General features: G+C 37.8%; 4 protein-coding genes and 2 pseudogenes across 5 annotated transcripts; 3 read left to right on the forward strand and 3 right to left on the reverse strand.

Moving 5' to 3' along the window:
* Positions 1-4,189: 4,189 nt before the first annotated feature.
* Positions 4,190-20,934, reverse strand: GOLT1B (golgi transport 1B). Of its 2 annotated transcripts, XM_012502450.2 has the most exons (6): positions 20,751-20,912; positions 15,336-15,427; positions 13,759-13,937; positions 9,951-10,032; positions 7,082-7,114; positions 4,190-6,685 (listed from the first exon to the last, which is right to left on the reverse strand). In XM_012502450.2, exons 1-5 carry the CDS (start codon positions 20,773-20,775, stop codon positions 7,106-7,108), a joined length of 387 nt encoding a protein of 128 aa, XP_012357904.1. In that variant the 5' UTR covers positions 20,776-20,912; the 3' UTR covers positions 4,190-6,685; positions 7,082-7,105. The 2 variants fall into 2 exon arrangements, with proteins under 2 accessions (XP_012357904.1, XP_012357903.1); XM_012502449.2 differs by lacking the exon at positions 7,082-7,114 and having other exon boundaries at positions 20,751-20,934.
* Positions 20,935-21,176: 242 nt separating this feature from the next.
* Positions 21,177-59,495, forward strand: RECQL (RecQ like helicase). The gene is made up of 15 exons (XM_030804502.1): positions 21,177-21,499; positions 23,047-23,107; positions 30,888-31,085; positions 32,225-32,404; positions 35,995-36,101; positions 45,185-45,383; positions 50,769-50,935; positions 51,734-51,815; positions 52,895-53,043; positions 53,134-53,251; positions 53,761-53,899; positions 55,101-55,192; positions 57,089-57,308; positions 57,629-57,758; positions 58,370-59,495. The coding sequence occupies exons 2-15, from the start codon at positions 23,092-23,094 to the stop codon at positions 58,520-58,522; spliced, it is 1,950 nt and encodes a 649-aa protein (XP_030660362.1). The 5' UTR covers positions 21,177-21,499; positions 23,047-23,091; the 3' UTR covers positions 58,523-59,495.
* PYROXD1 (pyridine nucleotide-disulphide oxidoreductase domain 1) lies at positions 57,479-91,337 on the reverse strand. Its single transcript, XM_012502466.2, has 12 exons — positions 91,117-91,337; positions 88,494-88,574; positions 83,108-83,227; positions 78,872-79,000; positions 76,429-76,502; positions 73,145-73,305; positions 72,327-72,427; positions 67,289-67,418; positions 66,324-66,436; positions 65,588-65,710; positions 60,776-60,913; positions 57,479-59,879 (listed from the first exon to the last, which is right to left on the reverse strand). The coding sequence occupies exons 1-12, from the start codon at positions 91,198-91,200 to the stop codon at positions 59,631-59,633; spliced, it is 1,503 nt and encodes a 500-aa protein (XP_012357920.2). The 5' UTR covers positions 91,201-91,337; the 3' UTR covers positions 57,479-59,630.
* Positions 79,407-81,293, forward strand: LOC100586618 (annotated as a pseudogene).
* Positions 91,338-97,423: 6,086 nt separating the features above from the next.
* Positions 97,424-104,526, reverse strand: IAPP (islet amyloid polypeptide). Its single transcript, XM_003265584.4, has 3 exons — positions 104,406-104,526; positions 103,979-104,073; positions 97,424-99,169 (listed from the first exon to the last, which is right to left on the reverse strand). The coding sequence occupies exons 2-3, from the start codon at positions 104,056-104,058 to the stop codon at positions 98,980-98,982; spliced, it is 270 nt and encodes an 89-aa protein (XP_003265632.1). The 5' UTR covers positions 104,059-104,073; positions 104,406-104,526; the 3' UTR covers positions 97,424-98,979.
* A 4,705-nt stretch (positions 104,527-109,231) lies between these two features.
* Positions 109,232-114,790, forward strand: LOC101177373 (annotated as a pseudogene).
* The last annotated feature ends 16,592 nt before the right edge of the window (positions 114,791-131,382 follow it).

The following is a 131,382-nucleotide window of genomic DNA, read 5'->3' on the forward strand; positions in this document are numbered from 1 at the left end:
ACCTGAAAAATAAGTCAAACTCCTTTCCGTACCCAAAACAAAGGTTTTGGGAAGAGGAGCAGGAAAATGAATCACTAATAAAATGTGTTTTGAACTTACAATTTTAAGAATAAATAAATGTGCTTTGCTGATAATAGGTTAGCTAACGAATTCACAAGCAAATGTCTTACGTCAAAGCTGCCATTTTCAGTTTAATGTGCACAAAAGAAGGGAACGGTTTTGACATATTATCAATATTGCAGTCTTATCAACATGCTGGAATGTGTTACTTCTAAAAGGATTTCCAAAGGGCACTGAACCCCAATAGAACGTTTTTGTTAAATCACAAAGCTTTTAAGGTTTTTACAGGTCCAAAACAAGACGTGGGTTAAGTTACAATATTTGGTATAAAACAAAACAAAACAAAACAAACAATGACAAAAAACCAAAATAGGTAAAGCCCTTGAATTTTATTCTCCTGACAGTATGACCAGGCAGTAGATGTTGAACAAATGGTCTTTTAAGCCTTTTTTAAAGGCACATTCAATGAAGACTGTTCTGAATTCATCGCTGTTACCTGGATTCTTGTAGTCGACTGTAGAGTGCCCAGAACCTATTTAACCAATGATCACCTGTCACTGTTTAAATGACATTCTTTCAAGGTCAGTGATTATTGTGTTCACAAGGAAAACAGCTGCTATCTTGGATAAGGTTACCTGGACAATATGGCTATTACGGTACAAAATGCCTAAATTACTTTTTGATGACAGCATAGAGAGAATTTGGGTTGGATAGCATGAATAAAGATATGGGTTCAATCTTCTCTGGGGCTTCTATTCAGCCCCTTAGGCTAGTTGTCTCATCATCAGATGAAAGAAGTCATTTCCCCAAAGGGTTACCAGTTTTAGGAGGGGCTTTAGGGGCATTAAGAAGGCCTGCTATCTAAAATACAACTTCCCATTAATTGGCCAATGTCTGAACCCGGGTTTCCTTTTACTTAACACTTTGATTCCCGATGAGCTCACACCCTGAAGCAGATAATATTGCAATTCTTTGTTTACAAACTGTTTCACATCCTTTCTCCAGAGCTACAGATCGGGAGAAGAAGGAGAAAATATGAAGATATCGGTTTTCTGAGGAGAGTTAAGATAAGTACTGTTTAGGGAGTTGGGGGCAGATAAAAGTGAAGCAGGGAAGACTCAAGTTCACCAGTTTCATACTATCTTCTGGATTAAGATGTTTTACCATTCATCTCCAAAATGACAGAATAGTGCATATGAATTAATATACACCCACCATTACTACAGGATAATTCATAAGACATGGCTGCTAATGGTGTATGCTATGTAGGAGCAGCACAAAGACAGAGGACAAATGTAGCAAAAAGGTCTTGGATTAAGATGCAAACAACAAAACACTAATACTGATAGCTTTTTGGAAATGTTGAGCCATATAAACATTGGTAGCTCAGAAATGTGAAGAATGATCCCATTATAAATGTGAATTAGGTTGAATACCAGCTGTTGCCAGGTGTGATCAATAGGAAGATGGGATAGTCAGTTGTCCTACTTCTAATCTATATCACTGGGCCAGAAATACTCTCAGGACAATAATACATGTTATTTTCATAACACTTTAAATTTGAGAAAGCCCTTTGACACCCACTGTTACATTCAATTTTCATACCAAATTCATGCAGTAGATCCTGAATTTCACTTAGGCGCATACTCATAGTTTGACTTGACATGACACTACATAGTAGTTAGTGTTTTAGCACCAAGACTGGTCCTTATACCGCCACAGAACTCATAGTCACCTCACAGGATCACATCACTTCAGAAGAGTCTTCTTCAGGGATTCAATTACCCATTATTATCAGTATTATTTCATATGTGTAAAAGACCATTGTGCAAGTGATCCCTCTTGTCATAGGGTATTATTTCTGGCTTTTGTCACTTAAGGAATAAATTTCATTTTCTCTTTGGGATAATTCTACTTCATAATACCAGCTCCAATGACAAACAAAACCCAAGAAACTCTTCATTTCATATTGGAAAGAAAGGAAAACTGAGTATCAGTGATTCACACCAGCCTCAAAACTTCAGGAGTAGCTTCTGGTTTCCCCAGCAGCCTCCCTTTTTTGTGAAGAAGGGCAGCCAATCTGGAGGCATGGTCTTTCTTTTATCTATGATCCCTCTCTCCATTGACAAGCTACTGGGTACAGTAACGTCCTAAGGAATGTGAAGTAGAAAGGTAGACTTCTGCGGGGGCCAGATCATTAGATTTAACTTTACGGCTGATAGAGGCTGATTTCAATATCTTAGAAGTGATCAGGCCGGGCGCGGTGGCTCAAGCCTGTAATCCCAGCACTTTGGGAAGCCAAGGTGGGCGGATCACGAGGTCAGGAGTTCGGGACCAGCCTGGCTTACATGGCAAAAACCCATCTCTACTGAAAATACAAAAATTAGCTAGGTGTGGTGGCAGGCGCCTGTAATCCCAGCTACTCAGGAGGCTGAGGCAGGAGAATCCCTTGAACCCAGGAGGTGGAGGCTGCAATGAGCCAAGATCATGTCACTGCACTCCATCCTGGGTGACAAGAGCAAGACTCCGTCTCAAAAAACAAAAACGAACAAACAACAAAAACAGAAGTGATCAGTGGGGCCAGCACCAGAAGAGCTGGAAGAATGAACTTTCACTCATTAAACCATTTACTGGGCACCTACTAAATGCCAGGAACTGGAGATACAAACGTAAGAGGAGATTTCGAACCTCAAGAATCTTTTCCAAAACCAAATCAATACAAAGCAAGTGGAAAGTTATATGAGAGGACAGGGAAGGAGCAGCTGTTTGGGCCTAGCTGGTCAGTAAAGATATGATAGCAGTGACATTTTAATCAGGCCTTGAGAATTGAGTAAAGCTAAGGTCATGGAAACGCATGTTAGTCAATGAAGAATTTTGGGCATGCTTCTAGTGTCCAATCTCCTACAGGGATACAGGTAACAGAAGAACTGAGGTTGGGGCCTTTTGGCTCAGGTCAAGATTAGAGAAATATGCTGGATATTTAATAACAGATTCAAGATTTCCCATTCACCCAACAACGGTCTGGATTTGCAGCTAAATTAGTGAATTCAACAAATACTTACTGGGTATTTTAAGTGGTAGACTTGGCCAGTGGTTTTTTTTGGCCTTAATAAAATTTACAGTCAAAAGACTGCAGGTGTTGTGGTCTTATTTACGTGACGAAGACTTAAGATCCTTTCCATTCTGAGAAAAAATATTTAAGCATTTCTCCAATTCCTAAATTCCCTGACCACTTTTTAAATTTTGCAATTAATGGCAGCAATCATAGCAGCTTTCAGAAAACTGTCCCAACTGCCCGTGGCAATACAAATTCTGTGGCAGGCTTCTGGACAACACAAATAGCAGTGACAGTTCTAAATCCCTAGGCCTACATTAAAAACAATTCTCTTACCCCCGCCACAAAGAAACCAAAAACATACGCTACATTAAGTTGAATACATACACAGACTTGCAAAAGAAATTACATCTCAAAACAAACCTCCCAGAGTTAAAGCTGATACTATTTTTTTCCTCCAGACACCTTTGGAAAATGCGAATCAATCACACAGCTTTTCTCCCAGTCAAGAGTTACTAAAACTATTCAACACAGTTGAAGGTTGAATAGTTTTAGTAACTCTTGACTGGGAGAAAAATAAGACGTTGGGGTGTTTAGACCATAAATTCTTCTACCACCATTTGTTTGCAGTACAAGTCAGGACAAGTTATTTGGAAATATGTCTAAGAATTTACAAGCAATGTTAACATCATAAGCACTTAATGAGCAGATGGCACATCTTGTTCTCCTCGGTCTCCCACATTCAACACAGGACTTTTAGCATTCAAGGGGTACTCAGAAAATGTCTATTGAATAACATAATATACAAACTTAAGAGTCTGATATAAAAAAAATAGCATATTGCCCAAAGTAAGCGACTTTATTTTACAGTTTTCAAAATTAAGAATGTTTTTGCTTACTTGAAGTCTATTTGTATTCATTAGTACATTTCAACAATTTGGACATGAAAGATGTGAAGATCATTTGATAAATAAGAAAACATTGCATATAAGGCTAATTTTTAAAAAATGAGGTTATTTTGCAATGCTAAATTAGCTTTTAGAACTTCATAACACAGATATACTTGACCACCAATTAATAGAAAAGTACCCTTTTATTGAGAGGTAAGACAAGTATATTTACAATATTCAATTGTTAGATAATATAATCTGACAGTGAGACTTTTTAAAGCAGCAGTATTTCAGGAATTACAATTTATAAGGGGAAAAGAAAAACATTCCAAATATGTTTCTGTTACAGAAAATACACTTGAACAATGACAGAAACACTTAAGGCTATGTAGTATTAGACCTTTTCCTCCATCTCTATGAAGTACATTTTTGTTACAGACAGAAGGCTGATTTTGGAAAGAAAGAAACAATAGGATGTATAGTGCTTTCTATCAGAAGACTAGTATGTTTAAAAATAGTCTCATCAAGGGTTCTGAATAAGAAATATCAGTGTTGCCAGGCAGTCCCAAACTCACATTTGATATTAACTGCAGACTCATTTAAAACTGAAAACTGCTCCAGCCTCTCAATCTTACTAAGGACTGGGAGATTATCAAACCCTTTCAAGTCTAATAATGCTTTTGAATTAAGATTGTTGAAAAAAGGAATCTCTGTTACAGTGCAAAGAACATTTTGATAGAAATTCATGTCTACAAAGGAGTTAAATACAGATGTCCCTTACATTAGCAGATACTGTTCTTGCTCTAAAAAGGTAGAATTATCAAGACATTGTAAATAATATGGGTCAAAAATTTGTGTAACAGAGTTCTACAGGGCACCTTATATAAAGTCAATCCTCAAAGTATGTATTTGACACTCTCCAAGTGAGGATATTACTTTTTTGAAGAACATTAGACACAACAGTAGGCTCTTATTATTCCATTAACTATTGAGGTAGGAGTCTCCATTTGTCAATATCATCCCATTTTCACAGATATATCATAAGTCAAATGCAAGTACCAAAAATGTCAGTAATCCTTAAGACTAAACCATTACACTATACACCAAGTCTTTCCTTATTTAGATGAGCAAGATTGGGAGTTCTCTGTATATCAGGAGATTTAACTAAAAATAAAATAAGCTGTAATCTATTTTTGTAGACATGTTTGTAAATAAATACCACACATTTCAATTACACCTTTACGCATTAAAAAGCTTTGCAACTGTTAAAAAAAGAAAACAGTGCAATCAGTGGTAAAACAAATAGTTCCTTGGCTGTTGAAATGTTTCCCTACATCTACCACTAAAGCTGTCACATCTTGTAAAACTAAAGAAAACAGCTATTTCCTACTGTCTAATAATCAGCAATGGTGGAAATAAAACACATTTTTTTTAGTGTCATGTTCTTAAGAAACTATAGCCAGTTTATTACAGTGAATAACTTTAGCATGTGAACTCAGGTATTTTCTAATTAACTCAAGATGAGTGATCATATGAAGGGTATGTCATGCTTAATGACTATTATATGCTAGGAAAAAGCTGAAAATAAGGGAAAACTCAGATTAAATGAATAGCCCTTTAAAAATAGCCATAAGTTTAACCTTTTAACATGTTACATGTCTTAAAGTAAACATTATCAAGTTATTTTAATTTATGAAAAACAAATAATAAGCCACTGCTAAAATTTAAAAAAAAGAAAAGAAAAAAGAAAAATTACATCATGACATGGAAAAAATCCATTTGGTTTGCTTCATTTAGTATCTTCAATAAGATTATTCAGTGAGACAAGCTATGAAACAAACTACTTCATTCATGGTCAAGAATGCTTTTTTGTTAAATACTTACATGTAATGAATGATATAGACAGATACTTTGGAGGGCAGACTCCCAAGAAGTATGAGACTTTCCGGAGTATGTTGCTGACCAAACTTAGTCAGCTATGATTTAGGAACTAAAAGTTAGTAAAGAATGACCTTTGCATATTCCAACAAAGAATATCTAGTTCAGATTTTCACCTGGCTTTGAAATATTAAGATTCAGAAGAACCACAAAAGTTGTATTTTAACCATGTTTACAAAAAAAAAGTAATCCATACATCAAAAATGGGGTTTCCTTGGTTTTAATACATTAAAATGACATAATCCAATCGAATTCATGCATCACTTCCAGAGATACAGTGCAACTGGAAATATTTTTGCCATTGCAATGGTCATTTCTAAAAAGCAAATGCCTATGGATGCTCCTGAGCCTTCGAAATAAAACGAAAAGAATAAAACAGGCACCACAGTTCTCTAAGGATGGCTGAGTTTCGCACATTGTGGAAAAACAAGATAAACAGCCTTCAAGAGTTTCTTAAGCATCGTTAACATGGATTTCATCTCTCTCAGTTTGCTTGCTGACTTCTTCTTAGTTCACTTGAGTAGAAGCCTGTTTTCATTGCTTCTTTGCTAATTTGCTGCTGGTACTTTGTAGGCTATACGTTTTGAACTCCTGTAAAGAACATTACAAGCTATTTCATGTAATTTAATTTTGTGCTGAATATTCTTCAAATGACTTTATAAATAACACAATATTTTAAATGAGTCTTCAAATTCACTTGTTGTTATACCATATTGTTGCTTTCTCCAACTTTATCTACAAACTGTAAGGAGAAGAAAAACAGATAATTAAAGAAAGCCCAGAACATTATAAAACATTATATCAATATTTAAAATGTTGATTTTAAAAACCCAGCCTTACAAGAAGAGTTGTGGAAATTTAAGGTATGACTGACAATGACTAATCCAGTATTACTCACCATCATCTTCTGATACATAAATGTGTATAAAATTTTTTTTCTAAAAGTTGTTTTTTGCATGACATGTTATACATATGAATTTAAGGGTGCAACATGAAAAATGCAACACAATGAATAAAGAAATTGTGTAAGATGAAGATAACACTGCTAGCTTAACAAAAAATAAAAAATAAAAACATAAAAAAACTGAAATGTCAGCCATTCATGCATTAATGAACCCAATAAGATATTTCAACTGACCATTACTGTGGATCTCTTCTGGGCCTATGTAGTCTTTGGACAAACAGATTTAACTCCATTAAGTTCAATAGTTAACAACAGTTATTGACTAAAAATACTTTAAACGTGTATTCTGGACTTTGGATTGAAAGTGGTAATGACATTAAAGATAGATTTAATGATGTAAGCATAAATTTATAATTATTGAATATAAATTTTAACACACATTACTGTAAGTGGTTATTTACTTTGGTCATTCCACCCCAAACATAAAGTAGTTGGGCTTTTTTTTTTTTTTTTTAACATTCCAGATGGTGATGTAAAGACTGATATTGTATATAATTGGCAGAGACATTAAAAGTTACATAACCCAGGTGGTCATACTATCAAATTCTAGCAATCATCTCATTTATTTTATTTCACGATTCACAGTTTTACATAAGCACTTATCATGATGAATAACGATAAGAAACATATTCTATTGTATTGGGTGTCCATTTATGCAAATTCTTGAGAATCCTTAAATTAAGGGCACGAATAATGATTACGACTCTGTAACTAGAAGTTTCAGTACATTCAAAAGCCATTCTAGGTATAAATAACACTGACTACTGTATGAATTTGCAGATTAATGCAAATGAAATCAGAGTATACCCCTATAAGCCTACATTCCAACATTTTGTTATATTATCACAAACAGGTGGCTGGCAACTGAAACTAAAAGTTGCTCTCAAAGAATTCATGGATTTATTAGAATTTTAAGGTAAATTTAAGTGGAGAGAAAGCACAATATTCTCTCTCCAAAGGTAACTTGAAATATTTAGATTGTCTTGGCTGTAAGGTTCTGACCCTAAAATTACCCTGGGGATGGAAATGGGATTAGGCTTATAGTGGTACTTATTCTTCCACAGGTAAGCCATTCTTTAGCTCTTTCAGCATTCAATAAAATGCTATGAACTTTCTCTCTAGAAATATCTATAAAAATCTGTGAACAACTTTAGGAAGTTGATTAACTTCCCTGAACCTAACTGGAATTTGTGGTCTTTTAAGTTTTCCTATAAAGCTAGTTTATCCTAGTTATTTAGGACAGAGTTGGATCTATGAAACCGATCCAAAGAAGGATATGAATACTTCTGATATGGGTCTGACCTAGAGCCAAAAGGATTGTAGCCAACTCAGCTGAATTCTAGATCACCTAGATTCTTCTAGAAATTAAGGATTTTGTTTAGTTTTGAAACTGAGGAGGTAGGCTAAGAGACAGTCATCTAGTGTTGTCTTGAAATTGAGCCAGTTCCCTGAGGCCATCCTTCATTCACTTGCTTAGCAGAAAATATTTTGAGTTTCCATTATATGCCAGACATTATGCTGGTCACTGGGGATAGAACAATGACTAAAATACAACCTGTCTCTGCCTTCAAGGACTGTAGTTTTACATGGAAGTGCCTCCCTTTCTCCTTTCCTTTCTCTTTTTTCTTTTTTGTTCGAGACAAGGTTTTGCTCTATTGCCCAGGCTATAGTGCAGTGGTGTGATCATCACTTAACACAGCCTTGATCTCCTGGTTCAAGCAATCCTTCCACCTTGGCCTCCCAAAGTGCCGGAATTACAGGAGTGAACCACCATGCATGGCCTGAAGCCTTTTTTTTTGACAATTAAATGAGAGGTAAGGCTGGGTGTGGTGGCTCACACCTGTAATCCCAGCACTTTGGGAGGCTGAGGTGGGGGGATTGCTTGAGCCCAAGAGTTTGAGACTCTAAGAAAAAACAAAACCGAAGAAAAAAACAGAGGTAAATGCTATGATAGAGTTGTGCACAGGAATGTTATAGAAGCACACCCTGAGTCAGCCACAGGGAGTCAGGAAAGCTTTTTCCTAAGGTGGCAAAAAATAAGCTGAATTCTGAACGGCCTTCTAAGGCTCCACCAAAAGATGTTACAACCTTCAAGGTAGCAGTTTAGTACGAAACATTTGTTGAATGAATATTGAAAAAAAGGAAGAAACTCTATTTGTTAACTTTGAAAACGTTCTCTTTAACCTTTCTCTGATTTGATTCCCTTTATTTTATCAAGGTGGAAACCAAGGCACACACTGGAAAACAAACTTGACAAGCTTGTTCAAACTGTCAACAGAGCTGGGAACAGACTCTTACCATCTGAATCCCAGTATAATAGTGCTTTATTCAACTCTTTTTTTTTTTTTTTGAGGCAGGGTCTTACTCTGTCACCCACCCAGGCTAAAGTGCAGTGGCACAATCATGGCTCACTGCAGCCTTGACCTCCTCAGCCCAAGCCAATCCTCCTGCCTCAGTCTCTCAAGTAGCTGGCACTACAGGCACATACCATCACACCCAGCTAATTTTTGTATCTTTGGGGGTAGAGATGGGGTTTCACCATGTTGCCCAGGCTGGTCTCGAACTCCTAGGCTCAAGCAATTCATCCACCTCAGCCTCCCAAAGTGCAGGGTGTGAGCCACCACACTCAGCCTTATTTAACTGCCTTAATCTAGTCTACTTGGTGATACAGTCTGAGAAACAAAATATTTGTAGGAAATAATGGTTTCCTTTTTACATTATTGCTTCTAATATTAGAGATTATATAAAAGTTAAAAAATGCTCTGAACTCTGAAAGAGAAAGGTAGCATGGCATATCAAATCTGAGTAACATTAAAAAATAAAGAATATGGATCCAGAAATGGATACAGTAAAACAAAATTTCACGTTTTATAGGTTTAGCAATCATTATTTTTTGGTCTTCATGGTACTCATGATCTATGTGAGGTAACTACATCATAATACAAAACTCATCAATTAACCATGTATCAATTACTCAAATTTCTAGAAGTAAAAAGCATCAAAATACATATTTTATTGGCTTAAAATATACATGATTACTTACTGATCTAATTCCAGGTAAATTTAGGAGGGATCCAAGGACTGGCACTCTTCTAATAAAGCCAATGACAACAGGAAAGAAGCCCCTGGGAGAGGGAAAAAAAAGGTTCTTAATATTTACACATTTTCTATTTTCAAAACAATTGCTAACCAAGGAAAAAGAAAGTATCCTGTTAAAATTCTGAATAATTGAGGGACTTCAAACTTAGAAATAACTACAAACTTTATTAAAAATTTTGTGATTGTTGGTAAAAATGTGAGAAGTACATGAGGCCTAGCTATAACTCAGATTATGAGTTAGCTCAACTGCTGAAGATTTCTCCAACTATAGGTTGTGTGGGGTGAAACTGATCAAAAGAAAGGGGCTGTTGAGACCATATGTGTAGAACCATGAAAATAATAATAGCTATCATTTACTAAATAAGTACTAAGGGTCAAAACATTTAGTTAACACCAAGAGGCTACCTGCCAGATACTGATCCTCACAGTATGTCCCATTCTTTCTTGGTAGAAATACAAGTCTACAGAAGTTACACAGCTTCTAACCAGTTTAAAATTAACAGTAGATCAGTTAAGCTACCTCAATATAGGAAGAGAATGAAATAGTTTATTTTAAAAATGCAAAGAAAGTAAACTTTTCCTGGGTCTTAAAATATGTACTGTGATATTGCGAAATACATATTTGGTCTTTGACCTCATTTTCTGGCTTACAACTCTGAAAATACTTAACAGTCTCTACAAGGTGATGTCTTTTTGTAAACTAATGAGTTATCATGAATGGTTGGCAGCCCCTAGGTAGCTTCAGGATGGGGGCTGGTCACCAGAAAGACCAAGGCAAGATTAGAGGGCTGGAAATTGGAGACCTACCTCCTAACCTCCATGAAGGGGAGAGGGGCTGAAGGTGAAGCTGATCACCAATGGCCAATAATATAATCAATCATGCCTAGTAATGAAGCCTCCATAAAAACCCAAAAGGGCAGTGTTCAGGGAGCTTCCGGATAGCTGAACACAAGGAGGTTCTCGGAGGATGGTGGGTTGGGGAGAGTGTGGGGCGGGGGGGGCGGGGAACTGTGACCCTTCCCCCTTTCCTTGCCCTATGCATCTCTTTATTTGTATCCTTTGTAATATCCTTTATAATAAACTAGTAAACATCAGTGTTTCCTTGAGTTCTGTGAGCCTCTCTAGTAAATCAGTCTGATCCAAACAGGAGATTGTGGGAGCCTCAATTTAGAGCTGATCAGTCAGAAGCATGGGTAAAACAACCTGGGGCTTATGGCTGGCATCACTGGGAGTGGAGGACAGCTGTAGGACTGAGCCCTTAACCTGTGTGATCTGGAGCTATCGCCATGTAGACAGTGTCAGAACTATATTGGGAGGACACCGAGCCGTTGTCTGTTGTAGACAACTAATTGTTTGATTGCGATATGGGGAAAACCCCCCACACATTTGGTCACAGCAGTCTTCTGTGTTGATTGTGATTAACACGAGTACAGAAAAAAAGCTGTTTTCTTCACAGAGTTAGATAGGGATGAAAATACGACAATGAATAGAATTCAGAAATTAAGCAGTAAGATTCTGTTATGAATCTGCAGAAGTCAAAATAAAGAATTAAACAGAAAGTAGAATTTTTTAAATTAGACAGGTATTTATGTTGATGGTATATATGCGTGTTTCAAAGAAAATCACAATTATTTTGTAGTAGTAATGAATTCAAAAGATCATTTATTCTGTTTTAAGTATTGTTTTAAAACATAAAAATGTGTGATTTCAAATGCCATTATTTAGGATCATGAATATTAGAAAAACAACGCCAAAGACCCTTGGCACTAAATCTCCAGCTCAGAATATCTCAGAACACAACAAAACCCAGCAACAAAAACTAGTATTTTTACCACAAAGCACTCTAAACCACGAAACCTATGTATTACTCCAAGCTTGTCAATGATACTAAGACTTCCCATTTTTTATTCACCTCAAAGATCAGCTTTGGCTTTTAACCTTCATTACTAAAACACCCACATAACTGGGAAAGCCAATGATTTTCTTAGTTCTTAAGGTGCTGAAGTTTGCTGCTGCAAGATACATCTGCCAAAACAAACTCTTCTTTACTCTTTTCTCTCTTAGCCACTATGAGCTGTACTCCTAGTTCTTCTCCCACCTCTTTTCCTAGTCTCTTCTTGTGTTTTCTTCTTTTTCTCCACCTACCCTAAAATGTCAAAAGTACTCCAAGATTCCAGGCTTATCACTCTATATTCTGTACTGTATTAACAGCCTCTTGACTGGCTCCCCTGACTTCAGTTTTTCTCTTTAATACCTACTTTATCCTGATATCAGAACAACATTTCTAAAACATCTACCCTGTTGTACCACCTCTGGCTTAAAAATCTCTGTGCCCCACTCCCCCGACCTTCTCCAAACACTGCTCCCCCAGCCCAAATGTGACTACAGGATAAGGTATACTTTTCTTAACAAGTCATCAAAGAACGTTTGTAACCTGGCTCCAGGCTTCATTTTCAGTTTCATTACCAACCATTTCCTTCAGCTGATCCCATGCTCCTGTTCTCTAGGAGTATTCATTCTTTTCAGAACAAGCTGTATATTTTCATCTGTCTGTTCCTTCTGTTCAGTTAACCGTCGTTCCCTTTCTCATTTATAGGATAAATTCTTACCCACTTTTCAAAGCCCAGTTTATCAGTTAACATTTCTTACCTCTCCTTGAATTTACTAATTTTTTTAATCATGCTCCTACAATATTCTGCACATATATTTATAATGGCATTATGACTATATCCTGTTGGTATTTTTAGAGTCTACTTTACATAATAGAAATGAGAGATGTTCTAAAGCAGATTTGGTACTTAATTTATTTTTATGTCTCCTGTGGGTAATACAGTGCCTGGCAGATAGAAGACAAAGGATATGCATTTCTGGAATAAATAATTAAGCTCAACCCTACTTAAAGGTATTTTCTTTTCCGCTTTTTTTTTTTTTTTTGAGACAGAGTCTCACTCTATTGCCTAGGCTGGAGTGCAATGGCATGATCAGCTCACTGCAACTTCCACCTCCCAGGTTCAAGCAATTCTCCTGCCTCAGCCTCCTGAGTAGCTAGGATTACAGGTGCCCGCCAGCATAGCCGGCTAATTTTTGAATTTTTAGTAGAGATGGGGTTTCGTCATGTTGGCCAGGCTGGTCTTGAACTCCTGACCTCAGGAGATCTGCCCACCTCGGCCTCCCAAAGTGCTGGGATTACAGGCATGAGCCACCGCACCTGGCCAAAGGTATTTTCATATAGATATATACACATACTATTGTTTACCTGCTAACTGGCATTTACAAAATATTACCTGATCAAAATCTCCCATAGTGGTGTATTTGGTAAACAATCTTCTAATATGTATATGTGCTAAATAAATTTGCATCAAGTAGTAGTAGCTACAAAGTATAAGATTCTACACACTAAAATACTGGATCGATCAATCGATCTATCTATCGATCGACCGACCTACCTATCTATCTACCTACCTACCTACCACTATTTAGTTGATAAAAATATCAAACATAAAGATGGTGCCTTAAAATGCCAATAAAATAAACTTTATTGTGCTGACAATATAAGATAATTTATACCATTAGGCAATCATTTACATGTGATAAACATTTTTATAGTTGCTTCATCTAAACCTATAAGATTCAACCTAAATAAAATTCCATTTAAGGAAATGATCATCATCTTACTCCAACTGATGCAAATATCTGAGTTTTTGTACTATCTGACACACTGATTTACTGAAAGAGACAATAATATGCCTTACCTGAACAAGAGAAAAAATCCATAAATTTCGAAGATCATGCCTATCAAAGGCCAACCAATAAGGACTACAAATACACCACCCAGAAAAAATCCCGTAGCTTTCATTTTATGTTTTTGAAAGAAGAATCTGAATGTTCTTTCTAAACCAATTACAAAAGCCAAGCCGGCTACAAATAAAACCTAAAAGAGAAAGAAAATACAACACGGAAAAGGTAGTTAAACACACTGCATAAATTTTAAAAGTAAAGTCAAAGCTCAATACAAAAAAAGAAGCACATTTGTTTGGCTTTTAACGTGGGCAACTGGCCAGACAGTACTGTAATGTACAACCAAGAAGCAGAACCAAGGAGTGGGTTATGCATGTTAAAGTTGTAGTTTTGTTCCACTTGTCTCATTCCTCTTCTATCTTGATTAAATGGAGAAAAAGAGAAACAAAGAAAGATTAGACGTTACCAAGGGGCATCTGTGTCTGCAGTAGTTTTCCTAGTTTTAGCTGGATGAGGAAGGCTTAGTCAAGCAGATGAGTTGGCAAGGCATAAAGAGGAAAGCTGCCCATAAATATGTCACCCAAGGGTATTCCTCTTGGTTCTGAAATATTCATCATAGGCTACAGGAGTTTCTATGGATGGGAGAAATATTGACATGGCTAAGTTGATAGCAGAAGAAACAACGTGAAGCCAAGAAGATTCTAGTTTTATAAACTCTAGAATATCTGGTGGCAGCAGAAATAAAAATACAACCATGTGTTTTCAAATATTTTGAATGTATTCTGTGGACAAGAAATGGTGATGTATTAAGAGCTTGCTTTCCCCAGGTTTTCTTTCCAAATACTTGCCCTCCCCATTAACATTCTTTAGTGAAAAATATTTCACACAAATACATATTAAGCCTAATGGTTAAGCTTCATATTCTAGGCTACCAATGCTATTATCATTTATTAAGACATCAATTTTGAACAATTTTGCTATCCTTTATCTTTTCCTATTTCCAATTAAAAGCCTAAATATATATATATATGTGTATATATGTATATACACACACACATACAGTGTCATCACTACCTTAGAAGGGTTATTTATTTCTGGATCATAACCTCCACACATGAATAGCATAGTACACATTCCAAATAAACAACATAGATCCCTTTCTAACCAAGTCAACCATTAACATAGATATATTTTTTTAAAAGGCTAAAAAGAATCTATCTTATGCAGCTGAATCAAATGTGAAGTCTTAGACGTTTAAAGTAAAAATACTTTAGTGAACTTATCAAGACATGAAACTATCAAGTCATCTATTGTGAACTCCTATTTAGAGGCAGCCTTCATTTAATCTATTGTAAATCTCATGACAAACACTTCACAGAGTAGTTATGGAATTAGAAAACCTCATTAAGTGTTTACCTTTTATTTAAACATAAAGCTGACAGATTTCATTCCTGATGGAAATAGAGAATGTAACAGGAATTACTTATGAGTAATAGTTAATTATTTTCCCCAAACTTAATAGCAGGTAATAATTCATTTGTAGTTAAAACTTCCTTATAAATTTAGTTAAAATATATATTTAAAAACTCACATTTCCAATAGCCAGTAGTGCTTTGTCAAAAAAGAGAATCATTCCAAAGAACAGGAAAAACACTCCAAATCCTGTTAATCCCATTCCAATTTCTGCAATATAAGTTATATGGTTAAGGGCAGAGAAAAATTAAAGTCACATTAACATCCCTGTAAACTAAGAAAATTCTCCAGTTTTCCTGTCATAGGTATAAGAAAACAGGTACTCAGCACTGCAGGTTAACTTCATAATGACATTTATTTAGCTCTGTAACAAATTAATTATCAGCAAATTATTTCAAAATTTAAAACATGAATGAAAATTTCTAAGCCTTATATGGGAGATAGCATTTCTCAGACATAGCTATAATAAAAAAGATAAATCGGGATTCTAAACCTTTGGTTTTAATATGTAATTTGTTTTTTTCCTTCTGAAAAGCTCTCTTGCATCAGACATAAATGAATAGGTTTCCTTTAATTACTTATCTCCTTTCACATTCTGTAATTATTATTTATATGCACAATATCTGTAGTTCTTTCTCCCTCTTCTTAAAATTGATTCCTTCTTTATTCCATTAGAAATGTTATGGTAGGTCAGCACAATCAATATCCTTTATCCAGTTATACACTGCTTGTCACAATGGCAACAAGAAATATTTTGAAAATCACAGTACCGGTCTTCTCAAAATCAAATTTGCAGAAGGTCAGGCATCACTTTTAATTTCTTGATTACTTATTATAGACTTACCTACAAATTTACCTGAACTATAAATCTACTTACATATTTGGTCTAGAGACCTAAAATCACCTCTCCAAAGTTTCAAAGAATACTGTTTTACTTAATATTAATATTCTAGGTTTTTAGTGTTTCATTAAAAAACAAAGAATTGTTGATCAACTGCCAGATGCAAGGAACTGTTCCAGGTACTGAATATACAGTGGTAGACGAGGTGCAAGCTTTAATGTCTATGTTTATCTTGCATATAAAATTAATACTTTCATTGACTGCGCATTCTCTAGGTCTTATTTTTTTTTTAGTATGAAAAGTCTTAACTTCTAAGGTGACAGATGTACTCTTCTATTAATGTTATAAAGCACAATTCACTAAGTTACCTCCTTGATCATTTTAGTTTTGATTTTAGAAAATAGCCACTAATCCATAGTTTAGCTAGAAGCACAATCTGCATACAGATGAGTCAGAGTAGAAGCCACTGTATTTTTAGAAGCACAATTTAAAATACCCTATCACTGATTTCTGATCTATTGCTTAATTTTTTTTGCCTCAGCTCCAGAAAGCTAAAATCTAGGTCACAGCTACTTAAAAAAATCTTAAGCCATATAAAATGTTCTGATAACTTGAAAACTTTTATTAACTTTAGCTTTTTCTACATTCCCCACCTGCTCAATTTCCTGATAACTAGTGTCTTCCATTGCAGACACCTTTTGTTCCCAAAGTTAGTCTAAAATAATTCAGGTACCTGGTCTATAAATACACCAGTTAAGCGAATTCAACACACATTTCTGTGAAAATTTGAGGCTGATACTTTCATGATCAAAGGCCTTAAGAGAATTTACCAAATTAACTGTTTGGATAGTGGACATAATTTCATAGAGGAAAATACGGACAAAAGAGCAAGTAAAATTCTATTAAATAACTATTTAGTAGTTAGGATTAAACATCGGCAGCTTTGTTAGTTGAATATGACTAATTTCTATCTTTTCACAAATAACCTTGATGATTATGTAAAAATTTTGAGATGTTTTTAGAAAGGAAGGTATATGGAAAGACACCTACTATGTACTGAGAATTTACCACGAATTAGGCCTTATGAAGTGCTTCACATACCTTATATATAACTTAATACTTCCAATACTACTGGAATGCAGGTATAATTACATCTTTTTAAAGATGGAGGAAACTGAAGTTTAGAGAGTTGACTTAAGTTGCCCAAAGCCACACTTCTAGTTTGAACCAAGGTCTTTTGAATCCAAAGCTCATGTGCTTAACCATTAATGCCACACCTCTTCCCACAGAATTTTTATTTTTTAGGTTAAAGGTGTTTGGTTACATGAAACTCAAGCACACTGGAGTATACTGAACTTCTGGGGGACGCATCTTTTAGGGGATTCAAGTTTAATATTAGCTTGTTACCTAACATAGCCAAGTAGAACTATTAAAAACTACCTGCAGTCAAAAAGGCCAATCTCTGAGTATGGTTTACCATGTCATGAAGTGTTTATACAAAAATTGTATAATTTCTTTAACAAAATTGTGAGGTAAAAAGTAGCACTGGTCCTATGGTTCATATGTGCAACTGCGGACCTAGAGGTATTCAGTAACTTGTTCTTGATCACAGAAGCAGCAAAAATGTGTGTGTGGGTGCAGGTGGTGCGGGTGCAGGTGGTGCGGGTGCAGGTGGTGTGGGTGCAGGTGGTGCAGGTGGTGCGGGTGCAGGTGGTGTGGGTGCAGGTGGTGTGGGTGCAGGTGGTGTGGAGGCAGGTACAACAGTCTGTGGAGTCAGCATTCAACTAGTCCTCTCACTCCACAGACAATGGTCCTACAATTACAACATGGGAACCAAAATATTCCACGACTTTATCCAGTACAGTCCAGCGGGAGACATTGCCCAAAGCATCTTTGCCACAACTGGTACTGGCAATGACATTGCCAAGTAGCTCCTGATCCACACTGGTCAAAAGTCTCAAATTGGCCTCACTGTGCCTTTTTCTCATCTCCAGGATCCCCCTTTTCCCTATCCTTATGCATTCATAAGCCCTCTGGCTATCGAAAGCCTTGCATAGAGCTGCCTTCTTCCCATCAGAATCATATCCGGTAAAATAAACTTATCTTCCTTTACTCCTCCCACATGTTTAAAAAACTGTCCACAAGTTTAAAAAAATATAAAAACAATTTAATAAAACGAATCTGTCTAACACAAGGAGCATACTGTGGAAATTTCATAAGGAAAGACATGCATAATCTAATGGCAAACACCGTTAGCATTTTGATATCTTATTCACAATTTTTTAAAAGCAGCATTGTCTTTCTTACTATACCCTTTGAAAAACAAAAGTCAAGAAAGAATTCAATTGAACATTAACTGTACTGGAGAATGCAATTATCACACTAGACTTTTAGACAATGTGATGCAATGAAGATTTAGAGGCAGCATGCCCCTCCTCCGTCCCTCTGAATAAGTCTTGTCTTTTTTTGGGGCGGTGAGGAAAGTCCTAGAATCCCTTAAAATAATCACGAATTTCCATTTATTCTACTCTGAGCAGTGCTTGGCCACTCTCTAAAAACCAAAATCCCAGAATAATCCTGACAAATCACTTGAATGATGGCCAATCTCTGCAGTTAAACACACTCACACACAAACACAATTTGAAATCCAAAATGCATTTGGTTCACTAATCGTTTTGTTTCAATCCACTGTTTCACCTAAAACATGTGACAAGTGAACAGCAAAGAGTAAAAGTTCATCGCCCTCACAAAATTTAATGAAGTGAGGAGAATGCTTCTCAGGGAGAATGCCCATTGTCCAACCCCACTCTCGTTTTTGGAAGGATGTAAAGCAGGCACTCATCACTATATTAAGTCTTCAAAAATATAATTTTTTTTTTTTTTTTTGAGACGGAGTCTCGCTCTGTCGCCCAGGCTGGAGTGCAGTGGCGCAATCTCGGCTCACTGCAAGCTCCGCCTCCCGGGTTCACGCCATTCTCCTGCCTCAGCCTCTCCAAGTAGCTACGACTACAGGCGCCCGCCACCACGCCCGGATAATTTTTTTGTATTTTTAGTAGAGACGGGGTTTCACCGTGGTCTCGATCTCCTGACCTCGTGATCCGCCCGCCTCGGCCTCCCAAAGTGCTGGGATTACAAGCGTGAGCCACCGCGCCCGGCCCTTCAAAAATATAATTTCTATGCACTGATTATTCTCAGATCTCAAATAAAGTTTATATCAAGTCTTCTTAGGTGATAGTGGGGTACAGTGCAAAAGGTTTCTGAGCCAGCACACCTGGGATCAAGTTTTGTTTCTGTCACTTTTTTTTATGACCATGCACTCAATTTCTTTTGTGCCTCATTTAACTTATGAAAGGGGCATGCTTCTGTTTGCCTTACAGGGCTCTTATAAGAATTATGCACAATGATTCACATGAAAGCACATGGTAAACTGAAAGAAAATACCTTTAAATAGTTGCCAGTAATTATTATTACACTAGATTCCTACCCCCTCAAGACTACACTTTTATTTTCTTTGATCAGAACAGGCCAGGCCAATGGACCAAAGTGGGCGGCAACCTTGGGGCAGATGGCCCCAAGAAACAGCCCCAGTCCAGCCTCAGGAGGGAAGACAGCCTGATTTGGGGGTGGCAGTGTGTGTAGGAGGCCTTAGAAGCTCTGTGAAGTTGGTCTGCCATGACTTGAATCTCCACAAGAAGACTCCACTTTAAAATAGGGGATTTTAAATAAACTTCTATTTTTCACTTCAATTCACTGTTTAAGTCTTTATTGAAAATCTGAGTTAACTGGAATGAAATGAAAGGCGTGGCAGATAAAGCAAAGTGAGACAAAAAGAGACTCTTATGACCATCAAAAGATGAGGCACAGAGCTTGGGCAGACATAAATACAAAAATTATTAATATTAACAAAAAGCAGTAGGAAAGTAGAAATATTATAATGAAAGAAAAGGAAACCGATATCAATGCTAGCTTTAGAGATGAAATAGGCCTGGAGAACTCTCTGGCAGGCGGAGAGTGATGCTAAAATAATAAAACAAGCCACAAAGCACAATATACAATACTAACGAAACATATCCTTTAATGGAACACAAAGTGGCTTTTCTCTACTGCTTGAAACTTTAGCAGGTAGAAAAGTGAGAATGTTTCAAGAGATTTCTAAAAGGTTGCTTACAGCACTGGCAAGCGAATATTCAAAATGCCACATGTATGCGTAAGGACATTTTCAAAAAGAGCCTACTGTAGGTGACATTTAAAATACCGCCTCCCAAATAACCAGCCAGCCAGGGACTTGTAGAGGACCCGAAGTGTGTCATGCGCATAAACGATCCCGAGAGTGGGCCGCGGGCACCACGCAAACTTTCTGTTGTGGCAAGCCCCCAGAACAAAGCGCCTGTCTCACTGGGAATGAGATCAGCGCGACCCTGGAATGAGACAGACTCTTGGCTAAAGCTCCCCTCCCCAGATAGGGCGTCCCACCCTGCCCCACAGACTCTTCTCCCAGGTCAGGTCCGCCACTGCAAGTCTAGCCCCGGCATCTCGAAAGTAGTCCCTTAGGGTCCCAGCAGCCCTAGCTCTGTCTCGCAGGCCGCCGCCCCCAACCCGGAGCTTCATTCATTGACCCCGGCGGAGGGGCGAGACCCAGCCGGGCGAGGGGTGTGCGCGGCTCGAGGCGGGGGCCCCGGAGCAGGTGCTTACTCTGCGTGTCCGTTAAGGAGATCATGGCTGCAGTGGTGGGGACAGCGGCGACAGCACCTCGGAAAGCCCAGGATGGGAAGCTGAGTCGGGAGAAATGAAGCCGGGAAACAGCCCAGGCTAGAGCCGCCACGTCTTCCGGAAACACGCAGCCACCCTCACTGCCGCTTTAAGACCGCTTTCTATTGGCGAAACGTGCTTCCAATCTCAACCAATAACTCTTAATGTTGTTCGGTGACGCTCATGGTGACCACACCCCTTGACCAATTAGAGAAGGGAGCTATTTGTGATTGGCTGAACGGACCGACCCGGAAGGGTGGATGCTCTCAGCTGGCTGGCGGGAATATTTTACTCCCGAGTAGCGGAAAGATCTGCCCGAGGCCTGGGTGCTTTGCTGTCGGAGATCCGAGAGTCGGAGGTCGGAGAGTCAAACACCGGAGAGTTAGACTGGGCTCCTCGGTGGGGTGAGGCTCTGGGATAACTACTGTTACAGCTTTGAAGGGTCAAGGGTGTGCGCTTTTTGTTTGATCCTTCCCTTTCCTGCTGGAGGGCGAGGCCGGTCTGTAGCGGATCACTTCCTTCCGCCCACACATTGGCGGAGGAGAAACCGGAAAGTTAATCACTGCCCTGCTGTGAGAACTCGGGCCTTTAGGGGCACGTTCGCCTGCTGACCGGTCTTCTAATCTCGCCATTCTTTTCCATGCGGGAGGATTGGCCACCAAAGCCTGTTTATTAGCAGCTGCCATTTGTTGGTAAATACTACTGGGGATGCTTCTTCCATCCCCTGCTTCACAGTAGCGGAAGGAAGGGCGTTATTAATATTAAATTACTGTTGCCTGTAAATGCAGGTAGCGGGGAGAGAGAGGATTTAGCCTATGGTACCTCAGGGGCGTTTCCTCCAACATTGATGACTGGCTGTCACCCTGTAACGTTTTTCCTGTGGATGCCTAGCTTATACTGCTGAGTGACAGACCTGCTGTAGTTCAATTTCTGGATACATTTTATGTTGAGATATCTTTTGCTGTTAAGTCACATCATTTTGGGAAGGAGTAGTCTTTTAACCGCATAATCAAAGGAGTCTTTTAAAATCTGGGGGAAAAGACTGTGTCTTTTCATAAGGGTAGAAACAGCCCCTGCTACCTTAGCAAACCTGAGCCCTCACTATATCAAGGCATTTTGCTGGGCTGTGCGGATACAAAGGTGAAGAGATTGAACCCCAGCCCTGCTAAAGGTCCTTACGGTCTATGGAAGGAATGTTACATTTTCGTTACCTGAAGAGATGTTTGTATAGATAAAGAATTAGAAATCCTTGGTTTACTTTCCTATTTAGCCTTCTTTTAATGGTGTGGTTATTCCACATTCTTTAGCAAGGCAAAAAAGAGTCAGCCTATCTTTCCGGCCTAGTGGTGGCTTCAGAATTCTGTGTAGAAAGGGCGTAAGGTCAGCAGTCTAAGGATAGGTGTTGCAGAAGTGACTTTTGGAGAGCATCTTAGTTTTAGAAAATGTCCACATTAGAGAGATAGAAGAGGTGTTTTTAGGATTATGGGGAATTTAAAGTTTCTACTCTCCAGCCCCATTTTCCACTTGTCCATATGCATGCTTAGGTTTTAGTCATTCATAGATACTTAGAAATCATTAATACAAACCATTTTCCCCTCCCCCCACCTCTAACCTAGAAAATCTAGCTTTTTCTGTAGAATACCAATTTCTCTTTTAAGATGGGCTTATATTGTAATTCTTTAAAGCAAGTGCTCAATAAAATGTTAGATGATTAATTTTATTATTTATGTTGCTGTATTTTGCTTAATCTGGTACATTTGAATCTATCCAACTTATTTATAAGATTGCTATCCTCCCAGTTTTACAGGTAGGGAAAGAGGCTTAGAGGAACAGCATATGCAACTTTGCCTAACATAGTAATTTAGTCACATAGCAATTGGTGCTAGAACTGTTGAATATTTGCTGTTTGTTGTTACATCATTTTGTATCTTGTGGATGTTTGCTAAGTGTTGTTGCTACTGTATTTGTCATGTATACGTTTATGTGACTTTGGACACTTCTCTGAAATCTAGAGAGTTAGTCGTTCTGAGTGTTGTGGGTTATTAAGCTGAAATACAGAGTTTTCCATAAAAAATTATTGTCAAAAGAACCATGTGATTCTTATTTGAAAGGTCGCTGCAATACACAATTTACTTTCTAACATTTTCCGTGCTTCGGAATGACTGATTACTGTTGAGTGAACATCATTAATAGTACTGTTTTTACAAACTTGTTGTCACCGTTGTGCTTTTATTTTTAGAAAGAATTTTGGATTATTTTAGAAACAAATTTGGAAAGAAAAAGAATGGCATCCGTTTCAGGTTAGTAGCAATGATTACATTTTCTTGTTCCTTCTGTTCTATTTCTATTTGTATGATATTTGAAAAAGTTCGTTTTAAAAATTCTGATTACAGAAATGATTTTTTTTCAGCTTTTTATTGAGGTAAAATATACATTACAAACTTTGCTATGCTAACTATTATTAAGTGAATAATTCATTGGCATTAAATGCATTTAGACTGTTGTGCAGTCGTCACCACTATCCATCTCCAGAGCTTTTTCATCTATCCAAACTAAAATTCTACACTCATTAATCCATAACTTTCCATTACCTCTCTTCTCCTAATCCCTGATAGCCACTATTCTACTTTCTGTTTCTTGACTATTTTAGGTACCTCATATAAACGGAATCATACAACATTTGTCCTTTTGTGTCTAATTTTTACCTTATTTGTGTCCAAATAAAGGCAATAGCGGAATCATGCTTTTGCCTATTTCTCTTACTGCGGAGTATACACTGACCCCTTCCCCAAAAGAGCAGGTACAAATTATCTTTATTCGTCTTTGGGTGATGTTCATTTCTCTTCTTGCTGAATCATGTCCTCCTTGGTAATACTTTAATGTATCGGAGAGGGACCAAATAAAAGGAAAAACCCAAACTTGGTTTATATACAAATTTTAAAAAGCAAGAAAGGCTTATAGCTGTTACAGTTCTTGTTTTTCAGTTGGTCATGTGATCATAGCTTGTACTTTATAAGTGCCTTCTTCAACTACCCATTCTGTATTCCTTGGTTCTCAGTTGGTAATGGGTCTTTGCTTGGTGGGGACTACTTGCCTTAGTAGTTTCCTATGTTTGGTTATTATAGTTTTCAATGAACTTTAATTGCAAGATAAGGGAATACTGAGAGGTGCACTAGAGGATCTTCTGCTTTCCAGACGTACTTCTTATCCCTTAGTGTAGTAGCTATCTGATTTCCCCTTAATAGTCAGGATCACTTACCCCAGCAAGTATAGTAATCTCCTTCTTTGCCTGTTCATTTGTTGGCATGAGGAACCCAAAGTGGCCAAGTGGCAGTCAACTTCCAGTTTAATGGAACTATTGCTTTTTCCCCTGGTACAAGCATTTCTTTCTTGGTAACCAAGACCTCTAGGCCAGCAAGAGTCCGATGTTTCAAGGATGGGAAGCAAAAATTTCACTAGTGGATCACTAAGGGTAACAGAGGAGCCACTCCCATTTCCACCCCTGATTCCCATGAATCGTGGCAATGGGAGGAACAGCACTATTCACTGATGTATAGCATGCCGTACCCTGGAGGCTACTAGTCCAGCCCTTAAAGTGCTGATACCCAGCTGGCAGCATAATTGAGTCTGCAAAATGCCACTCCATTATTTTCTCAGGCCAGCTGCTTCAGGGTGTTGGGGAACATAGTTAGACCAGTTAATATCTTGAACATGAGCCTTCTGTTGTGCTTTGTTTGCTATAAATGAGTTATTTGGTCAGAAGTAATTTGGTGGGGAATATGATGACAATCAGTAGGAATTCCGTGAATTCATGGATGGTGGACATGAGAGAGCACTGCAGGCAGGGATGGTAAATTCATATCCAGAGTAAGCATCTGTATCAGTGAGAACAAAGTGCTGCCTCTTTCATTATAGACGGTTCCAATGCGGTCACTTTGCCATCAAGCATCTGTCTGTCCCCACAGAGAATGGTGCCTCCATTGGAACTCAAGGTTGGTATGAGCTGTTTGCAGGTTGAGCACTTAGCTCTGGATGTAGCCAGATGGGTCTTCATGAGTGGCAGTCCATGTTGCAGAAGGCACTTTGTTCTTGACTTCGTTGTGCAAGGACAGGTGTGGTCAATGTCCAGGTCATTTTGTCTACCTGATTAATTATGATTATACTTCGTGGAGGTTGTTTTTAGTGAGCATTAACATGGGACACAAATACCTTGACACTCTGATGATTCAGAGGTCTATACATATATCTCTTCCTCAGACCTCATTGCCACCAGTTTTCCTATTTGCTACCTTCCAAGTTGCTAACCATCCTGCTAATCATTAACCATTGCCTATAATAGTGTGGATGTATTCCTCTGGCAAAATGAATACGTGGACTGCTTACTGCTGACTGGGAGAATTTTCCATCTCCAGTGTTTTTCAGGACCACTCTGGAGAGATGCTAGAGTGCTTTAGTTGTTCACTTTCAGGTAGTGACAATATATCATGCAGAATCTTTTGTAAATTAGGCCTGCATTTTTTTTCTTCCTTAGTAACAGAGAATCCCGCCTTGAGGTCAAGCTACAGGTTGAGGAGGAGGAGGGAAAGGGGAGCATGGTGCATGAGCATTCGGACTTCTTGTTCGTGCCTTCACTTAGAACCTGCTCACTTTGGCACATACCACTTCCATTGTGATGATGGAGGCCTGCCTTATGAATTGATGGGTCGGATGACACCTGGTTGATGATAGGCAGCACAGGTCACATAGTAACTTAGTCTCTTGTAAGACCCAGAGCAACCCAGAAGTTGTTTCCAAAAGGGTAATAGTTCTCTGTAGATAATGGCAAAGAGCTTTGCTCCAAAATCCTAATCATCTTTGTTGTGACTCATCAATAGGCCAAAGGTGTCATATAATATCCCCATTCATCACAAACGTACAGGACCATCAAATCTTTTGGGTCATATGGCTGAATGGTAACAGAAGATTGTATCGTGGCGTTACCTCTTGTTCGAGGTCCTACTCAAAACAGGCAAGTTTTGGGGTTACTTGGTAAATTAGGTGTATGTTGCCTCCCATATCCAAGTAGTCCATTAGGCTCTGTTAGTAATAGGAGGGGCCAGATGTAGAAACTTATCCTTCACTTTAGAAGAGATATCTCATCATGCCCTTTGACTCTCACCAAGGTGTCAGGCCTCTGAATTTTTATGGGATTTATCTTCTATCTTCTGGCAAGTGTCTCTCTTAGCAGTTTGTCTGTAGTAGCTGCTACTGCTGCTTCTTGCTCAGCAGGTCAGACAAGCATGATATCATCAATGCAGAGAGCTAGTGTAATGTCTGGTGGAATGAAAAGGCAATCAGGATCCCTGCAGACTAGATTAGGGCTAGAGAGTAGATATAGCTCTGAGATGGGAGAGCAAAGATACATTGCTGGCTCAGCAAACTGCTTTTACTGTGCTGTACTGTTCCCCTGTGCTATAGTAACAGGTACATGGGTATGTAGAATAAAACATTAAACAGATCAATAGCTGAAGCCAGATGCCAGGGCATGAGTTCTGTCTTATTAACGAAATTACAGCTGGAACAATGGCTGCTGTTGGAGCCACAGCCTTGTTAATTTTGGCGTAATCCCTTCTCAATCTCCAGAATCCATTGTCTTCTGCATACACCATATAGGTGAGTTGAATGCGACATGGAAGTCGTCATTACCCTCACATCTTTCAAGCCCTTGATGTAGGCAGTAATCTCTGCAATCCATCTAGGAATGCAGTAATATTTTTGGTTTGCTGTATTGGTTGGTAAAGGCAGTTTTGCTGGCTTCCATTTGACCTTTCCTATAATAATAATCCTTAGTTACGGGCCAGGAGACCATTGTGTGGATTCTGCCACTTGCTGAATATATCTGTTCTCGGTATACATTCTGAAACTGAGGAAATAAGCACATAGCAGATTAGAAGTCCTTCTGTATATCACTAGCAGCCACTGGACTTGAACCTGCTGCTGCCCCGTGCCAATGAGATCACCAGCCCTGCCCTTACACTGACTTTCTTAAATACAGAAAATATGTCTACTGCTTCATTTCTACCTTTTAAATCTCTGGAAACCAAAGCTGCATTAATTACCTCACTTAAGTCGAGTTTATACTCTGACTGGTGGATCACCATGGCATTTTGGTTTTCTAAGAATTAGCATCAGTTCAGAGCTAATGTCCAGTAGTTTCTGAGAAGTGATTTCTCTTTTTCTTTTTCTTTTTTTTTTTTGAGACGGAGTCTCGCTCTGTCGCCCAGGCTGGAGTGCAGTGGCGTGATCTCGGCTCACTCCAATCTCCACCTCCCAGGTTCACGCCATTCTCCTGCCTCAGCCTCCCGAGTAGCTGGGACTATAGGCGCCCACCACCAGGCCCGGCTAATTTTTTGTATTTTTAGTAGAGACGGGGTTTCACCATGTTAGCCAGGATGGTCTCGATCTCCTGACCTCGTGATCCACCTGCCTTGGCCTCCCAAAGTGCTGGGATTACAGGTGTGAGCCACCGCGCCCAGTTACCCTAATAAACTTCTCCAGTGAAGAATAGTAGGAATATTCATTACATACATTTTTAGCTGTGTGGTTGAGTCCTTCCCCAACAGGCTCCAACCTCTGCCTTATTCAAGGGCCTCTGGTTCTATAAGGTGGTTCAGTTGTGGAAATTCGTCGAAGGATGGTCTCTCTATTGTGTTCCTGGTTCTTTTTACCAGAATCAGAGCTTTTTATTCTGCATATACAAATCAAGTAATCTATTTCCATTTCAGGGACTTCACAGTCAACTAGCCAATTCAAGATCTTGTCGGTCAGACTATTCTGATTGCTGCCTCAGCTCTGTTGCCCTTCATGGCAACCACATCTACTTTATTTTTGGTCATAAATTCAATTGCCACTGGTTAGCCCCCATACCTTGGAATCCATCATTGTCGTTGAATCAGGTAGTCTACTTGGAAGACGATATTTCCCACTGTCATTCCTAGCTTACAGAGAACAGCCAGGGGAGCCCCAGCATCCCTGAAGAGCTCCGCTGATGCTGGCGCTCCGCTCATGACTGTATTTTTCACAGTCTTGGTGAAAGGAGTGTCCTCTGGATTCTCTTGGGGGACAGCAAGGGAGTGGATTATCAATCTGTTTGATCTTCCACTCTGGCACTGCTATCTCTCTAAGCCTCTGAATACCTTCCTTTAGAGCATACCCAGGAAATTCCAGAGCTCCAGCCTCACTGGACTCTACACCTGTTTTATTCCATCCCAATTTTCTGACATTCATCTTTGAGGCCAGGTTTCAGGCAATGAGCCAAGCAAATTACTAGAGCCACTCCTGGCCACTATCTAGGACATTAAATCCAGAATTTCTTAGTGAGCCCATATCAATAAACTTAGCTGAATTCAACACTGTATTCCATAAACCCTGTTTCAGTACCTTTATGATCTATTCCCATATACATTCTCTAGGTTTCTGATGTAGTTTGGATATGTGTCTCCTCCTAATCTCATGTTGAAATGTGACCTCCAGTGTTGGAGGTGGGCCTAGTGGGAGGTGTTTGGGTCATGGAGCAGGATCCCTCATGAATGGCTTGGTGCCCTCCCTATGGTAATGACTGAGTTCTTGCTCTGTTAGTTCACACAAGAGCTGATTGTTTCAAGGAGCCTGGCACTGCCTCCTCTCTCTCTTACTCCATCTCCCACTGTGTGACACACCTGCCCCCTTTGCCTTCTGTCATGATTGGAAGCTTCCTGAGGTCCTCACAAGAAGCAGATGCCAGCACTATGCTCCTTGTATAGCCTACAGAACCATAAGCAAAATAAACTTCTTTTCTTTTATAAATTACCCAGCCTTGGATACGCCTTTATATCAATGCAAAATGGATGAACACGGTTTCTACTGATATATTTTGGCACATGCAGCTCTTTTGGTGCATATCATGTCTTTTGACAGGTTACATCTTTGTGTTTTATCCTCTAGGACTTCCTGGATCTTAAAGCACTGAAAGATGGTAGAGGCTGATTCTTAGGAGGTTTAGCAGTCCCATACAAGGCAACAAGGACCACTGTGGGGACTTCAGTTAGGAGGACATTGTTTCAGAAAGGGGAGGCAGTGTAGAAGAGACTTGGCATAATTTAGTGGTTTAAGGTAACCTGCTTCATTGGAATCTGCCCTTATGTTCCCCTCCAAATTTCAGAGTCTCCTTCCCAGTCAGTGTGCTGACTTTATCATAAGAGTCCCTGCAAAGTTGGGAATTCAGTTTGTATTGAAATTCAGCCATCTGCAGGATTTAGACTTACAGCTATTTTTCCAAAATATTGGCCCTGTACCTATAGAGGATAAGGTTTTTTTAAGGACAATCATAGAAACTTTGAGGTCCCTTAATGCAGATCCTACATTTTTCCCCTGAGTTCTTTGCACACTTAGAAGCAACCAGTTAACCCCATTATTCTCACCAAAACATTTGTAACAGCAAACACTTTGTCACCCACAGCCTTGCCTTCTCCAGTTATTTTTCTACTGGTGTCTGTGGATGATGATTTAAATAACTTTTTTCACTGCATGATGACATAGAATAGTTATGTTCCCTGTATCAGTGGAAACAGGGTTATTAATGCCTTGAAATCTAATCAGATCAGAAAGCCAATTCTATGTGGCCCAGAAACAATTCAGAGAACCTATTAGGTTTCTGTTCTTCCGGATCAAAATTCTGTATTGGTTAGGGTTCAATCAGGTAAGCTGAACCATTATGAGTGCTGTAAGTTTTATTATGGGGATTAAAACTTATGTGATCATGGGAGCTGGTTAAGCAGCTATCCCTGAGTCAGCTTCTGGTCCTGAAGTCAGCAGTACCAGCAATGAGAAAGGAAGATGGGTGTGAAGTATGGGAGGGTATGGATGAGCTGGAAACTGCAAAGATAAGTTGAAATTCATGAGGACAAAGTTAGGATGCTGGTGCCCTGCTGAAAAGCTGGTGCACTTGTCACAGAAGGTTGGTCAGCAACATGACCAAGAAGCCAAAGAATCTATGGGCCAAGTTGTTCCACCAAGAAGATTTAGCAGGAGCTGGGGGAACTGGCTCCTGCCCCACATCAACAAAGTGAGGCAGCAGTTTCCTAGTATCATGAGTGAGCTCCAGAAGCACCTGGCCGTAGGCCAACCATCCCAATGTAAAACTGGCTGCTGCTTTATTTCTGCCTTGTAAATCTCATGCAGAGTTCACTTGTGGCCAAACCCTACAAAGTCATGTAGGGAAGGGTTGATACAAGGGATGATGGCAGTTGGTACAATGAAAAGGTACCCCAACATCCTATTTTAAATCACAACCATAAATTATATCTCATGAAGAGGCACATTAAACCTATATACTTATTAATGCAGGCAGGTATATGAGAACGCACCAAGAACATCTTGAAGATTTTTCTAGCTTCCATCGATGTGGTATCAAAAAGCATCTCACTTTTTGACTTTAATACTTAGATTGATTAGAAGCATACACTGGGGTTTCTTTATAGATTAGTTACAAAGGAGATAAAATGCCAATTCCAATAGTACACTTGATTTCTCTTACTTGTTACATCCTCTTATTTATAATTACCAACTCCTTATACCATCAAGTGAGCCCAAATAGGAATGCCTTCATAAAGTACTAGCAAAGTAATCAGGGAATTAGCTTCATTTTGCTTCAAAGTCTGACTACTTTACTTAAATGATTTAGGAGATTGTTAGACCACTTCTCTACAACATAATAAAAATCATTATCATGTATTAAATATTTGTCTACCAGGTACTACGTTTAATAGATTATCTCACTAGCTCTTCATAAAAATACTATGAAAGTTAGATATTGTCCCCATTTTCCTTCCTGTAAAATGGGGATGTGGGTAAGTGTCTTGCCTGAGATCACTCAGCAGGTAAAAGGAGGACCTGAGATTTAACTCAGGTCTATATGACTCAAAAACATGCTGTTAGCCATTCTGCTATACTGCTTCAAGTTCGTCTGTAATTGTTGTGGCAGGGAACACCCAAAAATCAATCTGGAAACCTAAAGTTGTAATGTACTCTGTCTAATCATTGTATCCCCGCTGCCTCCCATAGCACTAACTGAGGAACTGGATTCTATAACCAGTGAGCTACATGCAGTCGAAATTCAAATTCAAGAACTTACAGAAAGGCAACAAGAGCTTATTCAGAAAAAAAAAGTCCTAACAAAGAAAATAAAACAGTGTTTAGAGGATTCTGATGCCGGGGCAAGCAACGAATATGATTCTTCACCTGCTGCTTGGAATAAAGAAGGTTAACTTTTTTTTTTTTTTTTTTGCTAGTTTTATTTCTTCTCATTTTTAAAAAAAACTAGAATGAATTCTTGATGGGTCAATGCTTTCCAGTAGGCTTAGAGGTGAAACTGGCCATTTCTCCAGTGGAATGGGAAACTTGCAGGTGGATCATTCTTTCCTTATGTTCTGTAGTCTTTAAATTAAACTTTTATTATTCAGACATTTTTTCCAATTATTGTTCTAGCAGCATTAATCATGTTTAGAAAATGAGATACTTACTTTACCTATATTAACAGACAAGAAAAAAAATTCAAACTCCTTGCCAAACTTTAGATCATTTTCCTGTCCTAGTGAACAAACCTTTCATGATTTAAGATCTTATCAAACATCATGTTTATCAATTATAAATAGAATACTATAATAGAAAAATTAGGATAACTCTAGAAGGAATTGTGCTTTTTGTGTATGTTGCTTTTCAATGATTCACATCTGAACAAGGTATTTACACCAAAAATTCCAGATAATTTTTAACTTTGTTCATGATATTTGAGTATTTTATGATGCTGTGAATTCCCTGATCAAACATTCAATTTTTCAAATACCTGAGCAAACACCTTCCTTTCTTGTGTGGGTTAATTCCCAACTGGCAAATGTTTACATTTGTTACTTTTTTTTTTGTTTTTGAGATAGGGTCTTGCTTTGTTGCCCAGGCTGGAGTGCAGTGGCACAACCACAACTCACTGCAGCCTCAAACTCCCAGCCTCAAGCAATCCTCCCTCCTCAGCCTCCTTAGTAGCTGGGACTACAGGTGCACAGCACCACACCCGGCTACTTTTAAAAAATTTTTTTATAGGGATAGGGTCTTGCCATCGCTTGAGCTCAGGCTGGTCTTGAACTCCTGAGCTCAAGTAATCCTCCTGCCTTGGCCTCCCAAAACTGTTGGGATTATAGGCATAAGCCACCATGCCTGATATGTCTTATAATGCGTCATTTAACTTGTTTTTGCTTTGCTTAGCTAGTGAGTTAATCTCAAAATTATTATCATAAAAGTTTAATGGTCTATAAGTTATTGGAAGTCTTATATATGTTTGTCTCATTCTTATCAAACTTCTATAATAGTCTTACATGTTTGTCTGATTCTTATCTTTCTTTTTCTAGATTTTCCATGGTCTGGTAAAGTTAAAGATGTTCTGCAGAATGTCTTTAAACTGCAAAAGTTCAGACCACTTCAGCTTGAAACTATTAACGTAACAATGGCTGGAAAGGAGGTATTTCTTGTTATGCCTACAGGAGGTGGAAAAAGCTTATGTTACCAGTTACCAGCATTATGTTCAGATGGTATGTACTAAAAAAATTAATTTTGAGTTGAAGAAGTGCTTTGTCATCATACCTTTTTAATTCTTTTAAAAAATGATTTATAATCATATGTATGTAAAAATCAAGTGCATTTTTGTTTGATTTATTCTATATTAATAGAAATTTAAAGTTTCACTTAAAGGAGAAATTTTATTTATTTTTTATTTTAGATTCAGGGGTATATGTGCAGGTTTGTTACATGGGTATATTGTGTGATGCTGAGATTTGGACTTCTAATGATCCATTGTCCAAGTAGTAAACACAGTACCTGATAGGTAGTTTTTCAGCCCTTGCCCTCCTCTGTCCCTAAAGGGGGAGTTTTAAAAACTTCTGAGATTAATCCTTTTATCTGGTTCCTGAAACATAAATTTAAAAACATATTGTACTGAACATTCAAAATCCTCTCTTCTAGCTTTTCGAAACCCTATACTAAATTATTGTTAACCATATTCACCCTACAGTGCTATAGAACACTTGAACAGAAGATAAAAAGGGCAAAAAAAACCCCAAAAATGTTGTAGGAGAAGCAGCTCTGGAAGAAGAATCAGTAGACCTGAATTCTAGTCCCGGATCTTTACTGAGTGTCTGCCATGGTGCTAGGCACTGGGAGATAACAGTAGTGAGCAAAATGGGCGTGGTCTTAGTTTTCACAGAACTTGTAGTGTAGAGTAGCACTTTCTCAGACTTTAGTGTACATAAGAATCACCTGAGAATTTGATTATGTGCAGATTCTGATTTTATGTGAGACCGAAGATCCTGCATTTCTAACAAGTTCGCTGGTGCTACTGATATTACTGATTGGGTAGTAGCAAGGGATCAGCAAGCTTTTTCTTGAAAGGGTAGATAGTAAATAATATAGGTTTATGGTCCATATGGTCTCCTTGGCAACTCTTCAGCCCTGCCATTGTAGCACAAAAGCAGCCACAGATAATGTGTAAACACATGGGTGTAGCTGTGTTCCATTAAAATAACTTACAAAAATAGGCAACCAGCCCTTTATTGATCCCTGGTTTAGAGAACACAGGTAATTGCAAGCAATTGGAATAAGAATTTTGGGATAAAGGTTTTAATAGGGAATTAAGTCTGTACAAAGATCTGGTCTAGGGGCTGTCAGGGAAAGCTGTTCTGAGGAAGTGGCATTTAAGCTAAAATTTAAAGGGTGGGTAGGCAAAAGGGACAGGGAAGGAAGAGTGTTCATTCAGAAAAGCAATGCGTGAGATCCAAAAGCAAGAGAGAACATTCACATTATGATGTATTCAGTAACCTGGAGGAATTCCTATGTGGCAGTCAGTGGTAAGACATGTGGAAAGAGTCTTATTTTTAAAACTTTTCCTTATTTTAGCAGGAAGCCATTGAAGGGTTTTACACAGGTAAGAGACTCACTATTTCATGGTTTAGAAGGATAATTCTAGCAGTTAGATGAATTCGAGATACATCTGGAAGATAGATTCAATGGGACTTGGTATTTATTGCTTGTGGGGAAAGGAGAAAGAATAGTCAAGAATGATGCTCAAATTTTAGGCTTGGACAAGTGGTGAGGTTCTTCACTGAAATGGGGTACACTGGAGAAAGAACACTTGGGAATGGAGAGAGGGAAGATGATGAATTTATTTGGGACATATTGAATTTACGATGCCTTTAAGACATCCAGGTGGAATTGTCCTATGAGTAGGAGGATGTTTGTGTCTAAAGCCTGGTGTTAGAGGTCTGAGTTGGAGATTGTTAGTGTGGAGATGGCCACTGAAGCCATTGGAATGAATTACAGAGCAGCATAAGAAGAGAAGAAGGCCTAGAACAGAAACCAGAACACCAAGAGTTTAGGGATAAACAGAGAAAAAGGCTTGCAGACAAGGCTGAGAAAGAGTAGCAACATACAGAATAACCAGGATTGTATGATGTTATTAGAAGCCTAGGGAAGAGTGTGTTTGAATGAGGGAGTACTTAATAGTGATGTCTGTTAGCAAAATGTCAAATACGATAAGGATGTAAGTTTCAATGAGTTTAATGACAAAGGACTCATCTATGACCTTAGCTAGAGCAATTTTATTGAAATGGTTGGGTGGAGACCAAATAGCAATGGTTTGAAGTAAGTAGGAATTGAGGAAGTGGAACTGGTGAGTATGGGATGCTCTTTGGAAAAGAATGGCTATGAAGGGAAGAAGAGAGCGGGCCATAAATTATCTTAGTCTATTCCAGCTGCTGTAACAGAATACTTTATATCAGTTAATTAACAAACAACAGAAGTTTACTGCTTGCAGTTCTGGAGGCTGGGAAGTCCAAGATCAAGAGGCTAATAGATTTTGGTGTCTAGAGAGGGGGTGTTTCTCATAAATGGTAACTTCTTGCTGCACCCTCACATGGTGGCAAAGAAAGGGCACTCCCTTCAACTTCTTGTAAAATGGCATTAATCCCACTTACGAAAGCAGAGCCCTCATTACTTAATCACTTCCACAGGGATACTGACTTTCAGACCATAGTGGGTGTTTTCCAAGATGAGAGGGAATTGACCATGTTTAAATGTAATGATTAGGTGCTAGTAAGGAAAAGTGAAAATAATAGGAGAGAGAATAATTGACTGGGCAAAATCCCTAATAAAGTCTTAATTTGATCATGTTTTTTAAACATGTCTGCTCTCTGCCAAAGGTTATAAGAAACAAACTACAGAAACGTAAAGCTATATAATTTTAACTGTAGAATAGCTTTTGTACTTTAAACAGTTTCAATTATAAGGAAGGGGGCATATTACTATAACTTCATTCAGACAGTAAACTGTTCACTGATTTCTACTCAGCATAAATTAATCTCGTACAAAAAGTAAAAGAATGCTCGTGCAACTATCATGTTTAATTATATGCACTACTGTATAATTAAAAATCTTTTTTTTTTGGAAAGCTTTGTAGTAATTTTTCCCTGATGAAACTGTTTAGTGTTTGAACTGATATATGTTATCTTACTGAAATTACCAATAGTGATTATTTAAAATGATAGCAAATTAAACATCTGAAATGTTAAAATCTGTCTTTATTTTTATAAGGATAGAGTTCTGTTTAGTTGTATGTTTGTTTATTTGGCTTATACTTACCTTGTTTGGTCATTTATTCATATGTAATTAATGAGAGTAAGAAGTAAGTAAGCTTTACTAAAGCTGCATTAAAAATTAATCTGAATTGATGGGCGGTGCCCACAAGTTAAGAAGGTGAATGGGCCGGGCGCGGTAGCTCATGCCTGTAATCCTAACACTTTGGGAGGCCAAGGTGGGCGGATTGCCTGAGTTCAGGAGTTCGAGACCAGCCTGGGCAACACAGTGAAACCCTGTCTCTACTAAAATACAAAAGAAATTAGCCAGGCATGGCGGCAGGTGCCTGTAGTCCCAGCTACTTGGGAGGCTGAGGCAGGAGAATTGCTTGAACCCAGGAGGCAGAGGTTGCAATGAGCCAAGATTGCACCACTGCACTCTAGCCTGGGCAACAGAGCGAGACTCCATCTCTAAAAAAAAAAAAGAAGGTGAATGGTTTGCATCTGATTCTGAGGGTGGTGTAAAGTTTAAGGTAGATTTTCTTTTTCTCTTTTAGGTTTTACACTCGTCATTTGCCCACTGATTTCTCTTATGGAAGACCAATTAATGGTTTTAAAACAATTAGGAATTTCAGCAACCATGTTAAATGCTTCTAGTTCTAAGGTATGTTTCAGTGGCTTTTTTTTTTTTTTTAATGTAGACTATTCACTGAAATAGGAGCTTCACCTGCAGTTGAGTTGCTTAGAAAATTATAAACTGTTAACTATTTATATCAGGAGTTGCAAACTACTGCTCTTGGCCAGTTCTGGCCCACTGTCTATTTTTGTATGTCCCATGAGTTAAGAATGGTTTTTATATTTTTAAATGGCTTAAAAAAATCTAAAAAGAATATTTTGTGAAATGTGAAAATTATTTGCAATTCAAGTTTCAGTATCCATAAATAAAGTTTTATTGAAACACCGCCATGCTCATTTGTTTACATGTTGTCTATGGCTGCTTTTACAGTATAATGGCAGAGTGGAGTAGTTGTGATAGAGACCTTATAGCCCATAAAACCTAATATTTTTGTCTGGTACTTTACAGGAAACATTTGCTGACCTGTTTTGTATTATCCATTCTAAAATAGTAAGGGAGAATTTCTAATTACGCAGTGTAATTAAATATGAAATATGAATTACTAAGAAGTTACCCTATACCTGTGGAATTTCTTCTATTTAGGAATGGACTCTCTTACCCTCATCTGTAGAATAAAGCATTTTCCAGCTATTCTTTTTTAAAAAGCATATTACTGAAATCTTCAAAAGGAGAGAGAATAGCATAAAAACTGCCATGTAGCCATTTCCCCCTTTAACAGTTACCAACATATGGCTAATCTTTTTTTTAATCTATATACCTCCAGTTTTCCCTACGCCCTTCCCCTTAGTTTGTTTATTCAGAGCAAATTCCAGACATCATATTTTAATTGCAAATTCTTCAGTACATATCTCTAACTTTAAAGAAAAGTGCTATGCCATCATCACATCTAAAAAGTTTAATATCAATTCTTTAGAATTATAAAAAACTCAGATTTCTGTCTCATTTTTATGTTTTTTTTTTTTAAATACAGCCCAGATAATATTCATGCATTGTACTGTATTTGGTTGATATACCCATAGGTTCCCTTTATCTCTTTTATATTTTCCATGCAAATTCTTTGTTGAAGAAACTGGGTTAATTGTCCTGTATCTTTCTACATTTTCCTGATTGCATCCTTGTGGTGTTTTTCCCCTCTTTTCTTTTCTCTTTCCTTTCTCTTTCTCTCTCTTTCTTTCTTTTTTTTTTTTTTTTATTATACTTTAGGGTTTTAGGGTACATGTGCACAATGTGCAGGTTTGTTACATATGTATCCATGTGCCATGTTGATTTCCTGCACCCATTAACTCATTATTTAGCATTAGGTGTATCTCCTAATGCTGTCCCTCCCCCCTCCCCCCACCCCACAACAGTCCCCGGAGTGTGATGTTCCCCTTCCTGTGTCCATGAGTTCTCATTGTTCAATTCCCACCTATGAGAGAGAACATGCAGTGTTTGGTTTTTTGTCCTTGCGATAGTTTACTGAGAATGATGTTTTCCAGTTTCATCCATGTCCCTACAAAGGACACGAACTCATCATTTTTTATGGCTGCATAGTATTCCATGGTGTATATGTGCCACATTTTCTTAATCCAGTCTATCGTTGTTGGACATTTGGGTTGGTTCCAACCCTTTGCTATTGTGAATAGTGCCGCAATAAACATACGTGTGCACGTGTCTTTATAGCAGCATGATTTATAGTCCTTTGGGTATATACCCAGTAATGGGATGGCTGGGTCAAATGGTATTTCTAGTTCGAGATCCCTGAGGAATCGCCACACTGACTTCCACAATGGTTGAACCAGTTTACAGTCCCACCAACAGTGTAAAAGTGTTCCTATTTCTCCACATCCTCTCCAGCACCTGTTGTTTCCTGTTTTTTAATGATGGCCATTCTAACTGGTGTGAGATGGTATCTCACTGTGGTTTTGATTTGCATTTCTCTGATGGCCAGTGATCATGAGCATTTCTTCATGTGTTTTCTGGCTGCATAAATGTCTTCTTTTGAGAAGTGTCTGTTCATGTCCTCTGCCCACTTTTTGATGGGGTTGTTTGTTTTTTTCTTGTAAATTTGTTTGAGTTCATTGTAGATTCTGGATATTAGCCCTTTGTCAGATGAGTAGGTTGCAAAAATTTTCTCCCATTCTGTAGGTTGCCTGTTCATTCTGATGATAGTTTCTTTTGCTGTGCAGAAGCTCTTTAGTTTAATGAGATCCCATTTGTCGATTTTGGCTTTTGTTGCCATTACTTTTGGTGTTTTAGACATGAAGTCCTTGCCCACGCCTATGTCCTGAATGTTATTGCCTAGGTTTTCTTGTAGGATTTTAGTGGTTTTAGGTCTAACATATAAGTCTTTAATCCATCTTGAATTAATTTTTGTATAAGGTGTAAGGAAGGGATCCAGTTTCAGCTTTCTACATATGGCTAGCCAGTTTTCCCAGCACCATTTATTAAATAGGGAATCCTTTCCCCATTTCTTGTTTTTGTCAGGTTTGTCAAAGATCAGATAGTTGTAGCTATGCGCATCATTTCTGAGGGCTCTGTTCTGTTCCATTGATCTATGTCTCTGTTGTGGTACCAGTACCATGCTGTTTTGGTTACTGTAGCCTTGTAGTATAGTTTAAAGTCAGGTAGCGTGATGCCTCCAGCTTTGTTCTTTTGGCTTAGGATTGACTTGGCATGCGGGCTCTTTTTTGGTTCCATATGAACTTTAAAGTAGTTTTTTCCAATTCTGTGAAGAAAGTCATTGGTAGCTTGATGGGGATGGCATTGAATCTATAAATTACCTTGGGCAGTATGGCCATTTTCATGATATTGATTCTTCCAACCCATGAGCATGGAATGTTCTTCCATTTGTTTGTATCCTCTTTGATTTCATTGAGCAGTGGTTTGTAGTTCTCCTTGAAGAGGTCCTTCACATCCCTTGTAAGTTGGATTCCTAGGTATTTTATTCTCTTTGAAGCAATTGTGAATGGGAGTTCACTCATGATTTGGCTCTCTGTTTGTCTGTTATTGGTGTACAAGAATGCTTGTGATTTTTGTACATTGATTTTGTATCCTGAGACTTCGCTGAAGTTGCTAATCAGCTTAAGGAGATTTTGGGCTGAGACAGTGGGGTTTTCTAGATATACAATCATGTCATCTGCAAACAGGGACAATTTGACTTCCTCTTTTCCTAATTGAATACCTTTTATTTCCTTCTCCTGCCTGATTGCTCTGGCCAGAACTTCCAGCACTATGTTGAATAGGAGGGTGAGAGAGGGCATCCCTGTCTTGTGCCAGTTTTCAGAGGGAATGCTTCCAGTTTTTGCCCATTCAGTATGATATTGGCTGTGGGTTTGTCGTAGATAGCTCTTATTATTTTGAGATACGTCCCATCAATACCTAATTTATTGAGAGTTTTTAGCATGAAGGGTTGTTGAATTTTGTCAAAGGCCTTTTCTGCATCTATTGAGATAATCATGTGGTTTTTGTCTTTGGTTCTGTTTATATGCTGGATTACATTTATTGATTTGCATATGTTGAACCAGCCTTGCATCCCAGGGATGAAGCCCACTTGATCATGGTGGATAAGCTTTTTGATGTGCTGCTGGATTCGGTTTGCCAGTATTTTATTGAGGATTTTTGCATCAATGTTCATCAAGGATATTGGTCTGAAATTCTCTTTTTTGGTTATGTCTCTGCCAGGTTTTGGTATCAGGACGATGCTGGCTTCATAAAATGTGTTAGGGAGGATTCCCTCTTTTTCTATCGATTGGAATAGTTTCAGAAGGAATGGTACCAGTTCCTCCTTGTACCTCTGGTAGAATTCAGCTGTGAATCCATCAGGTCCTGGACTCTTTTTGGTTGGTAAGCTATTGATTATTGCCACAATTTCAGAACCTGTTATTGGTCTATTCAGAGATTCCACTTCTTCCTGGTTTAGTCTTGGGAGGGTGTATTTGTCGAGGAATTTATCCATTTCTTCTAGATTTTCTAGTTTATTTGCATAGAGGTGTTTGTAGTATTCTCTGATGGTAGATTGTATTTCTGTGGGATCGGTGGTGATATCCCCTTTTTCGTTTTTTATTGCATCTATTTGATTCTTCTCTCTTTTCTTCTTTATTAGTCTTGCTAGCGGTCCATCAATTTTGTTGATCTTTTCAAAAAACCAGCTCCTGGATTCATTAATTTTTTGAAGGGTTTTTTGTGTCTCTATTTCCTTCAGTTCTGCTCTGATTTTAGTTATTTCTAGCCTTCTGCTAGCTTTTGAATGTGTTTGCTCTTGCTTTTCTAGTTCTTTTAATTGTGATGTTAGGGAGTCAATTTTGGATCTTTCCTGCTTTCTCTTGTGGGCATTTAGTGCTATAAATTTCCCTCTACACACTGCTTTGAATGTGTCCCAGAGATTCTGGTATGTTGTGTCTTTGTTCTCGTTGGTTTCAAAGAACATCTTTATTTCTGCCTTCATTTCATTATGTACCCAATAGTCATTCAGGAGCAGGTTGTTCAGTTTCCATGTAGTAGAGCGGTTTTGAGTGAGTTTCTTAATCCTGAGTTCTAGTTTGATTGCACTGTGGTCTGAGAGACAGTTTGTTATAATTTCTGTTCTTTTACATTTGCTGAGGAGAGCTTTACTTCCAACTATGTGGTCAATTTTGGAATAGGTGTGGTGTGGTGCTGAAAAAAATGTATATTCTGTTGACTTGGGGTGGAGAGTTCTGTAGATGTCTATTAGGTCCACTTTATGTAGAGCTGAGTTCAATTCCTGGATATCCTTGTTAACTTTCTGTCTCGTTGATCTGTCTAATGCTGACAGTGGGGTGTTAAAATCTCCCATTATTATTGTGTGGAGTTTAAGTCCCTTTGTAGGTCACTCAGGACTTGCTTTATGAATCTGGGTGCTCCTGTGTTGGGTGCATATATATTTAGGATAGTTAGCTCTTCTTGTTGAATTGATCCCTTTACCATTATGTAATGGCCTTCTTTGTCTCTTTTGATCTTTGTTGGTTTAAAGTCTATTTTATCAGAGACTAGGATTGCAACCCCTGCCTTTTTTTGTTTTCCAGTTGCTTGATAGATCTTCCTCCATCCCTTTATTTTGAGTCTATGTGTGTCTCTGCACGTGAGATGGGTTTCCTGAATACAGCACACTGATGGGTCCTGACTCCTTATCCAGTTTGCCAGTCTGTCTTTTGATTGGAGCATTTAGCCCATTTACATTTAACGTTAATATTGTTATGTGTGAATCTGATCCTGTCATTATGATGTTAGTTGGTTATTTTGCTCGTTAGTTGCTATAGTTTCTTCCTAGTCTCGATGGTCTTTACAATTTGGCATGTTTTTGCAGTGGCTGGTACCGGTTGTTCCTTTCCATGTTTAGTGCTTCCTTCAGGAGCTCTTTTAGGGCAGGCCTGGTGGTGACAAAATCACTCAGCGTTTGCTTGTCTGTAAAGTGTTTTATTTCTCCTTCACTTATGAAGCTTAGTTTGGCGGGATAGGAGATTCTGGGTTGAAAATTCTTTTCTTTAAGAATGTTGAATATCGGCCCCCACTCTCTTCTGGCTTGTAGAGTTTCTGCTGAGAGATCAGCTGTTAGTCTGATGGGCTTCCCTTTGTGGGTAACCCGACCTTTCTCTCTGGCTGCCCTTAACATTTTTTCTTTCATTTCAACTTTGGTGAATCTGACAATAATGTGTCTTGGAGTTGCCCTTCTCGAGGAGTATCTTTGTGGCGTTCTCTGTATTTCCTGAATCTGAATGCTGGCCTGCCTTGCTAGATTGGGGAAGTTCTCCTGGATAATATCTTGCAGAGTGTTTTCCAACTTGGTTCCATTCTCCCCATCATTTTCAGGTACACCAATCAGACGTAGGTTTGGTCTTTTCACATAGTCCCAAATTTCTTGGAGGCTTCGTTCATTTCTTTTTATCCTTTTTTCTCTAAACTTCCCTTCTCTCTTCATTTCATTCATTTCATCTTCCATCAGCGATACCCTTTCTTCCAGTTGATCGCATCTGCTACTGAGGCTTCTGCAATCTTCGCGTAGTTCTCGAAACTTGGCTTTCAGCTCCATCAGCTCCTTGAAGCCCTTCTCTCCATTGGTTATTCTAGTTATCCATTCTTCTAATTTTTTTTCAAAGTTTTTAACTTCTTTGCTGTTGTTTTGAATTTCCTCTCGTAGCTCAGAGTAGTTTGATCGTCTGAAGCCTTCTTCTCTCAACTCATCAAAGTCATCCTCCATCCAGCCTTGTTCCGTTGCTGGTGAGGAACTGCGTTCCTTTGGAGGAGGAGAGGTGCTCTGTTTTTTAGAGTTTCCAGTTTTTTTGGTCTGTTTTTTCCCCATCTTTGTGGTTTTATCTACTTTTTGTCTTTGATGGTGATGTACAGATGGGTTTTTGGTGTGGATGTCCTTTCTGTTTGTTAGTTTTCCTTCTACCAGACAGGACCCTCAGCTGCAGGTCTGTTGGAGTTTACTAGAGGTGCACTCCAGACCCTGTTTGGCTGGGTGTCAGCAGCGGTGGCTGCAGAGCAGCGGATTTTCGTGAGACCACAAATTCAGCTGTCTGATAGTTCCTCTGAAAGTTTTGTCTCAGAGAAGTACCGGGTTGAATGAGGTGTCAGTCTGTCCCTACTGGGGGGGTGCCTCCCAGTTAGGCTGCTCAGGGGTGAGGGACCCACTTTAGGAGGCAGTCTGACCGTTCTCAGATCTCCAGCTGCGTGCTGGGAGAACCACTACTCTCTTCAAAGCTGTCAGTCAGACAGGGACATTTAAGTCTGTGGAAGTTCTTGCAGAGTTTTTGTTTGTCTGTGCCCTGCCCCCAGAGGTGGAGCCTACAGAGGCAGGCAGGCCTCCTTGAGCTGTGGTGGGCTCCACCCAGTTCGAGCTTCCTGGCTGCTTTGTTTACCTAAGCAAGCCTGGGCAATGGCGGGCGCCCCTCCCCCAGCCTTGCTGCCGCCTCACAGCTTGATCTCAGACTGCTGTGCTAGCAATTAGCGAGACTCTGTGGGCATAGGACCCTCCGAGCCAGGTGCGGGACACAATCTCCTAGTGTGCCGTTTTCCAGGCCCGTTGGAAAAGCGCAGTATTAGGATGGGACTGACCCGATATTCCAGGTGCCGTCTGCTTCCCCTTTCTTTGACTAGGAAAGGGAACTCCCTGACCCCTTGCGCTTCCCGAGTGAGGCAATGCCTCGCCCTGCTTCGGCTCGCGCACAGTGCGCTTCACCGACTGTCCTGCACCCACTGTTAGGCACTCCCTAGTGAGATGAAACCGGTACCTCAAGCAGAAATGCAGAAATCACCCGTCTTCTGTGTCGCTGGGGCTGGGAGCTGGAGACAGGAGCTGTTCCTATTCGGCCATCTTGGCTCCACCCCCCTCTCTTTTTTTTCAGTTCTGGGGTACATGTGCAGGATGTGCAGGTTTGTTACTGGATCCTTTTAGGTAGATCTAAAAGCCTGATTGTATTTGGAATTTTTCTTTTTTCTTTAACTTTTTTTTTTTTTTTTTTTTTTGCAAGAGTATACTTACTGTGGTATCACTCAAGTGGTACATAGTACCTGGTTATCTTTTTGTGATGCTAAGCATCAGTGGGTTCAAGTGATGTCTGCCTGACCTCTGGTTATCAGTTTTTCATCTAATGGTTTTAGCAGCCACTGAGTGGCACCGTGAGAGCCATGATTTCATTAGGGAGGTGCAAAATGGTGATATCTAATTCTGTCACTCTTTCTTCATGTATTAACTACACTTTTTCTACAAAAATGAACTTTTTCCTCATTAACTCTGCATGATGAAAATGCTTGATTTTTTTTTCCTTTTCTTTACCAGTTTTCAGAAAGAGTTGGTTTTCTAGCATTCTCCAAAGGTGGTCAACAAGACTTTTAAGGTTTTTTTTTCCCCCAAGTATCGCTATAAACTTACAAGCTTTGACATATAATATGATTCACCTTTGGAATCATATATATATATATATAAATATGTATATATGTAATGCTGAAATAGTCCTGTCCTTGGGCAGTGAGAGCCTCTTTAAGTTGGTTCCTGAATCCTTTCTCTTAACCCCATTGCTTCTGCTCCTTGCTTTCTTTTGCAGTAAGATAATCCATGTTCATTTTATGCATTTCCTGCCCAGACCTAGAGTCAGCCATACCTCTAAGAAGCCCTGGTTCCTTTAGTTTACCCATATATTTTTGTTTTATTTAAACTCCATGTCATTCTATTATAACTGCTCCTTCATTCAACAAAATCAATCTGTGGAGAAAACTGCCTTCTAATAATGTACTTTCTTAAAATTGAAGAAGAACATAATAGTAATAGAAAGTAGTTTAGAAAGTTGCAGATAATTACAAGTTCATTGATATATCCCTACTGCTTGAAAAGTTGGAGAGAGAAAAAAGGAACATCTGTATCCTAAAATATATCTAGGAGTTAACAAACTGCTTCTTTGCTGGGATGATGAAAGTAGTTTGACTGTCTCTTTCTATCCCATTCACTGGCATGTTTTTATACTTTTTTTGTCCTCTTTAGATTAGAAAGAAAAAAATGACATCTAATGTGCTAAGTATTGTATAGAATTGTATTAGAGTACTAAGAATCTAATAACTGTTACCTTTTAAGATTTATTATTATCTTAATGAGTGATACTTTGTGAAACCCCATGGTCTTTATATTTAAATAAAGAGATTAAAAGATTTGATGGTATCATTTACGAAGTTAACAAATAATAAATTTTGTTCGCATACATAAAGGGATTATAAATATAATGTTAAAATTAATAAAACCCACCTTTATAACCATAACAATTGCATCTAGCTCACATTTTAGAATATATTATGAACAATTTAGAATTATGCCTTCATAGAATAAATGCTCTTCATTGGAGTATCTGTGTTCATTTTTTTTGTTCTTTTTTGTCAAGTGAGTTTTTTTTGATCATCAACAATGTAGATGTTAGTAAATAACTAGAATGCTATTTACACAGCTGCCATGATGTTTCGTACTGAGACATGGTTTCAGTTTTAATGAACTAAACATCTGCTCCTAGAAGAGACGAAGGCTGTTATTGCTTTGGAGAAATGAACGTTTTTGTTTACCACCTAGTATTTTTAGTCGGCTAGCTTAGTTTTACAATCATTGTGTCTATTTTTTCTTTTAATAGGAGCATGTTAAATGGGTTCATGCTGAAATGGTAAATAAAAACTCTGAGTTAAAGCTGATTTATGTGACTCCAGAGAAAATTGCAAAAAGCAAAATGTTTATGTCAAGACTAGAGAAAGCCTATGAAGCAAGGAGATTTACTCGAATTGCTGTGGATGAAGTTCACTGCTGTAGTCAGTGGGGACATGATTTCAGACCTGGTATGTATATTTTATCTAGAAAACTTTTTGCTGTCATAGACCGTGTCCTTACTCAGCTTGGCATGATGGAAATCTCTGCTTCTATTAAAATCATCCTCAAGTAGTTACACACTGAATATCCCTTATCCAGAATCGCTGGAACCAAAAGGGTTTTAAATTTTGGATTTTTTTGAATTTGGGATGATCAACCTGTATTACTCATTTTATCTTGCCTCATTATGAGGAGGACTGAGAGGCAGAATCTTTAGTTTCATTCCCCACTATAGTCTGTAGTTTAATTGCCCTTGTCAATTATGGACAAATATGGACATATGTTTACTAGCCAATAGTGGACATCTTTGTGGCATTTATGACATCTAGGTATTCCTTCACATTTGTTGAAGAATTTGCATCTGTTTCAAAGTTGTCATCTTTAATCATCATTCTGGGGGTCTTTTCAGCACCCACATACAACTCCTCAGCATTAAACTTTGATGAGATATTTTAGTGACCTTTTTCTTCACCCCACCGCCTAATCCTACAGTCATAGCGTAAAGTAAGTGACTCAGAATTGTTATATGCAAAGAAATCTTAAATTCAAAAATCCGACCCCCTGGCTTCAACCTCTTTTCCTTCTGAAGCTTTTCACACTCATTAGGATTTGCTAGATCCCTCTTTTAATCCCTGCTTATTTATCCAGGCTCTTGTCCCTACATAGCAACCACTCCGTTTCCTGTCCAGACACTGTGCTGTTGCCCCTGACTTCTGTTATATTTGCCCTGGACTGTCTGGCCATTCTGCCAGTCTGCCAGTCTGCTTCAGGTGTGCCTGAGACACTGGATTCACCTAGACTTCTGCTTTCCCCATTCCTGCTGCTTGGCTACTAAACATTGTCAAAAAAAAAAAAAAAAAAAAAAAAAAAAATTTGCATAACTCCATTCAGCTTTTCATTATCCTCAGCTATCCTTATACTTGTCCCTATTTCAACTCCTTTATACATTTCTTCCAACAAATGTCTTATATCATTAACTTTCTATTCAGGCACTAACTTATACTTAGCAGATGCTTTCTGCTTCACAGAAAATAGATGCCATCAGGTATGAACAGCTCCTTTTTCTACTTTCAAACCTTAGTAATCTTTTTTTTTTTTGTTAAGGCAGAAAAGACCACTGCTTTATAAGGGTAACCATGACCACTCCCGTTTCATCCTTTCCTGCCTTCTTAAGATCTTGCACTGCCAAGTTCCTCACTCCTTCACCTTCAGTCTCTTTTGTCCTCTCCCTAAAAACAGAAACTAAAACACCCTTCTGACCTTTTGTCCTCTTTCTGTTCTTTCTGTCACCATCAGACTTCTCAGCTTACCATCTCCATTTGTCACCTTTAACCCATTCTGAATCATGCTTCTGCCACCACCATACTACTGAAACAGGTCATCGGTGACCCACCCCCAGATGAGACCACTTCCTCAAGTGGTCTCATCTTCATTCCTCTTCCCACTTCACTTCAGTAACATTTTATGTATTCACCTGTCACCTTGCCACATTCTACTCCCTTGGTTACTGTACAGCAGTGCTGTTCAGTGTCTTCCTTTCCATTCTCACCTCCTTCGCTCTTGTCTTCTTTTTAAATATTAGTGTTCCCTAGGGTTCTGACCTCAGTCTTTACCCTTTCTTACGTTTCTCCAGGGATAGTGAGCTTGTAGCCTGAAGACTGCATTCTCTACCTGCAGAATTATTATGGGCATTGTTTTTATTTATTTATAGATTTTAAATGGATTTAAATGCCTTAAACAGGATGTATACTCCTTTCTATTAAGGACCCCACTTTTCTTAACCAGATAGTGCCACATAGTTGTTACCTGGTGGCCACTGAAGTTACCTGATTTGTAACTCTTGCCCTGTTTTCAACCTAAATGGTGTGATCCCTTATGATTATCACCCTTGCTTAAGTACTACCATGACTTACGTTCTCTCTGTCGATCTGCTGCCGAAGTGTAAAACATTATTCCCGTATCTAATTATCTAACTTCTAAACTTTAAATTTATACTCCTAATTGTTTATCAGAAGTGTGTAAATTAGCATGAACAAAACTAAATTCCCCCAAAAGAACTGCTCATTTTCTTCTCAACTGGGAATATTTTCCCCATAACTCTACTCGACATTCTAACCAAAAACTTATTTTCTTCACCTTTCCTTTCTCCCTTCTCCTCTCTACTCCCAAGCAATTTCCCCTTCAGTCTTCTCTGTCTTAGAAAATCATCCACTCACTCATGTTCGCTGAAGCCAAAATTTTAGCAGTTATCTTTATTATTTAGGTTCCAGTCAGCAGACAGTTATTTGAACAGAGAGAATTTTTTATAAAGAATTGTGAACTAGGTAAAAAGTAGCTAAAGAGATAATTGAAAAAGTAAAAAGAAAACTAAGATATCATGGAGTTAAAAACTGGAAGAAGCAACAACCATCTGTAGGGCTGGGAGAACAGGAAGAAAAGATTGGAACAAGTAAGACCTAGAAACTTAATGAAGAGGCCTTGTGGAACTGGTGCTGGAGTCTCTTGGTAGAGGCAGAGGTGGGGTACATCTGTCATAAAGCTGGTTCTCCAGAGGCTGAAAAAACTGCCAACTGTATTTAGTTGCTCTTAAGGAAAGAAGTGCTGCTGCAGGGATGAGAAGCCTTGCTGGGGTGACAGTCACAGGAACACAAGCAAGCCCACAGGCAGCAGTTAGGGAGGAAGCAGTCATGGTGTCTTCCATCCAGGGCCAGCAGGCAAAGCTGATGCGTAGTGTGCAGAGTCCTTGGTGCAGCATCCCAAAGCAGTGTATGGAAGGGTAGGGTTAGAGATGACAAAAAAAATAATGGATGACCCACCGTCCTTGATTTACCCTCCCTTTGCAGATCCAGTCCACCACTAAGTGTTGTCAGCTCTGCCTCTAAAATGAATCTCAAGTTTGTCTACTCTTTGTGCACCTACGTCTTATATACAGTTGAGCTCCCTTCCACTGGTCTACTGCAGTAGCTTCCTAAATAGTCTTTGATTCCGGTCTTAACCTTTCTGTTCATTCTCCACAGAGCAACCGGTGATATTTTCTAAATATACATCAAATCATGTTACTTCCCTACCTAAACTACCCCGTAGCTACTATGTACTTAGAATAAAACCCAGCGTTCTTAACTGAGGCCCATAGGGTAATATGTGATCTGCCCCCATCTGTCTACCTGATTTCCTACTCCTCTTCTTAATCCCCAGCTATACTGGGCTTATCATTATAAGCACTTACCACTCTCTAATGGCATATTTATTAGTTTACTCTTTGTTTTGTCTTGCTTCTTTGCTTGAATTATGGACACATTTGCGAAGCATTGTTGTCTTGTTCATCACTCTATCTTCAGTGCCTAGGGAAATGCTTGGCACACAATTAAAAAGGTGTTCAACATTTATTTATTGATGAATGGGTAAATCTAGCACTCTCTCCCTCCTCCCTGCCACCTCCATATCCCAGTAGTCACTAGGACCTGTAGGTTCATATATGTCTTTTTACTCTTTTTGATTTATCCTTAATGTCATGTCTCATTTTATATTCTGTATTATTTGTTTTCTGGTCTGTTACTGCCATCTTTTAACTGGTTTTCCTTCAGTGTTTTGTCTATTCCAGTGTATATTTTGCATTGTCACCAAAAGATGATTTATGAAGCATAGGTCTTTAAAAATTACCTGATGGGCTGGGTGTGGTGGCTCAGGCCTGTAACCCCAGCACTTTGGGAGGCCGAGGCAGGCGGATCACCTGAGGTCAGGAATTCAAGACCAGCATGGCCAACATGGTGAAACCCTGTCTCTACTAAAAATATAAAAATTAGCCAGGTGTGGTGGTGTATGCCTGTAATCCCAGCTACTCGAAAGGCTGAGACAGGAGAATCGCTTGAACCTGGAGACGGAGGTTGCAGTGAGCTGAGATCATGTCACTGCACTCCAGCCTGGGTGACAGAGCGAGACTCCATCTCAAAAAAAAAAAAAAAAAAAAAAAATTACATGATGACTCCTCATTTCCTGTAGGATAAAGTCTCAGCTTAGAATCAACTGGTTGAATTGTTAATAGCTTTTCTTAAACCCGCCTTGTACATAACAGTGTCAGTCAGGGTTCAGGCAGGGAAGCAGAGTCACAATGAATGTTATGGGATAACAGGTTTACTGTAGGAAGTAGATCTTGAACAATTGTGGGAGGAACTGCGGAAGTGAAGGTCTGAAGAGGGGAGTTGGAGGATTAGAGAAAAGTAACAGATTGCTACCTAAGCACTGGTGCAGGAGGACGAGGCGGAGCTTGTAGGGAAATCTGCTGCTGGCATGTACAGTGGCAAAGGGGACCCCTAAAGGGAAGTTCGTGGAAAGGTCTCTGGTAAGCTACTTCCTGTGAGTAGCTATCGCCTCTGTGGGTCTGCTGTTGATTGGCAAGACCTGCAGTTGGGAGGAACAGCTGAATGAGGAGTGGAAAAGAACTAGGATGACCTAGAACTGGCTGAGCACTTCTGCATCTGTCCATCATCCTCTCTGCGTGTAAAGACCTCGAAGGAGTAATGTTAGCTGGTTCACTTCTGCCACCAAATCTTGCACAAGTCCCTCTTTTGGGTCAGCTCTAACTTGGAACAGGAAAGAGATTCTGGGAAATGTAATTCGCAGCTTAATGGAGAGTCATCCACCACAAGACTCTGTGACTTAGCCCCAATGAACTGCTTGCTGTTATCCGAACATACTAATTTCATGTCAGTGTATTTGCAGTGTATATGCTGTTTCCTCTGCGTGATGTTCGTCTCTTCCTAGTGAACTTCTGCTCATTCTCTTAAGACACAACTCAAGTATTATCTCCTTGAAATCTTCACTTCCCAAGCAGCTGCTCTGTCCTCTGTGTTTTCATAGTAGTCCTCTACTTAGCATGTAAGCAATTTCTACCACATTTTTTTCACTGTCCTCCAAATAGTTGAAGTACTGAAGGGAGATTAAGGACAATTTATCTAGTGATTTAGATGCGTATAACAAGTTTGAGCCTTGAATGGTTTCCGAGAGATAGGTTATATACAAAGCAGTGCCGCCCTTACCAAGCTTTTTTTGGTCTGATGACACTAGGTGATAGCAGGGGTTTGCCTGATGGCCTGTTTTATCTTTTGTTAGTTGTAATAAATTAAAACACTGTGGCTATACCCACTGTCTCTTGAGTCCACTATGACCAAGAATAATGTCTGAAATAAATGTAATAAAGCCTGCCCATCAAAGAGCCTAACACAGAACTGCAAATTTACTGCTATAGATGGCTGTGGAAACAAAATCATAGTAGTCATCGATTATCTGCATAATGTTAAAAGATATACTTTAACTCTTAAAGGATAGAAAAAGGGCCACTTTGTTTGTTTTTTCAGATTATAAGGCACTTGGTATCTTAAAGCGGCAGTTCCCTAACGCATCACTAATTGGGCTGACTGCAACTGCAACAAATCATGTTTTGACGGATGCTCAGAAAATTTTGTGCATTGAAAAGTGTTTTACTTTTACAGCTTCTTTTAATAGGCCAAATCTATATTATGAGGTATGTAATTTTTATGTCAATTCATTACTTTTGTGAAGAATTATGCAGAGGGGATCTACCTTTTTATTATGATTATTTATATGAGCAGCAGTTAAGTACTTACAAAAATTTTTAACATTAGGAGGTAATTATAAGTAGATTCTGTAATTAGGGCTTCATTCATGTACCTTTTGCTACATAATCCTTTGTTAGATTAAATGGAAGACACTTGCTAGGTGATACTTTTTATAAAATATATAAGTCATGTATCTTTGTTAAATTTCTGTATTTTTTTTGTGTAAAGATGGGGAGAAAGGATGGAGTGATACTAAGGACCCTAATAACATCTCTGTTCAAATTAATTACTAAGTAATAGAAGTATTAATATGCCATTAAAGATTTGCCAATTCTATTTGAATTTTATTTGATAAACTTGAAAATAAAATAACCTAACAGCTGTCTTTTCTTTCTTTCTAAACCCTTTTAAGAATAGATTTAATATTTTTCTGAGTTTTCATTAAAGAGTTATTTACGTTACGATTTTTTATAAAAGTAGCATCACAAAATTAAAAAGTCTTCATCCTTACAAGTTATTCACTGCTCATGTGCTTGCTCTTCTCTGGTAAATTAAAAAAATAAAGATCAAGAAGAGTCTGGGAGGAGGAACAGATGAGTCAGATGGGTTGAATCCTATGAGTAAGTGAAAGAGTAATAGAAAAAAAACACTATGGTCATGAAAGAACTGCATCCTGAAAGTTGTAAGTAGACAGCCACTTGGATGGTACTCATTCACTTTTTAATAAGTTAGGTTTTTTTTAGGTTCGGCAGAAGCCCTCAAACACTGAAGATTTTATTGAGGATATTGTAAAGCTCATTAATGGGAGATACAAAGGGCAATCAGGTAATGTAAAAACAAACCACCTTTGGAGACAGAGATAACTTTCAAAAAGTGACTTCATATAATATTGATTATACTGATAACTGAATAACACCAAAAAAAATTAATGTATAGCAAAAGATACTTGAAAATATGTGATAAAATTAATTCACTTGATCTTAGAAATTGGATGTGACATTTGCTTATGCCATAGATTATGAGTCATCAAATTGCCTGATTTATTTTTGCTTATTTACACTTGCTTTAGAATAGACCTGATGACTTAATGTTAATTATCAACAGCACATACTTAGTACATATCCACTGTGTACAAAACAGTGGATTAAGCAACTGATGTTCTAAAGGGATAGGAAATATACTCTCTTATAGTAAAGGACATGTTAAAGCAGTAAGTAAATCCAGTAGTACATACTGAATAGATTAAGCACAGCTCCATAGTTGTGAGTATATATATATACATGGTTTTCTGGGTTTAATGACTAAACAAATGTTACTGAAGCAAAGAATTTGTGTAAAAGTAACATTTTAAACTGTTCTGTAGATTTTCAGGAGGTAGTCCTGGGTAAAAGGAGTTCTAGGGCCAAATAAATTTGAGAAAGGCTGCAGGTATTTATTCTGCCTGGACATTCACAGGGTGTATCAGCAAACTAGAAGCTCTGACCATCCCCGAAAATAAAGAGACACCCATTTAACTTTGTTGAATGCAGTGTTCTCCAAATTAATTTGCATGCAAGTTAATCTAAATTAACCCAAAATTAATCTGGAGAACACTGCATTCATAGCACATTTGTTAGCATCTTACAGATATCAGTTTGAGAAATACTGTGTAGTGGGAGATAGAGAGAAAAAAGATAACGGGAATGAAAACTGATGGCTCAGGCTCATTTCTGCTTTAAAGCAAGCTGGTGCTCAAATCTGGAATTATACCAAAATGTCAATATATGCACAAGGCCTTGAAGTTTTTCATAATTCTTTTTTTCCTTCTGTGCATTGTATTAATCAATGTCCCAAATGTGTGTGTTGAAAATTATCTTCCAGGAATATACCATATCTATCTAACGAATGCACATATTTTACTGCAGGAATCATATATTGTTTTTCTCAGAAAGACTCTGAACAAGTTACGGTTAGTTTACAGAATCTGGGAATTCATGCAGGTGCTTACCATGCCAATTTGGAGCCAGAAGATAAGACCACGGTTCATAGAAAATGGTCAGCCAATGAAATTCAGGTTAGGTATATATCTTCCATAGAAGCCTAATTTACCTTTAAAATATGTAAACTTGATTTAATTAACTGATAAAATGTTAACATATTTCAGGTAGTAGTGGCAACTGTTGCATTTGGTATGGGAATTGATAAGCCAGATGTGAGGTTTGTTATCCATCATTCAATGAGTAAATCCATGGAAAATTATTACCAAGAGAGTGGACGTGCAGGTATGTAGGACTCAAATCCAGAAGTAAATTTTTAGAAAGCTTTTCCCAAAAACACATTATAAATGTTTAATAAGTCTGTATATTTAATCTTTATTGGATAGTATTTTTAGAACAATGTATTTTTAGCAGTTTGACACTTACTTGCATATGGAGAAATTTTTACTTATGTTCTGTTGTTATCTGAATTGTTTCTTCTTATGTGTGTTAAAATAATTTGATGTTCATCTTTGCCTCTTGAATTTTTAATTAGTGATTTCAAATCTATAACTTAACTGGATTATAGACACATTTTTTTAACTTAGTAGAGCTGATTACTGATGTCTCTTTAGAGTTTTTTTTAATTTGAGGGTACCCATTACAAATTAACTTCCACATCTCTAAAATTTCTCGATGTAGTATAAAACACCGCCTGCTAATTTTACCGTATGTCATTTTTGCACATTTTGAATTTTTAAATGTAATTTTGCAATCTCAAGGTTTCTGCAATCTCAAGGTTTCTCACACCACAGGTCGAGATGACATGAAAGCAGACTGTATTTTGTACTATGGCTTTGGAGATATATTCAGAATAAGTTCAATGGTGGTGATGGAAAATGTGGGACAGCAGAAGCTTTATGAGATGGTATCATACTGTCAAAACATAAGCAAGTAAGCCACATACCTTTTTGTAACTTTTATCAATTAAAGCAAATATGAAAGTATATGACATCGTTTTTAAGTTCTTACTAAATACATTGGTGTAACACCAAAGTGCAGATCCATAAAAGCAGATGTTGGAGGGTAGGAACCAGTACATCAATCTGTATGATCTGCCTTAATTCAAGAAAAGATACCCTATCTTTGAGATAATCCTCCAAAACTACTTTTTTAATTGAAAGTTTTTGAGACACACTGATAGCAAGTTGAAGCCTTTTTTTCCTCTGGTGCTGGTGTAGTTACATGCTTTAATAATTTTGAAAAGGTCTATGGTTAAGATAGGCATTTTGAGAGTCAAGCTCAGTAACATGCGCCATCCTGCCAGCTCATGTGTCAATGAAATACCAAGTTTCTCCTTAAGAAGTAAGTTTAAATCTACTTAGGGTGGCTTTAGTTAGACTATATAGCTTCCTGAAAGCTTTCTGTCATGGTTATCTTTGTGCTCTTATTGTCTATCACATAAGAAGTGCTCAGAAATGTCGAGGTGGTAAATAGCCACACAGTGATAGAAATGTTCTTTCTTTCCAGTAGATGCTACAATAATCTAGTTAAAAGAAACGAGAAAATGAAAATGTCTTTAAAAGGCCAGTGGATTCTCATGAAGCATATTTTAAGGTTTCGACTCAAATATTGCTACTTTATTAAAATATAAGAAACTATTTTACTGTCAAGAATATTCTCCTAATAGTTGCAAAACATTGAATTTAAAAATGGAACTCAGATAATTTTTTAAACAGTGTTTATCAAGAATATGTGGGGAAAAAGTCCTATGTCGGGGGTACAATGGCCCCCCAAAGATGTTCGTGTCCTAATTCCTAACCTGTATGTTACCTCACATGGCAAAAGGAAGGGAGCATTGCACATGGAATTAAGACTGTTCATTAGCTGACCTTAAAATAGGGAGATTATTTTAGATTGTGTGATATGAGAAGAACCTGACACCCTGATTTTGATCCAGTGAAACCCATAGTATACTTCTAAATCTAAACCACAGAAATGTAAGAATAAATTTGTGTTTAAAGCCACTAAGTTTATGGTAATATTATGGCAGTTATAAGAGGCTAATACAGTGTATAACTGTGTAATCTGAAATAGAGATTCTTGAAACTTTATTATACCCTTTAATAATTTGTATCTTTAAATGTGTTTGCAGATGTCGTCGTGTGTTGATGGCTCAACATTTTGATGAAGTATGGAACTCAGAAGCATGTAACAAAATGTGCGATAACTGCTGTAAAGACAGTGGTGAGTTTGTTGTTTTGTAAAGCTTGATATGCTAATACGGTCATAATGCCTAGTGACAGAGACATGTTCTGAGAAATGCATCACTAGGTGATTTTGTCATTGTGCAAACATCAAAGTGTACTTACATAAACCTAGATGGTATAGTCTCCTAGGTTATATGGTATAGCCTATTGATCCTAGGCTACCAATCTGTACAGCGTGTTACTGTACTGCATACTGCAGGCAACTGTAACACATGGTTAAGTATTTGTGTATCTAAACATAGAGTAAGTACAGTAAAAATATGGTAATAACCTGGGCGACAGCAAGACTCCGTCTCAAAAATGGTATCATAATCTCTTGGGACCACTGGCATGTATGTGGTCCATCACCAACCAAAATATTATGTAGCACAAAACTGTATATACAGCTGGGACATGAGAGAAGTATTAGACTTCCAAATGGATTTAAAAGATTAAAGTGTGAATCAGATTTTCCAGAATTAAAACTATCAACATGAAGTTTTGAAACAAAGGTGAATAAAAGGAAAAGTCTTATGTGTATGCACACATTTTATATTGCTATACTGAGGATGTGAAATTTTTAATAAATGAAGGAGAATATTTGAATTTTTCTGAATAGAAATGCTATTCTATAAGAAAAGGGTAACCATGTGATAATCTCTAATACTTTATAGTCACTAATTGAGAAGAAAATTTAGTGCAAAATAGAGATTATAAAGAATCATTTTTGATCCAATTAATGGCTAATTAGTCATAGGAGATTTACTTAGAATTCTTTTAAATGTAGATCAGCAGGACTTGTTTTCTGAGCATTGGTCACAACCCTGCTGATCAAAACAGGATCTGGTCAAAACAACATGTAGCAAAGAAACTGGCCCAAACCAGTAAGAACTAGAAAATAGAAGTATTTGCATGCTGTAAGACACTCCCACTAGCACCATGAATGTTTACAAATGCCATGACAATGCCCGAAAGTTACATGGTTCTAGGAACTCCCTAACCTTTTCTAGAAGACTCATGAATAATCTGCCCCTTATTTAGCATATAACTAAGGAGTAGCTATAAATATCGCTAGTGAGCAATCTACAGTGCCACTCTGCCTTTGGGGTAGCCCTGCTCTGTCTGTGGAGCCGCCATTTTCCTATACCCTATTGCTAATAAACTTGCTTTGCTTTCACTTTACTCTGTTGGCTTACTCTCAGATTCTTTCTTGCATGAAAGTGGGAATCCTCCTGGGCTGAGTCCCAATTTTGGGATTTGCCTGCATCATTTTGGCACTGTATTTTAACTTTTTTTCCTCTGTGGGTTGTATTTCAAGATCTGGACTAGCCAGTACCTCATGGTAAGACCTTACTGAGTTCTGTTGCCTTGTTAGGTGGAAGCCACTATATTTTTAAACTTTGCAGACAGAGAAATTTAGGAGCTTATTAGACTATCTATCTTATAAAGTAACAACAGTGTTATATATAAATCAGAGTACTGGTCTCTTAATAATTGGGGTATCAGTTGAGGACATTCTTGTTGCTAAATCAGAGTTCACTCAGGAGCCTATACTAGAACAGACAGGGTCTCCTATAAAGCACACCTCTTAGTAACTTAGTAATCACATCTGGCAGACACTTTCTGATTTCTAGAGTATATGGCAGGGCTTCTGATAACCAATTTTTTATATATATCACTGTAAACCCCACAATGTTTACAGAGACCATAACTTGGTCTAGTGACAGAGACTTGAGGAATAACCTAGTCTTAATTCAGAATACATTTAAAAATCAATGTTTAGGGTGGCTCACATTGATAACCAGCTTTAAACCAGTTTAACTACTTAAGATAGCCTATCTTTGCCCTCATTTCTAAATCCCCATTACCTGCCACCATATTTGTTTTATTACAGCATTTGAAAGAAAGAATATAACAGAGTACTGCAGAGATCTAATCAAGATCCTGAAGCAGGCAGAGGAACTGAATGAAAAACTCACTCCATTGAAACTGATTGATTCTTGGATGGGAAAGGGTGCAGCAAAACTGAGAGTAGCAGGTGTTGTGGCTCCCACACTTCCTCGTGAAGACCTGGAGAAGATTATCGCACACTTTCTGATACAGCAGTATCTTAAGTATGTACAAACTCATTCATTATCCTTTCAGCTTGTCTTTATGGTTTTTTTTTTTTTAAATTGCAACAGAATAAATGGTTTTGCAGTTATTTTATGTGAACTTTTAAATGCTATAGAAAGTAATTTACCTAAAACAAACTTTGGTCAGTATAAAAAAAGTAATGAAAATATTTTCTTTAAAGGCTTTGTTTGCATTCTTGTAAATTTTATTATTTCAAGTCAATGTGTTAAAAATTATTGCACATAGTTATTTCTTTCATAAATTTGTTTTCTGTGATTCCTTCAAAAGCTTTCTTATTGTTGGCCTTTATTTTCTGCAGAGAAGACTACAGTTTTACAGCTTATGCTACCATTTCATATTTGAAAATAGGACCTAAAGCTAATCTTCTGAACAATGAGGCACATGCTATTACTATGCAAGTGACAAAGTCCACGCAGAACTCTTTCAGGGTAACTGGCTATTAATTTTCAGTTTTATATATTTTAAAAAGTATATTAAAGCCTGTGGGATGCTTTTCTGTCATATTTCCCTAGGTCCAGTTGAACATGAGAAAAGTCAGTTTTCTGATTAGATTTCTGGGTATGGAAGAGAGAAAATATATTTTCTGTAAAGATATAAGTGAAAGAATTTAGACTTTTAACATAAACTAGGGGTTTCCAATTTCTTGGAATGGGAGGACCCCATTTTAATATCTAATTTTGTTATGCACTCTGCTCTTATTTGGTTGTGATTACTAATAGTTAGTTGAGAAGTCTGTTTCTGCTGTTCCAGTGGTTAGAAACCACTGTTATAAACCAAATACTATCAAGTCTGCAAAAGCATGTCAAGTGCCATTGTGTCTAAGGACATTTGGGGTCTTTAGAACTTCTCTCACAATGTAGCCCCTTTTATTCAAAATAGAGCTCATATTTGAATAGAAATTTGTAGATAAAAAAACTAGACCCCTATATACTTAAAAAGCCAACTGATACAGAAAGAATATTTTGAAATATTTAATCTCATGAGAAAACTGAATAGCTGGATTTTTACCAAGGTGCTTGCTTTGTTATTTTTTTTGTAGGCTGAATCATCTCAAACTTGTCATTCTGAACAAGTTGATAAAAAGATGGAGGAAAAAAATTCAGGCAACTTCCAGAAGAAGGCTGCAAACATGCTTCAGCAATCTGGTTCTAAGAATACAGGAGCTAAGAAAAGAAAAATCGATGATGCCTGAAATGAAGGTTACTAAATTTTCTAATTAAAGATGGTTTATGCATGTATATGCCATTATTTTTGTAGTTAGTTAGACAATAGTTTTTAAAACAATTTCAGTTATATTTTATATGTATGGATCTATATTTTCAGAGCTTATCTCTGAAGATCTAAACTTTTGAGAACGTTTGAAAATCAGAGATCATGAATTATATATTTTCCAGTATAAAACAAGGGAAAAATTTTTATGTAAAACCCTTTAAATGTAAAATATTTGAGAATAAGTTCATGTAATTATCTTAAGTAAGTAAGTTTTTTATGCCTTTATATACTTAGCTATATTTTTTCTTTTGACATAACTATCTTTTTGAAAGCAATGTTATACTGACAGAGGCTCAATTGTAGATCAGGGATGTCCAATCTTTTGGCTTCCCTGAGCCACATTGGAAGAATTGTCTTGGGCCGCACATAAAATAATATGCTAACACTGACGATAGCTGATGAGCTTAAAAAAAAAAAAAAAAAAATTGCAAGAAAAATCTCATGTTTTAAGGAAGCTTACAAATTTGTGTTGGGCTGCATTCAAAGCTGTCCTGGGCTGCATTAGGCCCGTGGGCTAGAGTTGTTGGACAAGCTTGTAGATGATTTCAGGTTATAAAACCAGAAGTACAATTCAACAAAAAAGGAGTAAGTCATCAATATAAATATTAGCAAACAAGATATTGCTACATCTCTATTTAAAGTAGAATACAACCGATTTTAAAGTTCCTGAAACCATAGCCATATTTTGACATTTCAAAAAGAATGGTTCTAGTCTACTAGAGTACATTTGGCTACGTAGATAACTTAGCTAAATTTGCTCCAAAGCTAAATCACAAGTAAACACATTTATGTTTAAAACACAGAAATAAATAACTGAAGATTTTTATCTAAGCGGTCAGTGTTGTATTAGAAAGATATATCTATAAATAAACTTTGAACTGATTTCAAACTTAGAATTTATGTTTTTGTATTTTTCCACTATTATCATTATCACTTCTGTAAAACTCAATACAGTCATTCATTTTACTGACTTGTGATTTTTCTGGTGTCATTTGGAACTTTATATGATTCTTCAAGACATTCCATTTTCAGTCAAAATAATCTTCTATATCAATATTTGGATCTAGCAGATCTTCTCCATATGATGAAAGATTCATTTGGTTTAAGATTAGATTTTCAAATGTTTCTTCTAAATCAGTTTCACCAATTAAGACAGCTCCCATCATTCGTCCATTTTGCATGACGACTTTGATGTATTCTTGTCCTTTGGTACATCTCAGCATTAATTCATGATCTGAACCTAAGCCCTGTGCATTGTATTTTCCCAGCAGTACAACCTATATATAGAGATAAAAAGGTTATTGTCATGAGTATCAAAAAGAAAATGTAATGGGTAGTTATTTTGTGTCATGTTAGAATAGCCAGCAGAAAAATTATGCCACAAAATTTTATAACTAAAAATGTTATTGGGGAGAGTCCCAAAGAAAATGTTTGAACAGCATGCGTTAATTCTACAGGTGACACTACCACACAATCTACACTGACATTAAAAAATTCTGGTGAATATAGTCAAATGTTAATGTTTAATGATTTAACACTAAAAATATTAGTGAATATAGGTAGGTGATTCTACCAATCTATATGAACATTAAAACTATATAGTGAATATATAAATATGTAGGATGTGAATACATTAAACCATGTGGAGTCGTGGTTTAAAGATTTGGCAAGGAACTGCATTAGAGCTTTCATGGACAAGTTTCTTAATTTCCCTGAGGCTTTTGAATATGTTTCTCCTTCTCTGTAAATTAGGGAAAAAAAAACAGAACAACCCAAAACAAGCTTTGTCAGAGTAATGTGAAGAGGACTGAATAAGATAATACATACAGGAAAGCACTTGGTTTATTTTTGAGTACAATAGCTGTTAGTTCCCCTCACAAAGAAAGGATGAATCACAAGTAAAAGTTAAAAACGCACCAACAAGTAACAGATCTGGAGAGAATTTTTTTTTTTCCCTCTTAACTAAAATAGTAAGGTGGATAATAATTACCAGATGATTAGGGATTAAGACGAGCAATAATACCAGGTATTGGTTTGTAAGAAATGAAAAATGTCTTTTTTTTGTAGATGATTGAAACTATGTACATTTTTATTCAACCAAGAAAATCAGATGATTTATCATAGTCATAAGACTAACAAGCAGAGAAGGCATTAATATGCTTAACTATCTTACCTTATAGTTAAAAAATTTTGTCACATGAGCAAACAGTTCAAAGCTGAAATCCATGTCAATAGAGTCTCCTGAACTTGCTGCAGCCATGCACTTTGCTGCATACCATCCCATCTGTCTAGCCTGGGTCCACAGCCTCATCTGAAATAATGAAAAAATGTTACACAATGTCATTTTTCATGATCATTATTTGAAAAATGTTAACCTTGTAAATTCACTTAAAGGAGTTCAATGTTTGACAGTCTTTCTGTTATCTTTGCCACAGAAGCAGTCACCAATGGATAACTAATCAGACTAATCAGACTGACTTTTGGTATTTGTTAATTCTATCTAAATTACTGCCTCTAAAATTAAAAGATGATACCAATCATACCTGTTTTAGTAGCATTTCTATTAAATATTATGAAACGATATTAAGCTATACCAAGTGAGAAAAATGTTTTAATTAACCAGTCCCTTCTTCAAAAATTTGTCATCACCATTAATAGAGATGTCAAATTATCACTGAAGAATTTGTTCTATTTTCCAGCAACCTTCATTTTTACGCACTAGTTAAGGTCTGCCGTGCTGTTAACCTCAGTGGTCAGACAGACTCTTGGTGCCTCACCCCAAGACAACATAAATATCTCAGCAACTGATTCTGGGAAGTCATTTAAATTGTTTTGTATGACAGTATTGATTTATCTATTGTATTTTTATTTCTATGAAGTTTTGAGACTCCCTGGTATAAAAGAACACTGCCTTTGACAAAATTCAACCAGCCCTTCATGCTAAAAACTCTCAATAAATTAGGTATTGATGGGACGTATCTCAAAATAATAAGAGCTATGACAAACCCACAGCCAATATCATACTGAATGGACAAAAACTGGAAGCATTCCCTTTGAAAACTGGCACAAGACAGGGATGCCCTCTCTCACCACTCCTATTCAACATAGTGTTGGAAGTTCTGGCCAGGGCAATCAGGCAGGAGAAGGGAATAAAGGGCATTCAATTAGGAAAAGAGGAAGTCAAATTGTCCCTGTTTGCAGATGACATGATTGCATATCTAGAAAACCCCATTGTCTCAGCCCAAAATCTCAAGCTGATAAGCAACGTCAGTAAAGTCTCAGGATACAAAATCTGTGCAAAAATCACAAGCATTCTTACACACCAATAACAGACAAACTGCCAAATCATGAGTGAATTCCCATTCATAATTGCTTCAAAGAGAATAAAATACCTAGGAATCCAACTTACAAGGGATGTGAAGGACCTCTTCAAGGAGAACTACAAACCACTGCTCAATGAAATAAAACAGGATACAAACAAATGGAAGAACATTCCATGCTCATGGGTAGGAAGAATCAATATCGTGAAAATGGCCATACTGCCCAAGGTAATTTATAGATTCAATGCCATCCCCATCAAGCTGCCAATGACTTTCTTCACAGAATTGGAAAAAACTAAAGTTCACATGGAACCAAAAAAGAGCCTGCATTGCCAAGTCAATCCTAAGCCAAAAGAACAAAGCTGGAGGCATCATGCTACTTGACTTCAAACTATACTACAAGGCTACAGTAACCAAAACAGCACAGTACTGGTACTAAAACAGAAATATAGACCAATGGAACAGAACAGAACCCTCAGAAATAATGCCGCATATCTACAACTATCTGATCTTTGACAAATCTGACAAAAAGAAGAAATGGGGAAAGGATTCCCTATTTAATAAATGGTGCTGGGAAAACTGGCTAGCCATATGTAGAAAGCTGAAACTGGATCCCTTCCTTACACCTTATACAAAAATTAATTCAAGATGGATTAAAGACTTACATGTTAGACCTAAAACCATAACAACCCTAGAAGAAAACCTAGGCAATACCATTCAGGACACAGGCATGGGCAAGGACTTCATGTCTAAAACACCAAAAGCAATGGCAACAAAAGCCAAAATTGACAAATGGGATCTAATTAAACTAAAGAGCTTCTGCATGGCAAAAGAAACCACCATCAGAGTGAACAAGCAACCTACAGAATGGGAGAAATTTTTTGCAACCTACTCATCTGACAAAGGGCTAATATCCAGAATCTACAATGAACTCAAACAAATTTACAAGAAAGAGAAAACCCCATCAAAAAGTCGGCAAAGGATATGAACAGACACTTCTCAAAAGAAGATATTTATGCAGCCAAAAGACACATGAAAAAATGCTCATCATCACTGGCCATCAGATAAATGCAAATCAAAACCACAATGAGATACTATCTCACATCAATTAGAATGGCGAACATTATGAAGTCAGGAAACAACAGGTGCTAGAGAGGATGTGGAGAAATAGGAACACTTTTACACTGTTGGTGGGACTGTAAACTAGTTCAACCATTGTGGAAGTTGGTGTGGCGATTCCTCAGGGATCTAGAACTAGAAATACCATTTGACCCAGCCATCCCATTACTGTGTATATATCCAAAGGATTATAAATCATGCTGCTATAAAGACACATGCACACATATGTTTACTGCGGCACTATTCACAATAGCAAAGACTTGGAACCAACCTAAATGTCCAACAATAGATTGGATTAAGAAAATGTGGCACATATACACCATGGAATACTATGCAGCCATAAAAAGTGATGAGTTCATGTCCTTTGTAGGGACATGGATGAAGCTGGAAACTATCATTCTCAGCAAACTATTGCAAGGACAAAAAACCAAACACTGCATGTTCTCACTCATAGGTGGGAATTGAACAATGAGAACACATGGACACAGGAAGGGGAACATCACACAACAGGGACTGTTGTGGGGTCGGGGGAGGGGGGAGGGATAGCATTAGGAGATATACCTAATGCTAAATGACGAGGTAGTGGGTGCAGCACAACAACGTGGCACATGTATACATATGTAACAAACCTGCACATTGTGCACATGTACCCTAAAACCTAAAGTATAATTAAAAAAAAAAAAAGAACACTGACCTTGGGAGTCACAGTGGATTTTAATATCAACAGATCTACATATATATTTAACTTTTCTGAGCCTCGGTGCATTTACCTGAAACGTAAACATAACACTACCTACTCTGTAACTATTGAGAGAATTAAATAGGTATAATAAGCACTTGGTTTCCTTCTACCTCCCTGTATGTGCCTATGTACTTAATGCTGTCTTTTGTTTGCAAAAATAATACCATACTCATGGACATGAGTTTTAAGCATTTCTAGCAGAAGTGATAGATTTTTTTTCAATCTCCTCTGTAAACAAGGTATTATAGATTTGATGAAGTGAAAGGCAGTTTATGGCTGCGGGATCAGAATAAACTGAGCACAGTAACAACTAGAGAACAGCTAATAGAAGTGGCTGGAAAATTTGCATCTTCAACTGCATAAATTAGTATCCTTATTGCTTGTGTAAGCCAAGAAATGGGGTCTATAAGGTGCACTCAAAACAAGGCCATCTGTTTATTTTCGGATTCTTTTTCCCTCTTTCAGATTGTAACACATTAACATATAATTTACCCTAGAGAATTAAAAATGTTAAAAAAAAAACCCCACAAACTCCAACTCTAAGAATTTGTGATAGTCTTGCCACAGAAATAACATAGAATGAGGCAGGTTAGAAACAAAAAGGCTGGAACCATTCTTACTGATGTCTCTACTGTCTGTAAGAACACAAAATGATGGTGCTGCCTCTTGAAATACTTTTAGCTCTTCTCCTACTTCACACTGCATAATCTGAATGAATAATGTCCCTAACTGTGGAGCTGGTCTTTAACAAAGATAAATGTTGCCTGGTTCCTTTATCTCAAACATCTACCTAGGTCTCTACTCCTCTGCACACCTCTGGTCACTGTCTTTATCTTCCTCTAGTATTTTTGTTCCACCGTTAGGAGGAGGTAGGTAAAGCTGTGAGGGTGGGAAAACGTCTAGATCCAGTTGGGATTTGTTAAGGCTCAGGAAAGGTGTTTACTACAGGAACTTTTTTTTTTTTGAGACGGAGTTTTGCTCTTGTTGCCCAGGCTGGGGTGCAGTGGCGCGATCTCAGCTCACTGCAACCTCCGCCTCCCAGGTTCAAGGGCTTCTTCTGCCTCAGCCTCCTGAGTAGCTGGGATTACAGGCGCACACCACCATGCTCAGCTAATTTTTTGTATTTTTAGTAGAGACAGGATTTCATCATGTTGTTCAGGCTGGTCTCAAACTCCTGACTTCAGATGATACACCTGCCTCACCCTCCCAAAGTGCTGGGATTACAGGCGTGAGCCACCGCGCCCAGAATATTTTTTAGTAATAATTACCACAGGGACAGAATAGGATCATCCAGGAATAGAATGCTTTTCTACATAATTTACAATCTTAGTGGTTTTTTTAATCTAAAGTTGTGCTGTCCAACATTGTAGCCACATATAGCTATTTAAAGTTAATGAAAAGTAAGTAAAAATAAAAATTCAGTTCCTCAGTCACATTAACCACATTTCAAGTGCTCATGTGACATACTGCTGGCTACCTGACTGGATGGTGAGGAATTAAACATTTCCATCATCACAGAAAGTTCTCCTGGACAGTGCTGATAAGCAGGTAAGAATGAAAAACAAAGTAACAGCCCATAATTTCTTTTAAATTAAAAGATATCCCAGTCTACCATTATAATGATAACTTAACCAAACAGGGAAATATTCTAGTTTTTTTTTTTTAAATATATATAACAACTCTGTGCTAGCTTCCTACTTAAGCAGAGAAGTTGGAAAAGCAGAAGTTGGATTTGTTGGTAACAACCGCTTTATTTTCGGACAGAATCTCTGATAAAAACATATGATCACATATGCTAGCTTACCTGCTGCCAGACTGGGCTCAGCTGCCAGGATGTGGTACAGATGTCACCGGCAGCATAGACATCAGGAAGGGATGTGTGCATATGATCATCCACTTTCAGGCCACCATCTTCTCCTAGATCAAACTAAACAATGTTCCTCATAAGCGTTAAGTGTTAAGAAAAATGAAACGACTTTTTCCATTTTAAAGTAAAAGAAAAAATTAAATTGTTACACTTTGCTGCTCATCTTTAATGAGAAGATGAAAAATAGCAGCAAAGTTTAGACACCTAAGCTGAATTTCCATGGATCAAATTCTAACTAAGACTGATCCACAAAACTGTCAGAATTTCAACATGAAAAGTATCCAATAACCATGTGACTACCCTATCCATAACTACAAGAATATTTTTTATTTTTGTAAGCTTCAAGTGCTGAAAAGCAAAAAATACAAGATGGTTTCTCTAAAAGAATCATTTCTGAGAAGTCACGGGAGGTGTCAGTGTCTTACCAACATTTAGATGAATAAATTGTACATTATAAACCATTACTGATGACGCTTATGCCAGGATATAACTACGTAAGGATTTTAAGCAGTAAAAATACTGTAAATCAAGACAATGTTTTAACCAAACTGCTTTCAACCATGTTAAGTTACAGTTGTACACTAAAATAGTAATTATTCATGCTTGAGAATTAGAGATCTTCACAAAAATACTTCAAATATATTCACAGCTGGACAGAAAAATTTCACCTTACACTGTTACCATGGAGAAAAGGTTCTACATTTGGTGTAACTCCTGTAGCACTGACAATGAAATCGCAGCCATATATCTTTTCATTGGTCAATTCCACATAGACAGGCCACATCTCTTTAAGAAAAAAAAAAAAAAAAATACCGACTTTATTTGCGAATGGAACCATCACCACAGCAGTGTATGTGACTACAATGACTAGAAACAAAGAAAGAAAAAGAAAGGCAAGAGATAACTTTGTAACATGCTCCTTAGCAATTATTATGAGGCATATTTGCTAAAGCAATTTTAATGCCATTAGCGTCATCTCGTTTGGGTATAATTTTAAAACCATGGCATTTTAAATGTTTTTCCTTCAAATTTGGACACATAAATTTTGACGAAGTACATTTAAATTATTTCTAAATTATTTCTCTAAAAATCTTTCGTAATACTTTACACTCCACTTAAGTGTTTAGTTCAACTAGATGTTTTCCCTCACTACTCATATTCAAATTCCCCTTTCCTATGGAAAAATTCAAAGAATTCAGAACAGTAGAATATTTCATATGCTAGTTAACTGAGTGTATTTCTTCAAATCACGGCAATTCTCAGAGGAGTTGTGGAATTGGAGTTAGGAGAGCTGCATCTTAGTCCCAAAAATATACATTTTCAATCTGATTTGGGTGAAATCATGTCACCTTTAAGAGCTCTAGGTTTTTGTTTTATTTTGATTTATAATATATTCTGATTGTTGATCAAAACACTGAGCTCTATGTAAGATGTAATGCCCTATACGATTTAATTTACTAGAAAACAACAGATAGTGAAATGAAGTGAGTTAGTTATTAAATTATGGTTTTATTTTTACTTTTCATGTTTAAATTTTATATGGAAATACGAAGTTATTTTTAATATAACACAGGAGGATTAAATTGTTTTCCTTTTAATTAAGTGGTTATATATATTTTTTCTTATTTCATTACTTGCCTGTATCAGTTGTAACTGACTTATGGTCTCTTGGAAAAGTGAAGGAATTTTTCTTCAAAATTCTAAACTCATCCTGAAGGTAGATTTTCTTTACTTCACACATAGTTTCAAGGTGAATCTTATGAGAAAACTAAAATTAAGAAAATACTGGTTAGCATAATACTTGCAGAAAGAATAACCTGGGTTACTAATGATGAAGACAAAATGTATACTTGCAGAAACATATAGAAAACATAATTCTTATAATATAAATGAAAACACATTGGGTGCCCTAAAATAAGTCTCTCTATGCACATGAAAGGAGTGAACAAAAATTCATTCAGTAACTTAAGAGATTTGGTAGCTGCATTAGCAGATAGCATCGAGGGAATGCTTTTTAGCCTAGGCCTCATTGATAATTACAAATGTATTTTTAAAAAATTACAGTAGTTGTTGGGCGCAGTGGCTCATGCCTGTAATCCCAGCACTCTGGGAGGCTGAGGCACAGGTGGATCACCTGAGGTCAGGAGTTCGAGACCAGCCTGGCCAATATGGTAAAACCCTGTCTCTACTAAAATTAAAAAATTAGCCGGGCCTGGTGGTGTGTGCCTGTAGTCCCAGCTACTCGGGAGGCTGAGGCAGGAGAATCGCTTGAACCCGGGAGGCAGAGGTTGCAGTGAGCTGAGATCACACCACAGCACTCCAGCCTGGGCGACAGAGAGAGACTCTGTCTCAAATAAATAAATAAGTAAATAAATAAATAAATAAAATAAATAAATAAATAAAAATTTTAAAAATGACAATAGTTATGGACTATAAAAATTTTTTCATGTCAGATCTGTCTTGACTTTTTGTTATATCCCTGAACATTAATAAAGTCCCAAGTAGGTAGTAAATAATAAATGCTTATTGAATTAAACTGTTGAAGTTGTCAGGTTAAAAATATAATATTACGATCTGAAGGTGCAGAAAGAAGGTACTTTGTACAATTTCCATCACAAAAATTAGATGCACCGTGTAGCCAGCCCCGCTCCTACCTACTGAAAGCCAAAAAGCAGTGCTCTAAAGAAATCACACAAAGTAGCGAAGGACTGCATGCATGCTTCTTAGAGCATTTAGATTTCGCAGCCTTTTAACAACTATGAAAAAATCAAAATATCTAACAAAATGAGGAAAAGCAAATCATCTCCTTATCCAATTAGGATATTGTCTATTTCTAATCCATCTAATAACTTTTATAAGTTTACTGCATGCATCTGAAGTGACCTTTGAGAAAATATTAATTTAAAATAGGACAAGAATATTCACTGTAGTCTGGGTATAGAGAGCTCTATCCCTGATTTGAGGATATAGGAAAAAACAAACTCAGTTTCTCCTACTATACTCTCACAACACGGAATACTTCTGCAACCAAACGTGTGTGGGGTGTTTTCTACACACTAAGCAAGCAACTAATTCTGCACAGGACACCATCTGGCTGTCCTCTAATTCAATTCAGTTCTGATGTTATTATCTACCTGGAGATAGCATCAGGTCCCACATGTTGAGGGATCAATCTCACAAGACTGTCTTCCACTTCCAATACCAATTGCAATCCCCGGGTGTTTTACCATTTGGTCTGCCTAACCAACTACACATTGAGGGGCTCCCATGAGCCCCTTAGGTTCAATTAATTTATCAGAATATCTCACAGAATTTGGGGAAACACTTAATGGTTTATTATCAAGGATGTCACGAGGAAACAGATGAAGAAATACATAGGGCAAAGCATATAAGGGGCATGAAGCTTCTATGCCTTCTCCAGATAGACCACCCTCTAGCAACTTCCACATGTTCAGCTATCCAGAAGCTCTCCAAACCCAGTCCTTTTGAGTTTTCATGGAAACTGTGTTATGTAGGTGACTGATTAAATCATTGGCTGCTAGTGATTGGCTTAACCTTCAACCCCTTTCCCTTCCTGGAGGTTGGAAAGTCTAAACTCTAATCATGCCTTGGTCTTTCCTGTGACCAGTCCCCATTCTGAAGCCACCTAGGGGCTAACCAGTCAACTTGTTAGCATACAAAAGGACACATCACTTCAGAGATGCCAAAAATTTTAGGAGTTGTGTGCCAGAAAACTGCAGGCACAATATTTTACTGTGCTTCACTATTGTTTTGCAGATAGTGTGATTTTTACAAATTGAAGGTTTGTGACAACCCCACATCAAGCAAGTCTTATCAGTGCCATTTTTCCAATAGCATGTGCTCACTTTGTGTCTCTGTCACATTTTGGTAATTCTTGCAATATTTCAGTTTTCATCATTATTAGATCTTTTATGGTGATCTGTGATTAGTAATCTTTGATGTACTATTGTAATTGTCTTGGGGTGTCATGAACCACACCCATCTAACACAGTGAACATAATCGGTAAATGTTCTGTGTTCTGACTGCTCCATCAACCAGCTGTTGTCCTATGTCTCTCCCTCTCCTTGGGCCTCCTTATTCCCGGAGACACAAGAATATTGAAACCAGGGCAATCAGTTACTCTGTAGTGGCCTCTAAGTGTTCAAGTGAAAGGAAGGATCACACATCTCTCACTTTAAATCAAAAGCTAGCAATGATTATTAGGCTTATTGAGGAAGGCAGGTGGAAAGCCAGGCCTCTTGCACTGAACAGTTGGCCAAATTGTGAATGCACAGGAAACATTCTTGAAGTAAATCTAAAGTGGTATTCCAATGAACACACAAATGATGAGAAAGCGACACAGTCTTCTTCCTGACATGGAGAAAGTTTTAGTGGTGTGGAGAGAAGATCAAATCAGCCACAAGATTCCCTTAGGCCAAAAACTAACCCAGAGTAAGCCCCTAATTGTTCTCAATTCTGTAAAGGCTGAGAGAAGTGAGGAAGCTGCAGAAGAAAAGGCCGAAGCTAGTAGAGGTTGGTTCATGAGGTTTAAGGAAAGAAGCCATCTCTACAACAAAAAAATGCAATTGATAACTGAAGAATGTGGCTACACTAAACAGATTTTCAGTGTACATGAAACAGCTTTCTAGTGGAAAAAGATGCTATCTAGGACCTTCAGAACTATAGAGGAGAAGTCAATGCCTGGCTTCAAAGGACAGGCAGACTCTCCTGTTACAGGATAATGTAACTGGTAACTTGAAGTTGAAGCCAATGCCTATTTACCATTGTGAAAGTTCTATGGCCCTTAACAACTATATTACATCTACCCTGCCTGTCCTCTGTAAATGGAACAAAGCCTGGATGACAGCATGATATGGTTTGGGCCTGGTTCTCCGCCCAAATCTCGTATCAAATTGTAATCCCCAATGTTGGAGGTATGGCCTGGTGGGAGGTGACTGGATCATGGGGACAGTTTCTAATAGTTTAGCACCATCCTTAGTGCTGTTTTCATGATAAGAGTTCTCATGAGATCTGGTTGTTTAAAGGTGTGTGGCACCAGCCCTCTTCTCTCTCTTCCTCTTGCTCTGGCCATGTAACATGTGCATAATTCCCCTTCCCCTGTGACTGAAAGTTTTCTGAGGCCTCCCCAGTCATGCTTCCTGTACAGCCCGTGAGACCATGAGCCAATTAAATCTCTTTTCTTTATAAATATTACCTACTGTCAGGTATTTCTTTATAGTACTGTGAGAATGGAGTAATACACAGCACATCTGTTTACACAGTTTACTGAATATTTGAAGCCCACCGTTGAGACCTACTGCTCAGGAAAAAAAAAAGATTCCTTTCAAAATACTACACTCATTGACAAGGCATCTGGTCACCCAAGAACTCAGACAGAGATGCACAAGGAGATGAATGTTGTTTTCATGCCTGCTAATACAATATCCATTCTGCAGCCCGTGGATCCAGGAGTAATCCTTACTTTCAAGTCTTATTAAAGAAATGCATTTCATAAGGCTATAGCTGCCACAGATAGTGATGCATCTGATGGATCTGGGAAAAGTACATTGAAAACCTTCTGGAAAGGATTCACCATTCTAGATGTTATTAAGAACATTCATGATTCAAGGGAGTAAGTCAAAATATCAACATTAACGAGAGCTTGAAAGAAGTTTATTCCAACCTCCATGGATGACTTTGAGGGGTTCAAGATTTCAATGGATAAAGGCAGATGTGGTGGAAATAACAAAAGAACTATAATTAGAAATGAATCCTGAAGACGAGACTACATTGCTGCAATCTCATGATAAAATTTGAAAAGATGAGTTGCTGTTTCTCATGGATGAGCAAAGAACGTAGTTATCTGAGATGGAGTTTACTTCTGGTGAAGATGCTGTGAGTATTGTTGAAATTATAAAGGATTTAAAATATTATATATACTTATTTGGTAAAGCAGAGCAGAGTTTGAGAGAATTGACTTTTGAAAGAACTTCTACTCTGGGCAAAATGCTAAAACAGCTTCACATGCTATAGAGAAGTCTTTCATGAGAGGAAGAGTCAATTGATGGGGCAAAACTTGTTATTTTAAGAAACTGCCACAGCCACCCAAATCTTCAGCAAGCACCACCCTGATGAGTCATCAGCCACCAATACTGAGGCAAAACTTTCCACCAAAAAAAGATTATGATTTGCTGAAGGCTCAGATGATTGTTAGCATATTAAGCAATAAAGTATCTTTAAATTAAGGTATGTGCATTGTTTTTTTAGACATAATGCTAATGCACATTTAATAGACTACAGTATGTTATAAATGTAACTTTTGTATGCACTGGGAAACTGAAAAATTCGTGTGGCTCACTTTATTGTGATATATCACTTCCTGTGATGGTCTGGGACTGAACCTGCAATACTCCAAGGTATGACTGTATATATATTACAGTATCACACCTCAAGAGTTAAAACGTAGCCTGAGATCCAGTCTTAGATGCTTTGACATTCAGTTTTCTTTGGTGGCCAAATGGACCAACTGCATTGGAGGTCTTTTCCTAGCACTATGGATTTTAAGTAAAGTGACCTAGCAGTTCGTTGACTATATATTTATAACCAGTCTTTAATAAATGGTTCAAGAATTTAAAACTACATTTAGACATATCCAATTAGTATATGAAAAGATACCTCTTTTGTTCCTTTAAGATTCAAGCCTTCATGCCAATCTGGTCCCAACGCACTGCCTACATTATCTGCTTTAGATTTGCTTCTAGCTTCCTTTTTCCTTCCTAAAGAGATGAAATTAAATAATATAAAAATTACCAGGTAGAGAAATATGTTAGTGTTCTGAAGTTTTCTATTTAGGCAATGTAATGATTCATATATATACATACATTACAGCATGACTAACCTATGTTATCTATATTAATCATTTTAGTAATTATTTTAATATTTTTCTGATGTAGAGTTATAAAATGGATAATCTTTCGATTGTGTGTTGAGTATAAACACAGTCAACTTATGTTTTGGATGTTACACTGGTTAATTGGAAGGGTAAGAAAATCAGCCTTCAAATTTTTATAATTTTGTCTATTTTTAGCACCTCCAAAACGTACAAAACTCTTATTTAATTTCATAATCTAAAAGTTTTTCAAGGCTATCAAACTTAAAAAATATCAAGTTTGTATTAGTTTTCCACTCATTGCATTTTTTACAGAACTTCTTCAGGTATTGCCCAAGTGTAGCATCTGTTTGCAAAGATGCAGATGGGCTGAGTTATTCAATTTATTTTAAATTTCTTGTTTTGATTATATATATATAAAATACATACATATATATAAAATATATATATATAAAATAGAAAATCTAAAAAATTCATGTAAAGATACATAAACATCCATATTACTATTTCCAAAATTTATTTTATTAAATTTTCTTGTAGCCCTTTCCTATATGGTTTTAAAAAAGTTTTGTATGAGAATTAATGAGCTAGGTGCTACACTTACCTTCAGTTGTATATCTGGTTCTTTTATGTGCAATTTTAGCCTCTGATTTTTCAGTAATGAGCTTTGAAGTCAAGAATTCAGCTGCTCCTGCATCAAAGAAAGTATTCCCTATAGCTTTATCTTTAATGGCCCAAATCACTTCACAGCCTTCAATTTCATACCTAAAAACAATATTAAAGTTACTAAGAGTGATTTCAAAAGTCTAAGTAAAAAATCTTTGCATTTGCAAATAATGATCTCCTGAAGCAAAAGTAGGGAATACATTTTTAAGGCAAACTGGGAAAGACTGATTATAAAGAGGAATATTAACGTTCTTTACAGATATTAAGAATTAAAAATAGAACAGTAAAAGAAACTGAAGTTTACAGAAAGAACCTTTAAGTGACAAATACATGTACTGAATATTACGTTAAATTTCATTACAATGTATATCATTAGAAAATGTTCAATTTCTATAATACACTTATTATATCAATGGCCCCCAGGGGTAAGCAGTGCTTTTTAAAACATCTGGTTATACTGTAATTAGTAATGGATGGATGGTACATAGCTATAATATTGAGAATCAGTCACTTATTTGGTATCAACTTTTTATATGTTCAAAGCACATTATGGAAGGGGATAGAAAATGGAGAAAATCAGACTTATAAGCTAAAAATCTTAAGGATCAAGATCAAGGATCAAGGATCTTAGAGGAAGGAAAGAATGGACATGGTATATATAAGCCACCTTCTATTACTATTTACCACTAACGTAAGGCAATGGGCATATGATATTTTACTCTAGGTTTAGATACTGAGAAATGGTTTTCCTAACAATATTCATTTCACAAAGTCCTTGAAGTCCATTATAATTAAGATGATCACATAATTTATCATCTAACCTGGGATACTATCTGCTACTAATAATCATTTTTGGTACAACTGGTGGAAATGGAGACAATCCCAGACAAACAAGATATGTGGCCATCCTAACTAAAATAGGATTTTATCTAAACTTGCAATACTAATAAAATACTGTAATTAAAAAGTTAAGGTATTAATTTTTCACATTTCTTTATGGTACAAAGTATTGCCATCTTTATTTCACAGACTGATATAACATAGTTAGGTTACACGAATTTTCAAGACTAATCAATAAACAGATTACAGAAAAAAGGTTTAGTACATCTGAATCCAGTTCACTTGATATTCATGCTTTTCAACATACGGTAATAAGGAACTCCTTGCTTCATCAAATAAGTCTTTATTTTTCCAGCTCTTCTATGTCAGTAAACATTAGGCACCAAATTTCAGATTATTGGGTGAACATTCTATTTTATGTTACTCTGGCCATATAGCATTACTGACCAGCGGAAAGTGGAATACACACAAATTTGGTAATAAAGTTTGTATTTCAATTTACATATAGGCATACAGTTATCATGCAATGCTTTCTTTTTGAAAAACTGGGAATTTCTCTACATTACCATTTTTAAATTTAAAGTAATATTACACTGTAACACCTATCAGTGCAGTTTAACATACTGATGACTGACTAGCAGACGAAGTGATTACAAGTAACCACAAGAAACTTCAGCACTTGCTCTACCTCCTAGGACACCTTCTAATCCTCTTTTCCTGACTTGAACTATGTTCTCAGCAAGATGTACAAGTTTGACAATTATCATCACACACAGAGGGGAAATACTGCTTTCATTTTGAAAACGACTCTACAAAAACAGACAATGAGGTACTGCGGTTTTGTGAAGTTATGAAAAACAATTATCTGTTTGAAAAGGAAAGGATTAACTTACACTTAGAAGAAAACAGATAATAACTGAAATAAATGTATAATGAAGAACATTAGTATTAGTTTCACTGAAACACAGTGTAGAAAGGGTATGGGTATGCCAAGTTTCATGAGAGACAAAGACCTAATCATGCAGCAGACCTGAAGTCAGAGAATAACATTATGTGGGCCCATTTTTAATTACCAAAGAAGAGCTTACTAAATACAAAATTATGAGTTTTATCCAATTATACAGTCTTTAATCTCATTTTAGTCATTATTTTAGTATTTTTCTGATGTAGAGTTACAAAATGGATAATCTTTCAATTGTGTGTTGAGTATAAACACACTCAACTTACGTTTTGGATGTTACACTGGTTAACTGGAAGGGTAAGAAAATTAGCCTTAATTTAAAGAAATGATGAATAGGATTAAATGTAAGACTCTGAACATTTTTGAACATAAAATTTTTAAATGTAAGTAACAATTATAATAATAGTAAGTGATACTTTGGTGATAGCTGATAGAGAAAATCTGGCACGTATATATTATACACAAGGATTTGAAGCCCCATTTACAATAAATCTATACCTCTTCCCTCTTGGCCCACATTTTGGTTTTGACCCTTTCTCTTTATTTCTCCATACAGTGCCACAAACTTCATAATAACAATAATGACTGTTACCCATAGTACTCAGGCAATTTAAGAACTCTTACAGCCTTCCACTGGGTGAGATCATCCTCTAAAAAAGGGGCAAAAACCTAGTTTGAGGGTTGGATTGAATGCAGGTGAGCAAAGATATGGCTTTGGCAGAGTTCTTATTTTGATTCAAATTTGTCCTCTTTGTGGTTTGACCCAACTTTATGGCCTGAAAAAGATCCAGACTATTTCATGTCAATCATCTGCTAGAGGATAAAATCATGAAGTGAATCAACCTTCTGCAGGCCACAGCAGGATATTTCTCAATGGTTTTTGAGCTTGTAGTATCGTCTTAAGATGAAAATTAATTAATGTGTTCACATTTCCCAAGCTACCAAAAAAAAGAGCTGGAAGAACCACATATCCTAAAACAGGAGTCACAAACATTTTGGGTTACACTGGCCAGACAGGTAACATAAATGAGTGTTTATCACATAAGCAATAAAAAGTGGTGAGGGCTATCACTAGAAATCTCAAAAGGTGTAAATATTTGAATATTTTTAAACATAAAATATACTTATAAAACACATTTATGGGCCAAATTTGGCCAACCACTTTGAGACCTAAAGCATTCCCAAAACATATATATTTTATAATAAAATTTCTACAATTATGGATTCCGCAAGAGCTAAAAAAAATGGTGGATTTTTCCCCTTGAAAACATATGAAAATTATATTTATCTTTGATTTTCAGAATAAAAAACATTTTTCAGTCTGACAACAAATCACATGAATCACAAAGCAACTGTTAAATTTAAAAACAAATTATTTTTAAACAATTTAAATGTTATCATGTTTAAAAATATATACTTACACTAACTCAAGTGCAATACCACCGTTCCCTATGATCATTATTCTTTTAGCTTTAGTAAGCTGTTTCTGAAATTCCTATGTTAAAAAGAAAATAATGAGGTAGTATTTTGTAATAGTGGGCAATAATCCGAAATATGAGGCTTCAATAATATTCTAAAAATGTAAATATTTTATTGAATTTGTAAGAAAAAAAATGAATCTCACTTTCCCACTGTATCAGGGCACATCCTCTCAATTAATATTACAAAAGTCCCCCTTTATGCTTTATCCCAAGCTGCCTTTATAGCAATGCCTCTCTTGATTTTCCTTTCCTTTTAGGTCATTACATTTACAGTACTTCAGAATTTCAGCAGGAGGCACTATTAACTTACCACATTCTCAATTATTTGACCAAATCAATTATTATTTCTTTTCGCCTAGACTCTTAGTTTCCCTAGAGTTACTTAACACTTAAAACTTCTAGGAATGAGAAGCTCAGCAGCACAGTGGTTAAGAGCACAGACTCTGCACTGGCTCTAGCAATTACTAACTGAACGACTTTGGGCAAGTTGCTTACCCTATCTGCACCTCAGGTCCTTCAACTATAAATGGAAATAAGTGACTATATATCCTACTGTTTCTGTAAGGATTATGTGAGATGACACAGACAAAGCTGGTAGGAGTAGCACGCACCCAATAATGTCAAACTTTTACTGAAAAAAAAAAAATGTTATTAACATTCTAAGACAGATACGTTGATGCCTCCACCCCCCAGAAAAAAAGATCACAATGAGCTTAGAGAAGCCAGTGGTAAATATAAATGACGAGTTAAAAGGTGCAGCACACCAACATGGCACATGTATACATATGTAACAAACCTGCACGTTGTGCACATGTACCCTAGAACTTAAAGTATAATAAAAATATATATATTAAAAAAAAAAAGAGAGAAGCCAATGGTAATTCTTTGGGCACTTTCAAAAGTATAGAATAGTCTCATTGCTTCGGAATGACATCTGGCCCTCCTACTAAGTTTATATTAAATTTATCTCCAAACTTATAATATTCACTGAAGCTGACATCTTTAAAATTCTCCAAGAAAAAAAAAACCGAAGTTTATTTCAGTTTGTCCTTCATTGAGGATATTGCAATTTAAGAAAGATCTGCAAGAGTACTGGACCTAGAGGTGAAAAGCACAAGTTTAAATTGTGTATCTGATCAACTTAATAGCTAAATTAGTATAAATACATACTTAATCTCTCGACCTCAGTTTCCTATTTGTAAAGTGGGAGTAATAACTGTCACACAGGATTATCACGAGGATTCAATGAGTTCACGTATGTCGAGGACCGAGCTAAAACAGTTACGAGCTCAATCTCTGATAATATGAACTTAAATTGTTCACAAGAAGATAATCAAGTTCCTTTAATTTTCTCTTAATTCCTAATTATTTAGTTAAGAGAATAGGCTGAAAGAAAACTATTAAATTTTCAGAATATAAATTACATTAATGCAAAATCATGTCATGAGACAGAACAACAAACTTGAGGTTAGACATAGTATTGTGAAACCAGGAAGAGCTTCTTGGCAATAAGGGTTAATAAGCCCTGAATTAAATTAAATTACCAAAAGGAATTTGTATAATGCTCCAAAAACAGATGTTTCACCTTATTGGGATAGTTTATCTAGGGCAGAACAATAAGCCAAGTGACTTTTTCTGTTCTATGATTCTATCATGATTTTGTACCACAAAGATCTTTTGAATTTTTTTTGCTGGAGAATAAGATCAGTAAATTTTGAATACGCTTTACCTTTTTGGAAAAAATTGTTATATTATTTAGGCTGCAAATCGCATATTCCCCAAGTAGAGCAATGAATGTGTGTGTAATCTAAGTTGTTAATATTCAGCACAGTCATTATATCTGGGTTATCTCACGCTGATAACACATCAGCATGAACTTAAAAACATAGTATCAACTAAAAATATAAAATTGGCAGGAACAGGCTGGGCATGGTGGCTCACGCCTGCAATCCCAGCACTCTGGGAGGCCTAGGTGGGCAGTCACGAGCTCAGGAGATCGAGATCATCCTGGCTAACGCGGTGAAACCCTGTCTCTACTAAAAATACAAAAAAAAAAAAAAATTAGCCAGGCGTGGTGGCAGGCACCTGTAGTCCCAGCTTCTCGGGAGGCTGAAGCAGCAGAATGGCGTGAAACTGAGAGGCGGAGCTTGCAGTGAGCTGAGATTGCACCACTGCACTCCAGCCTGGGCAACAGAGTGAGACTCTGTTTCAAAAAAAAAAAAAAATTGGCAGGAATAAAACATAACCACTCTGTGGCTTATTGGTCATGAAACAAAAATTTCCCTTCTGAAATTATAATTTGGGAATTGTAAGTGGAACACTTTAATTCAAATGTAGAAAATTCTTTTATTTTCCTTCTCATGATCCAACCTTAAAATGTTACCTGAGCACTGTCTGTATCACGGATTCCTAATACATAAGGATTTCCTTCACATATCAACTTTGGTTTAGCTCCAGCACACAGACAGAGTTTCTTATATACATGCTGATTGCCATCTTCTGTTACAATGCACTGTAAATACATCAAACAATGAAAGAAAAGGGAGACACATAATCAACATGGATACAATTTCACTTTAAATTAAAAATTCAATAAGGCAAAAGCAAAACATAATATATTAAGGTTGCCTCTTGGTGGCACTCAGTTCTTTGTTATAGCAATTACAAAACTAAGCATGAGAATACATGTACTAATCCAGTTATTCTTAATCATTTTAAGCTCATGAACCATTTTGAGATCTCCTGAACACTAGTCTTTCTCCCCTGGCATAAAAAGGTACATTCACACAAAGTTTTGTATTAAACTTCAGGGAATCCCATGTTGGTTGAAAAGGTATGTTGACCCCACGTTAAAAACAAAACTTCAAGAAATTTTTAAATTAAGCATTCTCATTATACCTGTGACAGGCCTTGATGAAGATTTCTGATCTCAAGGGAAGTTACTTTAAGAAGACCTAGTAATTCTAACCATATCATACCTTCATATCTATTACGAGTACAGAAAAACAGTGAGTGGTTCAAGAGGTTACGGTATGTCTTCTTAATCTAAAAAGACTAGAAGTGCTTAAAAAAAAAAGTACTTACATTCTTAAGTACAAATAATGACTTTAGAAGCAAACCAAATGCTTTTGGGGTATATTTTAGTATAAGTAAAAAATATGATAATCTTTAATCCTAGCATGTGTTGGCTTTAAATTTATATTAATTTTTAATAACATAAATGGGTCTAAAACTACATATCAGAGATCTATTGCTTTTGTTCTTTAATACTGAATGAAAAACCACATATAAATAGTAGCCTTTAGAAAACATTTAAACATAAATGCATGCTACTATGAGAGATGCTCAACTTTGTTCAAATGATTTAGGGGTTAATGTTTGTGCCAAGTGTTTGACTTACAAAGCTTATTAAATTGTATCATAGTACTTAATATCCAATGAGACATTTATAACCCAAATTAACTCTTCAGTTCCATAACAAATACATAAAACCAGTAATCCAGCATAGCATATCCATACAGAAATTGTATACAAGTCTTCTTTTAGAAAATCTGGTTAGAATTGCATCTGACAAGAACAAAAGTTAATTATAGACACTGACAAAACTTAAAAAATAATTGGCATTTAGCTGCTGTAAAAACAAATAGCACAAACAAACACAACTCTTTTCATTAGCTACTGCTAAATTTTTGGCAAGAGATGTGAAAGTAAAATATACTATCTCTAATTCACTAAAAAATGTAAAGGACACTTCTCCAGACGGAAGTGAGCAACATACTCTGCGTCCTCGCCTCACCAGCAAACTACTGAAGTTCCTGGGGAAGCACAGTAGCATTTCATAAGAACAAAATGCATGGAGAGGAGAAAACCTATGGTGGCTGTGAAGGCCCTGATGCCAGGTATGTGAAACTGGTATACATCTGATGGCCATGAATTTACTGTAAAAAGAGAACATGCATTAACATCAGACATGATAAAAGCCATGTTGAGTGGCCCAGGTCAGTTTGCTGAGAATGAAACCAATGAGGTCAATTTTAGAGAGATACCTTCATATGTGCTATCAAAAGTACACGTTTTTTTTTTTTTTTTTTTTTTTAAGATGGAGTCTCGCTCCGTTGCCCAGACTGGAGTGCGGTGGCGTGATCTCGGCTCACTGCAAGCTCCCGGGTTCACGCCATTCTCCTACTTCAGCCTCCTGAGTAGCTGGGACTACAGGGGCCCGCCACCACGCCCGGCTAATTTTTTTTGTATTTTTAGTAGAGACGGGGTTTCACCATGTTAGCCAGGATGGTCTCGACCTCCTGACCTCGTGATCTACCCGCCTCGGCCTCCTAAAGTGCTGCGATTACAGGTGTGAGCCACCGCGCCCGGCCATATGCATGTATTTTACGTACAAAGTTCGCTACACTAACAGCTCCACTGAGTTCCCAAATTCCCAGCTGCACCTGAAATAGCACTAGAACTGCTGATGGCTGCGAACTTCCCAGATTGTTAAATAAAAGAAATTATAATAAACTGTTAAAAAAACAAAAATGTAAAGGACAATGGATAAGAGAAGGCAGACATGCACTGCATGTGGGATATTTTTTAAATGGTAACAGGAGGCACTCTCATTCATTCAAATGCCCTAACACATAAATTCCCTGACAATCCCTTTAGCAAATTTTGAGAGCCCACCACAATTTACAAATAAATTGACAAATATATTACTTGAAATATGTAATACCACTATAAGTATTAGGAACTTACCTGGTTTGGGGATTCAGATTTTTTATTTTTTCCTGATAAAATTCAGTACTTTTACTTTTTTCTCTCAAATTACTTGTGTTTCAAATGTGGTATATATGTGTTTTATCCCTAAAGGAGACAAAACACATCTCTAATTTATGAGCTAGAACTCATAAATTAGAACTGCCTTATAGAAACAACTACAAATCTACTTCTTATCTTGCCTAAAGCTCATCTGAGGATACTGTAAATCATCTAACAACATCCTTTCCTGAGACTGCCTTCTTCATTCTCATGTAAAGGGTTACTGAGTCCTGCCGAATTTATAGTAGAAATCTCACTCACATCTGGGATATTTTTTACAACTACATTGTCCCTGTCTCAGTTCAGGCCTTACATCATTTTTTAAATCAATTTTTAAAAAATTATTATTATTCTTTTTGAGACAGGGTCTCACTCTGTTGCCCAGGCTGGAGTGCAGTGGCGCAATCACAACTAACTGCAGCCTTGAACTCCCAGGCTCAGGTGATTTTCCCACTTCAGTCATCAAAGTAGCTGGGACTACAAGTGCACGCCACCATGCCTGATTAACTTTTTGTATATTTTTTGTAGACGGGGTTTTGCTATGTTGCCCAGGCTAGAGTCAAATTTCTAGGCTGAAGCCATCCGTCTGCCTTGGCCTCCCAAAGTGCTCAGATTATAGGCGTGAGCCTATACATAATTTCCTGACCCTTTACATAATTTTTGACTATCATAACCACCTTCTAGTTTGGTTGGCTACTAGCCATTTGTTCATTCTCAACACTCCTATCAGATGTATCTTCCTTAAAAAAAAAAAAAAATCTATTTTATCACTGATGCCCCAGCTCTTAAAATCACCTTACAATATCTCCCAAATATAAAACAAACTCAACTTCTTTTTTTTTTTTTTTTTGAGACGGAGTCTCACTCTGTTGCCCAGGCTGGAGTGTAGTGGCGACATCTCGGCTCACTGCAAGCTCCGTCTCCTGGGTTCACGCCATTCTCCTGCCTCAGCCTCCCGAGTAGCTGGGACTACAGGCACCCACCACCACACCTGGCTAATTTTTTGTATTTTTAGTAGAGACTGGGTTTCACCATGTTAGCCAGGATGGTCTCAATCCCCTGACCTCGTGATCCGCCTGCCTTGGCCTCCCAAAGTGCTGGGATTACAGGCATGAGCCACTGAGCCAGCCCAAACTCAACTTCTTATAGTGTGACATTAAAAACCCTTCAGGATCTTACTTACTTATCTTCTAGCCTTGATTGCCAATCTCCTTTACTTAACCATACCCTAATCCCTTTGACATCTCTATTCTTCATATTTCTTTTCCTTTTTTCGGGTCTTTGAACATTCAATCTCCTCTTCCTGGAATGCCTCTTTCCACCTGGGGAACTCTTAATTTCACTCATCTGTTAATACCCAGCTCATTTTACTCTCTCTGTGAAGTCTTCCTTAATCCCTGATATCAGAGCTTTGATAGTATTTCAGTGACTGTGTTTTTTATATGTCAATATAATTATAGTATGCATGTTCATATTCCCTTTGACACTGACAGTTCCTAGGAGCAGACACCTCGTATTATCCCTACTGCATCCCAACACCTAATGCAGTACCCAGAACACAGTGGACACTTTATAAACATTAACGTAATTTGAAATGTGAAGACTAAAATCCCAAATCTAATTATATAATTCCAATAAACTTACAAAAACTGTATTTTTTCTAGTAACACTGGAAATCAATGTCACTAAACTTCACATGTTAAAAACTTAAATGGTGGTGGTGGTAGAGCTGGAGTGAAAAGAAGGCAGGCAAAACTTTATCAAGATTCAACAATGGAAAATGTTATTAAGAAAACAATTATCTTACGTGTTCTTCACTCTTCAGTTGCTTTACGCCAGATTCTATAACCTTAATGTTGGGAAAGCGTTTTTCTAACATGATACTTGATTGTTCTTCAACATCAAATTCTTCCAATATTTTAGAAATCTGTATAGATCAAAGAGATTAAAAATGTATATTTTTAAAGCATTTTCTTTCAAGAATCTTAAATAATAAAAATACTTTGCTTTTATACACTATTTTGTGTTTATAAAACAAACAAGTTAGCCAACTGCACTATATAGAGTGGAAAGAGGACTAGACTCAGCATTTAGAGACTTAAATATTTGCTTGGCCGCTCCTGGGCAAGTCAGGTGTTACAAGCCATAGTTTCCTGGCTAATAAAATGAGAGCTGACCTGTAAAATGAGGCGTAACACCACTTACATTTCTACAGTTTAGCCAAACAGCTTATTTATTTCCTTATCCTTCAAGCTTTCTCTCTCTATTTACTAGCAGACCTATGGTCATCTAGTCTTTGCACTCTTCTTTCCTGTTCTATAAAACCATCAGTATTCTTCTACACTCACTTTCCTTTCTGTCCAGCTAAAGTTCAGTCGTGAATCATTTCACCTTTTCCCTAAATCCTTTACTTCCTTGCTCTCTTATCTTAAACTGTTAACCTGAAAACCCTCAACCCTATAAACTATCTGCTTGCTCTAGTCCTAAGCCCAGTTTGCTGCAGAAAGACCGCACAGCCTTACAGATTGATCTTCAACCTCAGCTGCTCCTTAAAAACTGCATGGAAATCTTACCGCATGGCCCTGACAGTTCTCAAACCTTTTGGTCTCATGACCCCTTTACAGTCTTACAAATTATGTAAGAACCTACTTCTAGGGTTATTTAAGGATCATATAATAGATTTGAAACCTTTAGAAGACGACTTGATGCATGGTAAGCACTTAATAATGTGAATTATTAGTAGTAATCCTTTTTCTCCTTTAAAAATTATACAAGTCATGAATCATGCTCTTTGTAACACTAAACAAACAATACATAATAGAGAGTAAATGTTAAAGTCTCTATCACTCTTCAAATCTCATCCTTAATCCCTCAGGATAAGCACTAGTGACTTTTTGGTGTTATGTTCTATACTTTTAATCTCCGTATCTTAAGTGCCTAGCACATTGGTTAATATATAATATAGGTACTCAATAAATCATAAAGATAATGCCATTTCCTACTGCTGTACACAGAATAGCTGGTATTTGTATATTTGTTATTGGCACATTTAAGCTCACAACCCTGTGAAGTAAGCAAGGAAAGTATTAACCTAATACTACAGGTGAAGCAGCTTACAGAGATCTTCCAAGGCTACCCGACCAGTAAATAAGAGGCCTAGAAACCAAGCTTTTTCCTTCTATTGTACATAACTTACAAAACTGGCAAAAACTGAATTCAAGTCTCACAACTCTTGGATTATTATACTGAATTAGGTTTTCTGGAAAGACAATTATAAGACCCAGCTATACAGCTTTCTCTTATGTATAGTCTTGGCCTGTCATTAAATATGTACTTTTACCTTTTAAAGATTAATAGCTATAATTTTTCCTCCATTTCTCCCAAACTCCATAACTCTCTGGCTATACCTAAGTACTAAGATATCATATGCATCTCTACTTAGGTTATAAAGGGACAACATGGTATATGCCACTAAACTACCCTTGGTCTTATGGGTTTACAACATGAGAAAATTATATTCCATTATCAGGATATTACCAAAGACATCATATTAAATGAAGGGCTATGGTAGTAGTCTTCACTGAAGGGTGGGAAGAAAGATCAGAACGTATGTTTTTTGACATTTTAGAAATTTTATTTTGCATAGGCTTTATAACATTTATAATTGTAGTTCTGTAGCTCATACATATAACTTATTAGTATACACACATTGGGATGTCAGGGCAAAACTTTTTAACAGTTGAGCTACAGGATCAAAAAAGTTTGGAGATGACTTTTCTATGACACTATGACCCAACTGTTCTTAGACTCCTATTATAATGTGAATATAAATTAATGGAATACAAAGTATTCTGAGACACTAATTATCTGTAAGTATAAACTTGGCTTGGAAGCACTTTTCTGATTTGTAAACACACATACACACACCCATACCCATATTTATAATAAATATCATGTATATTTGTACCCATTTTAGATTTGCACAGCATCTTTCCTGAAAAAAATTTTTTATTGGAAACTTTCTCAAAAGTAATTCTAAGTGGAAGGAAAACGGAGAAAAAGAATAGAAGATTAAAAATTTAGTGTCATTCTGGGAGCTTTTGGTATTCTATCTGAATAATTCTCAACTCGAGCTTTTTAAAAATAACTGTCAAAAGAATATTTGTAATTTTAAACAATTAAAATACTCCAGAATGCATGGAGGTATTGTCATCAAGATGGCTAAGTAGGAGATACCAGCCTTCATTCCCCCATTAAAAAAAACAAATATAGACAACTCTTCACAAGCCAAAATAGCCCAAAGAGGGCTCACGGGCCCATTAAACAATCTGCAGCAACACAGTGGAGCAAGAAAATGGAGAATAGACACATACAAAGAATCAATAATGACCCTGGCATACCTGAGAAACCAGGAGATAGCTAGGAGCAAGGAAAGGCAGAAGCTATCAATATCAGCCACATGGTGGGGGCCACTGTGGTAAATGGTGGCCTGCACTGCAGAGGAAACTGGCATCCCTTGCTACTGTGAGGGAACCAACAACCATTCCTGCCAGGGAACCCCAGAGAGGGAGACACGGCAGCATATCTTGTCTCCACAAAGAAGTGGCCAATGTCAAGATGCTTTGGGAAAGGAGTCACTTTGTGTCTCAACCCTGTGAGTGTTCCAACCCCAGGGCCATGGTCACTCCGAGAATGCCTATACCTCAGACCTAGGTTCTATGGCCTGTACTGGGCCCACCTACATCTCAGACACCAGAGCCATCACCATAGTAAGCTAGTTTGCACTTTGCGCCCTGCAACCAAGCCTCACTGCACATGTCTGCCATCCGGGCACTGGCTCAGCTGCCATTGAAAGCTGGCCCTGCCCCGACACTGAAGCTGCTATAACTGAGCACACCTGTGTTCCCATTCTTGGTTTCTCTGGCTGCTTCACAGCGCACCTGTGTTCCCATTCTTGGTTTCCCTGGCTGCCTCACAAGCATCCTCACCTCATATTCTATTACCAATATAGCAGTATGGGTACCTGCACCCTAGGCACCAATATCATTACAGTCCCAGATCCCAGAACTTTAATTCCTCCATGTATGCCTGTGTTTTGGGCCTTAGCTCTATCTGCTCCATAGGCACCACTTATCAGACACCAGCGTTGCTGCCACTGAACCCAGAAGGCAGACTCAGTGCCAGTAGGGATCCCCTAAGCCACAACTTCCTTTGTGGGAGAAAAAAAGACTGGGAGGCTCTTAGCAGCCATTGACATTGAAAACCCCAACAACCCTCACTACCACTGCAGACATCCAGAGTTGGATACTGAGGATCCCTGCAGTCTTCAACAACAATTAACTCAGCTGACAGAGCTGCACAGACTACAAAGTGGGCACCCTCACTGGTGCCAGAACTGCTACATCCCATCTAGCAAGCAGCCCTCCCCACAGGGGAAGGTCTTTCCACAGCAAAACTAGCCCATACTTCTGCAAACAGCGAGTGTGTCATCAAATGTGCAAACATCAACATAAGGCAGTAAGAAACATGATAAACCAAGAAGACATGCCACCAAAAGAACACAAATGTCAGAACTGCCTGACAAAGAATTCAAAATAATTGTTTAAAGAAGCCGAAGGAACTTCAAGAAGTTACAAACAATTCAATTAAATCAGAAAAACAATAAGCAACCAAAACAAAAAATTTAAAAAGACAAGTTATTTAAAAAATAAAGCAGAAATTCTTATGATGAAAGATGCAATGAATGAAACAAAAAAAAATGCAATAGACTATATCAACAGGAGAACTGATCACACAGAAGAAAAAATCTGTGAATCTGAAGACAGATTATTTGAAAATATACAGTCAGAAGGGAAGAAGAAAAAAGAATGAAAAAGAATGTAGAACTATGGAATTAAAGGATGGCATCAAAGAAGCAAATCTTTGAATTACAGGAGTTACAGAAGGAGACAAGAGAGACAAAGGAGCAGAAAGTGTATTTAAAGAAATAACAACAGAAAACTTTCCAGGCTGGGCGCGGTGGCCCTCACCTGTAATCCCAGCAATTTGGGAGGCTGAGGTGGGAGGATCACAAGGTCAGGAGTCCGAGACCAGCCTGGCCAATATGGTGAAACCCCATCTCTACTAAAAAATACAAAAATTAGCCCGGTGTGGTGGTGGGCACCTGTATTCCCAGCTACTCAGGAGACTGAGGCAGGAGAATGGCGTGAACCCAGGAGGCGGAGCCTGCAGTGAGCCAAGATCGTGCCACTGCACTCCAACCTGGGCGACAGAGCAAGACTCCATCTCAAGAAAAACAAAAAACAAACAAAAAAACAAAACTAGAGTTGGCTGGGCACGGTGGCTCATTTCTGTAATCCCAGCACTTTGGGAGGGCAAGGTGGGTGGATCACGAGGTCAGGAGATAGAGACCATCCTGACTAACACGGTGAAACCCTGTCTCTACTAAAAATACAAAAAATTAGCCAGGCATGGTTGCGGGCACCTGTAGTCCTAGCTACTTGGGATGCTGAGGCAGGAGAATGGCGTGAACCTGGGAGGCGGAGCTTGTAGTGAGCTGAGATCGTGCCACTGCACTCCAGTCTGGGTGACAGAGCAAGACATCGTCTCAAAAAAAAGTAATCAATTCACCATAATCAAGTGGGATTTATTCAGGGATGCAAAGATGGCTTAAAATATGCAAATCAGTAAATGTGATATATACCACATTAACAGAACAAAGGACAAAAATCATGACTATCTCTACAGATACAGAAAAAATATTCAACAAAATTAAACATCTTTTCATAATAAAAACCCAACAATTAGGTAAGGAAGGAATGTATCTCAGCATAAAAATGGTCATATACAAGCCTATAGCTAATAATATATTGAATGGTGAAAAGCTGAAAGCTTTTCCAAGATCAACACAAGGATGCCCACTCTCACCACTTCTATTCAACACAGTACTAAAGTCCTAGCTAGAGCAATTAAATTAGGTGAGAGAAAGAAATAAAAGGCATCCAAATTGGAAAGATTTTAAGTTGCTTGACTTAGCCATTCCACAATGTATACATATATCAAAACATCATGTTGTACAGCATATAATTGTACTGGTCAATTTTTAAGAAAAAAATACACAATTACCCTAACTGCTATGCAAGTTATTGCAATTTTTTCAAATTAATATTAAGAAGTTATACAAAGGTTCTTACCTGCTTCAAATTTGTAACTGCTTTAATAACAGGAGAAGCTGTTACCAAGAGAATATCTTCTGATGGAAAGTGAGTAGCCAACTTATTTTTAAAAAGAGAGAAAAAAAATTAGGACAAATTACTTTAAGTACTGGTATATATGGTTTGGGGTTGAGAATAATGCAATTTTAATAATGTAATTAATCTAGAAAATTAAAAACCCACTGTTCCTCATCTAAAGGTCTCCATTATCCTTGGTCTTGATGGGGCAATGGTGAATAATGTTAAACTCTGATACTGAGAAAATAATATTTACAGTGAACACTAACAAAGAACTCCTGAACAAGAAAAGTGATATAAAGAAATATCCTTTATTTACTTCAAGTATTTTGTATACCAATTTAAAGTTATAACGCAGAAGATGAGAATAAGCTACCTTCTTAATTACCAGTTAAACCAACTTCTATTCATCTTAAAATAATATTTCATTTGTCTTCAATGGGATGAAATTAAAGCAAACCCTCAATATTAAACACTTAGAATATTGGTCTAACTTTCCCCACGTGCTCTGGCACTCCTATTCTGCCTCTTCCAGTCAGTACATATTGTGGGATGATAAAGCCATTTTAATAGCATCTTCAACAAAACTTAGACTTGTTAATGTTTCATTATTTTCCTTTAGCCACAACCTCTGTCTTCTTCACTCTGTACCTGAAAGCATTTTCTTATCTCAAAGTCTGGTTCCTCCACACCACCACCCTCAATTATCTGGCTTCTATTCCTACTCCATCACTAAAACAGCATGTTTGAGGGATCTATGAATCCTTAAAATCCAAGGGATTATTTATTTTCTTTATTTTTTTATGGAGATGGGATCTTCCCATGTTGCCCAGTCTGGCTTCAAACTCCTGGCCTCATGCAATCCTCCCACCTTGGCCTCCCAAAGTTCTAAGATTACAAGTGCGAGCTATCGTGCCCAACACCCATGCGATTCTTCTTAGTCTCATTTTATTTGAACTTTCTATATTTGACAATATTATTACTCTCTCCATCTTTCTTTCATCTGTATATTCTGTAATTTATATCTCTGCTGTTTCCATTGCTAGATGAGGTCCTCAAAACTTCTTTATACTACTGAAATCACCTTCGAATTGGCTCTCCAGTTTCACATATAAACCAGCTGCCTCTGCCACAAATACATTGTAACTAATCATCTTTCAAGCCTTTTCATATGATCAAGTTACTCCATTGCTCAAAAACATTTGACTACTTGTAAATTCTCGTTAAGTTCTTAGCATGATAAGACTCCTTATGATCTATGCTTTAAGCTTTACTGCTCCCTGATGATCCATGCTTTTCCACTGGAGATGACATTCTTTTCTTGAATACTTGGTGAACTTTCACTCATTCTTTCATAATGAGATTTTAAAAATACCTCCTTTGATTAAAAAAATTTCCTCTTCCCTAATTCACTCCCTACCTACTCCACAGCCACCCCTAAGATAACCGTTGATATCTCTTGCATAGACATACAATATTGTAATATTGTCTCTTCCGGCAGGCTGTGAGTCCCTAGCATGGTATACCATGCTGTTCATAGTTGAACACTCAGCCCTTAGTATGGTGCCTGCATCATACATGTTTACTTAGTGAATAAACGGAAAATACGCATCCAATGATGAGAACACTTGAGTTTCTTCCACTATTTCTTATGACTTCAGTGATTGCTCATGTTTACTTTATATCAACAAAATAATGTAGAACTTTTTGGAATACACACATGTATCTGAATATATATGGTCTGGCTATTCAGTATAATCAAGAAAGCAAGCCCTACATGCATTTAATCCCTCGCTGATTGTTTTACAAAACATTACTAAAGTTTCTTCTATCTTGGGAGTTCGAAGTATAGAAAACTTACGTATGGGATTCTTTATTAATTAGTTAAGATGCACTAAAGACTTGGCAATTATTTGGAAACTAAACTCAATCACCTACGATAATTAACAAAGGGGGCTGAGGGCCAGGTGCTGTGGGTCAGGCCTGTAATCCCAGCACTTTAGTAGGCGGAAGCGGGCAGACTGCTTGAGCCCAGGAGTTCGAGACCAGCCTGGACAACATGGTGAAAGCTCGTCTCTACTAAAAATACAAACATTAGCCGGGCGTGGGGGCTGGCGCCTGTAATCCCAGCTACAGGCTGACGCAACAGAAGAATCGCTTGAACCCGGGAGGCAAAGGTTGCATTAAGATCGCACCACTGCCCTCCAGGCTGGGCGACAGAGTGGGACTACGTCTCAAAGAAAAAGAAAAAAAAAAAAAAAGAAAGAAAGGGGGCTGAATTTTTTGTCTAAATACAAAGTCCTCATGTCTGCTCTGACATTACAGGGATCTGAGCACGGATCAGCCAGCTTTGGTTTCTCGGCTACAATTTGCCTCCCACTCCTCCCTGCGCCTGAGAGAAAGCTAGTGAGGTCATATGAGGACCACCAAGCAGCTTCTAAAATCTGGGAGCAATAAGTGCGGAAAAAGGCGCAGCAAAAAAGGAACCCGGAAGAAGAAAAAGGGAGGGGGTGGGAGGAAGGCCTCCAGCGCTACCCATTTTGGGGTCGGGGAAACAGGCGGAACCGCCTGAGCACCGCCCTACCTGCTCCGCACAAGTGACGCCCGCGATGCCGCCGCCGACCACCACGAACTTCCCTGCAGTCGGGGGAGGGTGCGCTGCCTCCATGCTGCCGGACTCCCAATGGTTTACTGAATATCGCGGCGGAGGAGCGGGACTCTGGACTCCGGAAGAGGAAGCAGCGGCAAGGCGGTCACTTCCGGTGCTTTATTTAGAGAATCCGACCTACAGGTGCTCGAGAGCTCACGCTAGTCATCTCGAGTACCTGCTGCCAGCTGCGTTTCGGAAACAACGAATTGTCTCGTGGTGTTCAGAGCTTTGCGTTACTATTACTACACCTGAATGTAGTTATTCCATGAAAATTTGACAAAGAGAAGACCAAAAAATTAAAAATAAAAAAGTAAAGATGATGGGTTGCCCAAAGAAGTTTGATAAATTAGCTATCTAAAGATAGACCAGTGTTCTCACGGGACAAAACAGTCATATAATAAATGAATTGGTGTGAAGTTCTCATTTGTTTCTGCGAGAAATTAGAGGCGCAGATCTTATGCTCTTATTGGTAGAAGGAGCCTTCGAGAACATCCTGACCCCACTCCTGTCATTTTTGTAGATGAAGAAACTTGAGTCTTCTGAAAACCACTTGATTGCCACCGTTCACCTAATAATCTAAGATTTTTGTTTGTGGAAGCACAAAAATTCTTCACGACAAGGCAAAACAATACTACTAAATTGTTCTCTAAAAAATTATCCTTTTCATTTACAACTTTGACCTCAGCTAAAGTTTCCAGTAGTAATGTACAGTTGCTTTCCATTTTGTCAAAACAAATGAACATTTCTTACATTTCCAACCAATAGCAGCATGTGTGAGGGTTGAATGAAATATTCTCAGTCTCGGTTTTACTGTGAATTTTTTTCGTGGTCAATTGTTTTTAAGAAATTGCTCAATTATTTTTAACTGTTTTTACTATATTATTCACTATTCATATTATTTTACTATTTACTATTACCTTTGCTGTCTCATATAAATTTCCTTAGGAGTTGTTTTGTAATGGTAAGGTATTATCTCTCAAATGGCTCACTCTAAAACTGGTAATTACCCGAGTCCCTTTAATTCTTTAAACACTGAGAACAACCATTATATATTAACAGGAAAGCCTACCACGTATCTAATTACAAGTATTTACTGACACCTGTAAAAATCATTGTTCTTGGATTTACCAAGTTAAATGGTAAGCGGTTTAATAAACGTGTCTAATTCCTGTTACTAGAATAGCAACCAAACAAAGCATTCATTTCTAGGGGGAGGAAATACATTCCTTAAGCCCGTTTAGATCTAATCTTGCTTCAGCTTATTTTCACATTATCTCACTCACACTGTGTTCCATTCAGGCCACACTACACTTCCAGATCCCAGGATATGCCATTTTCTTTCTGAGCATTTGCACATATCTTTTTCCCAACTACTTTTCCCTAGCTAACTAATCGACCTTTGGTTTCATCAAGCCGTTGCTTCCCCTTTAAGATACTTTATCTAACTTCCTCAAGACAGCTAGATGTCCTCTCTGTGTGTTCCTATAGCACCTTATCATCCTCTAAATTTAGACTTATCCCACTTTATTGTAAATTCTTACTGCCTGACCCCACCACCACCATAAACTGTTTACTTAATCTCAGGGATTATTTTTGTCTCCCTTTGTATCTCCAATGTTTAGTAGGTAGTAGGTATTCAACAAAAATGTGCTGAACGAAATAGGAAGTTGGTGGAGCATGAAACTCCCCTGAAGTCCTTCTAAAGATTTTTAGATTCATTGTCCAGGGTCAGGATCCTCCTGTATATTGTGACAGGGGTTTCCTCTTCATGGAAGTTGGAAGGAAGAATAGGGTGGAATTAAAGCTCCCAGGGGAAATGGAAGGAACCAGTATCTTTATGGTTCTTTAAACATTTTGTAATTCTAGATGTGGTTGTGCAGTACAAGTTTCTTTGTGTCATTTTGTTATTGGAGCAGGGAAGGTATCTACTTATGCAAATCTTATTTAGGATTTGGGTAGATTAATTTCATTATTCTATTTCCCTTTTTGTTCATCTTTGAAACTTTCTCTGCATTGTTTTGTACCCGCTTTTGTGACAGACTTTTATTTTCTTCTCTGTCTCTTTTAAAATTCTTAATAAAATGAATTTAAAAAGTACCCACTGTAATACCATACTGTTCTTTGGTCTGTGTAGTTATCATTATTAATTCAGTTATCACTGATTGGACATTAAAGATACACCAGATACTTTGCATATTTTATTTCTAATCTTCAAGAAAACTATACAAGGTAGATATTACTATCCCTGTTTTACAAAGGGAGTATAAGATGCCACACTCTATCAACTTAATCGCACTGTATTGAATTATAAATTTATATTAAAATAATTTGTTTTTTCATTATTCCTAGAGTAAATGTATTCAACCAATATGTATTGTGCATGTTATAGGCACGTAATGGGCTTAAATGTTGTGGGGATTACAGCGATGACTCATACATCCTTGATCTCAGTTAGTTTACAGACTGGATGGGGAAATAACACTTGTGCATACATAACCAAAAAGTAAGGTAGAACCTGTGAACCTCTTCTAGGTGTTCTCAAAATCCCAACCACTAATATCATATCAAATATAAAAATAAGCTCACTAAACATGTTCGGTGACTGAATGAATGTCTATGTAAATTCAGAACCTGTATTTATATAGACTCTTATCTGTGTAAGACTCTTATCTATGTATGATGGAAAGAATCACGGTAGGCTCCATGGACAGTGTGGTCTTTGAGCAGAACCAGGGTACAGTGTTGATCCCAGAGGTGAGGAAAGGATATTTCAAGGGAGCAAGTTGTATAAGCAAGAACGTGGAGGCAGGTGAGTGTGGGGTATGGGATGGTTAATGCACAAGGGAAGCAGTAATGAGGCAGATGAAAATACAGACCAAAGTTCCATGGGGAGGACGTTAAGGGACCAGCTATAGGATGTGGGTCTATTTAGTCGGCAAAGGTTTTACTGAACCATAAAAGAAAATTTTCTTAGTTGTATACAGAACAAAGAAAATAGGACAATCCCATTTGGATTTTGGAAGAAAAAAAAGATGTGCTACCAGCAATCTTTCAGTGTTGGAAATATTTAATAAGTGTATTGAATTTTTTTTAACTTCCTTCCAGTTAAAACCTTAAAAAACAAAATAAAACAAAGCAAAAGTATCTCATAATGGGTAGGGTAAATATTGTTATTCTCAATATCAGACAAGGTGAATAACTATTTTAGTCCCATTCTTCTTTTGCCTGACCTGTGTGTCCAGTTTCAAGACAAACTGATTTGGCATGGTCTGACATTTAATAAAACAGTGCAAAGTGGGAGTAAAAGAAAAATATTTTTATTTGGACATGATGTAGAGAAATTGTCTGGACTTCAGAGTCAATATACCTGAGTCTCAATCCTGAATCCATCCTAACTATGTGATCTTAGATAAGTCAGCTCATTTTCTTTCTTTCTTCTTTTTTTTTTTTTGAGATGGAGTTTCTTCTGTCGCCCAGGCTGGAGCGTAGTGGCATGATCTTGGCTCACTGCAACCTCTGCCTCCCAGGTTCAAGCAACTCTCCCGTCTCAGCCTCCCAAGTATCTGGGATTAGAGGCTTCCGCCATCATGCCCGGCTAATTTTTGTATTTTTGTAGAGACGGGGTTTCACCATGTTGTCCAGGCTTGTCTTGAACTGACCTTGTAATCCACTCACCTCGGCCTCCCAAAGCGCTGGGATTACAGGTGTGAACCACCGCACCAGCCATTTTCTTTCTTAAAAATTTATTATCATTTCTTAATTTCAATAGCTTTTGGGGTACAAGTGGTTTTTGGTTACACCGATGAATTTTATAGTGGTGAATTCTAACATTTTAGTGTACCCGTCACCCAGGAAGCGTACATTATATCTGACTGATAGTTCTTTATTCCTGGCCCCCTCTCACCCTCCCTCTTCTGAATCTCTAAAGTCCATTATATCATTCTGTGTGCCTTTGCATAACTCATAGCTTAGCTCCCCCTTGTAAGTAAGAACATACAGTTTTCAGTTTTCCACTCCTGTGTTACTTCGCTCAGAATAATGGTCTCCAGCTCCATCCAAGTTGCTGCAAAAGACATTATTTCATTCCTTTTAATGGCTGAGTAGTATCCCATAGTGGGTAAATACCGTATCTTCTTTATCCACTCATTAGTTGATGGGCACTTAGGTTGGCTTCACACCTTTGCAGCTGTGAATTGTACTGCTATAAACATATGTGTGCAAGTGTGTTTTTCATATAGTGACTTCTTTTCCTTTGGTTAGATACTCAATACTGGCATTACTGTATCAAATGGTAGATGTACTTTTAGTTCTTTAAGGAATCTCCATATTCTTTTCTATAGAGGTTGTACTGATTTACGTTCTCACTAGCATTATGTAAGGATTCCTTTTTCCCCACATTTACACCAATATCTATTGTTTTTCTACTTTTTTCTTTTTGAGACGAAGTCTCGCTCTGTAGCCAGGCTGGAGGGCAGTGGCGTGATCTTGGCTCACTGCAACCTCTGCCTCCCGGGTTCAAGCAATTCTCTTGCCTCAGCCTCCCAAGTAGCTGGGACTACAGGCACACGCCACCATGCCAGGCTAATTTTTTGTATTTTAGTAGAGACGGGATTTCACCGTGTTGGCCAGAATGGTCTCCATCTCCTGACCTCATGATCCGCCTGCCTCAGCCTCCCAAAGTGCTGGGATCACAGCTGTGAGCCAGCACACCCGTCCTGTTTTTTGACTTTTTAATAATGGACATTCTTGCAGGAGTAAGGTGGTATCTCATTGTGGTTTTGATTTGCATTTCCCTGATGATTAGTGATGTTGAGCATTTTTTTCATGTTTGTTGGCCATTTGTTTATCTTCTTTTAAGTAAATATCTATTTACGTCCTTTGCCCACTTTTCAATGGGATTATTTATTTTTTTCTTGGTGATTTGTTTGAGTTCCTTTTAGATTCTGGATACAAGTTCTTTATCGGATGTGTAGTTTGCAAATATTTTCTCCAATTCTGTGGGTTGTCTGTTTACTCTGTTTATTGTATCTCCTGCTGTGCAGAAGCTTTTTAGTTTAATTACAACCCATTTATTTATTTTTGTTTTTGTTGCATTTATTTTTGGGATCATATACCAGTTAAACTCCGTCATTTTGTCTGTTAGTGTACATACTTAAGCCCACTCACCCAACTTCTGAGATCTTATCTGGAAGCTGCTGATCATCAGTTTCAGGTGTTTCCTACCTATTGGGAGTCTACCTTTCCCTGGTGCTGGCTACAACCAGTTATTATTTTAGAGAGACAATTTAACAACCACCTGACCATCAGCTGATAGTCGCCTGATAATTCTTGGTCGGGGGGCTGGGGGAGTGGAGGCATGGGGGTGTGGGTTGGGTTGGGGGGGCCCTCTCTTCCCTGCTCATGGTTGCCTAGCTACCCATTCTAGCACTCGGAAGCCTAACTCACTCAGGTTACTCAAGGGTACCTATGATTTCATGTACTAGACACAATGAGAAAGGTTAAGATAAACGTAGTCACCAAAATTTTCCTGTTGGTACCTCCAATTACAGTAATTTAGTTATTCTCATTATTTTTTTCACAAAGCAGTTGTGAGAAACCAGAGAATACACTCAGTAAGCTCCCTGGCAGTAAGGTATTCTCAATCTTTACGTATTTGATTCCTTACTGAGCTGCAAATACCAACCTAAGGAAATAATGCTGAATTTGTTTAAATGTTTCACTTTCATAAGAAATTGAATGAATAAACTTCAGAGTAAAATCTACGATTAATGTCTGCTGTATCCATATAATAACCTTTGTGTTATAGAGTCATTCTATGTTTTAATCCCTAGCACCAGAGGTTGTTGGGTTACTATTCATAATTCTTGTTTAATTCCTGGGAATTGTATGCTACCATAGGCAATGTCCTTGAACATCATATGCACTCATTAAAATTTTGTTAACACTAGAAAGAGAGATGGGGGAGTTGAAATAAATTATAATGTTAAATAACAAATCCATATATGTAATATTTATAAACCTAAATATAATGTTGATATTATAAATTGACATATTATAAATTACATATTTTGTTATACATATTTATATCATATATAGGTGTGATGTGCAATAAAACTGTAGACTATTGTGGGAAATTTTTCAAATAAGTTTGAGAGATTATAATTTAATTGTACCTAATTCAATTTGAAATGTTAGGTTTGAGTCCACTTTGAAAGAAGGACCAACAATTGAGCATCACAAATATAAATTTATATATTCACCTATTTATTTCAATATGTAATTCATGACATAGAATTTATTATAAATATATTTCCCTGCCTCTATACACTCACTACCACTACCACTTACCACCACCAACAAAAGCCTCTACAATTTGGTAACCTAAGGCACACTTTATAAAGGGAAATTTTAATGTAGAAATGTAAGTCAATGAGTCAAATTTCCACTTAGATTGAAATGCTTATTTTTTCTATTTTTTTAAAAAGTACAAGTTGAGTGTCTTTAGAAATGGCATAACGCAGCATGATGGCAGTTTATCTGAATTAATGCTACTTCCAAAGCTACCTAACTCAAAGTCAGGGAAAAGCAGCTATTCATAAGAATCTGACTCAAAGCAAAGCACTTCATCTTCTGTCCAACATTGCAGCTGCTATCAAAAAACGTGTATCATACACATAACCTCGGCCAGAAATGTCCAATATGTTAAACAAAAGAAATAATTCTTATATAGCAAAGAGTTTCCAGAAGTCTGTGGTCTTTTAATTGAAGACACGATTAATAGAACAGAAGTTGTTTTGCAATACCCTGCATAAGAATATGACTGAGGTTTGCTGAAAGCCACTTAAACCGAATAAAGGGCGTGTACATTTAACAGAAGCTCACTGCTGCTAACACACAATGAAACCCCCATGGATACAAAGCGGTTTTATATTTTTAAATAGCCTCTTAGTACCAGCAAGCACAACAAACAATAGACTTTAAAAAATATTTTGACTGAGTCAGGAGCAGGATTTTATTCCTTTGTTTTTAAAACAGCATCCTATCATTTCAGAAGTCTACTGCAAAAAGGAATTGCTTAACAGGGGTACTGACAGTTACTAACTTGCTTATCAGGGGTACTTACAATTACTAATTTTCTTTCTTTTTTTTGAGATGGAGTCTTGCTTTGCCACCCAGGCTGGAGTGCGGTGGCGCAATCTCGGCTCACTGCAACCTCCGCCTCCTGGGTTCAAGCGATTTTCCTGCCTCAGCCTCCTGAGTAGCTGGGATTACAGGCATGTGCCACCACCCCTGGCTAATTTTTGTATTTTTAGTAGAGACAAGGTTTCACCATGTTGGTCAGGCTGGTCTTGAACTCCTGACCTCGTGATCTGCCCGCCTCGGCCTCCGAAAGTGCTGGGATTACAGGCATGAGCCACCGCGCCCGGTCCAATTACTGATTTTCTGGTGTCAAGAATAACTTTATTATTAGCTGTTTACAATTTACTGAGGTTCAAACTACCGTTTTCTCCTTTGTTCTTAAACCTGTGCCACTGAGATATAGGTCCCGAAATGACTTTTTTATGTTTTAAAATAAAAATCTATAGCAAAAACATTTCATTTTAAAAGATACTATCTTTTTATTATGGGACCTTTGTTAGTACTACATATAAAACAATCTTTTGAGAAGGTATATGTCCTAGCAACAAACATCGGATACACAGACCATATATTCACACTGGAGATGAAAAGGGCACTGTTAAATTATACAGGAAATCACTAGAACATAAAACAATAACTATAGAGTTACATTGTCCTCTAAAGGGGCAAGTAATTCAGTGGCTCTCTCTTTAAAACCTCTACTGCATTCCTCTTGCCATATGTATTGGATCCCACGTTGGTAGATGAGAGAATGGCACCAAAGTTGTTGCTGGAACGAACTAAAAAATTTGCCAGGCGCTGCGTTGCACACGTGGCAGTGTTGCATTTCCGCTTTTCCACTTGATGACTGGTAACATGGAACAAATGTGAAAAGTTAGAGCCTTAGAATTTTAGTTGGATCCAGTAACGTGACATCAAATATCTTGTATTGATGAAAACCAAAGAAACGATTTTCACTTAAGTAACTCAGTGTTTTGGTGTGCAAACACCTAGATGACTGAGATTTTTTTTTTAACACCTTGAAATGACAATTGAAAATCATGTAACATCTTTCATTACAGTCAATGTTGCACTTCTCAGTTAAAAGTCTTCCTTTGGAAATTCAGAATACATTACATATAATCAAAATAACAGTGTCTTTGTCTTACATTTTTAAAAATCTTGAAGAATTTTTTTAATATATAAAAAGAATTTAGAATGTAAAATTTATATGTAATCTGAAATATGAGGAAATTTAAAAATGATTCTTTCTACATCTTTCCAATAAGAATAAAGCAATAATTACTTAATCTTTAAGTTCCTTGAGATAACTGAATCAGGAGTGTTATGCAAGAAATGTCATAAGGGAATTCTGCAATATGCAACACATGGATTAACCTTGAGGACATTAGGTTGAGTGAAAGAAGCTAGTCATAGAAAGATAAATACCACTTGGTTCCATGTATATGAAGTATTTAAAATAGTCAAATTCATGAATTAAAGAATGGAATGGTGGTTATCAGGGGCAAAGGAGATGGGGAAATAAGGAATTACTAACCATTGGGCGTAAAGCTTCAGTCAAGCAAGATGACTAAGCTCTAGAGATCTGCTGCCCAACATCTTACACATAATCCAGAATAATGTATTCCATGCTTAAAAATTTGTTAAAAGGGTAGATATCATGCTTTGTTCTTACCACAATAAAATGAAATTTAATAAAATAAAAAAGAATATCATAAAAAGTATGTCAAAAAAAGAGAATATCATAAAGTCTCAAAAAGAATCAAATCTATCGCCTGCTCAAGTAGTCTATTGCAATGTGAGAGTTTTATTACTTTTAGCATAAATACATTTTCCTGCTTGGATCTCATACCTTCAAGAATTTTAATGATAAGACTATGTTAAATGTTAAAACCAAAAGACTTTTTATGTCAATGGTATTAATATTCATCACATTTTTCTAGCCACCTGGAAGAAGTGCATAATAATACTTATAAACTCAGAAATCATAACCACACATTAAATCATTTAATTTTAACTTACGTTTTTATTTGAAACATTTATTTGTATACCAACTCCATTTTTTTGACAGCCTTTTGTTTCAATGTGCTTTCAAAATGATATTGGAAATGGATTCAGAATAATAACATTGCTCCCTCTTTGCTGATTATTAGGAAAGTTACAGAAATGTCTTAGTTTTCAGCTCCATAGAAATCAAAATATTGGTGAAACTTAGGGTAAATGGAAAGTGAAATAGTTATAGGGCTAAACACTCCATGTCCAGGAGCCAGTGGATATGCATAATCTGGGACTCAAATGCAATGGATTTATCTCATTGTGTTTACCTTGTGTGGGGAGTATTTCATTATCTCTGTCTCTAAGTAGAGATAGCCTAAGAGTAAATATTTAATAATCTTATGTGAAACTGTTTGTTTTTTAAATTTTACTCCCATATTTCCTCCTAAGTACAGAAAACTTCTTACAGCATTAGGTGAACTGAATGCGTGTTGAATGTGAGTGTATGCTGACAAATTTTTGAACAAATTATCTGGGCAAAGGAAACCACTTTGGGATCTAATTATTTAATCTATGTCAGTCTCATTCACACTATCTGTTCAATTATTTATTTTTGAAGGTACTGTAAATATGACCAATGTACATTTCAAAAGAGTGATTTAATGCTTTAAGGTTTGAATTAGTAATTTCATACATTTGCATTGAATTCTAAAATACTAACTTTTCTTGAAAAACAGTAAAAATGGGAATTTGGCCCAAACATCTCAAAAAAAGTAATAAAGGAAAATTATGGGTCAAATTAAGAAGGTTCAAAGGTAATATCTGTTCCAAGATATGATTAGCATATTACTGAAGCAGAGTGTGAAATACTTTATATGCTAAATGCTGAGTGGTATTTTGATAATTGGTTGGAAGGTCAATAATATAATTTAAAATTGTTCTAAATAAAATGTTACCTTATTCGAGTTAGCTAGATGGGTCATCATTCCACTTAGAAGAAATGGTAAAAGCATTTATATTTTTATCATATTTGTGAAATTGCTTTTCTAAAAAATACTTTTCATCTAAATATACTATTCAGCATATACAAGATTCTATCTAAAGCAATCTTTAGGATGGAAAAAGATGTCTGAAATGGTTAATAAAAGGCATTACCTCCCTGGTTTCAGGCATTTTTTTCTCATTGACTACGTGGACAGGTAACATACGAGCTAGTAACAAACATTAAAGCTGTTGACCACTTACAGGCACATACACACATGGAAATTCTTGACTTTAAGAGAGTTTAAACAGAGATGACAATAAGCCAAAGTATAACTCTAAATTGCCTCTCTTTTAAATTGTCTCTCCAGAGTTTTCAAAAGGGCTTTAAAGTGAGTCTCTGTTCTCAGCTCTTAACATTCATCTGTGGAAGCATGTGAGCTCCTGCAGGGAGATCCAGTGATTACATCTTGGCATCTATGTAATTATATTTTTAACTATCCTTTGATTACCTAATAGGCAGATACTTTCAAGGGAGTGTAAAAAAGTTGGTGGGAAAGTATGTGATCCTTTTATCCTATTTCATACATTTACAAATTGAAAATATCTCAAATGAGATGATTAAATTTTATGAGGAAAATGACATTGAATAATATTAGTCTTATTTTTAAAAATGAGTTTAAAATTTGACACATTTTCCACATAGATTTTCCTAGCTTTCTGTGAGATATGTAGAATAGTACATGATTTAACATCTCAGCATGATAAATCATACCCCCTTTAACAAATGTTCAAACATACTCATTTCAGGCAACACATTAAAAAGCAATTTGAAGAATGTTTTACAAGATTTCTGATAATTCAAAGTTAAAGATTGTGAGACTAACATAAAAATAATTTTATAATAAGTAATATTATATTACATATTACTCTATTTCTAAGTGAAGTTTCTTTCATAATAAACAAACATCTATAAAAACATAATGGGCTGGGTTCAGTGGCTCACTCTTATAATCCCAGAACTTTGGAAGACTGAGGCAGGAGGAAGGCTTGAGCCCAGGAGTTTGACACCAGCCTGGGCAACGTGGGGAGACCCTTTGCCTATAAAATAAAGATAAAATAATTAGCTGGGTATGGAGGCAGGTGCCTGTGGTCCCAGCTACTTGGGAGGCTGAGGTGGGAGGATCACCTGAGCCCAGAAGGTCCAGGCTACAGTGAGCCATGATTGTACCACTGTGCTCCAGCAGCCTGGGTGACAGAGAGAAAGAGAGAGAGAGAGAGAGAGAGACGCTGTCTCAAAATAAAATAAAAAAAGAGAGGGTAAAGGTGCTTAGTAAATTTCTATATCTATTGAAAGAAAGTATCAAGATATAAACAGATATACTAGGAAATACTACTGATTTTCCTGTCATCATTCAGATATTCTGCTTATCAGAAACTTTACGTCATTTCAAAAGTTATTTTTATCCAAGAAAAAGCAAATAGAAAATTACAGTCAGTTCTGAGAAGAACACTCTGTAAACTAAATAACTCTTGAAATGACAAAAAGCATCTGATAATGATTCTTACTATTTATTACAGGTAGGTGCTGTAGAAATCTTTGCATATTGCTATGGGCTTCCAAGAAAAACTACCTCGAAGGAAAACAAAGACAAGATGACGATCATTCTAATGAGAAGAGTTATAATATGACAATGCGCACTCTTCACAAAGGTAAACTTAATTCTCCTTGGTGTTAAAGAGTGTGTAAGTTCAGTCCCATAAGACTATATGGAGCAAAACTGATTTAGGCACAAACAAATCCTCACTATATTATTTATGACTTATGCACATATTTGAACTTAATAACACTTTAAATAAATGGAGAGTTACAGTTTTAAAGTTTCAGTTTGAAAATTGTAACTACTCTTAAGAGTTTTAAGTGACATAGTTTTTAGATTTCCTTAATTACCATTTAAATGACATGAAACCTTCCATAATAAGCCTTCCTAGGAAATCCTGACATACATGCTACCTACTGAAAGTAATTTTAAAAAGTATTAAGTTTATAGCAGCTTAGAAGTAATATGAAGAATAACTTTTTATAAATCTGTTTCACTCACAGAATAGCTAGCTAACAATATAGAATAAATCCCCCAACAGCAAACGGCTTTTTAACTAGTTCTTTTAGGTTTCATTTCTTAAAAACATTAATTTGCTACTGATTATTTCTATACATTTCCATTTCCACAAGATGTAAAAGTTTTTAACACTTCTAGAGACATTTGAGGAAAACAAAAATCTAAGTAAATATACAAAAAGAATCCACTTGGTATAAAAATATATGCTTTAGTTAAGTTTCTCTGGTTTGTTTCAGTATCAGGTTAATATAGGAGAAATTACTACTTTTTGATTTTTTTCCTGCTTCATGTTCTGGCTTTGCCCCTCTAAGTTGCAAGGGCATATTTCTTGACAAAACTGGAATTATCCATTCCTGTCTGTCAGAAGTTCCATCAAAGATATCTATTTGCCACTGGTGTTATTCTTCAAAGAACACAGAATTCAAGGAACAGTGGAATAGCTGAAGGTACTGTTCTTAAACATGATCTAGTCAGAAATCTAAGGCTGTTAGTTATTTGACAGTATTTAATTCTAATATTCCCACACTTTACAAAAGAAACAGGATTTTAAAGTTACCAACCTTTCAATGGGTGTAGCTTTCAGATGGTTTAAGGCAACAGAGAGCACGATGAGAAATACTTGCAGCTTTAGGATGCACATTGCTTCTCAAATTTTCTGCAAAGAATAATACAGCACTGAAATCAAGAGATTTCTTACAGTTCTAATTGATGTAATTTTAAATTAGAGCCTAGTTTTTAAAAGAAACATCTTTTTAAAACGTAATTTACAAGGATCAAAATTGTTATCGATATAGTCCCTTAATACTGTCCACTTTTCAAGTAATTTCGAGATTTTTACTTTCCCAATTTCCTTCTCTAAGCAATCTGAACATTTATATTGTAATACATTCTCCCTTTAGCTTTTCTTTGGAATAAACCATGAATTTAACACCAAGTGTGCATTTCTCTAAGTAAATAAAACTTTCCCAGAAATAGGAAATTCTTTACCTTTTAATGTTTCAATGTCAGCAATATCAGCAAATGCCTTTGATAGAAAGAAAGCTTCAAGAAAAGAGTCCAGGCTTGTATCCACTGGAATATTTACCCCCTCATTTGCTAACTAGTAATCTAGCTCTTATATACCCCTCACACCTTTCTCAGCTCTGACATCAGGCAGCTCAGAGAGCCTCTGTCATTAATTTCCATCCCTATAGATAGAAGGTACCTCACAGGCAGTAGAAGCAGATGGGTCATTATTACATTAACTCATCAGTAAATATTAACGTAGCAAATACAGAGTATCCTTGTGCAGTTAATGGCGTGTCATACACAGCAAATTTTGAATTTGCCATCTTTGTAAGACATGAGTGAATTTTCAAGAATTAAGTGTATGCTATGGTAAGGAACTGATAGAAAGGGGTAAGGATAACAACAAATGTGCATATATACAAACAGAGAAATCACAGACTTTTGGCATATCTAAACCCAAGGGACCGCAATGGCTGAATCCCATGAAGCTTCAGAAATAAATGGAGATATAAGGGGAAGGTGTATAAAAAGGGCATAAAAGAGAAATCAAAAGTCATTTACAATGAGGTGAGGGGAGATGTAAAAGCATAAGAGTAATGGAAGACCTAGTCTGGTAGGGATTATTCTAGGTACCAGAGATATGACAGGGAACAAAACAAAATTAGAATGAACAATTGCTACATAACCAAATGAATAAAAAATTCATTTTTCAGCACTTACATAGAGATCCATAATTATATGTAGTCAAGCAGTTTTTGGATGACTTTTTCCATTCATTCATACACAGAAATTTTACAATTATTTTGAAAGATTTGTTTCCTGTTAGTTTCATGAGAACATTATGAATGGCTTAGCTCAGACAGTACTTTGTAGTTTGTCTTTTAAAATGATTTGCTTTTTAAAATTTTCTCCAATTTGCTCTTTCTTTTTTTGTATTTCTTTCTCTCTTTCTTTTTTGTTTTTTTTTTGAGATGGAGTTTCACTCTTTGTTGCCCAGGCTGGAGTGCAAGGGTGCGATCTCGGCTCACCGTAACCTCCACCCCCCGGGTTCAAGTGATTCTCCCACCTCAGCCTACAGAGTAGCTGGATTTACAGGCATGCACCTTCATGTCTGGCTAATTTGGTATTTTTAGTGGAGACGGGGGATTCTCCATGTTGGTCAGGCTGGTCTCGAACTCCTAACCTCAGGTGATCAGCCCGCTTCTGCCTCCCAAAGTGCTGGGATTACAGACGTGAGCCACCGCACCTGGTCTCTTTTTTTGTATTTCTAAATTATATTTGGTATCTTAGTTATTAATATAACAACTTAATGTCATGTAGAGCAAATAAAAGAAATTTCAATTGTCAGTGAAAATGTGCATGCCTGTGTAATCTTAAAAAAATTGAAGTTCTCTAACTAGAAACATTAGTTCATTGATTTCATATACTTCTTAAAAGCTTTGTAACATTGTTTGAAGGTGTTTGGTAGAGATTTCAGGAGGAAAGAAATAAACTTGTTTAGAATCCTTGTTCTAATTATTCAATGATGCTACAATTTTAATATTTCTGTGAAATTTACTGATATTCCAACAGAAAAAAAAAAACAAAAGAAATGGAAGGATAATGCATTTCCATAAGAAGATAATGTACTTAACAAGGTGAATATGAGGTAGGAGGCAGGACTAGACTCCAGAGGCAGGGCTTGAACACCAGACCAAATTGAGAACTAGCTAAAACAGGGCCAATGGAAAGCAGCTTTCCATAAGACACACCCCTTAGTGTGCCATGTCAGTTTACCATTGCTATAACAACACCCAGGAGTTACTGCCTCTTTCCGGGGCAATGACTGGATGACCCAAAAGTGACTACCACTTCCCTTGAAATTTCTGGGTAAACCACCCCTTAATCTGCATGTAGTTAAAAGTGGGTATAAATATGACTGCAAAACCGCCCTAAGCTGCTACTCTCTGCATATGGGTTAGCCCTGCCCTGCAGGAGCAGTCACAGAGTTATAAATGCCAGAGCTGTAACACTGCCTCTTCAATAAAGCTGTTTTCTTCTACCTCCAACGTGCCCCTGAACTCTTTCATGAACAAAGCCAAGAACCCTTGAGGGCTAAACATCTAGTTAATGCTGAATCCTGGACCAAAGCTTAGCTTTCTGACTCATGGTCTAGTGTTCATTTAGACAAAAATACTTGCTTATTACCTATATTGTTAGTTATTCTATTTTCATAACTTTTTTTTCCTCTAAGATGTTAAGGGTGCCAAACATAACGTTCAAAATGGATCCTCTCTTACCCTAATGTTATAAGCAAAATCTTCTATCTAAGAAAAGAACAGGAAGACCTGGTATTTTATAAGGACTGCCATATGTCAGGCACAGTCATATAATTGATATGTGATATCTCACTTCATCTCTGCACCTCTATGGTGGTTATCATTTGCCCTAATTCATGGATAATGAAAATGAGATTCAAAGAGTATAAGTGACTTGCTTAAGGTTACAGAGCTACACAGGAGCAGAGTGAAAGACAAATTCTCATCTGTCTGATCCAGGATATTTGTTTCTTTGTTAAAGAGGATCTATGTTTTCATATTCTGAATTGCTAATTGCTTTCTCTAAGTTGTATATCTTGTTATAACACCTTGAATGATTTTGTTATAGCCAGATGTGACCTTATGCTGGTCTCGTATAATGTTTAGTAAAATCAACATCTATCCCAATCTCAAATAGCTTCAGAGTTTACATGCTCCCTATAGCACGAATGAAAGTGAAGGTATGCGGATATTTAGATTATCTTTACAAGGGCATAATCTCCTTTCTAAAGAACAAGCATCACTATCACTATCTTGGTATCCCCTCTAGCCTTGCTAAGTCAAAGTGTAAATAAGGTGCTGGCAGCTTTTGCATCACCTTGGAGCTAATTAGAAATGCAGAATCTCAGGCCCCACCTTGGATCCACTCTATCAAAATCTGCATTTCAAAAATGATCTTTCCTTAGTGATTGCATACACATTACAGTTTGAGAAAAATTGTCCCGCATCTTTAAAGCATCAGTCTGGATGTGGAATAATATGTGATACCTCACTTCATCTTCACACCTCTACGGTGGTTATCATCTGCTCTAATTTATAGATAGTGAAACTGAGATTCAAAGAATATGAGCCACTTGCTTGAGGTGAAAGAGCTACTCAAGGGTAGAGTGAAAGACAAATTTTCATCTGCCTGTCCCAGGATATTTGTGGAATGAATTAGAGGGTGGCAAGAGTAAAAACAGGAAATCTACTAGCAGGTGATGTCAGTGAGATGATGAGGCCTTAGACCAGGGTGGTTGCTGAAGAGTTAAAGAAGTAAATGACTCCAAGTCATATTCATAATCATAACATGCTTTGACGATGACGTAAATAAAGGGAACAAATGAGAAGAGATTGAAGATAAACATGAGTGTCAGTTTAGGATATAATTCATAATATGTATTAATGAGCTTCTTCCTATCAAATTTTAAAAGTAAAAGATGTTTTATATATCATTTTAAAAATAATTTTTACATTTTATAAAATTTGTATGTGGGCACTCAGTTTTAACTATTTTAGCTGTTTCTACATTTCTTTAACTATTTTAGCTGTTTCTACATTTCAAAAATATTTACTTCTCTGGACACTCTTGATTTATTAATTTACATTTTATATGTTGATATCCCATATTAGAGGACAAAGATTCAGCTCTCCTCACTTTTCTTCTCTACCACTATCCTAAAATAGTTTAATAGATTTTTTGAATTATATGAATATTAGGTGTACATCTTTTTTCTATTTACATTTTAAAGTGTTTCTTGTGGGAACTTTCAAATGTATATAAAATTAGAACAATTATCAACAAATGATCTATCTTGCTCACTCTATATTCCTACCTACTTTCCTCCCACCTCCCACTGTATTATTTAAAACAAATCCTAGGCCGGGCGCAGTGGCTCACGCCTGTAATCCCAGCACTTTGGGAGGCCAAGGCGGGTGGATCACGAGGTCAGGAGATTGAGACCATCCTGGCTAACACTGTGACACCCCGTGTCTACTAAAAATACAAAAAGAAATTAGCTGGGCATGGTGGCGGCGGACGCCTATAGTCCCAGCTACTAGGGAGGCTGAGGCAGGAGAATGGCTTGAAACCGAGAGGCAGAGCTTGCAGTGAGCCGAGATCACACGGCTGCACTCCAGCCTGGGCGACAGAGAGAGACTCCGTCTCAAAAAAAAAAAAATTAAAAAAAGAGATAAAAATAATTTTTTAAAATTTACTATTCAAAATTTGCAAAACTAAATAAGAGTAAAAGAAATTTACATTTTGTCACTGGATTGATGTAAGACAAAAACATTGTGTGGGAAAGCTGGAGTTGAGGACGAAAGAGATTCTGAGAATAAAAATCCCTGGTACATAGCCAAAATTTCAGTCAACTTCAGATTTTCAAGGGCTAGAAAGTAGGTAACCTCAAGCCACCGTCTCCAACAGACAAAAGGAACCAGGTAATATCTGTGTTCCAGGGAGAAAGAATAGAAAATTGGCTGAGTTCTATCACTGACAAAACTTAGTGGGAAGGAGGGATCTGGAAGGTGGGAGGGTGGAGGGATACCGGGCTTGGGGGGTGGGGAGAGGCCGTGCTTCAGCCTCCCCCCCCCGCACTGCCCCTCCCTCTCCCACTGCCCCTCCCCAACAAAGGAGCTCTTTGTGATGTGAAGGCCCCAGCTCTGTGACACAGGCCTGGGCCTCAGTCCCTAGTCTCCACAGGGGTGCCCAGAGCTCAGTTGCTTGAAAGCAATGCGCCTATTCACATGGAGAATCTTCCCTTTCCTCTAAAATTACTTAGCGCCTCATCGCTAAACACCCCCAGCCCCACACCATGGGTGTTGGATATCCTCCTCACCTTGGTGTTTGCCCTGGTGTTCTTCTTCCTATTACTCCCCTACTTATCTTACCTCCGTTGTGACGACCCACCCTCACCATCGCCTGGGAAGAGAAAGGTAAGGAGCCCTCAGTCCGGACCCACAGAGCTTGATTCTCTCCTTTCTTTTTATTATTAGTTCCACTTTTCCAAATCCAGTGGAGAGAGACTTCTGCGATGGGAAGTCTCAGGAGAGACCAGAACATCATTCCAGGGAGAGGCAAGGCAGCCAGGGGTTGGTAGGGGGTAGATCGTGTACAGGGATTTCCATCCCAAGATCTCAGTCCATCTGTGGGGGAGCGCAGGAGGCGTGAAGGCAAAACCAAACCCATGGACTCAGCAGCCAGGATTGGTCATGAGATGGGGGAGGTCTCTGGTCATGAGACAGGGGAGGTCTCTGTCCGAGGCCAGGCCCTGAGCCCTGGCTCATCAGCCCCTTCCTGGGGCAGGTGGCTCGGGGCCCAGCCTCCTTTGTGTGGGGTGATATGAGGCCTGTGCTGGGCCCCCGAGGGCCTCCCGCTGGGCCTGGCGTCTCCTCTGGTCTCTTGGGAAGCAGAATCCTACCTCACAGCTCAGTGGTGCCTGCGGGCCTGAGCCTGGGTGTTCCTGGAGCAGAGGAGCAGGGACTGATGGCGTCCATGGTGGACCTCATATTGAAAATCCCTCTCTCTCTCTCTCTCTCTTTCTCTCTGTGTGTGTGTGTGTGTGTGTGTGTGATTTTTATTTTATTTTATTTTTTGAGATGGAGTCTCGCTCTGTCGCGCAGGCTGCAGTGAAATGGAGCGATATCGTCTCACTGCAACCTTTGCTTCCCGAGTTCAAGCCATTCTCCTGTCTTAGCGTCCTGAGTAGCTGGGGATTACAGGTGCCCGCCACCATGCCTGGCTAATTTTTGTAGTTTTAGTACAGATAGGGTTTCACCATGGCCAGGCTGGTCTCAAACTCCTGACCTCAGTTGATCCACCCGCGTCGGCCTCCCAAAGTGCTCGGATTTTAGGCGTGAGCCACCACGCCCGGCCCCCTCTTCCTGTTTTTATAAGAAGAAAAGCAGTTTATCATCCATTTAAACATGAGTGGGAGGAAGCACACAGAGCTCCCTGAGCAAGACAGAGCCATGCGGTTCGTGAGTGCAGCGTGCTGCGGCTGGGCTGGGGGCGAAGAGGGAGAGCTGGTCCCAGCTCCTCGCCATTTCTTGTCTCCCAGCGTCATCTTGTCTCCCCATGTCATCTTGTCTCCCCACGTCATCGTGTCTCCCAGTGTCCAGTAGGGTGGAGAGGGAGGCCCAGACACAGGATGAAAAACAACAGTCTGAGAGGTAAGGCTCTTCCAGGGCACACTAGAGTTAATTTGATCTCATCTGTCTGGGAGGGAACTGACTCTGAAGAAGTCAGTTGAAGAAACCTGAGGTGTGGGCTCCTAGGAAGGAAATCAGAACCCTGGGTCCTTCTCAGATTCCATGCTGGAATGAAGCCATGGTGGGCCAGGGACTGAGCGTTACCCAGCAGGGGGCAGTGTGTGTGTCCTGGGGAGACCAATGCCTGCCTGGATGCGGTGGGGGGTGAGGGGGCCTCCCGCTCCCTGGGAACAGCTGTTCAACTCTGCTAAGGCTGATTCCTCTTTGAGACCACCCCAGTCCTTTTTCCACACAGGGCAGTTGTGAGGACTATGGGGGTGGGGGGCCTGTGTGTGGAAGCCCTTTGTGAATGACAAAGCCCTGTCCTCCATGCCTTGCTATTACCGTCGGGGCCATGTAGCTTTGAACACAGATGCATGGGTTCCAGGGTCTAATTTCCCATGGTCTTCCCTAAAGAAACATACACTCAGCCTCCCGTGAGATCCCAGGCCCCTCCCTCACTGCCCTAACCTGATCTGATTTCCAGCTTGTAGAGAGTGCCCCAGAGGCCTGGAGGAGACTTGGGACCTGCTTTCACAACTGCAGAGGTGAGGCACTTCCCCTTCCCTGCATCCTTCCTACCAGGGCTGGGATGTGACCCCAGGGCCATAGGCAGCCTGGAACTGACCTGGGATGGGGAGACCAGGGGGACAGAGGATGGGGGTAAAACCCTGGGGCGAGGGGTAGCAGGAGAATTGGGTGGTCAGGGTGTGGGGTGGTGGAGTGGCTGTGGCCCGAGCGCCCACTCTGCCCTCCGAACCCACCTGCTCCTGGCTGCAGCTTGTGCCTCCTGTCTCCTGCAGCCTCCTGGGGCCACACCTTGAAAAAGGTGACTGTAATTGGCTCTCCGGTCCAGATCCTCCAGGTGAGGTGGGCAAAAGAGCACCTGATGGAGCCTCCTGGTCCTCTCATGAGCCTATGGAAGACGCTGCTCCCATGCTCTCCCCGTTAGCTTCCCCGGATCCTCGAACCAAGCATCCTGAGGATCTGGCCTCCACCCCACCACCAGGCCAAATGACCACCTCAGTCTCCTCTCTAAGTGCCTCCCAGCCACCAGAACCTTCCCTTCTCCTAGAATGCCCTTCACCCGAGCCACCTGCACTTTTCCCTCACCCACCACACACCCCTGATCCTCTGGCCTGCTCTCCGCCTCCTCCAAACGGCTTCACTGCTCCTCGCCTGCGGGACTCCACTCTAACTCCATTTCACTGTGACTCAGGGGCACTTCCACTGGGCACCGTCCCTCAAAGCTTGTCTCCAAGTGAGGATTTGGCGGCTTCTGTCCCAGCCATCGCAGGCCTTGGCGGCTCGAACAGTCAAGCTTCTGCCTTCTCCTGGTGGCAGAAGACTACCAGAATCTCGTGCGTCTGCAACTCATCAGTCCACAAAAATCATCTTTCCTGCCAAAGGGAGATTACAATGTCCCCACTGCTTTTCCTGGACCAGCCCCTGTCCCATGTGGGGCCTGAGCCCCAACCCTTTATTTCATCCACACCCCAATTCCGGCCCACACCTACGGCTCAAGCTGAGGCTCAGGCCCATCTTCAATCCTCTTTCCCAGTCCTATCTCCTGCTTTTCCATCCCCGATCAAGAACACTGGAGTAGCTTGCCCTGCGTCGCGGAATAAAGTGCAAGCTCTCTCCCTACCTGAAACTCAGCACCCTGAACGGCCTTTGTTGAGGAAACAACTAGAAGGTGGGTTGGCTTTACCCTCTAGCGTCCAAAAATCTCAGGACATCTTTAGTGTCTCCACTCCTAACCTTCCCCAGGAAAGACTGACATCCATTCTGCCTGAGAACTTTCCAGTCAGTCCTGAACTCCGGAGACAACCGGAGCAACACATGGGGCAACGTGGAAGGATCCAAGAGTCTCTGGATCTGATGCAGCTTCGGGATGAACCGCCAGGGACAAGTCAGGCCAAGGGCAAACCCAGGCCCTGGCAGTCCTCCACGTCCACAGGCGAAAGAAGCAAGGAGGCACAGAAGGTGAAGGTCCAGCTAGAGAGGGACCCGTGCCCACATCTGGGGCAAATTCTGGGTGAGACCCCGCAAAATCTATCCAGGGGCATGGAAAGCTTCCCAGGGAAGGTTCTGGGGGTGACATCTGAGGAGTCACAAAGGAACTTGAGGAAGCCCTTGAGGAGTGACTCGGGAAGCGATTTATTAAGACACACAGAGAGGCATCATATACAACACCTCCTGAAAGCACACATGCGCAGGAAGTTGAGCCAGACCAACGAAGGCTTGATCCCTGTGAGAGTGCGTCGATCCTGGCTTGCTGTCAACCAGGCTTTTCCCATGTCCAGCACCCACGTGAAAACCAGCAATCTAGCAGCCCCGGAAAGTGGGAAAGCCTGTGTGAACACAGCCCAGGAGCTTTCCTTCCATGAGCCGTGCACTCAGCAGGTGCTGGGAGCCCATATTGCGAGGCTTTGGCCCAAATACAAGTGGGGTCTACCCCTCAGGGTCCTCAAGCCCATTCAGTGCTTTAAACTGGGAAAGGTTTCATCCTTGTCCCCTGTACAGCTTGCCAGTCCCTCCTCAGCCACCTGTGAATCTGGGGCTGGCTCAAAAGTTGAGGTGGACACGTTCCTTGGAAAGCCACCAATGGCAAGTCTGAGAAAGCAGGTGCTGACCAAAGCATCTGTTCACATGCCAGAGAGTCTTCAGGCCTCCTCACCTGCATGTAAGCAGTTCCAGAGGGCCCCGCGAGGGATCCCATCTTGGAAAGGTCATGGGCCCTTGAAGGCTCCTCCAGCTGGACAGGAGGGCAGGTGGCCATCTAAGCCCCTCACATACAGCCTCACAGGCAGCACCCAGCAGAGCCGGAGCTTAGGAGCCCAATCTTCAAGGGCTGGAGAGACCAGGGAGGCAGTGCCACAACCCAAAGTCCCCTTGGCAACCTGTATGCTGGCAAACCTCCAAGCCACAAGTGAGGATGTCCGTGGTTTCAAGGCTCCAGGGACCAGCAAAAGCTCTCTACTCCCTAGAATGTCTGTCTCCCAAGATCCAAGAAAGCTGTGTCTTAGGGAGGAGGTTGTTAGTGAATTTGAACCTGGAATGGCCACGACATCAGAGACCCAGCCTCAAGTTTCTGCCACTGTTGCGCTCCTTCCAGCTGGGCAAGCATCTGTTCTGCCCCATGCTTCAGAGAATTTGGCTTCTCAAGTGCCCCAGGGCCATCTCCAGAGCATGCGTACTGGGAACATGCGGGCTTCCCAGGAGCTATGTGACCTCATGGCAGCCAGAAGGAGCAACCTGGGGCACAAGGTGCCCAGGAACCCAAACCGTCAAGGCTCATGCAAGAGCCAAAGGCCGATGTTTCCCCCTACTCACAAGAGGGAGAACTCTAGGAAGACCAGCTTAAAAAATGATGAAGAAATGCTTCAAGGATTGAGGACTCCTCATCTTACCCCAGGCAGGAAGACAGAAGACACCCGTAAGAATGAAGGCGTCCAGCTACTGCCATCAAAGAAACAGCCTCCTTCAATAAGCCACTTTGGAGAAAACATCAAACAATTTTTTCAGAGCATTTTTTCAAAGAAAAAAAGGAAGCCAGCACCAGTCACTGCCGAGAGCCAAAAAACAGTAAAAACCCGACCATGCATGCACAGCAGCAGTGCTGAAGCTCAGCAGCTCATGACAGCAGTTGGACAGATACTGGAGAAGAAAATGTCACTTTGCCATAGGCGCCATGCCTCGAACGGAAATCAGCACCAACAGCAGTTTTAAGCCCCAGTCTGTGGATTTCCCTGCAACCACAGGCACCCCTTCTACTCAGAACACAGCAGAATGCTGAGCTATGCAGCCAGCAGTCAACAAGCCACTCTTAAGAGCCAGAGTTGTCCCAACAGAGACAGGAAAATCAGAGAACAGCAGCCCTTGAAAAGTGTCCAGTGCAACAATGAGCAAAGGGGCCTGCGACATCCCCAGCCCTTGCTCCCCAAGAAAGCTGAATCCCCAGTCAGTCCCCCTCAGCACTGGCCGAAGATACCCGGTGCCTCCAGCCACCATCACCACTGTCCAAGGCACTGTCTTCTTCAGGGAGGCATCTAATTTGTTCAGTCACAAATTCTTTTTTAGCCTTCCCTGGAGAAAAACAAGTCCCCAAGAAAAAATTCTATATAGAGAAAAAGTATTTTCTCCCAAAGTGCGGGGATTACAGGCGTGAGCCACCGTGCCTGGCCTGAAATGTTTATTTTTAATTTATATTTATTTGCATGTCAATTTAAAGTAATGTGCCATTCAGATCATTTTTGTAGTGTGCCTTTTTTTTAAAGAACATGCTATGAATGCTTTTCCATATTAATAATGTTTTACCATGTAACTTTAAATAACCATATTTTATTCTTATTGTATAGTATAAAATAAACAATTCCATAATATTGGACATTTAATTTTTTCTCTCTTTTTTTGTACTTTACTAAAACAAAGCTGTGGTGACTATTCCTTTGTACAATCTCTTGTCAATTTTTTTCTTAAGTTATTCTAAAAAGAATAACTTAACACTTTATAGTCTCTTAAGACTATATACATTTTTAAAGATTTTATGCTTATTACTTAATTGCCATTGAAATATTTATACTTTCATCATCAGTGAGCGAAAGATCTCTACCAATGTTACCTATCATAATAAAGAACCCTTTGACAATTTGATAGCTGGAAAATGGCAACTAATTTTTATTTCAAAATTTATTTTTAATTCAGCAAATACTAATGTGCATCTCCTCTGTTCCAGTCACTGAATATTGGGAAGGGGAAGTGATTCAGAGGTGAGCAAGGCAGATCAAGTTTCTACTTTGATGAACTTAAAGTCTAACAACTTTAAACAAGTAGCAATTAAAGGTGTGATGATAAAGAGCATTTAAGGTTATGTTCTAGGTTCAGGGTGTTAGATTAGGCCTCCTAAAGTGGCACTTACAGATGAATTGAAGTTAGCCAAGGTGGGAAAGAAGGGCAATGCAGGGAGGCACAGAAGTAAATAAAATCTTTCCGGACTGGCCGATGTTGGAGAAATGGAAGAAAACAGTTTGGTTAGTGCACGGACTATTACAGAATGATTCAAAATGAGGCTTGAGAGGTAGTTAGGGGTCAGATCCCATAAGGCCTTGGAAGGTATGTTAAGATTGAGGACTTCATTTTGAGGATTAGATGTTTCATTTTAAGAAGATAATTCTGATTGAAGTTTGAGAATTGAGTACAAGAGAGCAAGGATATGTATGGGGAGCCCAGATGGAAGGCAACAGTGTGGACCACAACGGCTTGCAGTGTATATTATTCAGAACTCTTTGGTTGCAAGTGATAGAAATTTAACTCAAGCCAGCTTAAGCAAAATGGAGAATTTGTTGATTCTTGTAACCAAAAACATGAAAAGTAGAAGTTTCATCTGGGCCTCTCAGCAGAATAAAAACCCAAGACTCCAGTGCTCTTAATAGTCTCTATCTTTCCCCCTCCCCAACTTTCCTGTTCTCTTCTCTTATTCATATTTTTTCTATCCTTCTCTTTATATCTCAAACTAATTACCTCAGACTGACTTCCTCCACATGGCTGAAAACAAGGCCAGAGGTGACTCTTGTAATACAAATATTATTGCCTCAACATCTGGAAAGGGACAGATCTTCTCTCCTCCCCTTTTAAAAAATAGATCTTAATTTTTACAGGAATTTTAGGTTTACATCAAATAGACTGGAGGTATACAGATTTCCCATATGCCTCCTACCCCCACAGCTGTATATACTCCTCCATTAACATCCTCTACCAGAGTAGTACATTTGTTGTGACTGGTGAACCCACACTGACCCATCATTACCACCCAAAGGCCATAGTTTACGTAAGTTGTTCATTTCGGTGTTGTATAGTCTGTGGGTTTGGACAAATGTATAATGACATGTGCCCACTGTTACATTATTGAGTAGCTGTGCTGCCCTAAAAATCCCCTGTGCTCCTTGGAAGATAAGATGACTATTAATAACAAATGGCTGAATTGAATAGATATTAAATTTAAATGATAAAGATGTCTTCTGGCTTTGATTCCTTGTGGTTGATAAATGGCTCAAAGTGCAATGGAAAATGAGGGTGAGGATGATACAGAATGTGGTGTTATAGAAGCCAAAGGAAGAGAACACTTCTTAAAAAAGAGAGTAGAAAAAGAATGAGATCCAGTCATTTGCAACATGAATGGAACTTAAGATTATTATGTTAAGTGAAATAAGCCTGTCACAGAATGGCAAACATCACATATTCTTTCATTTATTTGTGGGATCTAAAAATCAAAACAGTAGAACTCATGGACATAGACAGTAGAAGGATGGTTAACAGAGGCTGTTAAGTGTCGTGGGGGGCTGTGAAGGAGAGGTGAGGATGGTTAACGGTTACTAAAATAGACAGAATGAATAAGATCCACTATTTGATAGTTCAACAGGGTGACTATAGTCAAAAATGACTTAACCATAAATTTTAAAATAACCTAAAGAGTGTAACTGGATGGTTTGCAACTCAATGGTTAAATGCTTGAGGGGATGGATACCCCATTCTTCATGATGTGCTTATTTTAGGTTACATGCCTGTACCCCTTCTCATGTACCCCATAAACATATACACCCACTGTGTACTCACAAAAATGTTTTAAAAAAGGGAATGGTCCTCATTGTCCACTATTGCTAAAAGATGGAAAAACAGAAAGACTAAAATGTGGATGCTGAATTTAGCAACACTAAAGTTCATTGGACTTCCTGATAAAGAAAGCATAGCACAGTGGTTTGGCTGGAAGCCACAGGGGTTGAGTAATGAGATGAAGAATTAAAGATGGCAATTACAGGCATTTCTATTAAAAGTTCTTTGAAGTTAATTATTTTAAAATCATTAATTGGCTTGCTATTTATTCTTTTTAAATCTGTTTCTATTTTTTGTCCATATTTCCGTTGGTGGTATCTTTTACTTTTTGATATATAAGTGCTATTTATATAATGCAATTAAATTTGTTCTATATGATTCAGTTTTCCCCAGCTTCCCTCTTTCTTTCTCTTTCTCTTTCTTTCTTTCCTTCCTTCTTTCTTTCTTTCTTTCTTTCTTTCTTTCTTTCTTTCTTTCTTTCTTTCTTTCTTTTCTTTCTCTTTCTTCTTTCTTTCTTTCTTTCTTTCTTTCTTTCTTTCTTTCTTTCTTTCTTTCTTTCTTTCTTTCTTTCTTTCTTTCTTTCTTTCAGTATTGCTCTTTCACCCAGGCTGCAGTGCAGTGGCACAATCTCGGCTCACTGCAACCTCCACCTCCTGGGTTCAAGCAATTCTCCTGTCTCAGCCTCTGAGTAGCTGGGATTACAGACACGCGCCACCATGCCCAGCTAATTTTTGTATTTTTAGTAGAGAGGGGGTTTCACCATGTTGGCCAGGCTGGTCTTGAACTCCTGACCTCAGGTGATGCACCCCACCCCCCCGGCCTCCCAAAGTGCTGGGATTACAGGCATGAGCCACCGCACCTGGTCCCCAGATTCTTAATTTACTATTAATATACTTTATTTTATTTTCTTGGTTGTTGTTTCTCTAAATTTTAACTTTTTGATATAGGCGTTCTGCCTCTGGTTTTGTGTTTAGAAAGGCTTATAAATAGGCCTCCATCATGGCTTATAAATAGTTACAACATTTTTGTCCAGAACTTTTTTGGAATTTCCTTTGGGGTATGGAAGGAAGTAGAAATTTAATCTTTTTTCTAATTTTTTCTCAGCAAGTTTTCTTTAAAGTTGTTTCACTTTAAACAATAAGTTTCTTTTTAATTCAACTTATCAAAAGAATGACTCCTCTGTATGTTAAAACACACTTCATCTTACAAAACAATGCAGTCTTGACAGATGGGCTATAAATAGTGGCTTTTTTTTTTTTTTGGATGTTTGAAACAAATCCGAACATAGACTCAGTCATGTTACTAAGAGCTTTCACAAGGAGTGAAGGAAATGTTCTTCTTTATGTAGGTGGATTTTCATTGGAAATTATTGTTTAACACAAATGAGCCTACTATTAATGGCACCAATGGTGTATGTACAGCTTGTAATTCATCTTGTTTCCAAATGAAGTACGTGGGAAGTGTGAGTGTTACTTTTATGGGGGAGTAGGGCAGACAGTCTCAGTTATGTCCGCAAATTCAAGACATGTAGTATTTAATGATGTTGGAGGCTGGGTCACACAACATGTCAAACTCCAATCAAAGGAAAATTACTTGGGAATCTATAACTAGGTACTTATCATTCCTGGGAGGGTGTCTATGCCAGTGGCTTTTGCTGAAGCAAGGACAAAAGTCATTTTCCTAATCATTGTTCCACATATGTTTTCTTTTTGCGATCATATCTTCTAAAAATAAAGTCACATCGTTCACAATTATGGCTTGATTTGAACTGTACACACTACCAATGGACATTTTTCTGAACACAAAAATCCATCATGGATCTGTATCCTGTGCTCAGTAAAAATATATCCGTGTTTGCTCTTCAGCACAACTCTCTTACCGACAGTTCTACAGAAGTGGGTGGATTCTACGAAGATCAAGACACTGAAAGCCACCTCTGGAATAGTGAATTAAGTAAATTTACTAGTTTACCAAGAATATTGTTTTACGGATTAATCTGCATGATCATATTGAGTGATTTTGTATATGGTTTCTCTTAAACATATGTTATTTATTATATTAAATGAATATGATTTTTTTCTTGAATATATTTAATAATCTACTGAAGAACATATTCAGCATGAATATATTCTTCATAAATGAATTCTTCTTAATTGTAGTGTTTAGAGTATATTTTTCACATATAAGAATATATTCATTAATTTATTCTTCCTGATTATGTTTGTAGAACTGCTTTATTGGAACATGCTCTTTATTAACATATTTATACTCGATTATATTAAGATATATACATGTTGTATATTCTATATATTTGTTAACAATATTCACAAAAAAGCAATAAGCCTAGGATCCAGCTTCTGGCAAACTGAACATTATTTAAAATGTATTTAATGAGAATGTGTATATTTAAAAATAATATTTCTTATACTAGATTTTAGTAAATTTGCAAATTTGGTGAATTCGGCAAGTTTGTCACTTGGTGAATTGATGCTGTAACTGATCTCGGGTTTAATTCTGTTATTAATTTACTTACTTAAGAAAGCATAATTTGTGGTTGTTTTTCAAGACTTAAAATGGAAAAAGTACATTTTAGTTTCATAGCTTTCATTCAGCCTTTTCAACTTGCCTTCTGTGATGATGTAATAAAAACTAATTTAAAATCAATTATAATTTTCAACAAGATACTATAAATCTATTCCTACAACTGTTACTGATTTGATTTTTTTAGGATTAGTTATTTATGTAAGATGAATGAGCAGAGTTACTGTCTTTGCCCAAAGGAAAAACAAAAGATGTGACCCTGCATGCCAACGAACGCATCGCTCTTTCTCTGGTTCTAACATTTTAGAATAGTCTGGACCATTCTTAGTTCAAGACTACTATGCTTACATCATAAGAATTGAGTCACGGATTTATAATGATTTACTGTTTCTACTGCAAGGAGAAAGCAGATTCCATCTGAACATGCTACTTTCACATATATTTAGCTCTTATTTTCTGAGATTTACATGAAGAATGAATTGAATTTGCACCATAAACGTCAGAAGTGTAAAAAAATTCTGCAATTTTACTTAGCAAAACCAAGCAGGAAACAAAAAGAGATCAAAACCAAAACAAAGCCCTCCAATGCTTGAAGATTAAAAATTAACCTGCTTCTTTTATTGTGTTATTATGGCTTAACATAATATGCTTTCTAGGTATCAATTCAACTCACACCCTATGTACTAGTTCTTGAAACATTTGAGTATATCCTTTTCCCCAATGTATTGCTCTAGTAAATGGCCATATGGCTCTTTGTGGTAGGGCAAGGGAAGCCCACATATACTTGTTAAGTTATTATCCACCCTTCCTTTTGGAAACCCTGCCTCTCCTTCAGACAGTGGGTTCCAATCTGAAAAATGATCCAGACTGGGAAACTGAACAAGGTATTGTAACATTTTATTAGGGGTAGCTGCTCTCCACCCCTTGATAATACTTCCTTGATCTTTTTTTGATTGTGTAGGTTGAATAATACTATTGTTGGGTATCCATCCGTGTTGTGCCTTGAGGATATCACGTTTTATTCATTATCTCTGTAATTTTCTGCAGTGCAGTTCCCTCTGGTTACTACCCTAACTTTGATGCTCATTACAATAATTGTACCCACTTTGCTTCTGATATTTAAGTGCTACCAGCTGACTTCTATGGTTTTGCTATCTCATCACTCCTGCTGCTATCAGAGATCACTATTCTGTAATAGCATTTCTTAATGTCATCCCTGGCCTACAGAAGGCTGCCATTACTGAGCTTCTCAACAATGCTTACTGGTAAATTCCCAACTGCCCTGGAAAATGGAATATTCTGTAAACTCTCCTATGAAATATTGGATGGATGGTGGAGTTTGGGGCCATATGTAATATATCTACTCCTGCACTTTTTTGAGCTTTTTGATCCCTTCTCCCACCATTTTCCATGGAAGTTCTGGAATTTTTATTTCACTTAGTGTGGGCTATCACTTTTCTAAGCTTCTAAGAGATATTTTAGAAGCATATTCGCTTAACCCCTTGTCAAATATTAAATTCTGATGAACTCTTTCTTGTAATGAGTGCATCAGGAATGGGAACATGGGATGGGAAGAACAGTACCAATAGTTTTTAAATACTGGACAAGGGAATTTTTTTAAATTTCAGAAAAGCCTACAATCTTGTCAAATGTTAACTAGAAAATGTATACAACATGTTTAAGCACTACACAGTTAAAAAATCTTTTTGCTTCATCTGGGTAAAATTCACACCATTCTGATAAATTATTTAAATCTTGGCATTTCTTTTTGAATACGTTTCCAGTTCAGTGAATCACATCTACCTTACAACAACAGTCAACATATGTTGCTGTTCTGTGGCCTTGTCCCTCAAGAAACTACTCCCCATCTCTTATCTCCCAACAGGAAAGCCTTCTGAATGTTTTTTCTTTAACAATAATGTTCTATTTGTCTATTCTCTAATCTTTTCAATTAATCAACTTTCACCTGTATCATATTACTCACCATATGACCCTCCCTGTGATTTTAATATCGCTTTCTTTGTTTTTCCTTTTCTTCGCTGTTCAAACTTGACTTCACAGTCTATAATTTCAAGTGTGTACTTATTGGCATCGTACATAGATTCTTTTACTCCCTTAATCTATCAGTAAATCAAAATTGCTAACTGACAATTCTGGGTAAACACACACATCTACTTGTCTTCCTCCTTTCCCTTTTCTATTGAGTGTTTCTGGAATAAATTACATAATGATGTTGACGAACTTCTTTACAAGCACATGTTATGCAGTCTGACTCAGAGTAGCAATCAGTGCTATTCACCAATTCCTTTACTCATTTCCCTTTAGCTTCTTATTTAAATGTTTATGATGACTATTTTTAACTTTTTCATTCTATTTGGTCTTCCAGCATGTCTGTACTAGTTTGCTTTCTGCAGAAAAACTTGCCTTCTTCAATGAGAATGTCATAGTCACTCCATGTATATTCTCTTGATTTCCTTTTACCTCAAACTTTCTTCAGATATTCAATCAACTTTGGTCTTTTATTTGTGGATCAAAACCATAAATAGCTCTTCAACTTTGCACTTTTTAACATAGCTGACATACCCTTCCTAATATGAATAATATGCACATGAACATATAAAGATTCATTTTAATGTGTGTAGCCCATCTCACTAATGAGTGAGAAAGAGTTAAACAGCAAAACTGTCAACTGCTGTCTCTAGGATGGATGTTTAATAGTGATAGGGGGAATTATACTATATGTTTCTGGTAAATAGTGGAAATTGTTTTTTTCCTTGAATACAATTTTTAAAGTAACTTCTAGCAAAAAGCAAATAGAAAAACACAACCAACCAAATAAAATGGCAGCCACAACAAAAAAGTACATAAAGACTCCTCTATTGCTATGTAGCAGAGAACACAGAAAGAACCACCCAAAGAGGGCTTAGAACACGTAGACTTGAGTAAATCATAAGGGAATTGCAAATGCAGATGCTTGTTACCTCTGACTAATAATTAAAAAGGCTCTTCTGGAAGTTTAGCCTTAGTTAAGTTAATGAACTAAGAAGGAGCATGAATTTATTGACAAATACATGTAAAGATAACATAGTGTTATATGGGGTTTGAAAGTCAAATATATTTGAGAAAAACAAAATCTTCTTGATATGAGAATTTAAAAAATGTGAGTATATTCCACAGCAAGAAGAGACTGATCTTTCTCAGTTAATTTATTTTTGTATTATTACATAGTGTGTTTGGTAATTCTCAATTTGTTGTTTTTAAAATAGCAAGAAAGTTAAAGCACTCCTTGTTACTGCTAAAAACCCACACTAAGAAGACCCCAAATAACTTCAGCATGAAAAATCATGATGCCCATGAAGAGCCTTTTTGGCATAATGGAAATACTGTATATGTTCGCAGGAACATGTTCTACACAGGTGTATTTAATTGTCAAAGGTAAATGAACCATATACAAGATTAGTGCAATTTCACTGTATGTTAATTTCACCTGCAGAGCTGTAAACAAATATTGAATTCTTGTTAATAGGTTTGTTTTTCAAAGTAACAAGGGTTAGCAATTCTGAAACTACTTTCTATATATTCTAGGCTCAAAATAAATGTGTTGAAAATAATGGGAAATAGGTTTCTCATGGACGGGGATGAGAGCTACAGGTATAGAAAGAAGACTAGAATGTACTCTATGGTATTCGATTGGAATTGGAAATATCAGTTTAAAACCCAGGTTTAACACTGATACACTTATCTATTTCTATAATATCTATTTCATAGATAATATCTAAAATATAGATATTTTAGATAGATATATAGATAATTTAGATATTATCTATCTATATTTGGCGACATAGACATATATTTCTGGGTGTATGTGTGTATAGATATCTGTATCTCTTTCTCTATCTTAGCTTCTAAATGTTGTTCTTCACTGCAAGGAACTAGAATTTCTTGAAGAAAGTGTTGATTTGAGAGCTGTTCTAGGGAAAGTAAAAAATGAGCCTGGAACATTTTTGGGAGTGATAAAGTATGGAAGTGCTCAAACAATTATGGGGGCATATTAAAAATATAGGAATCAGTTTGAAGAGACTTCTACTTGAATAAGAACATATCAGGATATAGAAACCAGCTTGAAGGGGCTTCCATTCGAAAATTTGAACATGAATATAAATAATCAAGGTAATAGATTATAATCCATTGAATAAAATAAAAAATCATGAGTCCCCACTGAAATAAATAAATAAATAAATATTAAGACAGAAAGGGAAGCTCTTTCTTAGAGGAGAATGCCAAATAATAAATAGCACATGGGGTTATAAAGGGGTTAGAAAATATGCAATGGATGTTAAAACTAGTGGATTAAAGTTTGATAAGAAAAATAATGTGTATATGGTCTCTAAGTATCTCCACACATATTTCTTACTAATTATTGAAGGGAAAATAGTATGTATACTGAGAAAACTGGATGATATACTTTAATCATGTAATCAAAGCTAATATCACGAATATTCTGATCAGAGGGAACAGGCAACCTAAAGAATGGGAGAAAGTTTTTCCAATCTACTCATCTGACAAAGGGCTAATATCCAGAATCTACAAAGAACTCAAATAAATTTACAAGAAAAAAACAAACAACCCTATCAACAAGTGGGCGAAGGATATGAATAGACACTTCTGAAAAGAAGACATTTATGCAGCCAACAGACACATGAAAAAATGCTCATCATCACTGGAGAAATGCAAATCAAAACCACAATGAGATACCATCTCACACCAGTTAGAGTGGCAATCATTAAAAAGTCAGGAAACAACAGGTGCTGGAGAGGATGTGGAGAAATAGGAACACTTTTACACTGTTGGTGGGACTGTAAACTAGCTCAACAATTGTGGAAGACAGTGTGGCAATTCCTCAAGGATCTAGAACTAGAAATACCATTTGACCCAGAGATCTCATTACTGGGTATATACCTAAAGTATTACAAATCATGCTGCTATAAAGACACATGCACACATATGTTTATTGCGGCACTATTCACAATAGCAAAGACTTGGAACCAACCCAAATGTCCAACAATGATAGACTGGATTAAGAAAATGTGGCACATATACACCATGGAATACTATGTAGACATAAAAAAGGATGAGTTCATGTCCTTCGTAGGGACATGGATGCAGCTGGAAACCATCATTGTCAGCAAACTATAGCAAGGACAAAAAACCAAACACCGTATATTCTCACTCATAGGTGGGAATTGATTAATGAGAACACTTAGACCCAGGAAGGGGAACATCACACACCAGGGTCTGTTGTGGGGTGGGGGAGGAGGGAGGGATAGCATTAGGAGATATACCTAATGTAAATGACGAGTTAATGAGTGCAGCACACCAACATGGCACATGTATACATATGTAACAAGCCTGCACGTTGTGCACATGTACCCTAGAACTTAAAGTATAATTTAAAAAAAAGTGACATCATGTGTTTCAAGCACTTGAGGAAGGCATAATGTCATTTCAATATTATTTCTGTCCAAAATGTGTAACCAGAACCCAATCAATAAACACTAGAAAAACTCATATTTAGGAATGTTTTACAAAACAACTCACTTATAGTCTTTATTTTTATATGTATTTATTTATTGGAGACAGAGTCTCGCTCTGTCGCCCAGGCTGGAGTGCAGTGGTGAGATCTCAGTTCATCGCAACGTCCGCCTCCTGGGTTCAAGAGATTCTCGTGCCTCAGCTTCCTGAGTAGCTGAGACTACAAGCACACACTACCACGACCGGCTAATTTTTTGTATTTTTATTAGAGATGAGGTTTGCCATGTTGCCCAGGCTTGTCTCGAACTCCTGAGCTCAGGCAATTCACCTGCCTCAGCCTCCCAAAGTGCTGGGATTACAGGCATCAGCCGCTGCGTCCAGCCAAACTTATAGTCTGAAATTTAAAAAAAAGGAAAAAAATATTTCCCCAACTGCCAATGAATCAAAACGCTGAGAACAGTTTCTGATCAAAAGAAATTGGACTGGATTAAGAAAATGTGGCACATATACACCATGGAATACTATGCAGCCATAAAAAATGATGAGTTCATGTCCTTTGTAGGGACATGGATGAAACTGGAAAACATCATTCTCAGTAAACTATTGCAAGGACAAAAAACCAAACACCGCATGTTCTCACTCATAGGTGGGAATTGAACAATGAGAACTCATGGACACAGGAAGGGGAACATCACACTCCGGGGACGGTTGTGGGGTGGGGGGAGGGGGGAGGGACAGCATTAGGAGATATGCCTAATGCTAAATGATGAGTTAATGGGTGCAGCAAAACAACATGGCACATGGATACATACGTAACAAACCTGCACATTGTGCACATGTACCCTAAAACCTAAAGTATAATAATAAAAAAAAAATAAAAAAAAAATATTAGTAAATGGAAAAAAAAAGAAATTGGAGATAAAACAACTAAAAATAACATGTGGTGCTGGATTGAATCCTGGGTCATTAAAGAAAAGCTACAAAGAACATTATTAGGACAATTGACAAAATTTGAATACAGACAGTGGATTAGATATGAAGACCAAGTCAATGTTAAATTCTCAGATTCTAATGATTTTATCCTAATTATTGTGCCTTGCTTCTAGAAAATACATACAGATACATACAGAAACATGTGGTGATAAGGAGGATAATATCTCCAAATTATTTAAAGTGGTTCAGGAAAAAAAAATCTGTCTATTATCTATCGATCGATCTATCTATCTATCGATCGATCTATCTATCTAATCTATTTTTCTATTACCTATCAATCAATCATCTGCCTTCCTATCTAATCAATCAAGAGAGGAAGAGAGTGAGAAAACAAATGATGCAAAATGCAAACAAGTGGTGACTCTGGATAAAAGCTATATGAAAATTCGATGTAATACTCGCAACTTTTCTCTATGAGGTTATAATAAAAGTTACCAAAAACAATACTGGTGCCCAAAAGAACAGATCAAATTAATAGAACTCTTTATGAAAGGTGTACTTTAACAAGGTTCATTTCTGCTGGGAGTCTTACATACTGTGAACAGGTAGAAAGATAAGCAAGCAGGCAGAGTGAAGACGTGTACTGGCTAAGAATCATGAACTTCAGTACATATTTTAGCTTTTAGTCAAAGCAATGTGTGTTTGTAAGTACTTTGTTAAGTGTTTTGTGTCTATAGTACAGAAAGTGTTCTGTGAAAGGGTGGTAGAGGCAAAACAACCCATAAACGCAGAAGGAGCTCAGAAACAGAAAAGGGTGATTTATTTGGAGAACCCCTAAATGCAGAAGAAGCTCTGAAACAGAAGAGGGTGATTTATATGGGGAACTTGCAGACAGAACTGTCTTTGGCAGTTGAAAGACAGGTAGATTCCACACTGCAACCCCCCTGACCCAGGGATTATATGTTGAGGAAAAAGTAGGAAGGTGTAGGTGGCTGAGAGAGTTCTGCTGGTGTCATAGCCTGTGTGTTATACATGCAGCAGCATCAAGGGTTGTTTTGGAGGAAAAGGTAAAACTTACAGTAAATAGGTGTTTCTAAATTGGTAAATAAAAAGTAATACCTAGGCCAGAAACCCCAGAGTCGTTCCTGGACTCGAAGTTAGTTAGGTGTCACATGGCATTTTAGCATCTAAAATAGAGTCGCTCTTGTCCCCACACAATGACTGTTTCCATATTTGCTAAATGAGAACTTGACTAAATCAATCTTTGCCAGTCTCGTTTGATTTCCAATGATTTTTCACATTAATGCAAAATCTCTTGAAAATTTTTATCAATTAAAAAAACCCATTTTTCCTTCTTTCTTCTGAACTCCTAATACTTTCTCAAACTTATTGTCTGCTTTCTTATCTTGTAGATCTTAGTAAATCTTTCTAAATTGAAGCACTTTTCTTGATCCACCAAGCAAACCCGGTTGGGCACACGTGTCACAGCCCTAAGATTTGTGTCAAACCCCGAGTGAGTTACTGAATATAGATACAGCGGGGACAAGAGGGACTTTATTTTAAATGCTAATCTGTTTAGCTCTTTGTTCAGGAATGCCTCCAAATGTCTAGTTGATAACTAGTGTAACTCCTTATGTAGGAACATCTATTCACTGTAAGTTTTGCCTTTCTTTCAAAACAACCCTTCATATTGTTGCATACATAATAGACTGTGGTGCCTGCAGCCACTACCTACACGTTCCTTCTGAGTACATACACTTTTTCCTCAACATATAAGCCCTGAGTCTGGAGAGTTGCAGTGTGCAGATGTACCCGTCTAGTGACTATCCAAGCGCTTCTCTCTGTAAGTTCTCCTAATGAATCATCTTATGCCTACAAACTGGATTTGTCTGCCTTCTTCCTTAGTTTCCTGGCTCTTTCAGCATTTGGGGCCACTTTGCATATACCGCCCTTTCACAGAACAGACGCTGAAGTATCTGGAATCCAAATTTCATTTACTTTGTAGTGAAGAGAAAGACACTGAGTACTTCACAACTCTTTGGAACACATGTTATTAGCAAGAACTTCAGGGCAAAAAAGGTAGTTTTCCCAATCTTGACAGAAAAAAAAGGCTTGTTTAAATTACCCTTAACTTCATCAAATTGTGAAAAGCAAACAGTTTTTTCTATGTGTATTTACTCTGGTATAGGCCAGAGATAGCCAATGTTAGTTAGAGGAAATAGTTAAAACCCTCCAAACAGCTTGTGTGTATTCTCCAGGTCTACTCGTTGGTTGTTTTTTATTTTCAGACTTGGTGCTATTGAGGTCATTCAAGGTAAAAACTTTTGGGTTCTTGTTTTGGGGTTTCCAAAGGAAAAAGATTGGGATTCCAGAGCTCAAATGTTCAAAAATGGGGCAAATAAGCATTAAGAGGAGACTGTTGTGTGGAAACTGATGCTCCATCTGATAGAATATCTCATAACCAGCGATGGGAAAGACCCTAAAATCACAAAGCTAATTAATAGTATTTAGATACACATCATGCCTTTAATGAACCCAGACGAATTAGAAGCTATAAAAAAGTGTGAATGTTTTCACACTAATGGAAGGGAAGAATTGTAACTAGTATGACCTAAAAAGTTTCCTGAATGCTTTGAATTTAATAATGTTTCAAGGCAACCTGAAACTGGCAGTCACAAAGTGGCTGCAAATGGAGTCATTTGTCTTCTCTGAAAACCGTGGTGGTGCTTTGGTAGCCAGTTTTCTGTTTGATAATGGTGTTCCAGCAGCTTGGGCATTATTTTCCTGGAGCTCAATTCCTAATGATGATGTTTTCCAATTTCTTGCATATATCTATGATTCAACAAATCTCAACATGAAGAAAGGTCAGCAAAAAGCCAAAATGAAGTTTCTTAATGGAGTTACAAATGAATACTCTTGGTATCTACTCCCAGGTAGAATGCTAGAGTATAATAACTACATCTGGGCCCAGTGTTTTAAAATTGTATTAAAGCTGTCATGCTGTAAATATCCTTGCAAAGGCAAGCACCTATTCCTGTGGAATTATAACAAAGCCTCATTACTTGAATATATAAAACAGGTGCAGCTAGGTGTAAAGGGTCAAGTTTTTTTTATCAGAATGGAAATCGGCTACCCAATGTGACTGTGAGAGTCCCAGACAGAAAACATATCTGCACTTAGAGGATCAACAAATTTGGAGCCTATTATCTGGTTCTTTTATCTGGGTCCGATATAGTACATGTTATAGTCCTTGAACTTCAACATCTCATAAAGGTAATTATACCAGAGAAATCACAGAACATCAGTGCTCTTAAGAAGGATACTTTATTTCCATTCCAAGGGCAACTGGACTTTATCCCACTACAAAATCTTTTATACCCTATGATTTTTCTATGCAGAAAATTGCCAAGCCACTCAACTGTAACAAAGCATAGTGTTACTATTTTTAGTGACTCTTTTGCACATATTTTTCAAGTAAAGTAAAATGTGATGCACAACCTCCATCACCACCTGGAATCAGGGATTTGTTATGCCAGGTTGCTACAACCCTAACTCACTCCGTGGGACTTCAACTGGATAAGTCTCATGGTATTTCCTAAGATAAGAAATAGATGTTCACAAATCCTGCAATAAGCAATTTGTGGTGATAAGGCAAACATTCAGTCTTGATGAATGGAAGACAACTACCTACTAAGAACAGCCCACTTGCATTTAACCTTGAAGTTGTCTTAGAAAGCTGTACGAAGTTACACTTGAGAAGCAAGAAAGAAGGTCCTGTAAGAAAAAAGGGGCCAACTTTGTACAGGAAGAGCCAGATGAATATAAGCAATAAGAACAAACATTTATTGATCGCTATGTACAAGACCTTGCCATGAGTGCCATATGTGAAGTGATATTAAGTGCCATTTGTAATTAGTTCTCAGCGCAAGTAGAAATGATCATAGGACTGGGAATATTTAGTTCTGAAAATGTTCTAAGGAGATGTCAGAGAAAATGGGCAACCATGTCTCAGTGGCCCAAGAAAATATGAACCTAATGGCATGACAAGTTTGTATCTACAGAGTCCCAAAGCAACAGGTCAATTAAGTAAGTCTCTCTCCCTGCCTTTCCACATCTGGTGCCACCGTCCTCTGCTAAACTGAAGATTCCAAAATGTGTAACTCTAGCCTTTTGCCTGAGCTTCAGACTCATGTCCTACTGCCCACAGGACATACCCAGCTGGATGTGACCCACAGGTCATGTCTGAGCATAAGTATGAGCGTATGTTCATGTTGAAATTGAGTGTACTTTTCCCCCTAGAGCTGCTCTCTGTCCTAATTTTTTATCTCAAGTACTGGTACTACCAAGCTAGAAACCTGGGAATCACCTTTGATACTTCCTCCTCTTCTTTCATCCCATATATTCAGTAATCACTAAAGATGTTAGTTACAAATATTAATTAATTCTCAAAAAAGGTTTTTTTTTACAAATAGATGATTCTATCTAAAATGTTTAATTTTAGATCGATATGCTTGTAGATAATTATAAAATTTACTTATGGCATTTGGTAATATTAAATATGAAGACAATATTCTTATGTATCATGCTATTTAATTTGTGACATACACCCCTTATGTTAAATTAATGTTGAGAGAAAAAGTGTGGCCTGTTAAGAAATAAATTTATAGATGACATTATGTCATATTTGTAGATTGGAGTTTACTATATGTTTTAATTTGCTAAAATAAGAGGAAGCTGATTTTTTATGTTTGGAATTTTTATACTTAAAATACTTTAAAAGTGTAATATATCAATACACTTGTTTAATAATGTTGGAGTTTAAAATGGAAGAAATAAGAGTGGGTTTTATATCAGCATATTTCTCTGAATATGAAAAGCCTGCTTATGTAAAATTCTCCATCCTATTACTCTTTTTTCAAAAATAGGTCTTGAAGCAATGGAAAAATAACATGAGGTACTAGGTAAATATTTTGAATAGATGAATGAAATTTACTGATCAGATGAAGGCAATCTTGAGGGAAATGTACAAC

The sequence above is a fragment of the Nomascus leucogenys genome, chromosome 23 (assembly GCF_006542625.1).
Source record: "Nomascus leucogenys isolate Asia chromosome 23, Asia_NLE_v1, whole genome shotgun sequence".
In the NCBI taxonomy this organism is placed as follows: Eukaryota; Metazoa; Chordata; class Mammalia; order Primates; family Hylobatidae; genus Nomascus; species Nomascus leucogenys.

What these genes read in the sequence shown, in the direction of transcription:
- GOLT1B (XM_012502449.2), bottom strand. Translation starts at nt 20,775, where the DNA reads ATGATCTCCTTAACGGACACGCAGA. An exon ending in CTCCTTAACGGACACGCAGA is followed by an intron (nt 15,428 to 20,750) that starts GTAAGCACCTGC and finishes CTTATATTGCAG; the next exon opens with AAATTGGAATGGGATTAACA. An exon ending in ATTTACCTGGAATTAGATCA is followed by an intron (nt 6,686 to 9,950) that starts GTAAGTAATCAT and finishes TTCTCCTTACAG; the next exon opens with TTTGTAGATAAAGTTGGAGA.
- RECQL (XM_030804502.1), top strand. An exon ending in GGCCAAATCTATATTATGAG is followed by an intron (nt 50,936 to 51,733) that starts GTATGTAATTTT and finishes GGTTTTTTTTAG; the next exon opens with GTTCGGCAGAAGCCCTCAAA. An exon ending in GAGATACAAAGGGCAATCAG is followed by an intron (nt 51,816 to 52,894) that starts GTAATGTAAAAA and finishes ATTTTACTGCAG; the next exon opens with GAATCATATATTGTTTTTCT.
- PYROXD1 (XM_012502466.2), bottom strand. Translation starts at nt 91,200, where the DNA reads ATGGAGGCAGCGCACCCTCCCCCGACTGCAGGGAAGTTCGTGGTGGTC. An exon ending in AACCAGATATACAACTGAAG is followed by an intron (nt 72,428 to 73,144) that starts GTAAGTGTAGCA and finishes TCATCTCTTTAG; the next exon opens with GAAGGAAAAAGGAAGCTAGA. An exon ending in GTCAGTTACAACTGATACAG is followed by an intron (nt 66,437 to 67,288) that starts GCAAGTAATGAA and finishes TTTTTCTTAAAG; the next exon opens with AGATGTGGCCTGTCTATGTG.
- IAPP (XM_003265584.4), bottom strand. Translation starts at nt 104,058, where the DNA reads ATGTGCATCCTAAAGCTGCAAGTATTTCTCATCGTGCTCTCTGTTGCC. An exon ending in AAAGCTACACCCATTGAAAG is followed by an intron (nt 99,170 to 103,978) that starts GTTGGTAACTTT and finishes CCATGTTACCAG; the next exon opens with TCATCAAGTGGAAAAGCGGA.